Consider the following 144,179-nt stretch of genomic DNA (forward strand, 5'->3'; position numbering starts at 1 on the left):
TCCTCTCTATCTTACATGGAACAGAATAGCTAGAGGAAACAAGAGTTGGGTATTTCCCTTCCCTCATGAAACTAGTGATTAGGCTTTGTTAAAATATGTTTTCCTGAGGTTAGGCCTTACTTAGAAGAACAGAATGCTCCAATGTATTTCAAAATGGATCATTTTCTCTCTCCTTCCTGGAAGCAGGAGGATATTTTTTCCCAGTTACTTTGAGGACCTTGTTGAACTCTCTGAGGTAAAACTCAGAAAAATGTGAAAGGATTCTCTGAAATTTTCATTTTTCAAATTTGTCCACACTGTGCCATTAGCAGTTCATCAGTTATAATTCAAGTGTTCCTACTCCAGTGCTGGTTCCCACAGAGATTTTTGCTCATAATTTCCTGCTCTGATAATTTTTGATTCTTGGTATCTGTTTGTCTCACTAATTTTTAGGGCAGCACCTTGCCCTATGATCTCACTTCTCTGATGGATCTAAGAAGTGATGTTGTTTTGTCTAGTTCACTTGGCTTTTTATTTTCTTGTTTGCTCTTGTCTATTCTGATGTATCTTACTCTTAGCTCATTGTCTTGAATACTATAGGTACTTTGTAAGTATCTGATGAATGAATACATGAGAGAGTGAATAAATGCATGCATAAGAGAATGACTATATATTATTCTTGATTTACTTTGATGCCATGCAATTCACTACACCCTTTAGCTTCCAGAAGGCACAGAATGATTGCTTGCTTTGATCATAGATTCCTAGTCTGGATTACTACCCCCTTAACATCATACCTTCCATAGTGACACAGCTCCAAGGTTAGGGCATGTAGGGTGGACAGAAATCTCTGTCCATAGAACTCCTTGATCCTTCTGCATTCTTCTTCTGGAAAGGACTGAGTGATTTCTTTAAAAAGGATTTATTTATTTAGTTGAGAGAAAGAACAGGAGCAGGGGGAGGAGCAGAAAGAGGGAGAAGCAGATTCCCCACTGAGCAGGCAGCCCAATGCGGGGTTTGATCCTAGGACCCTTGGGAATATGACCTGAGCTGAAGGCAGCCACTTAACCGACTGAGCCACCTAGGTGCCCCTGATTTTTTTTTTTTTTACTTCACTTTATTTTATTTTGTTCATAATGGTCAATGTACTCTTTAATCCTTATCCCTTATTTCTCCCATCTTCCCACCCACTTCTCTGGTAATCATCAATTTGTTCTCCATAACTAAGAGTCTGTTTTTTTTATTTCTCTTTTTTCCCCCTCCTTTACTCATTTGTTTTGTTTCTTAAATTCTACATATGAGTGAGATCATGATATTTGTCTTTCTCTGACTGACTTATTTCACTTAAAAATTATACTTCCTAGCTTTGTGATATCATTGGAAATGGCATGGTTTCATTCTTTTTTTAATGTTTGAAAAATATTCCTACACATTCACACACATGCACATAAACACACTGCATCTTCTTTATCTAGTCATCTGTTGATTAACACTTGGGGTGCTTCCGTACTTTGACTATGGTAAATGGTGCTGCAATAAACATAGGGATGTCTATATCCCTTTGATTTGATGTTTTTATATCCTTTGGGTAAATACTCAATAGTATAATTGTAGTACGTTGGGTAGTAGGGTAGATTTTATTTATTTATTTATTCATTCATTCATTCATGTACTCATTGATTGATTGATTGATTGGAATCTCTATACTATTTTCCACAGTGGCTGCACCAGTTTGCGTTCGCACCAGCAGTGCATGAGGGTTCCTCTTCCTCCACATCATTGCCAACACTTGTTATTTGCTGTGTTTTTTTAATTTTAGCCATTTTGACATGTGTGAAATGATATCTCCTTTTGTTTTGATTTGCATTTCCCTGATGATAATTGATATTGAGAATATTTTCATGTGTCTATTGGCCATCTGTATGTCTTCTTTGGAGAAATGTCTGTTCATATCTTGTGCCTATTTTTAATTGGATGATTTGGGGGTTTTTTGGTATTGAGTTACATCAGTTCTTTTTTTTTAAGATTTTATTTATTTATTCATGAAAGATGCACAGAGAGAGAGAGAGAGAGAGAGAGAAAGAGGCAGAGACACAGGCAGAGGGAGAAGCAGGCTCCATGCAGGAAGCCTGATGTGGGACTTGATCCCAGGACTCCAGGATCATGCCCTGGGCCGAAGGCAGGCACTTAACCACTGAACCACCCAGAGATTCCCAACATCAGTTCTTTATATATTTTGGATAGTAATCCTTTATCAGATATGTCATTTGCAAGTATCTTCTCCCATTCAGTAGGTTGCCTTTTAGTTTTGCTGATTGTTTCCTTCACTGTGCAGAAACTATTTTGATGTAGTACCAATAGTTTATTTAGCTTTTATTTTCCTTGCCTTGGAAGACATATCTGGAAATATGTTGCTATGGCTGATGTCAGAAAGATAACTGCCTCTGCTCTCTTTACAGATTTTTATATTTCAGATCTCACATTTAGACCGTTAGTCTATTTTGAATTTTTTTGTGTGTGTATGATGAAAGAAGCAGCCCAGTTTATTTCTTTTGCATGTGGCTCTCTGGTTTTCTCAACACCATTTGTTGAAGAGACTTTCTTTTTTGCATTCTATATTCATTACTGCTTTGTCAAAGATTAATTGACCATATAATTGTAGGTTTATTTCTGAGTTTTCTCTTCTCTTGCATAGATCTATGTGTCTATTTTTATGCCAGTACCATACTGTTTTAACTACTATTACTTGGTAGTATAATAGAAAATCTGGAATTGTGATACCTCCAGTTTTGTTTTCCTTGTTCAAGATGGCTTTGGTTATTTGAGGTCTTTTGTGTGCCATGCAAATTTTAGGATTGCTTGTTTTAATTTTGTGGAAAATACTATTGCTATTTTGATAGAGATTACATTAAATCTGTAGATTGCTTTGGGTAGTATAGACATTTAAACAATATTTATTATTCTAACCCATGAGCATGGAATTTCTTTCCATTTCTTTCACCATTGTTTTATAGTTTTCTGAATACAGGTCTTTCACCAATTTGGTTAAGTTTATTCCTAGATACTTTACTGTTCTTGGTGCAATTGTAAATGAGATTGTTTTCTTACTTTCACTTTCTGCTCCTTCATTATTAGTGTATAGGAATGCAACAGATCTTTGTACATTGATTTTGTATACTGTGATTTAACTGAATTCATTTGTCAGTTCTTGCAGGTTTTTGTTTTTGTTTTTTTGTTTTTGCTTTGTGGAGTCTGCAGAGTTTTCTAGTAATAGTATCATGTCATCAGCAAATAGTAAGAGTTTTACTTCTCTACCAATTTGGATGCCTTTTAGGGAATGACTAATTTATTATAAAAGAATGAGAGGGGGCAGCCCAGGTAGTTTAGCAGTTTAGCACCACCTTTGGCCCAGGGCTTGATCCTGGAGTCCCGGGATCGAGTCCTGCGTTGGGCTCCCTGCATGGAGCCTGCTTCTCCCTCTGCCTGTGTCTCTGCCTCTTTCTTTCTTTCTCTCTCTATGTCTCTCATGAATAAATAAATAAAATCTTTAAAAAAAGAATGAGAGGTGATAATTTGCAGCAGGGGAGAAATTTGTCTTATAGACATCCCACTATGTCTATGGAAGTGCTCAATGGGTATGGAATTTTGAAGCCTCAGACACAAAGACTAGTAGAGATATTAAAATAAGACTCTGGGAGAAATGGTAGAGGGGTAAAAAAAAAATGAGGTTGAAGGAAAGACCCAGTGCAGGCAACCCTTCACATATTGTCTAAGTTATTTGAACCATTTGTCTACGTTGTTTGAACATCACTTACTCTAACATATGATCCAATGGGAAGTCACCTTTTAGTATCATTCAAGAGACATGGAGTATGTGTTTAGTCAAGAATCGGTACAGTTGGGCTCTCTCTAGAAAGAGACTCTCTTTTCAGATATTTTTAGACACTTCAGGCTCTAACAGTGTGGTTACAAAGGCCCAGACATCCATATCTTCTGGGGATCTCTGTCTGTTGTTGGGATAACACACTTAACGCTTTGAGAAGTGGCCTACTGCTCCATTGCCAACAACCTATGGGCTTTGGTAGGTATAAAGAAATTTACAGTATACTTTTGTTTCCCAAACAAGACCATGCCTCTTGTTTGGGCAAGCAAAACCTATTTTATTTCTTGGCCAAATAGAAGAATTTAAATATTAAAAATAAAATCCGCTTCAAATGCTGACCCTCAAACTATGATGCCTATAACTGAAGAACTATGTTCTTCTCCACCACTTATGTCCCTCAGGAACAGATAAATCAGAAATGTGCAATTGAGATCAACTACTTTATCATTGGGACATTTTAAATAGCATTGTAATATTTAAGTGGTATTCTTTTTTTTTCTTGAATTCTTAAGGGCATGTGATACCCTATTCTTAGAGGCACTTTAAGATGAATGTTAAACAATGCCCAGTTTGTAAATACAAGCCTGAGTATATTCCTATTTACAGTATGTGAAGACTAACCTTCATGCCTCTGCCTTCTCCCATTAAATAACCTGCAGAAGCTGTGTACTGGGGAGTGACATCACATACAGCCATTCAATTAGGACTGAGCTTGTTTCAAAGGTCTCCTTGCCCATTTCTCTTTGATAGTTGCCCTGGACTCTAAGTTCCTGGCAGATTACAATCTGATTTCACTCTCATTTGGCAGCCTGCCCCATGTTCAGAATATTCCCAGGGTATAGCAGTTTAGTGTGTATTTTTACCTTGAGCTATATTCCACTTTGATGTACTCATTCTGCTTATATTTGTCAACTGGAAATTCCTGAGCTTTATACTTGTTCATTTGTTTATCAAAGTATAGTGGATGACAGAATGTTACATTAGTTTCAGGTGTACAACATAGTGATACAATGATTCTATATGTTATGCTCACCACAAGCTGAGCTTCACACCTTAAAAGACATAGGACAAAGGACTCTATTTTGTTTGCTACCAGGTCCTGATGAGTAGACTGCTCTGTAATGGAACGGAAAGACTACGTATTTTGTAATACAATAAGTATGGAGAAGATTATTGAGCTCTGGAGTGTCAGTCTCCTCATTTGCAAATGGAAAGGATAATAAGAACAGTACTATGGAGCCTTTAGGAAGATTGAACTTATGTGAACTATCTTGTACAGTGCCTGGTGTACAGTAGGCACACAACATGGCTTTGAACAGTGAATAGATTAAAATAGAGAGCCAGATATTGCCAAGGGGTTAGGGTATGGGGGAAGCATGACTGAACATGTAAGTTGATATTTTAAAGGACATAATTGTTTAGCAGGACGTTCGTACGTGAATCAGAATTTTAGCATTCAACCTAATGTAGCCAGTTGTTCAGAATAGATTAAATATCATGCTGATTGCTGATACTTCACTTCTATGCTAGATATTTGGAACAGTTTATGTCAACATAAGTCTACCATAACACTTGTAAAAGTATGCATGAAATGATTTTCTATTTTGGGACCTGCAAGAGATTTTCTTGGCCATTTGAAAAAGAATGGGCTGTTCTGATCAACAGTTGAGTAAAATGATGCTACAGAAAAAAACCACTGGGTCGACTTATTTTCTAACTAATATTTTTCTCTGAATAAACCAAGTCACAGCAGTTACGGTCTTTTATTTCATTGTTGTTTATTTTTCTTTTCCTATTTTTCTCCCCTTCCCCTGCCAGAGAAGCCACCTTTCTCCTAGAATATGCCCTGCCATTCTCTGCACTGTCTGTTCACGTCTCTCTTTATTTTCATTGAAGCTAATAGAATTGGAATATTGACTCTCCCCTCGTGGGTTGGCACGGGGATACTTTGACCATTTTCAGCTTAAGAAATCCATTTTTTTTGGGCTGGGGGGACTCTTTGTAGTCCACTCAATCTTCTGAGGCTGAACAGGCATACTGTACACTTCTAATGATTTCTGAAAGCTACCTACAAAGGGACCCCACTGCTGAGTTTTCTCTCAGATACAAAACAGTCCTGTCAGTTCACATGACTGTTGACAGATTGCAAAGAAGTCATCGTTCTAATGTGTGTTTGTGTGCAAGATGCTGACTTGGGGAGTTTGTTCATGTATGTATTTCTGGATTGGAAGTTGATTTTCAAGATGTTTTCAGAATTTGGGCAGTTTTTTGGTTGTGGTTTTGTTTTCTTTTGTTTTTAGTTTTTCTTGCACAAGGCCCATCATCAGAGACTCAATCACAACTAACCTGTGAATAGAACCACATTGTTTCTAAGCAACCTTATGAATTAAAAAAAAAAAAAAGCAACGATATTTGCCTGTGATTGTGGGGGTGAAGTTTGATAAGGAAACAGATGGTACTTCATAGCTTCCAGGAATTTTCAATAAACAAGCTGATATTGAAAGGGGTTTGTAAGAAAAAAAAGAAATAATACTTTAGTAGTATATACTTTTTGAAATTGAGTACACACTTAGAATGCTGAACTGTACCATTGTGAAAGCTTACAAATCTTAAAATTTAATAGTTCTAGATACAAAGTCTATGGCATCCAGGACTCATTATGAACATTAGCCTTCCTTTGCATTCAGGCACCATTTCCCAAATTGGAAGCCCAAACAGCACATTAATTCTGCAACAGGTGGCAAAACTCCTACTACTCAGTGAGTCAAGAATGAAGCACATGTTTTTTTTAAAAAAAGAATGAAGCACATGTTAAGCAAATATTGTGGAGGCTGTCTCCCCTCACAAGGGGTTTGTTTCAGGGGACACAGTATTTTCTCATGGGAGTATTGTAAGTTTTCAAAGGACATGCAGTAAATATAGTACCGTCTCATCATATAAACATTTAATATATATTAAACCATATGCATGTAGGCCTCTGTCTTATGGTATGAAACTACTATAAAATGATACTTTCATAGGTTTGCTTTATTATATTTTATGAATTACTCTATACATTCTATCCGCATTGCTTCTATACATGTTGAATATAGTCAAACCTCTATATGCCTTTATGGGGAACTTTTAGGAATTTTCAAAGATAAAGTTGACCCCAAATGATGCATGCCTGTGAACTGAGTTTAGAACCTAAACACTTTTATATAAGTTTTCCCACTTTTAATTCCCCCCTGTCACTGCAAATATTTGCCCTTACATGGTTCTCATTTGCCCTGCTTACCCCCTGCTTGTATTCTCCTGGCCCAGTCTCTCTCCCTCTTGCTAGGGTGTCTGCATTTGCATTCTTCTTGTATGATCACTGACAACTTCACTTATTTGGACTTTCTCCTCAGCTTATCATCCCACATATAAAGTCTTGTTATTTTTTGCTTTTCATCCTTTTTTCTCATTTCTTTCTCATTCCCCTCCTTCTTATCCAGGATATGATGAGTTAGCTAAATTCTAAAATACCTTTATGTAGGCTACTCTGACTACAGTTGTCCCCTGATCATTGGCTTTTTTCCATGGGGCTATGGTATCTAGCCACCACCATGCCAGCTTCCATTTTGTTGGCTGACAATGTCAGGGAAATAAGGATAAATTAGACAAAGCATCAGAAACCATACAGTCAAGACATAGAGACAAACAGGCAAACAATAAAGAACAAGTGTCTACAAGGTTATTGTCCTCTTCCCTCCAGCACCTGGCCAGCCAGGCCTTCCCTGGTGATGCAACTTCAGAGTATGTTTGTGGACTGGCCAGACAACCAGTAGAAGACACCTCACAGAGCAGGATACAGATGGTGTTGTTAGAGTGCCCTGGATCTCTAAAGATCTAGGATGTCTACTCAAGAGTTAAAGGTTAGTGGAGAGGCAGACTCCATTCACCTGCCTCAAGGTGTGAAGTTGGTGAAGGCATGGGCAGTTCCTCCTCAGAAGTTCTTAGGAAACAGAACATACACTGCATCCTCAGCAGAAAGCCAGGGCTTTGTTAGGGCAGGAGGTAGAAGGAACATTTTCTGAACAGGTATGAATGAAAAGGAGTTTTTATTTTTACCATATGCCTAGAATTTCAGAGAGTCCTAAATAAGAGGTTGCAGAGAAGGAACCTGTGGGAGATTGTGTCAGGAGAAAGAAGACACAGCCAAGTATGCACACGAGGACATAAGTTGCAAAGATGGCTGACACTGCTTATAATGTTTAATGTGACCAGGGCTGACAGAGATGTGACATATGGTAGGGTTAATTGCCTATAAATTTTTACACAGAGCTCCCCACTTAGACTTTTTGAGCTTCCTTTCTTAATATTACTTCATGAATGCATTGTATTATCTAAACTGTATATGGAAGTAAAATTGGTAAAGTCAGGGCCAAGGCCTTTAGACAAAAGAGTAAATTCTCTCAACCGCTCAAAAGGCCAAATTTTTTTGTTCAACTTACCCATGTGAGAGGAAAGAACAGAGTTTTGTATTATTAAAAGAAACACTTAGAAAATTTAAGAAATGTACCTGCTGATTCACACAATGGTATCAGAGCATTGACAAATGTTTAGGCTGTCTACACTGTCCTTAGTTAAAATGGCTTATTTCCCACCATGAACTCAACATGTAACTCATTTCAAAATACTTTATCAAAACTGATCATTTTATCAAGCAAAATGTTATTTCTTTTGGGATATTACTATTTACTAATGTATGAGTCCTTAATGCCACTTCAAATGTATAGGCTCTTCCGTTGATGGCTGTACCTATAAAATGAATCAACTAATATAATAATGCTTTATCAGCTTACCATTGTCTATTTTAAAATTGTTAAATGGTGGAATACCATAAACAGTGCAATCACAACAAATCAAATAAATGTGATTGTCAGAACCAATCAAAGTAGTCAGGCTCAGGGATCATTGTCCAACTTTTGCCACAGACATCAGGCTATGCTGCAAGAGATAAATTTTCCAATCACAGAATGAACTATTGAAAAATTTGGGAATGGAAGCTATTAGTATGTCAAATATATTTCAGTGCCGCTTTATGAAAAAAAAATCCCCAAAGCCAAAATGCAAGGCAGATTTGGTCATCCTACACAATATACACAGAAAGCCATTAACATGTTGTCGTTTGTTTTTTTTTTTTTAAGATTTTATTTATTCATGAGAGAGACAAAGAGAGAAGCAGAGACACAGGCAGAGAAGAAGCAGGCTCCATGCAGGGGCCTGATGTGGGACTCGATCCTGCGTCTCCAGGATCACACCCTGGGCTGAAGGCGGCGCTAAACCGCTGAGCCACCCAGGCTGCCCTAACACATTGTTTTTTTTTTTAATCTCTAGGTATAACATTTACATTTCTGAGATGTATCATAAGTGTAGAGGTGAATTTAAATAAGTTATTTAGAATAGTCATCCTGGGCAAGTGATAGACTCATATTAAGATGGATGCAATTTAAAATACTTGAATGTAGATAATCACCAATAAAATATGTATCATATTCACTTGGGCAGTACTTATTAAGAAACTGAGGCTGAGTGTCTAAAGCACAGCCACTTATTATTGGAGAATTTAATAAAAGTGTTGTTGGTAGTGGTGGTTTGACTGAGGGAAGGCAGGGCTATATTATCTCTAGAGTCAACATTCACATATTCAGAAATTAGACTTTACAGAGTCATCAAAAAGTGATCAGTTTCTGGGGAAATACACTAAACTCACAGGATAATGATTTATTAACTAAAAAATAATGCCAAGAGTTGTTTATCTACCAAAGTTAATATTTTTATTCACTTGAGAGATCTCCTTCTGTATACTCTAGAGAACACATCAAGATCAGAAGGTGAGTTGGTACTCTTAAAATTAAAAGAAAAAGAGAGATAAACAATTTTGAAAAATTAAAAGCCAAAAAAATCCCACTTCATTAAAAAAAATTCAGTATGCAGTATACTCATACTATTTGGACAAGATTACTTAGCACCCACTATAAGAACAAGAGCACCAACAACCTAACAGAGTGAAATAGAGGGTTTCTGGTTCCACATGTAAGGAGTTTAGAATTCACCATCCCATCCTCAAAGCAATGAAAAGTTGAACCTTAAAGTCAGCAACTCTTGCATCCAGAAGAAAGGGGAACACGCAGAGAAAACCATTGCCCCCAAGATTGAAGAGATAGGTGAATATAGAGAGTCATGGCTTACCAGTGTGGAAACTCATGAGTAGAAACCACCACAGGAACTACTTCATCCAGCAACAGTAGAGTGAACATATTGTTCAGGCTTGCATCAATCAGCTGATAAAATGAATATGTATAAGAGACTTCATCCAACAATAGCACAGCACACAGAGCATTCCCTATAATAGGCCATAGTCTGAGCTATAAAACGAACCTTTACAAATTTAGAAGAATAGAAACCATAAAATGTCTGCTCTTGTGCTGTAATGGAATTAAGTTAGGCACCAATAACAGAAAGATAACTGGAAAATCATAAAATAGGTGGAGATTAAACAACACACTTCTAAGCAACATCAAAGTCAAAGGAGAAATCTCAAGAGAAATTTTACAATATTTTGAACAAAAAGAAAATTAAAACACAACTTATCAAAATCAGTGAAAGCAGTAGAGAGAAATTTATGACATCAAAGGCATTTATTAGAAAAGAAGAGTGACTTAAAATCAATAATCTAAATTTCCATTAGGACAGTAGGAAAAGAAGAGCAAATTAACCCTAAAAAGCAGAAAAAAAAAGAGAAAAAAGAATTAGAGCATAAATCAATTATATTAAAAATAGGAAATCAATAGAAAAAATAGTGAAACAAAAACTGATTCTTTGAAAAGAGCAGTAAAGTCAATAAACATTTAGCCAGACTAAGAAAAAAAAGAGGGAGGATACAAATTTCTGACATCAGAAATGAAAGAAGAGACATCTTAGAGATCCCAGGAACATAATAAGAATAACAAAAGAAGTCTATGATCAACTCTATGCCCATAAATTTGATATCTAGATTAAATGGACCAATTTCCTGAAAAGCACAAAACTTACACAAGAAAACAAATGATCTGGGTGGGCCTATGTCTATTAAAAATTGAAAAATTGAATAATTAATAACCTTTCTAAACAGCACCAGGCCCACATGGATTCCCTGGTGAATTCTATCAAACATTAAAGGAAGAAATTTTACCAATTATGTACAATTTCTTTCAATGTATGGAAGCAGAAGAAACACAGCTTAACCAATTCTGTGACACCAACATTATCCTAATACTCAACAGAGATATTACAAGAAAGCTAGCGACCAGCATCTCTCATGAACATTGATGAAAATTTCTCAACATATATTGACAACTCAAGCCCAACAATATATGAAAATAACCATACACCATGATCAAGAAATGCAAGGCTGATTCAACATTTGAAAATGGATTAATGTAATTAAAGCGACAGACTAAAAAAGAAATCATGTGGTCTTATCACTAGATGCAGAAAAAGGATTTGGCTGAAATCCAATATTCCTTAATGATACAATGTATAAGTAAGTTAGGAATAGAGAATTCTCTCAACTTCATAACAACTCTCTATAAAACAGCATCACATTCAATGAGGAAAGAAATCAAAACGTTCCCACTAAAATCAAGTAGAAGGCAAGAATTATACCATCTCATCACTCCTTTTCAACACTGTATTGGAAGCTCTTGCTAATGTAATAAAGAAAAAAAAAAAGGAAATAGAGGGATACAGATTAGAAAAGAAGAGCCAAACCCATTTTTGTTGCAGATGATGTTATTGTCTATATAGAAAATCTGAATCAACAATAATGACAAAAATCTCCTGGAATTAAGAAGTGAGTATAGGTACAAGATACAATGTTAATGTACAAATAAATTGCTTTCCTGTATATCAACAATAAACAAATCTTCCCCTGTATATCAACAATAAACAAAACAAACAAAATAAAAAAAATATACAATTTACATTAGAATATGAAATCCTTTGGTATACATCTAATAAGGTCTGTATAAGAGCAATATGAGGAAAACTATAAAACTAGGAAAAATGAAATGAAAATCTAAATAAACGGAGAGAGATTCCACATTCATGGCTGGGAACACTTAATATTTTTAAGACGTCAGTTCCTCCTAACTGGATCTATAGATTTCAGGTAATCCCAGTCAAAATCCCAGCAACAAATTGCTTCTAAAGTTCAACACAGTTTATAGTAAGCCTAAATATACATTTATATATGTATAGAAAGTGAAAGAGATTAAAAAAAAATGAAGACTCCTGGTATGTTACTCTTTCAGATTTCTTATGCTAAGTTAGTTTTAATATGTCATAGTTGATTTTATCATTTCCTTTGTCTTAAAAACCCTACCATATTTTTCAGGTGATATAAAAGATACCCTCATCTCTAGCAGCCAGGTAAATTTGGCAAGTGCTGGGATAAACAGTTTAACCTAACAGTGTCTCAGGGTCTTTGCCATGATGGTGCTGTGTGAACCTGTAAAATGGGATTGATTGATTGATTGATTGATTGTATATTTTTTATTGGAGTTCGATTTGCCAACATATAGTATAACACCCAGTGCTCATCCCATCAAGTGCCCCCCTCAGTGCCTGTCACCCAGTCACCCCAACCCCCTGCCCTCCTCCCCTCCCACTACCCCTTGTTCATTTCCCAGAGTTAGGAGTCTCTCATGTTCTGTCTCCCTCTCTGATATTTCACACTTATTTTCTCTCCTTTCCCCTTTAATCCCTTTCACTATTTTTATATTCCCCGAATGAATGAAACCATATAATGTTAGTCTTTCTCTGATTGACAGACTTCACTCAGCATAATACCCTCCAGTTCTACCCACGTCGAAGCAAATGGTGGGTATTTGTCATTTCTAATGGCTGAGGAATATTCCATTGTATACATAGACCACGTTTTCTATATGTAAGATGGAATTTAAAGCTTACAAATTTCTCTATTTTAAATCCTGACCGTTTCTACATTTTGGTTTTTAGTTTTGTTTTCTTCCTCCTTAGATTCTTGTGGAATGGCTACTCTTCTTCAGAATAAACAAATAAATTTAACCCTAGATTCCTGACAATTAAAACCATTTCTGAGAATTATGGTTCTGTGGCTCACTGAGCTTATTCTTTTCACCTGGACTTTAATTGATTGTAATTTCAGATGGCCATATTGTTCTTTGATCACTTCCCAATAGAGGTGAATTTGAACTTGAAATGAAGTTTTTCTTATTTATTTATTTATTTATTTATTTATTTATTTATTTATTTATGATAGTCACAGAGAGAGAGAGAGAGAGGCAGAGACACAGGCAGAGGGAGAAGCAGGCTCCATGCACCGGGAGCCCGACGTGGGATTCGATCCCGGGTCTCCAGGATTGCGCCCTGGGCCAAAGGCAAGCGCCAAACCACTGCGCCACCCAGGGATCCCTGAAATGAAGTTTTTCATATCCATAATATCTTGAGGGTCTCTTTAGGGCCCTATATACCATGACTGCTATCTGGTAATGAGAGTCAAGAAGCCTTGCACTTTTAAAAAAAGTTTTTTTTTTTTTTTTTAATGTAGAATCATGGGAAATTGGAAAAAAAAGATTTGAGGGAGATCTTGTGTGACCTGTGCTCAGTTTTCCCCAGTGCTAACCTACTTTATGACTACAGTATAATATTAAAATCTGAAAATTAAAAAAAAATCTGAAAATTGGCATTGGTACAATCCACATATTTTACCAGATTTCACCAGTTGTGTGTGCATGTGTACATAAACATCTAGTTCTCTGTTGTGTTGCATGCTTTCAGAATTTGAACTTGGAAAGCTCTGATAAGGTAGTAAGTACTGGGACAAATGTGTGGGTTTAATTTACTCATGACAGGTTTTTTTCTTTTAATTTTTGTTTTTTTGTTTTGTTGTTTTTTTTCAGTGTTATTTTAGAGGTGCCTAGAAGGGGACACCTGATTGGCTCAGTCAGTTAAGCGTCTGCTTTCATCTCAGGTCATGATTTCAGGGTCCTAAGATTGAGCCCTGTGTCAGGCTTCCTGCTCAGTGGGGAGTCTCCTTCTCACTCTCCTCCTCCTCCTGCCCCCTGCTCCTGCTCTCTCTTTCTCTCTCAAATAACATCTTTAAAAAAAATGACTAGAAGACCCTACATAATTTCTTCAGAGAGCATACTGATACTCAGTATGTTTTTAGTAAATGAATAAAGCTTATGACAATAAAAATTTAGTAATAGTTTTTTTTATTTGCCTATTTAACAAGTATTTACTTAAGTTCTACCAAATGCTAGACTGTTCCAACTTTTAGGGAAATTACAGTGAACAAAACTGTAAGTCTTTGCTCCATGGTTTTGTTTTTTTCTTTAGTAGGAGAAAATCAGAAAATCTACCATGCATAAAACCTACCAGGTGGCAATAAGGGTTCTGAAGAAAACTAAATTGGGATTAGGTGGAGACAGGGACTGCTTTATACACAGTGGTTAGAGAAGACCTCTCCAGTAACAGGGCATTTAGAGTGCAGCTGAAAGGAGAATGTGAGGAGCAGTGTTCAAAGCCTTCCAGATTGAGGGAACAGCAAGTATAAAAGTCCTAACTGGGGAGCATGCTTGGGTTTGTTTCCAGAACAATAGGGAGGTCAGTGTGACTATAGCATGGGAACACAGGGAACTCCAGTAGGATTTGAGGCCAGAAGTAACTGGCCATATTGTGTCCAGTTTTGTAAACCATGGTAACAAGTTGGGTTTTCATGCCTAAGTGATCTGAGAAGCCACTGGGTGGATTTAAGAAAAGAATGTGTACTGTTTAACTCATGTATTAGGAATACCATGTTGCATTCCTCATGAAGATCAGCTGGAAGGGTGAAAGGTGAAAACAGGAGATCAGTGAAAAGGCTCTTAGTAATAATGCAAGGGAACGTTGTTGGAGGCATGTACAAGAGTTGCAGCAATAAAGATGGAGAGAAGTAATCAGATTCTGAGTATATTTTAGAGGAAGAATGAATAGTTTTGCCTATGGAATGTACATGGAAAGTGAGACAGAGATGAATCAAAGATGAATGCCACATTTTTGCCTTGCAGAATTTAAAAGGTGAAATTGCCATTTTTTGAGTTGAACAAGACTGTGAGGATTACTAGGGTGGGGGAATAATTAGCTCAGTTTTGAACGTGCTATGTCTGAGATAGCTATTAGGTGCCCTGGCAGCTGGACACACAAATCTGGAGTTGAGGAGAAAAGTCTGAGCATCACAACAGGGAGCATCACATCATTACAGACAATGGGACTGGATGAGAACAGCCAGGGAGAAAGTTGACATGGAGAGAAAAACATTGGCTGTGAACCAAGCAGTGTTCTAAATTCTTTGTATTTACTAGCTCATTTAATCTTCTCAATAACCCTGTAACGGAGGAACTGTTCTTTCCCCCTATTTTACAGATGGGAAACCTGAAATTTAGAGGACTTAAGTAAGCACTTACGTGGCACAGCCAAGACAGACTCCACAGATCTTCTGATCGTAGAGGTTTACTTTTAACCACCATATTTTATTGGTCAACCTTGACATTGAAGTCCCAAAAGAGATAAGATGCTGACTTAAATGGCTCATTAGCTGGAAATGACTGGTAGCTGCGCTTTGAAGGACAGCAAGCTTTGCCAGGGCCAGAAAATAGAAGAGTTTCTTTACTTCCTTAGAAAAAGAATTTATAATATGCAGTCTTGGTCTTATCATTACTATTAGTCACCCTCAGTGAAGCAGAGCCAAGATTACAGGGGCCATCCCCCATGGAGTAGTACCATGGGCATAGAGTAGTACCCAAGTCAGATTAGATCTGTATAAGAGGAGTTAGAGCTCCACACCCTGAACGTTCCCTGTTCAACAGAGCTCTTCTTTGTGTTGGTGCCACTTGGTGGCCAGTCCTTTACAGTTTTTGCTTTGGAACCTATTTAGGGGACTCAGATCCTATCTTCCTTAAGCCTCATTGTCTGATCTCAGTTTCCCATTTTGATTTGGATGGGATCATGCAATTCATGCATCAGACATGTATTTCTTTTCTTTCTTATTAAATTCTTTCTTTCAAAAGATTTTATTTGAGAGAGAGAGAACACAAATGGGAAGGAGAGGGAAAATCAGGCTCCCCGCTGAGCAGGGAGCCTGACACAGGGCTCTATCCCAGGACCCTGGAGATCATGACCTGAGCCAAAGGCAGAACCTCAACCAACTGAGCCACCCAGGTGCCCCTAGACATGTATCTCTGGTATGCCTTTTATAAGATGAGTATTGATGGTAGTATAATGAATAAAATAGAAGTGGTCTGTGCTCGAACAGATGTGATTTCCTTCCAGTAGAAAGTAAAAGATCATGACAAGTATGCAGATAAATAAATAGAATAATTATCAACTGTGACAAGTTCTACAAAGAAAAGAATGAGGCAGCTAGAGCAGACAGTAACAGGAATATCGAGTAAAGATAAATAAGAAAGGTCTTTCAAAAGAGGTGGTACTTAAGCCATTCCTGAGGGAGGAGCAGAAAAAAATACAAGATAAAAGTAGGGAAGGACATTCCATATAGTGAGGTCAGCAAGAGGTCACAGGTTCTGAGATTTCAGCAAGCTTTGCTATTTTAGAATAGCTCGGTCAATGTGTTTGGAGGGAAGCTTTGAATAAGGGGCTGTGACTTTTTTTTTCTTTTTATAGGAGAATATAAAAATATGAGAGAAGCTAATCTCAAATGACTTGGATATTGCTTTGCTTCTGTAATTCCATTTAGACAAAATGTTTACTGCTAATTCAAGAAATTGAATATTTCCATGACAGAGCAAAATATATTGGTTTTGAAAAGGCCACCAAGAGCCTGACCATGTGTGGTCACTTGAAATTAATATGCATTCAGTCTCATCGGTTTGGGAAATGTTCTTCTGTAACAGTTACTGTAATCTCAGTAACTGGTTGCTGCATAATAAGCTGAATGAGCCTGTAGTTATTGGCCTTGAAAAAAAGACCATACCTAATCTTCCATGCCTTACCACACAGAAAAAACCCAGGGCTGGACAGTTCTGTACTGCTTTGGCTCAATCCTTTTTTAATTGTGTGGTATAACAATATCTATTAATGACTTCTCAAGATGTGTAAGGATCCCAAAGAACTTGCCTATGTAAGAAGGAAAAAAATTAGGTGTCTTCATCTGTAAAAATTCATTTGGATAAACAGTTAGGTCAGGCTTACCTCTTTCTATTGTCAGAGATAGAGTCTAATTTAAACTAAGAGTTGGTAACCCAATTCAGAAGCATCCTTTCTATTTTGTTTGATTCATTTTTTTTAGTGATTCATGAGGCCAAACTATTTAAAAAGGGAAGAACAGAAAATGTCTTATATAGGATGGAGCCAAGGGCTTGAATAACATCCAGCTCCTCTTTGACTCTTTCTGTATATAGGCTTGATTCTTCCCATTCTTTTGGGATTCATCTTACAGTGATTTCTGTAATTAATCCTGTAAAAACCTATTGGCCACCTACTTATGTGAACACTGTGTTAAGCTCTGGACATAAGAGTAGTACCCAAGTCAGTTCAGCTCTTCATTAAGGCATATAGAGCTCTACACCTTGAATGGCCTCTTATTAAAGATACAGGTAGAATTTAAATTAAATCCATAATCTAATTTCAAATAGTAATACATTTTATAAAAATAAGCAATTCAGGATAAAGTATGGGCTATGCCTGGGGGAAGAGAGTGGTTTACTTTTAACAGGGTAGGCAGAGGAGTCTTCTCTGAAGAAGACTAATATTTGAATTGAGACATGGAGGGCTAAGTGGAATCAGAGCTCTGGGGCAAGGAACCTTCAGGAAGAAGTCCAGCAAATACAAAGTCTATAAAATGCAGAGGATGAGTACACAAGGGGCAGAGACCAGGCTGATAAGAGTGGAGAACAGACACCTCTGGGGAAAGTATGCGGATGTAGAGTAGACAAGGATCTATTCTCTAAGGCTCAGTAGTCCATGGGAAGGGGGAAACTTTTATTTCAGCTTTAGTAAGAAGTCAATGAAAAATTTTAAGCAAAACCGAAAGTATCAGGTTTAATCTTTAAAAATATCTCTCTAGTGGGAAACAGGATATAAAAGGTCAAGCCTGGAAGCAGAGAAAGCAGCTAGGAGGTAGATACTTCAGGCCTACTGAGAAGTTACAGTGGTTTGGCTCAAGGTGAATGCTGTAAAGTTAGAAAGAAATCACTCTGTTCAGGATTTATTTTGCTATATCCATGCAGATAACCACTTGTGCAGTGAGGATGAAAAAAATAAAACCAGTACTGGGATCCTGGGTCAGGAGGCAAGAATGAAAGTGTTATCACTAAATGCTCTCAGCTGATACTTTATCTTTCATTTTTCTTGAAACAGTGATTCCTGAGTGCCAGGCCGGTGCAAGGCCCCGAGAAGACAAAGCTGAATTGCATGTTTTGTTCATTTTTTTAAAAAAATTTTTTCTGATGGTCAGTTTTATTGGCATAATTACTATATAGCCAAAACAATAAATTTAGGTGTAAGATATCAAAGTGAATGAAAATAAAGTATTTTTACCTTTTTTTTTTTCTTTTCCTGAAGAAGGATTTTCAAAGCTGAATTATTTCCTCTGTTCTCTCTTCATTTCATGTATAGCCATGGGCAAGAAACTCCCAATAAAGCATTTCTATTCCCACAACAGGTTGTAACTTCCTCTGGCATGGCATAAAACTTCATTTCACGTGCAACAGCCAACACTGTTTTCCAAAGCTCAAGCTAATTATAGGAGATTTATCTGTGTGGAAACACAGGGATTAAGCAAGCAGGAAAAAGAGGGAAAATTTATTTAGTGGCTGTGTTTAACAAAGGATAATGAAAACAGGGTTACACAAAACAAAATCTTCCCTGAAATAAATACCTAACCAGTGAAAGGAGTCATGAGCATTCTGTGGCTGCTTTTATCCTGGCCTGACAGAAACTGCCACCAGTAATACAGAAATACAAAACAGACATTTCTGCCTTAAGCGAGTACTGGAACCTCCATTAACCTTACCTCTTTGACATACTTGTTACTGAGCTTACTGGTTTGTATTTTTGAATTATTCCTTAAAATTGCAGCAAAAATACCTTATCATTGCATTATACTAATTTGCATGGAAAACATATTATTAAAAAGAATACTTTAACCTGCAAATAATTACTTATAATTAATTGTTTTGTCTTTAAGCCTTAATTCTATTTGTCCAGCTCCCCCCACCCCAAGAATTAGTTGTTTTCCTCTCATTACCTAAGTGCATGTTATATCCTACTCCGATTTTCATATTACACAATTACTTCATTTGAGGAGAAAAAGAGAATGTATTTTATTTCCCTTAATACAATGTTTTAATTTCCTCAATTTGCAGCCTTAATATTTATATTTTTCTTCACAGGCTTGTTTGTAATATTTATTAGCTATGATGACCCTAATCTTTCAAACATGAGAAGAAAATCTTAAAAGTGCTACATCATAGACATCTATTATTTATTTAGATGGCAAGCCTTTTATAAGAAACCAGGATAAAAAATGTCTGTTACTCGTTCAGGTTGAGGCAGATTTAACAAATTTTTGGTATTTAATTAGTGCCAACCTTTTCATCTTTATTTACCATTCTTCTCCTGGAACAGCCAGTTCTTCAAAGTGAAAACATTCCTTCCACTTTGAAAAGTAGCTCCACAGCAGATTTCAGCATCATCTGAGGTGGATCCTTGGTCTCCTGAGGTCTGCTTAGAAGTTAGGCTTAAATGAAAACATACAGACTCCAGAGAAGTACTCTTCCCTTCTAAGGCAACAGTACCAATCGCTAGTAATGGTGCACTTGAAACACAATTTTGCCTTTGAGGTCTGAAGACGTGGGGTAGGTTCCTGGCCCCATGGACTAGGGTGTGTTCCAAGTCACTTGCCTCTGTGGCTTCCTGTAACTCTCCTCAGTAGCCTCTCCCTACAGTTTCCTTATCTATAAAATAGAAAGAAAAACATATCTAAGAGGTAAATTGTTCACACTAAATGAGATAGGGGAGAATGTGAAGAGAAGAATGCAGTAAGAATGCAAAATATATTTCTATGTGACTGAATGATAAAAATGGACTAAACACATGTTCATTGAAATCTTTTAGTGTTGAATGGTGGGATTACCAACAGCCCTGGGTTAAGACTCTCCAAACACAGAGGTGCCCAGAGAGTAGCATCTGACTGGAAGAACAGGACATGGTTGTGAGTTGCATTTGCAATATGAACAGTTTTTACTTGTAAAGTTTCTGGAAAGCATACCTCTGAGAACTTCCGGATATACTCCCCACTGTCTTCCACTTTGCTGCGCCTTCAAGGCTGAGGCTGCTCTGTGTAGATGGCATTCTGACAGCGGTGAACCCTGGCAGTATGTTGGTGGGAAAGGGAAGAGTGACCTAAGATATTCTCCTCCTTCCCTTCTTGCAGAGCCCCTCTCCTTGGTTCACCTCTTGACCAAAGTAAGAACTCCTGAGAGGCAACTTCTCCCAACTCTTGCTCTTGGTTTGGGCTCCATTATACTTCCTCTTGTTCCTTCAGGACTAGAAGTGCTTGCCTATGTTGCCAACACCAAGATTCTGCACTAGCGTGTGTAATTTTCTTATACTCTGCCAATAGGTATTGCCTTAGATTCCTCAAATTACCCACTTGTGATTTAGGGGATTTCTGTTTTTGTTTTTGTATTATGCTGCCTAGACAGGGAGGATAAATGCAGGTTGTTGGAGAGGGGAATTTGATGTTGTGAACTCAGTCCAGACCCAGTTGGCTTATATGTTTTTCTCCTTGAACATTTCCTTTTGGGGAAAAGACAAACATACAAATAAATATTTCCAAAAGATGTTGAAAGACTCCAAAGTTGAGGCTGCACAGAGACCCTAGGAGGCCCTAACTCTCCAGTGTAAGCAATGGCAGTGATAATGATGACTTTTGTATCCCTGCCTTGAGGTCAGACCTTTGCACTATGACTACAGCCCCCAATCACTCTCTTGGCTGCCTGTCTAATAAAAACCACTCTCCTATTTGCATCTTGCAGTGATGTTTCTCACTGTACTCGGTATAAAATAGTATCTCCTTGTCATGATAAATATGATATTCTCCTACGTTTGGCCTTAGCTCACTGCCCTGGTCTTACCTTGGACCCTACCTGTATTTAGCTATTCGGCAACACAAAGTACTAGTGATTTTCAGGAATGCTTTTTGCTGAGTATCACCTGTATGTTTTTGCTGCTTCTATTTCTTCTCTCTGGAATTGGATGCTAGCCTGTCTGATGAATTTTTCTTCACCATCTTATCATAACTCACAAGATATCTACTTCAGGAAGACTTTTCTGAAAATTTCTCCCACAACCCCCATAACTCACCTCACATAAATGTCCCTCTACTATGATCTATAATACTCCATGTACATTTTATTCTTTGTATCTGACACACTGTGTAGTATTTATCCTTTTAGGTCTGTCTTAAACTGCAAGTCAATGAGCATGATATATTCAGGCATTATCAAGACCTATATCATTAATTAGTCTTTAATTGAATCAACTGATTAATTGAAATTTTTAATGAACCACTTTCTTATAGGTAATAGATGAAATAACTGTTTGATCAACTTAATTGATTGAATTTTGTTCCTTAACCCTCTAATTGCACCAAACACAAAATACTCAGCCTAAGTATAGGACAAAAAGTCAGGTACCAAAGTAGAAAGCATCACTCTACAGTTCTATTGTGAATCATGGAGGTGAGTTTTTTTATGTTTTTTAGTCCATATTCAGCCTCTACTTCGTTTATCATGAGAAACTTGGGCCAGACACATGTTATTTCATAGGGCATAGGCCTTAGAAACTGACTCTAGAAGCTCATGCCCTTGCTCCATCATTTATTAGCTGTAGGATATTAGTTGGATTACTGAATCTCTACGTTTATTTCTGAATTGATTAATTTGGAATTACATTAGTATCTACCTCTTAATTTTGCCTTGAGAATAGCATCATGTAAATTGGTGGTGTGAAAATTTAAAACCCACGTGGAAATAAGTAACATAGGATTACCAATCCATATAAATATCCATGAGTGAATTTTACATGGACTAAAGACTTACGAATGAAAACCAAACTTTAATATTTTTAGAAAAAATATAGAACACAATTTTTATGATCTTTAGACAGGAAATTAAGATACAATGAGTGCAAAGCATAAAGTAAATATTTGTAAACTTGGGTGGTGTTTAAAAAATTTATTTAAAAGGGCAAAAAAGGGGCACCTGAGTCGCTCAATGATTGAGTGTCTGCTTTTGGCTCAGGGCATGATCTCAGGGTCCTGGGATCGAGTCCTGCATTGATCTCCTCACAGGAAGCCTGCTTCTCCCTCTGCCTATGTCTCTGCTTCTCTGTCTCTGTCTCTGTCTCTCATGAATAAATAAATAAAATATTTTTTTAAAAAACAAAAAAAATTCTCATGGGAACAGATGTTAATAATACAAGTAACTAGTAAAATATCAACATCTAGAATAAAAACAATTCCAAAAAAAAGTTCCAACATGCTAATAAGAAAAAGTGAGAGCTTAATTACAAGAATGACAGATAAAAGAACAGAAGTGTAGAGGAGAAAAAACTCTACTACAAAAGAGACATGGAAAAATGTACTCCATCTCACTAGTAACAAGTGAAATGGCATTTAAACACAATTTAATTTTAATGCATATCCATCAGATTTGCAAAAATGTTGACTTTTGATAATGTCAGTTGTTGAAGAGTATGTGGAAAAAGAGAAACACATATATAAGAGTATATACTTTGGAGAACAATTTGGGAATACTTCATAAAGCTGAAGAAGTAAAACATTTGGCGGTAACTAATACGGTTGAGAATGTCTGTTGCTTACATAACAGTTCAGTTCCTAGGTGTGTGTTCTATAGAACATTCCACATTTACACACGGGCATTGTATAATATATAGATAATATATAGAAAAACATTATATGTAGTAGTAAGGAAAGAAAAACCTCAGCAGGGAAAAATATGGTTAAATAAACTTTGGTATTTTATCAAAATTAAATAATATACAATAGTGAAATTAAAGAAATTAAAGCTACAAATATCATAATATATACTTGAGTGAAAAAAATTCTAACTCAGAGTACAAATGCCATAGATGGAAATTAGTATATACTAAACATTGTTCTATATTGTCCAGAATTAACACATATAGTCAAAGTATAAACAAATGGATATATCAATGATTGAATTCTGAATATTTGTTCACAGTATTAGTTATTTGAGACAATGGGATGAAGACAAGGAAGTGTATTCCTAGGATTTTCAGCAGATATTTATTTTCTTGTCAATATGTTTTTTCTTGATGTGGATATGAATATGATCTTATAGTTAAAATAAATATAATGACTTCTTAAGAGATTTAGTGAGAATAACATGGACTGTACATGTCATATAGTTAGCATAGTGTTGGACACATATAGAGTAGACATTCAGGAAGTTTTAGGTCTCTTCGTTTCCGTGTTTATCTAAAGGTAGGAATCACTTTCTCCTGTATTCTCATCTCTGCTTTGATAACTAGGGAGCATGCAGAGAATGTATGGGCTGTACCACAGAGCCTGGATTCAAATTTCTTTTTTTTAAATTTAAATTAAATTATCCAATACGTAGTACATCATTAGTTTCAGATATATTTTTCAATAATTCATCAGTTGTGTGTAATAACACCCAGTGTTCATCCCAAATTTATGATGTCATTCAGAATTGATTTGTCATCTAGGGTCACTTATTTAAACTCTTTGAGTCTTCATTTTCTCCATTTAAACAACAAAGAGAGAAACTGTGTTTATAATGCAAATTTAGTTTTGCATTAATGTAAGACACATATAACTTTTAGTATAAACTCTGGCCTAAAATAAGAGTTCATTAATATGTCTGTTACTGTTACTAGATGGCCAAAAATCACATTACTGGTTAAGCCTACAAATATGAACAGCTATTTTTTATGAGTATTCATTTTATCATGCACTCTGTAAAATTATGTTTTTAGATGGTATCTCATTTAATGCTCAAAAATTAGATACGTTCCTTGTCCAATTTACAGATGCAGAAATAGAGGCCTAGACCCTAAATGAACCTAGAGATAAAGTGAAAGAATCCAGATAAAAATCCACCTCTATTTGACTTCAAAGCCCAGTATATTAGTCATAAGTTCTCTTGTCTGCTAGTTTTATGCTTTTTTTTTTTGGATGTCATCTTGCTGCCTCACAGATATATAGTAATGGTGTGAAAATAAAGAGTTGGCTCTATTAACTGATCAATGAAGTCATTGTTCTGTAAAAGAAGTGGTGCCTTCATTTATTTCCCCTTTCTGTGGGTGAATGCTCATTTTGTTCTAAATTAGTGCTACATAGAGATGATTACTAATGGAGTCGTTGTCCACTGGAGTTTGAATCAACCAGTCAGTTCCAGCAGCGCTTTTACACAGAGGTCTCTTTGGAACAAAAGTCTGATGGAATTCCATTTAAAAAGTGCAGGTTATTTGGAGAATTAAATGTGTTGCACATGATCCAACTGGCAATTTGTTTGGATTTAACCATTTTTAAATACATATATATCAAATACTGTTTGAGGTTTGTGTAGATAACTCAGTGAAGGAAAAAAGATCAGTGAAGCCAGTTGCTTGGCATTGTGTCAGTAAATGATCTACTACTTTTTTAAATTTTAAACTAAAGTTTGTTCCATATAGGCAATATTTTTACCTTATGAAAAGATCACCTTACACACTTTGGAAAATGGAACACAATTTTGCAGGAGAGATGTGTGTGTTTGTTGTGTGTTTGAGGGAGGGAGTATGGTGACTCTGTTCATTCAGAATTGCTACATTCAGCATTTCCAAAGTCATATTTCATCAGAGTTTATAGAGACACTTGAAGCCACTGTCTGCAGACTATCAATCTCCCATCACCCCAAATCACACAGGTTCTATATCAGAAAAAGCAAAACCATTCTATATTTGGTTGCTTAAATCTCCTTTAAAATTCTCTAGATCAGAATTAAATAATGCCATAAATATTAATAGAAAGAGACTGTGTACATTAATAATATTTTCATTTTAGTGTACAAAGGACTAATATACAGTCCATTGTAACTTTGAGCTTAGAGCAAGGTGACTAGTCATGTCCACATTATTGCCAGTCTTTGTAATGTTCTTCATCTGGTAGGCTTCACCAGGGTGTGTTCCCTTGGATGTTCAAAGATAGGTCATTTCACAGCATTCTCTTGATTTTTTTCTTTACCTTTGGCTCAAACACGTGAAATTGTTGTAGTCATCAATACCAATTTTATACTTGGAGCCTTTCACTAATGATGCATGCCAATGGTATTAGTGCATTTCTGCCAGCACATAAATCCACACCCCATCTCTGCACCATGTGGAAGTTTAAACATTTCATGACATGATACATTGCCACGTATCTTACTTATCTTCTTATATTTATACTGTCATAGTCTCTGAATAATATGTTTTTATTCTATCCACAGGTATAAATCTTTGAGAATATGTATTTTTAATGGTGTTCTTCTTAGAAGCATTTTAGTTATACAACATGGTATCACTGAATTTATGAATTAAGAGCCCAATAGATAGTTGGTTATGTAGAATTTATGAGCTCTTTGTTGGACTTTAACTTGAATGAAGCTGACTCCACAAGTCTCATCAATTTTCAAAGAGCTCTTACTGATTTTCTTATGAACAGATTTTGACAACTTCATTGTTGTTGTTGTTGTTCGTTGTGCTTAATAATGAGAATTTTACATAGAGACACCATATGAATCATTTATTTGAAAACCTATTATCTTCCAGCCTATTGGCTAAGAGATACAGTGAAAAACAAGATATAGCCCTTGCAGTTGTGGAATTTAAATATTTGTGGAGAAAGAGGACATCTGACAAACAATGACATTTTTTCCTTAGCTCCTATAAAAGAAGCAGTGAGCCCATTGCTTTCTGAACAGGAAAGTATACTTCCTTTAAAGATATGAATCTAGATTTAGCTTTCAGTGTTCAAAAAAAAAAAAAAAGATGATAAGCCTTACATTTTCATAGCTGGTTAGCTTCATAAAGTCCTAATTGAGAAGGACCAGACTGCTTGTTGTCCATGGTCCTGAACGCATCTAATGTGACAGAATTGATGGGAACATGGCTATTTATTTGACTGCTGAACTAAATTTAATAAAATTTTAGAGTAATTAAATGGATGCCAAAAAATGTATGAGCAAATATAGCATAGTCACAGCTCTCAAAAAAGATTCAGTAGGTACAAAAACTTCCCTTCGTCATTACTATATTAATTTTTCAATTTTTAAAATATTTTTATTTATTTATTTATGATAGTCACACAGAGAGAGAGAGAGGGAGAGAGAAAGAGGCAGAGACACAGGCAGAGGGAGAAGCAGGCTCCATGCACCGGGAGCCCGACGTGGGATTTGATCCTGGGTCTCCAGGATCGCGCCCTGGGCCAAAGGCAGGCACCAAACCACTGCGCCACCCAGGGATCCCTAATTTTTCAATTTTTTTAGTTGTAACCCAAGTATGTGCTACTTTAGTAGTTGAAGTGAAGAATAAAAATAGCTATTGGTGATAGGAAAGGGCCATACTAAATAATTTTCCTCAGCTAGCATTTTTGGTGTAAGTGTATTTTTTTCTATAAGTAGTAAAGAGATATAGATGGATGAATGATCTCATGATAGGTAAGTTTACTTTCTTAACTGGTCAAGTGCAGTAGTATTGGATACCTATGTTACTTGAGGATTTTATGGTTAGCTAGGCTGTAACTTCAGTGGTGAGAATTTTGTTTACTGCTGTGGAATCAAGTATTAAATATATTATGAATCTGGACTGTAATACGATTTGAGAGTGACACTTTATAAATCTAACTTTTAAATTGTCATTTTCAATCCAGTCATTATTTTATATATGATACATCAGAAGAGTTATTAAGGTAGCCAAAACTTCTATAAAAACACATAAAATGAAACAGGTAATAATGTTGAGAAAATGAATGGAAATGCAGGTACAGGATAAAATATTTACATTGGAGATAAGGTCCAGCAGTCCCTGGATCATGAAACTTTGACATGAGCTTTAAAATATTAATAGGGACAATTTTAAGATTTGTCTAAAAGGAGACATATTACAGGACTACATTAGATATTAATTTCTTGAATATTTGTATATTTCTGATAGAAGATGAATATTGATGAAACATTCAAGTAAATACTGATGCAAGACAAAGTCAAAACATGCTTCCCTTATATTAGCACAATATAAGCAATGTGTGAATGGCTTATTCATTGGGAGATAATAGTTTCAATGTAGAAATTTGAAAGGATAATCTCTATTCATTGTGTTCATTGTTACTTGATGACAACAAAAAGCATCTCAGAGAATATTAACACTCTTCATTCCAACTTTAGGGCCACAAATCCACAACCCAATGATTACTGTACTCATAGTTATTTATCTCAATGAATAAAAGTTAGTTTAATCATCTGTATGAGGAAAGATGTACATTGTGCCTTTTTTAAATAGGAAACAGAGAAAACTGGAATGGCATATTTCTCATCCTTTCTGTTCTGTTTTCTAGTGATGATAAAAATCCTTTCTTTTTTCCATTCATGCTTTAAGCATAAATTCCTCTAAGTCACTGGATTGGCATAAAAGAGAATTTAGGCCAACAGTGTTCTCTCTCAAGTGTATTTTGTGGGATTTTATGCCCCAGATTCTTCAACAGTGCCCCCTCAATCTAAATCATTAACATTTTATTCATAAAAATTTCACTTTCCAGAGATATAAATACATTAAGTTTTATTATATAAATTGGAAACCATCAAAATGATCAATGTTGATTTTCAACTCCATAGATAATGCTTTAAAACATATGGCATAATATATGTGAAAAATTTCTCAATTTACTTTTTCACTTTTTATATAATGATAGTTCTTAATTTTATTAAGAATCTTGCATAGCTAGTTAATTGCTGTAGAATATTCTATTATGTGTATGTATCATAATTTATCTAACTAGTATCCCATTCCTGGGCTTATTTTCCAAAAAATTTTTGCCATAAATCATCCTGCAGTGAAACAAGGCACATAGTAAGTGTACATTTTCATTCCTTCTCTGAATTCATTTTTCTCCCTCCCCGATACTATAGAAATCTGACAGACAACACTATGGAAGGATGAAATGCTCAGTCTCAATATAATAGAATTAAATTTTTGATTTCTTTCTCATGTTTATCCAAATATAATTACATCTTTTCTTGTAACAAGAAAATGTATTTTTACAGCCATTCATTCATTCAAAACATTATTTCGTGCTTTTTGTTGTTGTTATAGCCACTTTTTTAGGCACCTGGGATATATCAATGAACAAAAAGCATAGAAAAGTTCTTGCTATCACGGAAGTCTTTTTTTTTTTTTTTTCAGAGACTCATGCTTCACATAGTTTCCAGATTGCTAAATATGATATGTGACCACCCTAGCTTATATCATGTATTTGCATCAGGAGATGGTAAAATTCTGTTGCATTATGCTACAGGTACTGAGGAAATCTTCCTTGGCAGGTCATCCAACTCTTGGGAAGGTACAATAGCATATTAAAGTTTTCACATACTGCATGCTTTATAAGTACTGCATCCCAGGAACGTAACTAAATATAGCTTCATATTCTATAAGCAGGATGCCAGTGGGAATTTGCCTTCAAATGTAAGAATTTGAGCTGCACTATTTTATACTGAGCCCGATGCTTTATATAAATGGATTTGTATCTGGGAATGGCCATGTATCACAAATTTAGATTATAAAACCAATGGAAAAAATAATCTGTAAAGGTAAATCCTGTTTCTTAGTGCTAGTTCCTAACTGCAAAATCAGTATTGTTGCATTTGTTAATTTTTTTCCCATAATCCTAAACATGCAAAATAATTGTAATGATTGAGTAATGTTTTGCAGATATTCTCTTTAGATTCATTAGGTGCCATTTCAAATCCTGGATGACATAATATTTTTGTCATAAGATAAGACAAAATCAGAAGCTTATTGATTCAGGAATGGCGATGTGTTAATTGTAGTAGCAAATACAATCTTTAGGTATTTATTTGTTACCTGAGTACTACACGACTAGGAAGATACACAGAGATACTGGTTCCTTCCATCAAGAAAAATTACAGTGAATTGGTAAGATATAACAAATATAATAATTTTACTTATATATATAATTTAATAAGTATTTAAAAATAATTGATCTAAAAATTTCAGAATTGGTATAGTAAGTGGTTTATAGAGTATACACCAACAGATTTTCAATTACTAAGGAGATAAATCATGATCAGATTGGCTCACAGGCCAAGGAAATCGAAAGATATATCCACCTCCAAGTACGAATGAACCCTGAAGTTCAATTAAGACCTTCAAGGAAAAAAAAAAAAAAAAAAGACCTTCAAGAACCTGTGATTTTCCATTTTTTTACTCTTTTTTCTCCCATTTTTGAGTTCAGCTTCAGGCAAGCTCTTTCCACACTGGTAAAGGGCTACCAGTAGCTTATATACCACCACATTTGGGCTAAACACCAATTAGCAACTCCAGAAGAAAGATAGCTCCTCTTTCCCAGTAGTTTCATCAAAACTCTTGGGATTGCATTTATTGTCCCATCTTGGATGCTTTGTTTAATCTTGATTCAGTTAATATGTTTGATTTGCTAGATTTGGATCAGAAGTCAGTCATGATAACTAAAGGATTAATCACTCTCATGTGAACCATCCCTTTGGATGTTGGGAAGGGGATAGTCCCTATGCAACAGATGACCCTTAACACAAGTAAGGGGAAATGAATATTGAGAAGGGAAATACAGAAGCCTACTACTATATTTTATCTAATTTAATCCTTGAAAACATGCTCTGAGCTAGCAATTATTTTCTCCATTTAGATAGAAACTGAAAACCAAAGGTGGTAAACAACTTTAGAGCCATAATTCCATAAGTGGTGAGTATGAATCTGAAGTTCTGTCTGACTTCCAAGCCTATACCTTAAATGTTACATGACACGGCTTCCATTATATTTTTACTTATTTTTCAAATAGATCTTCTTTTAGCATAGAATTAGGTTCACAGCAAAATTGAGTAGGAAAGCACAGAGATTTTATTTAAATTTTTTATTTAAATTCAATTTAATTAATATACTGTATTATTAGTTTGAGGTAGAATTTGGTGATTCATCAGTTGCATATAACACTCAGTGTTACTTCAAGTGTCCTCCTTAATTCCCATCACCCAGTTACTCACCCCTCATGCATCCCTCAGTTTGTTCCCTATAGTTAAGAGTTTCTTATGGTTTGCCTCCCTTTCTGTTTTTCTCTTATCTTAGTTTTCCTTCCCTTCCTCTATGTTCATTTTGTTTCTTAAATTCCACACATGAGTAGAATTATATGGTATTTATCTTTCTCTGACTTATTTCACTTAGCATAATCCCTATAGTTCCATCCATGTCCTTGCAAATGGCAAGATGTCATTCTTTATGACAGCTGAGTAATATTCCACTATACATATGTGTGGTATACACCCATGCACACACACACACATACATACCACTTCCTTATCCGTTCAACTGTTGATGGATATCTGGGTTCTTTCCACAGTTTGGCATGATTGGTAATGCTGCTATAAATATCAGGATGCATGTGCCCCTTCAAATCTGTATTTTTGTATCCTTTCAGTAAATACCTAGTAGTGCAATTGCTGGGTCTTTTTGAGGAACCTCCGTACTGTTCTCCAGAGTGGCTGCACCTATTGCATTCCCATCAACAGTGTGAGAGGCTTCTCCTTTCTCTGAATATTCACCAACACCTGTTGTTTCCTGAGTTGTTAATTTTACCCATTCTGACTGGTGTGAAGTGATATCTCATTGTAGTTTTGATTTGTATTTCCCTGATGGCAAGTGATATGGATCATTTTTTCATATGTCTTTTGGCCATTTGTATGTCTCCTTTGGAGAAATGTCTGTTTGTGTCCTCTGCCTATTTCTTGACTGGGTTTTTTTGTTTTGTTTTGTTTTTTGGGTGTTGAGTTTGATTAGTCATGTATAGATCTTGGAGACTAGCCCTGTATTTGATAAGACATTTGCAAATATCTTCTCCCATTCTGCAGGTTGCCTTTTAGTTTTGTTGACTGTTTCCTTTGCTGTGCAAAAGCTTTTTATACTAATGAAGCCCCAATAGTTCATCTTTGCTTTGTTTTTCTTGCCTTTGGAGATGTGTCTCGCAAGAAGTTGCTGTGGCTGAGGTCAAAGAGGTGGCTGCCTGGTTTCTCCTTTAGGATTTTGATGGATTTTTGACTCACTTTTAGGTCTTTCATCCATTTTGAGCTTAATTTTGTGTATAGTATAAGAAAGTAGTCCAGTTTGATTCTTCTGCATGTGGCTGTCCTAACATCATTTGTTGAAGAGACTGTCCTATTCCCATTGGATATTCTTTCCTGCTTTGTCAAAGATTAGTTGACCATAGAGTTGAAAGTCCATTTGTAAATTCTCTATTCTGTTTCATTGATCTGTGTGTCTGTTTTTGTGCCAGTACCATACTGCCTTAATGATTACAGCTTTGTAATACAGCTTAAAGTCTAGAATTGTGATGCCTATAGCTTTGGTTTTCTTTTTCAACACTCCTTTGGCTATTCGGAGTTACTTCTGGTTTCATAAAAATTATATGATTATTTGTTCTAGCTCTGTGAAAAATGTTAATGGTATTTTGATAAAGATTACAATGAATGTGTAAATCGCTTTGGGTAGCATAGACATTTTTATAATATTTGTTCTTCCATTCCATGAGCATGGAATGTTTTTCCATTTCTTTGTGTCTCCCTTAAAACTATAGTGTTCTATAGTTTTCAGAGTACATATCCTTTAACTATTTGGTTAGGTTTATTCCTAAGTATCTTACAGTTTTTGGTGCAGTTGTAAATGCAATTGGTTCCTTGATTTCTCTTTCTTATGCCTCATTGTTAGTGTGTAGAAATGCAGCTGACTTTTGTGCATTATTTTATGTCCTGCCACTTTGCTGATTTCCTATATCGGTTGTAGTAATTTTCTGCTGACGTCTTTTGCATTTTCTACATAGAGTATCATGTCATCTACAAATAATAAAAGTTTGACTTCTTTGCCAATTTGGATGCCTTTGATTTCTTTTTATTGTTTTACTGGTGAGGCTAGAACTTCAAGTACTATATTGAACAAGAGTGGGGAGAGTGGACATCCTTATTATATTCCAGTACAGAGATTTTTATGTATACTCCCTGCCCCTACATGTGCACAGACTCCCCTATTTCCATTATCAACCTCCTCTAGTAGAGTGATACATTTGTTCAGTTGATGAACCTACACTGACACATTATTATTATCATCGCATTACACATTAATACCATCCCAAGTCCATTGTTTACATTAGGATTCATTTTTTATTTGGTAGTTTTGACAAATGTATAAATGAAATATATACACCATTATAGCATCATATAGAGCACTTTCACTGTCCTAAAAAATTATCTCTGCTCCATCTCTTTAATCCTTCTTCCTCTAACCCTTGGCAACTGCTGATTTTCCACCATCTCCATAGTTTTTTCTTGTCCAGTTGTCAGATAGTTGGAATCATACAGTATGTCACCATTTTGGATTGCCTTCTTTTATTGATTAATATGCATTGCAGTTTTCTTCATGTCTTTTTATGGCTTAACAGCCCATTCATTTTTAATACTGAATAACACTCCATTGTCTGGATATACCATAGCTTACTTATACATTCACTTACTAAGTTGACTGAATTCTAAATTTTAGCAATTATGAATAAAGCTGCTGTATGCCTCCCATGCAGATTTTGGAGTGGACATAAATGTTCAGCTCCTTGGGGTGAATACCAAGGAGTATGATTGCCAAATGGTATGGTAAATGTATGTTTAGTTTTGTGAGAAACTACCAAACTGCCTTCCAAAGTGGCTGTGCCATTTTGCATCGCAGCCAGCACTGAAGGGTATCCCTATTATTCCACATCTTTGTCAGCATTTAGTGCTGTTAGCATTTTGGATTTTCACCATTCTAATAGGTGTGTAGTGGCATCTACAATATCAGAAAGATTCTGTTGTTATAACATTATCAGAACGGTTGTTACACCACCATCAGAAAGGTTCAAGTCAGAGTACCTTTTCTCTATACTTTATTCTGCTCATTTTACCCTGCTTTAGGATTTTTCAGTTTTTGTTTAGAATTTTTATCTCCTGCAGTAAAATACAAGGCAATAACATTGCAGTATCAAGTAGCTTATCTTCTTGTTTTTGTTCTCAAAGAGAGTTCCTTGACTGTGAATATCCTGAACATGGAAATTTTGCTTTGTTTGACTCTGCATTCATGCTTCATATATTGCCTACCATATGGTGGGCATTCCTCATTATGATTAGGAAAAATAAAACATTTCTGATCCCATGAGAGTAAAGGTCAAAATGTATTTCAAACCTGCACATCACTCACAGATCTGCCTTTGTTTCAGTATGTCTTTGGTCAAGAGGCTGATTTGTTGGAAACTTAATTCCCTTTTCTATAAAAGTAGGATAATAATATCTACTTTTGAGAATTATTTCATAGAAATTGAGATGATGTATGTAAAGAGGTCTTTCTAACACAGAGAAAGTATGCAATAAATGACAACTATTATTAATGCAAATTGTTCCATAGCCCTTGAAATAGTGATACAAAAAATATTTATATATTCCACAAAAACTTCAATAAAATTGGTGATTTAGTCCTGCAGAAACGTAAGCATGCAACATACCCCTGTCGGTGTGTTTGAATGTTAAAGTCCACAAAATGTCTACAATTCAGTCGATCTGAATCTATAACACAAACTAATTTGATAAGGGTGAAATCCTGAATCTATTTTGTGAATAATTCTTATCTGCTAGTTAGTCTGTGAAAAAAAGTTTCCTTAATTAAAAACTTTGTATTTGAGATGCCTGGGTGGCTCAGTGGTTGAATGTCTGCCTTCAGCTCAGGGCATGATCCCGGAATTCAGGATCGAGTCCCATATCGGGCTCCTTGCATGGAGCCTGCTTCTCCCTCTGCCTGTGTCTCTGCCTCTCTCTCTGTATGTCTCTCATGAATGAATGAATGAATGAATGAATGAATAAATAAATAAATAAATAATATTTTTAAAAAAAACTTTATATTGTGGAGGCGGAGAAAATTAAGGCCATTCCACTTTAAGTTCAGCGTTAGCACAAGTACTGCCATCCCAGGCCCCTGTGAATAAGAGCTGAACTTTACATTACTTCAGTTACAGGAAAAAAAAAGAAAAAAAAAAAAAAAAAAAAACCCAGCTTACAGCTTAATGTCCTAGAAAGCCCATATTAGAATAAAAGCAGCCCGGGATCCCTGGGTGGCGCAGCGGTTTGGCGCCTGCCTTTGGCCCAGGGCGCGATCCTGGAGACCCGGGATCGAATCCCACGTCGGGCTCCCGGTGCATGGACCTGCTTCTCCCTCTGCCTGTGTCTCTGCCTCTCTCTCTCTGTGACTATCATAAATAAATAAAAATTAAAAAAAAAATAAAAGCAGCCCAAGCCAAGGGCAGGAAGCCCCATATTAGAATAAGAACAGAGCTCAATGCCCTTTAAAGCTCCATATCAAAATGTAAACAGAACCTGAGAAATTCCCTCCCCCCCCTCCCCCAAGATCCCCTAGACCAGCCCTTAAAACTAAGCTAAAACCCATCTCGGGGTCCAAGTCCCTGCTCCGCTGTGTCGGGTGTACTTGGACCCAAGCTCGAGCTTGTAAATAAACCCTCGTGTGTTTGCATCAGTGTCGGCTCCTTGGTGGTTTCTCGGATTCGCAATCTTGGGCACAACAATATTTTAAAACTCATAGCTTTGTATATTCTTAAAATTCTCAGTTACATCAAGAAAGGTTGTTTGGTTTTGTAAATCAGCTTTCATTATTATTATTAATGTCTTCCTTCTCAAAAATATTCCTCTATCATGTATTACCATAAGATTATTTAAAATGGGGCAGCCAGGATCCCTGGGTGGCGCAGGGGTTTAGCGCTGCCTTGCCTTCAGCCCAGGGTGTGATCCTGGAATCCCTGGATCGAGTCCCACGTCGGGCTTCCTGCACAGAGCCTGATTTTCCCTCTGTCTGTGTCTCTGCCTCTCTCTCTCTCTCCCTCTCTCTCCCTCTCTCTGAATAAATAAATAAATAAATCTTTAAAAAAAAAGATTATTTAAAATGTTGCTAAATTACTATAGTTATTAATTTTGTCAAAATTCTATTCAAGTATTAAGTTAGTTGGGAGATTTTCAATTACATTTGACAGAAACCTAATTGAAATTGACTTGAGGGGGAAGGGAAGGAGGGAGGCAGGAAGAGAGAGAAGAGAGAAAAGGAGAGAGATTTATTGGTTTATGTAATTGCAAAGTTCAAGCCTTTTAGAAAAGCTAGATCAAGGGATACAATCACTGCCATCTCTTAATCTCAGGTTTTTTTTCTTTCATATTGTCTTAGTCTCAGGCTGTCTATCCCTTCAGGATGATAAAATGTGTAGCATCATCTCCAGGTTTCCATTCTAACTGTGAAGTAACCCCAGTGGAAGTGGGTGTCACTTAAATTTCCATTAGGAGTCCTAGGATAACATTGGCCTACCTTGATTGCATGCCTTCCCTGTAGTTAGTCAGGTAGCCTAGGGTAGATAAAGCATTCAGATAGGCCACCCCCAGATTGTTTTCCTCTTCCAGGAGTAGTAGATAGAGTTAGCCTGAACTGAACCACATGGACTCAGAATGGAGAAGTGGTGGTCCTCAAACTTGTAATCTGAGTGCTCTTACTTCAAGAAAAAAAACTGGGTGTTGGATTGGCAAAATATATAGAATGGCTGTCGTACACTTTCTTAAATTTTTCTCTCTACCTCTGCGTAACAAAGAAAAATATAATAGTGTTTTGATATGATAATGGTAGGTAGACTAGAAATCTTAATTATTTTATGCTATGATCCAAAATCAGATGCTTTCATAATATGCTTATATTTCCATTACCCTAAAACCTAGAAAGAAACTGAAAGCAAGAATCTTGTGTTCAAAAATTCAAATTCAAATGCCACTGTAAAATAACTTGAAAGGAAAAAGTCACGTTTTTATGACTTAATGACAAATACCCTTAGACAATAAATGCATACCAAATTACTATGTATAATTGATCATCAATTCTATGTCTTTTGGAAAGGGGTCAGGTTGGTGACATTCTCCACTGAGATAAGACCTTTTCCTGACATAAGGCCAACTAAACTCCCCCAAAACCATGTAGTTCTACAACAGATGACAGGAGGTCATGAGCTTTGAAACATTAAAACAGATTTATTTAATGTGTAACATGAAGAGGGCTAGAAGTGACAAATGGTAGGAAGATTTTTATATTCTGTTCACCTAAAAAGAATGTAGCCTGTGATAGATTTTTCTCCTTTTTAGTAGGAGGCAAGAGACTTTGAAGTTACTGTCAGGCCACAGACTACCCAGGGAGTTTATCTCTGGCCCAAAACTCTCCTGTGTAGCATGGACACATGGGCAGTGTGGGTGACTCAAGATCACAGAATACAGATATTAATAAATAATAAAAGATAAAGTTAGATCAAGGCTACTCACAGAGCTATAGTTCAACAGATTTAACCAGGCAGAGAAAGAATGTATTTTTAGTTTCAGAGCTAATTCATATATTTTTTAACAACAGCTGTAGTGTAGAGACATGACTGTGAATCAAAGTGGCTTCTAATACAAAGAGCGGCAGGACCAGGGCTATACAGAGAAGAATTAAACTGTCGTGATGGAAGATAAATAAGGAAGATCTGTACCAATCTCCATGTGCTAGAAAAGAGAGGAGTTTTATCTCTTCTCCTTACTCCCAACAATTAATATCTAAACTTAGCTTTTGCTAAGTTCAAGCTCACACAAGAAATTCATCTTTCATGGTCATGGTCTTTAGGAATTCATGATAGCACTGTATCCTCAAGTTTGAAAAAGATAAAAGGTAGGCATATATGCAGTTATTTTCAAAATTTTTAATGCAACAGAAAGTAATTTTCTGATAAAATATAACCAGAACCCCTGCATACAAATTAGATAAAACAACAAGCACTTTGAATGAAGATATCATTGTATTTAGTGCCAGACTATTTGGATTTGAATCTAGACTGTGGCTCCCGATAGCTGTGTAAATAGGACAGACCACCTGTCCCTCACAACATCCATTTCTTCTGTGGTACAAGTGGTGATCTTAGTGTACTTACCTATTGCAAGGTTGGTACATTGAAAAACAAATTAGGGACTGCATCTGACAGCATCCAAAAGACGTCTGCTATAGACTTAGAGGAAATTATTAAGTCTTATAAAAGAGGATTAATTAATCCAAAATTAATTAAAATATTGGATGGCCCCATTTAATTCTTGGAAAAGTTGGTTTTGATCATGGAAGAAGATAATCTCAAAAGTCTGGAGGGAAGCAAATAAGAAATAAAGATATGGGGCCAACTAGGTAAGAGAAGATTCTAAAGGCTTTCATGATAAGAATAAAAAAGACATCAGTTTTAATCATTAAGGAGAATGTTTGGACCATTTGACAACTAATAGGTATATGAAATGTCAATGTGGCTGAGACTTTAAACTTTCATTCAGATGCTTAGAGTATCAAAAATAATGTGTGTGTATGTGTGTATGTATATACACACACAGAGATTATAAACTGTTGATACTGTAAGGAAAAACAAAATAATATGCTTGGAAATCCTAAATATATACTCTAATTAATAGTCTCACAAAGATGAGCCAAGACTTTTTCAGTTGCAAGTGACAAAAGCCTAACTCATACCTCTATGCAGAAAGATATAAAGAGACAGAGGTGATTGAACTAATGGACATTTTGACAGGGAAATCAAGGAGGTAGTTCTGGCTTCAGGCAATGCAGGATATGGAGTTAAATTGATGCCATCAGGCTCCCCTTCACTCCCTCTCTGCTCCCCCTTTAGGCTATTCCATTCTTTGTTTTTTTCCCCTTCAAATTTATATTTGAATTCCAATTACTTACCATTCAGTGTAATATTAGTTTCACAGGTAGGATTTAGTGATTCATCACTTACATATAACACCCTGTGATCATCACAAGTGCCCTCCTTCATCCCCATCACCTATCTAGTTCATCCCCCACCCACATCTCTCCATCAACCTCAGTTTGTTCTCTATCATTAAGAATCTGTTTCCCATGAACAAGGGGTAGTGGGAAGGGAGGTGGGCGGGCGGTTGGGGTGACTGGGTGACGGGCACTGAGGGGGCACTTGATGGGATGAGCACTGGGTGATATGCTATATGTTGGCAAATTGAACTCCAATAATAAAAAAAGAATGTTTCCCAGTTTGCATCTCTCCACCCCTCCATGTTTTGTTTCTTAAACTCCACATATAAGTGAAATCATATAGTATTTGTCTTTCTCCGGCTGACTTATTTTGTTTAGCATAATGCTCTCTAGCTTCACCATGTAGCAGCAAATGGCAAGATTTCATTATTTTTTATGGCTGAATAATATTTCACTGTGTAGGGCAGCCTGGGTGCCTCAGTGGTTTAGCACCGCCTTCAGCCCAGGGCCTGACCTGGAGACCCAGGATCAAGTCCCACATCAGGCTCCCTGCATGGAGCCGGCTTCTCCCTCTGCCTGTGTCTCTGCCTCTCTCTCTCTCTCTCTCTCTCTCTCTCTCTCATGAATAAATAAGTAAAACCTTTAAAAATGTATTTCATTGTGTATTCTTTATCTATTCATCAGTTGATGGACATTTGGGCTCTTTCCATAGTTTGGCTATTGTTGATAATGTTGCTATAAACACAGGGCTGCATGTATTCCTTTCAATTGGTATTTTTGTATCCTTTGGGTAAATAACTAGTAGTGAAATTGCTGGATCATAGAATATTTTTAACTTTTTGAGGAACCTCCATGCTGTTTTTCAGAGTGGCTGCACCAGTTTGCATTCCCACCAACAGTGTAGGAGGGCTCCCCTTTACACATCCTCATCAACACCTGTTTCCTGTATTGTCGATTTTCACCATTCTGACTAGAGTGTGGTGATAGCCCATTGTAGTTTTGATTTGTATTTCTCTGATGATCAGTGATGTTAGACAATTTTTATGTGTCTCTTGACCATCTATGTCTTCTTTGGAAAAATGTCTATTCCTGTGTTTTGCCCATTTTTTAACTGGATTATTTGTGAGTTTTTTTGGTATTAAATTTGATAACTCCTTTACAGAATTTGGGTACTGACCCTTTATCAGCTATGTCAATTACAAATATCTTCTCCCATTCTGCAGATTGCTTTTTAGTTTTGTTGATTATTTCCTTCACTGTGAAGAAGCTTCTTAGTTTGATGAAGTACCAATAGTTTACTTTTGTTTTTATTTCCCTTGCCTCGGGAGACATATCTAGTAAGAAGTTGCTATGGCTGATGTCAAAGAGGTTACCACCTATGTTCTCCTCTAGGATTTTGATGGTTTCCTATTTCACATTTAGGTCTTTCATCCATTTTGGGCTTATTTTTGTGTATAGTGTAAGGAAGTGGTCCCATTTCATTCTTTTGCATGTTGCTGTCCAGTTTTCCTGGCACCATTTGTTGAAGAGACTGTCTTTTTTCTATTGGATATTCTTATTTCCTTTGTTAAAGATTAGTTAACCATAGATTTGTGGATCCATTTCTAGTTACTCTATTTTTTAGATCTCTTCTCACCATTGCATAGACATTGGAAGCTGTTTCAGATATATCTTCTTACATGTCATAATTTCCAAATCCCTCTTCTCAGTGAATGCATAAAGTATTCTAAAAGGAACACCGACTGGTCCTACTTGGAGCACTTCTTCTTTTTTGGTAACTGTTCTGGACTGAGTACTATAATTGACCCATCTGGATTGGAAATCCATCCCTGTGGCTGAAAACTAGAACCCTGAATTGATACCCTTATCAGTAGCACATGGAATGGAGGAGGAGACCTAAAAGGAAGGGACACAAAGGCTATTAAAAATATATAAGAGTACTTGATGTCCACTAAAGTTTCTTTAACCTATTTATAATGGATATGTTTTTTTGTTTTGTTGTGTTTTAAGATTTTATTTATTTATTCATGAGGGACACAGGCAGAGGGAAAAGCAGGCTCCTTGCAGGGAGTCTGATGTGGGACTCAATCCCAGGACTCCAGGATCATGCCCTGAGCCAAAGGCAGACACTCAACCTCTGAGCCATCCAGGTGTCCCCAGATATGTTTTTTTAGTCATAAATATTGAGATAGAGAAAACAACATCCCTTCATTGAAGATACAATTAATTTTCATTCCTTAGGTTGGCCACTTGAAGTGTAATATTCTAGTTGGAATGTCTGAGTATACTGATAGCAGCCCATGAATGACAAGATGTGAGCTTCTGCTGGGACTTTGTAAGGAGGTCAAGGCTGAAACAAACTTATGGTTTTCAAGTTAGGAAAATCAAACAATTTCTTTGACCCAGAAAGGGATTCACGGAGAGAACTAAAGTATCAACTCCTTCTGCGTTGTGTAGCAGAGCTCTGACCCTGCCCTGAATAGCAGGACTTTGCACACCGGGAATGTAGTGGCTCCCCCCATAATAGAAAGAGCCCATGGTAAGACATTAGCACAGTCTAAAGTAACCTTTAAAACAGATTTAAAACAAACAAATGTGTTCAGACCTTAAGAGGACTATCCTCTTGAAAGTTGAATGCATATGAAAAATATGAAGAAACAGTTCTTATTTTGATAATAAAAAACAAAAAGTGACTCCAGATAGATGTCAAAAAGCCAATTTATTAGACTACAGTGCAGTCATGCAAATGAAATCAACCAAAAAAAAATTAAAACCCTGGTAGCCCTGTAGATCTAGGTAGCAGGAAGGAATAAACCATTTCTTCAGGAAACCGCTGCTGGGGTAGATCACCCTTAATCAGTGTTTGTGCTCCTGAGTTTATATATGTCAGGAAACAGTAGAGCCTAATGCTAGAGTATGCTTTCGCAGAAGACACATCAGAATTTGAATTCTGTGTCCTCACTTAACTTTGGCTCCTTGGAATATTTGTTTCATTTGTAAGATTGAGATGACAATAGCATCCAGTTTATGGAGTTGTTGGGCGACCCCATAGGGCTTAGATCGATGCCAGTGCACACTAACAAATATTAAGTAGTATTATTATATGATTTGGAGTTCTAGAAGGTAAAGTCCACGTGATGAAGCATGGTGTCTTGAATAGTGAAACCATCAAGAGTGCCCTGAAAGAGGAGAAAAAAATTCACAAAAGATTATTAAAGTACATGAGAGTAGAAAGGATAATGGAAGCTGGGAGGTAAAGCATAGCAATGTCCACTAGAGTAACCAATCCAGGAAATTTACAAATCCCTCTGAGTTCCTCACTATTTTATCAGATGTACATGATGTCAGGGTAGATACTGGACTTCCCAAAGGCAAGAACTGAAGTTTGGTGACATGTTGGCAGGGGTACACTGATATGGAGAAGGTCATCCTGGTATTCACGTCTACAAAAAGAATCAGTTTCAAACTGTAACTATGGACTGCAGAACAAACTCAGCCTTTGGCTAGTTTTTGTATGGCCTCTAAACTAAGAATGGTTTTTACATTTTAAAAGAGTTGTTTTAAAAAAGAGACAGAAGAGAATGGAAGAAAAACCATATGTGGCCTGAAAGCTTAAAATATTTATCTAGCTATCTATACAATAAGTTTACCAACTCCTATACTAAATTGTGTTTCTAGAATGTGAATCTGAATTCAGACAGACATGGCCTCTGCCACTTACTAGCTCTGTGACCCTAAGACTCCATTTTCTCATCTGTAGTATAAAGTAATAATAACTCTAATGACTGATGTGAAAGCAAAATGGCATGCTACACAAAGCTCTCAGAGTGGCTACTCATAAGAAGAGCAAAGTAAATAGCTATTTTTTCTTTTGTTTTGGATTCATGAGGTCTATTATACTTTCTATGCTCATACACAAAAATCTGGGACACAAGGAAGGCAATTCATTTTCAGATTAGTACGTGAATCAAATGTCTTAACTATGCTAGGATTTGTCCTGAAGTCCATAGTTACAGATTGAAGGTCTGGTGTGTGTGTGCGTGCACACACACACACACACACACACATACACATACACACCCCTCATAGGGGACCTCATAGCAAATGTGTCATGTGGAGATGATAGAGTGGAAGGAGAAACATAAAAAGATTGCTTAGCTCTAGGTTTCTTGGGGAAAGGGAAATATAGCTGGAATAGATTACCCATGGTAAACACAGAGATGGCAATAGTGTGAATTATTGCTAGGACATCCTCTGAATGTGATCACTTGGCCAGCAAATGATCCTCACATGGCTTTAAAACATTAATGTCAAGAGCAGAAGAGGGAAAATATTAAGAAGGAAAATATGCTCTCTAATTAAAGCACTGGACCTGTCCCTCTGGAAAATGAAGCATAATAGAGTAGCTGAAAATGTGTGCCTTTCTGGACCCCAACTCTCAAAGGAGAGGAATGGGTGAAGGGACAAGCCTGAAGCTGCGAGTGGATAATGGAAGGATGAAGAGTATGCCTCTGTGTATGTATTTAGAATTCTCTTTACTAAGCCATCACCATACTTTCAACTTTCAGATGGATAACTGCATTGGTTGCAATGATCTGGCAATGTTCTGGAATCAAAGTTTACAAATGATAATGCAAAAAGCAAAGAAAAATTCTTCCATCAAAAGTCTGTCAGGGAGCATGTTTACTGAAAGTCCATCTGGAGTCTTTAGGCTTATGAGAACTTACTGAGAAGGTAGAATTAGGAACCTTCTATATCTTGAAGCATGATGATAAATAACCCTTGGTTGAAGATTCATGTAACTTCTGGGGAAGTTGTGTGCACCATCAGAAGAGCCCAGAAAGCTTTGTGGTTTTGGATCTTCCTATCCCGTATCTTCTTTTAAACGACAAAATTTGTCCTGGGAAAAAAAAAAACAATTTGTGCAAATATGTTCTGATGCATGTAAGAAAAACAAATGGTATTTGTACAGTAGTGCAAGAGAGTTTTTGTTAACACATTCAAATTCCCATATATCTATCGAAGATGTGACCCTGTTCTTCACTTGTCTATGGTCCCAGTCAACACAGAAATAAACCAGAAAGCACTCTAGGCTAAATTGCTTTGTGTCTAAACTTTACTTGTTCATTGCTGATGTCTTGACTTTTTTGACAAGTTATTGAATGAAAATAAATAAATATGCAGTTGATTCTTCTGGGCTTACAAAGTTTAGTAAATGCTTATTTTACTTTTTGGCAGTTATGAGTAATAAATAAAGGAGCATCTTGAAGTAAGTTTTGTATAAAACTTGCTTTAGTTTTGCTTACACAAAATCCCTAGGAACCAGGAATTGAAATATGTTTCTGTATCTAAACTTTTTTTTTTCCTTTTATCACTGAGCACATTTATTTACACTTTTAGTCTAAGGCTGTTCTGGACTGTTAGGTTGCTACTTTGATTTATTTTGGTTTTCATTTCACAGTGGAAGGAAAAATGAGCCATTAAGCACTTGGCTTTGGACAGAAGATCTCCCATGATACTATGAATGACATGTCTTTCCAAAATGGACTTGGGGAAGAAAGTTTAGCAGATTACATTTCGGCTACATTCTAGTTTGGACAGCACACTTAAGATATGGAGCCTTGGAGTTTAGGAGCAAGAGAGTAAGGAGAAAGGGTTGTTCTTACTCTCTTTTCCATTGTCTAAATCAAGAAAAATGTGTCAATCAGTGTCACACACTGCTCTAAGGGCTTGGCATACATTATCTTATTTAAGCATTCACTCATTCATTTAACAAGTATTTCATGAAGGCCTGCCCTGTGTCAGGTGCTATTCTAAAGGCTAGAGAACAGCAGTAAATAATAATATTTCTGGCCTCAAAGAGCCAGAAGGGCATGGATAAAAAATAACAGAATAAAGAAAACTATAGCATTTGTTTAAAATTGTCATGAGTTTAGGAGAAAAACCAAGCAAGGAAGTGAAATACGAACAGCTGGGAAATGGGTGGATATTTTAGAAGAATACCTAAGAAAATCTTCTGAGAGGAATTTTTTTATGATTTTATTTACTTATTCATGGGAGACACACAGAGAGAGGCAGAAACATAGGCAGAAGGAGAAGAAGGCTCCCTCCAGGAGACAGAATGTGAGAGACTCCTAACTCAGGGAAACGAACAAGGGGTGGTAGAAAGGGAGGTGGGCGGGGGGTGGGGGTGACTGGGTGACGCGCACTGAGGGGGGCACTTGATGGAATGAGCACTGGATGTTATTTTATATGTTGGCAAATTGAACACCAATAAAAAATAAAAACATTTTTCAAATGAAAAAAAAAAAAAAAAGAAGGCTCCTTGCCTGGAGCCTGATGTGGGATTTGATCCCAGGACCCCAAATCACGACCTGAGCTGAAGGCAGATGCTCAACCACTGAGCCACAAAGGTGCCCTCAAAGAAGGTGTTTTTGAGTAAAAACTTGTGAGAGGGATACCATGTAGATAATGTAGGGAAGAGTGTTTAGAGCAGAGGAGATGTCAAATTCAGAGGCTCTGAAGTGTCTGTAGACCAAGTGCATGGGAATAGCCAGGAAACCTGGAGAGAGTGAACAAATAGAAAAGCAGTGGAGGATGAAGTATGAGAGTTAAGGTGAGGTCAGAGGGCAACTCAATTCTGTTGGCCTTTATAGGTCCTAGCAAGGCATTTAACAATTCAATACATTACTCAGTGCTAACCACGATAAGTGTAATCACATAAAAAAAAATGTTCCTACCATATAATTGGTTGTATGTCCTATGCTGTCCTTTTCATCTCCAGAACATTTATTATGTAACTGGAAGTTTGTACCTCTTAATCCCTTTCACCTATTCCCTTGCCTTTTTCTCCTCCCACCAGTCTGTTCTTTGTATTTAAGTCTGTTAATTTTTTGTTTCCTCCTTTGTTTTGTTTTTCTGATTCTGCATATAAGTGAAATCATGTATATGCCTGTCTTTGTCTGACTTATTTTGTTTGGCATAATACTCTCGAGGTCCATTCATACTGTCAGAAATGGCAAGATCTCAATTTTTTAAATATGGCTGAGTAATGTTCCATTAAATAGTTATAAATGATATAGATAGATCTCACATATTCTTTCATTTTTTGAGGGATACTTAGGTTACTTTCTAGGCTATTCTAAATAATGCTGCAATAAACAAAGGAGTGCATGTATATTTTCCAATTAGTGTTTTCATTTTCTTTGGATAATTATTCATTAGTGGAATTCCTAAGTCATGCAGCATTTCTATTTTTCAATTCTGAGAATCCTCCTTACTATTTCCCATAGTAGTTGCACCAATTTACATTAACCAACAGCGTACAAGAGTTTCATCTTCTCCATGTCCTCATGAACAGTTGTTATTTTTTTGTTTTTTGATACTAGCTATTGCAACTACTGTGGGGTATCTCATTGTGGTTTTGATTTGCATTTTCTTGATGAGTGATGTTGAGCATTTTGTTCTGTGTCTGTTGCCCAATTGTATGTCTTACCTGGGAAGATGTCTATTCAGATTGTTCTGCTCATTTTTAACTAGGTTATTTGCGGTCTGGTTATGAGTTGCAAAAGTTCTTCATAAATTCTGGATATTAATCCTTTATCAGGTATGCCATGTGCAAATGTCTTTCCTCATTCAGTAGGCTGCCCTTTTCATTTGTTGATGACTTCTCTTTATCATGCAAAAGCTTATGATTTTGGTATTGTCATTATAGTTTATTTTTGCTTTTGTTTCCCTTGTATCAAGAAACAGGTCTATAAGCATCATTTCTCAGGCCAATATCCAAGAGATTATTGCCTGCTTTTCCTTTTAGGAGTTTTATGTTTTCAGGTCTCACATTTAAGTTTTTAATCCATTTTGAGTTTATTGAGTTATTTTGTTTTGTTGCCATTCTTTTGCATGTGGCTGTCCAATTTTCCCAACATCATTTATTGAAAAGACTGCTTTTTCTCCTTTGTATATTCTTGCCTTGTTCATTGTAGAATAATTGACCATATAGGCATAGGTTTATTTGTGGACTTTCTATCCTGTTTCATTAATTTTTGTATCTATTTTTGTGCCAGTACTATACTGTCTTGATTACTGCAGATTTGAAATTTATTTTGAAATTTGGGATAGTGATACCCCCAGCTTTGTTCTTCTTTTTCAAGAGCTTTGGTTATTCAAGGTCTTTTGTGTTTCCATACCCATTTTAGGATTTTTTTGTTCTAGTTCTGTGAAAAATGATATTAGTATTTTGATAGAGATTGCATTAAATCTGTAGATTGATTTGGATAGTATGGACATTTTAGCTGAAGAATTAGTATTAATTTTTCCAATCGTTTGATAATAGGTATTAACTCTTATTTAAATGTTTGGTAGAATTCACCTGTGAAGGCATCTGGCCTGGACTTTTGTTTGATGGAGATTTTTGATTACCAATTCAATTTTCTTTCTAGTAATTGGTCTGTTCAAATTTTGTATTTCTTCCTGATTCACTTTTGGGAGATTGTGTATTTCTAGGAATTTACTCATTTCTTCTAGGTTGTCCAATTTGTTGTCATATAATTTTGAATAGTATTTTCTTTGTATTTATGTAGTGTCATAGTTGTTATTCCTTCATTTTGATTTTATTTATTGGTGTCCTCTCTCTGTCTCTGTCTCTCGCTCCCTCTCCCTCTCTCTCCTTCTCCCCACCCCCACCCGCTGAGTCTGAATAAATATTTACTATTTTTATTTATCTTTTAAAAGGCCCAGCTCTGGATTTCATTGATCTTTTCTACTTTTTTTTTTTAATCTGTATTTTATTTATTTCTGATTTAATCTTTATTCTTCCTTCTTCTGGCAAGCTTCAGGCTTTGTTTTTAGTTGTTTTTCTTTTGCTTAGATGTAAAATTAGATTGTTTGATTTTTTTTTCTTCTAGTTTCTTGAGGCAGGTCTGCATCACTATAAACTTCCCATTTAGAACTGCTTTTGCTGTGCCATAAAGATTTTGGACTACAGTGTTTTGTTTTTATTTGCCTACATGTACTGTTTCATTTCCTCTTTGATTTGTTAACCCATTGGTTGATTAATAGTAGGTTTTTAGCCTCCATATGTTTCTGTTTCTCCCATTTTTTTTCAGAGCATCAAAGTCAGAAATGATGCTTTACATAATATTAATCTTCTTAAATTTATTGAGACTTGTTTTGTGGTCTAACATGATCTATCCTGGAAAATGTTCCATGCGAACTTGAAAAGAATGTGTGTTTTGCTATTTTTATTTTTTATTTTTTTTTTTTTTTTTTTTTAAAGATTTTATTTATTTATTCATGATAGTCACAGAGAGAGAGAGAGGCAGAGACACAGGCAGAGGGAGAAGCAGGCTCCATGCACCGGGAGCCCGACGTGGGATTCGATCCCGGGTCTCCAGGATCGCGCCCTGGGCCAAAGGCAGGCGCCAAACCGCTGCGCCACCCAGGGATCCCCTGTGTTTTGCTATTTTTAGATGAATATTCTATGCATATCTGTTAGGTCCATCTGGTTTGATGTATCATTCAAAGCCAATGTTTCCTTGTTGATTTTCTGTCTGGATGATCTATCCACTGATGTAGGTGGGGCTTTAAAGTCCCCTCCTATTGTATTACTGTCAATATATCTTTTATATCTATTAATATTTGCTTTATATATTTAGATGTTCCTATCTTGGGTGTATAGATATTTATAATTGTTACATCCTCTTGTTGGATTGACCCCTTTATCGCCATGTAATGCCTTTCTTTGTCTTTTGCTGCAGTTTTTATTTTAAAGTTTGTTTTATCTTATATAAGCATTGCTACCCTGGTGCTTTTTTCTCTTTCATTTGCATGGGATATATTTTTCAATCTTTTCACTTTCAGTAAGTAAGTATGTGCTTTCATCTGAAGTGAATCTCTTGTAGTTGGTATACAGTAGGATGTTGGGGTTTTTTTATCCATTCAATCACCCTATGTCTTTTGAGCATTTAGTCCATTTACATTTAAAATACTTATTGGGGAGCACCTGGTGGCTCAGTTGGTTAAGGGGCCAATGCTTGATTTTGGCTGAGGTCATGATCTCAGGGCCCTGGGATTGAGCTCTGCACTAGACTCCACCCTCAGCAGGGAGTCTGCTTTAGGATTCTGTTTTCTCCTTCAGCCCTTCCTCACTCTCTAGAATAAATAAATAATGCTTTTAAAAGAAATACTTATTGGCAGGTATATACTTCTTGCTATTTTGTTAATTGTATTGTTTGTTTTTGTAGTTCTTTCTGCTTCTTTCTTCTTCTCATGCTTTCTTCCCTTATGGTGTGATGGCTTTGTTTAATGTCATGCTTGCTTTCTCTTGATTTGTGTGTGTGTGATTGGCAGGTATATACTTCTTGCTATTTTGTTAATTGTATTGTTTGTTTTTGTAGTTCTTTCTGCTTCTTTCTTCTTCTCATGCTTTCTTCCCTTATGGTGTGATGGCTTTGTTTAATGTCATGCTTGCTTTCTCTTGATTTGTGTGTGTGTGTGTGTCTATTGCTGGCTTTATATTTGTGGTTACTATGGGGTTCATATATAACATATTATGTGCATAGCAGTGTGTATTATTTTATGGTTGCTTAAGTTTGAACATATTTATGTGTACTAAATATTACTCCCCCTGCCCATGTTTTTGTATATGATATCTTATTTAACATATTTTTATTTTGTGTATCCATGACTAATTTTTATAAATAGAATTAATTTTATTATTGCTTTTATGTTTTAATCCACATACTGTTTTTAATTGATTTTTCTATCTTTTGTATATGTTTACTTTTACCAGTGAATTTTTTCCCTTTCATAATTTTCTTTTTATATGGCCTTATCTTTCCACTTAGTGAGTTCTATTTGCCATTTCCTATAAGGCTGGTTCAGTGGTGACGAAATCCTTTAATTTTTCTTTGTCCAGAGAAGAAGAGAAACTCCTTCTTTCTCCTTCAATTCTAAATTATCATGCCACTCTTTTCTGACCTTCAACGTTTCTGCTGAGAAATGAGCTGATAGCCTTAAGGGGTTTCCTTTGTATGTAACTATTTTCTTTTCTCTTGCTTCTGTTAAAATTCTCTTTTTATCATTATTTTTTGCAACTTAATTAACATGTCTTGGTGTGGACCTCCTTGGGTTTATCTTGTTAGAAATTCTCTGTCCTGGGGAGCTTGGATGGCTCAGTCAGTTAAGTATCTGACCCTTGATTTTTGACTCAGATCATATCAGGGTCATGAGATTTAGCTCATGCTGGGCTCTGTGCTCAGCAGGGAGTGTGCGCTTGAGATTCACTCTCTCCCTCTTCTCTCTGCTATTCCCCCCCACTCATGCTCCCTCTCCCTAAATAAAGAAATAAAACCTAAAACAAAAATTGTCCTTTCTGGACTATCATTTCCTCAAATAACTTTTCTGCCCCCCTTTCTCTCTTCTCCTTTTGAGATCTCTATAATGCAAATGTTGTTACACTTAATGATGTTGCAGAGTTCCCTTAACATATTCGACTGATTGATGGATTGATGTTCAGTTTTTTTTGCTCTCATGTACCTTGTCTTCTAGATTGCTAATCCACTGTCTGCATTGTTTGATCTCCTGTTAATTCCCTCTAGTGTATTTTCATTTCATTAACTGAATACTTCAGCTCTGACTGGTTCCTTTTTATATTTTCTTTCTTTGTTGAAGTTCTTACTGAGCTCATCAATTCTTTTTTCTAGTCTATTGTGTACTTTTATTGAGCAGTACTTTGAATTCTTTCAGGTATATTGCTTAGCTCCATTCCATTTAGCTCTTTTGCTGTAGTTTTGTATTTTTTTTTTCTTTAGGGATATATTCCTTCCTCTCCTAATTTCATCTAAAAGTCTGCTTGTTTTTGTGAATGAGGTAAGATAGCTAAATCTTTTGGTCTTAAAAGTACTGACCTTGTGTAGAAGAGGTTGCATGGTGTCATACTGTAATGCTTCCTAGTAATGAGAACCAGGTACATGGAGAGTTTCAATACTGACTTTCTTAAGCATCCAGCTGTCTAGTCTGGAGCAGGGGAAAAGAAATGGCACCTGCCAGCACTTTTGTTCCTGGAAAAATCTCCTACAGTTTTCTGCTGCTCCAGCATACAATCCAAGATTGGTTAATAAATCTCCTTCACAGATAACCCAGGTGCTTTTCAAACTGCTGCTCCTCTGCTGTGTGTTGGGATGAGTTATCTAGTGTGCTGACTCTGTAAGGGTAGAGACTTGGTTTTGTGTCCCCCTCTGGTTCTCCTGAAATTAAGCTCACTGATTTTTAAACTCTGGGAGTTAAGCCCCACTGGTTTTCAAAGGCAAATGTTATGGGGACTTTTCCCCGTGTGATTACCCAGGACTAGAGGTGCCTGGTGTGGGATCTCATCCCCTTGTTCCTTTGTGCTTGTGATGTCCCTCCTTTTTGTGATTAGTTGACCCAGGAATTTTTTTTACCAACCATGTCTCTGCCTCTCCTACCCACTTTGATGCGGCCTTCTCTCTATGACTAACTGTGGAAGATCCATTCTACCAGTTCGGGTCATTTTCAGAATTTGTTGTATAGATGTAGCCATTACCTTGGTGTGTTCATGTGAAAAGATAAGCTCAGGATCCTCCTACTCTGCCATCTTCTGTTCCTGTAATTCAGTGCATCTAAAATATTTAATATTTATGTGTGAATCAACTGTATAGGGTAATATATAAACATATAATCAGTAAATATTAATTAATGTCTCCTTTGATTGAAAGGCAGATAATGCATATAGTGTGCCTAGTTTGATATTCATTCAGTGTACATAAGGTTAGATTGCTCTGCCACACTAAGAAAAATAATATACATTGTATACCTTACCTCTTCCTAAGCAAGCAGGAAGTTATACACAGTGGAAGCCAAGCAGATGATAGAAATTTGTGAAGCAGTAGGGGTTGGTAGAGATGCATGTCTACTTGGAAAAGACACTGACTCTGAGTTTTAGGCAATTGTCTCCAAATAGGAATGGAACCCAAAGATGCTAGATGTTCATTTTTGTTCTAATATTTTAATCTGAGATCATTGAAAAAATCCTTACTCAACCAACCAAAACACAACTATGGCCTACCAGTTTACCTATGTATCTAAATTTTCAAACTAAAAAAGTAATAAAAGTTAAAGATAACTTTTAACATAACCTAGTTCAAATATTCCCTCCATGCCTATTCACTGAGTGATCTTGGGAAGTTATTAAAATTCTCTGAACCTCAATTACCTCAACTGTGAAAAGAATATAATACCTAAGTTTTAAGGGCACCTGGGTGGCTCAGTTGGTTAAGTGTCTGCCTTCCACTCAGGTCATGATTCCACGGTCCTGGGATCGAGCCCCAAGTTGGGCTCCCTGCTCAGCAGAGAATCCTCCTTTCCTCACTCTCTCTTCCCACTCATTCTCTCTTTCTCCCAAATAAGTAAATAAATAAAATATTTTGAAAAAATACTTAACTTTTAGAGTTGTGAAAACTGAGATAACATCTGTCAAGTGCTAGTGGTGATTAACAAATGTAACTTCCAAATTTTCACTCCTCTGATTGCTAGAGTTTTATCATGTCAACCCCAGTAGGCTAGGTGTTATAGTATATATATATAGGTCATACTCCACGAAGAGAATGGTACAAAGTCTTTGTATATGTATTTTACATGCAGAATTTACTCCTCCTAGCTTTTAAGTAGGTACTACTATAATATCTCTTCACAAGTGAGAAAACTGAGGCAAGACTAAGCATTTTTCACAAACTCACAAAACATACAGAGAAGCTGGAACTCAAACCAAGTTTATCTGACCACAAAATAGAACTCTTAACCATAGCCTTCTACATAAAGTATCTATATATGTCAGTCTGCATCAAGAAAAAACAAAAAGTATAAAATTAGAGAATTCAGACATGAGAGAAGGATGAAAGAAAAAGTAGCAGACAGCAGCTACCAAAGTTAAGGGACTTTGTGAAGTCACTGTAAGTACTTCTGGTAAGCACAGTGTCATGGGCATAATACAAATGAGTTTTTCTTTTAATTTTTATTATTTTTCTTGAGCATCAAAGCAAGGTTTATTGAGTGATAACAAAGTGATAATACAAAGCTCCCAAGGAAGGAGGGGACCCGAGAGGTTTGCCTGAGTTTGTTGTTTTTAATATCCAAACTGAAAGTTTTAACTTCCTTTTGGGGACATTAAAAAAAGAATCCTTATAGAACTTTATCTCTGTATGTATCATAAAACTTAAGACATTTATTTTTTTCTACAGAGAAATCACTCTACAGCCAGCTTATCCAGCAGAAATATTTAGCCAACAAGGAGATGCCCACCTGAACTGAAACGACAGGTCAGAGCATTCTGGATAGCACAGCAGCTGAAGTAGAAGCAGTCAGATGGAATATACTGTAAAATTGTGCACACTGTATCTGGTTGCATGTAACATTGCAGTGTGTAGAGATTAGAGAGCTAAACTCATGGAGCCCTAAATTCCTTGAAGAACTTGGCAGGATTAGGTTTAGCTGTGGGTGTAAGTTAATTCACCAGAACAGCGAACAGACCTTGGAGGCAGCCACAGTCACTGAAAAGAGATTTTGATGGATGTCTCAGCCCTGGATGCATGGTGTTCAGGGGTGCTCATGCACTTCAAAAACAGAATCGGGCCAGAAGCCGAGCACGTGGCAGTACTGTGTGGGTGTTCCCTGAGGAGAATATTTATTTGGAGTGGAGAAGGAACTAGAACTTGGAAAAGCTGAAGGGAGAGGTTAAGAAAAATATTTGTGTTTTTTTTTTTTTCTGATAACTACTGGAGCAGGAGGAAGACGTGACACATGAGTGTTTTCCCATGGCAGAAGCTAATTCCTGTTCTAAGAGTGACCACAATGCTGAAGGGAATTGGGAAAAGCCAGGAAGACTTCCTGTTCCCTTGACCTCCTTGACCCTATTATGATGCCCAAACCCCTTACTCTTATTTGTATTATTCTTAGTGAATATGTAGCAATAATTCTTAATGTAGCAAATGCTATGCTAAGGATATTACATTCTTTATTTCACATTTTTACAGAATCCTCATGAGGTACACTCACCAATTTAAGTGAGAAAGCAAAGAGTCCAAAAGGTTGTCATTTGCTCAGAGTTCCCATCCAATAAGTGGCAAACAGAGTGAAACCCAGAATAATTTTACTTTACCATTCATGTTCTTTGCGATTCCTTATGCTGTACTTCATTTTCCTAAGACAAGAGAAATCTCTCTTTCAAATCTGTGACCTTATCAGAGATGCCATGTAGAAAGAGCATCAGCTGGGAGGTAGGAGATAGACTATGTTTTTTCTTCCTTTGTTTACCTGCTAGTCCTTATTAAGCTGTGGCATCTGAGGTCTCAGTTTTCTTCTCTATAAAGGAGAGACTTAAAGTAGGTGACTTTATAAATTATCCCAGTTCTGACATCACCAGTCCTCTCTATAGTGTGTCGGGTCAATAAATGGTGAGAGACACCAAGATGTGAAAAGAAGGGGATATATTAACAAAAAATTATTTTTATTATTTAACATTAAGGATACTAAATTCCATTTTAAGCATGGTAAAACATCTATTTTTCCTCTATAAATTTCCTGTACAGTAAATATATTAGCACTATATTACCAGTTAGAAAGCTGAGTGATAGGCAGGTTACCTTTCCCCAGGGCTGTACTGGATAAAGCTGGTACTCACGTTTTGGTCCTTCTGATTCCAGACTTCATTGTATTAGACCCAATGATAGCTTTCAGTGACTACCTTTAGGCATAATCATGGTGATCCTTGCAACCAATTATTTTATTCTGGCAAAAGTACAAGGTATGTGTTGATGAGTAGACTTGGTGATGGAAAAAGCGCGTTGTTTTCAGAGCTTCAAAGACAAATCCTAATGAAGAGAAAGCTCAGTTTGGAATAATGGCACGTAGCCTGTTCATCAATGATTTGTGATTATCTTGATTTTGTGGATTCCATTATGGGGAACCAGGAAAGCAAAATGATGGCTAGTCATTGAGAAATCAATCATTTCACAGCATGGTTAGTAAGTTGCTCTAAAATTAGCTTGTAACCAATCAGAACACAGTCAGTTTGATTGATAAAGTGACAGCCAAAACTTGATTATGGCCTCCTCTCTGTGGCAAAATAAATGAAGAGTCAGGCCACAGATTCAGTTTTGGAGGCTTTTATAGCATCTGGTTGGATCCATTGCTTATTACTAATTATTCCTAAATTATTGCTTACCTTAATCTCTCTGCAATCCCAAGCTGTTCTTCATGATGCTTGATAAATTGCATGGCAAAGACTACATTAACTCATGAAGCAATTCAGTCCATTTTTGGATAGCCAGTTCTGATGAATGTGGAGTTTTCCAGAAATTGGACTGAAGGCCGTTTCTTTGCATTTACCTCTCATGGGGAACATAGAGAATCTTTACCCTTTCTTCTTCAGAAATAAGTTGCATTTTAAAAAATTATCTTTGAAATTAAGGCTATATTGTCTTATAATTTGTTAAGACTACTATGGGTTCCTATTTTTCCTTTTAGTCCTATCACCTACATAAATATACTTTAGGAAAATGATTATTTCACTTTGTCAGCTGAAATATATTTGTGTATTTACCTCCAGCCAGGAATTCCTGAGCACTTACAGTAATTTTCATATATAGTCTTCACAACAACTTTGTGGTTTGTCAGTATTATTTGCCTTCTACAGCAAGTCACTTAGCTAAATAATTTGATGTTATGTCACCCACAGGCAAATGCATAGAATTCCATGGGAATTGTCTGTGGGCTTTATGTGCTGCAAGTTCTGCTTCTTTCCAGACTGTGAGCCTCTTAAAGGCAGGTCTATGCTTATTGATCACAATATCCCAATAATTAATAAAGCATCTGCCATGCAATCGGCACAAATGTCTATTTCATTAAGTTGAACTATAAATTTCAAAAATATCAATTTGAATCCTATCTTATAAATGTTTAAATCAGTGAATTCAATTTGATTCTTCAGTCTTATCAGTGTTCAGCTATTATCAGTGTTGAGATACATACTATTTGATCTCCATCTTACTTTTTTGTTCCCTGGAATATTTTGGAACACTTTGAAATCCTAAACAAACAAACAAACAAAAACACATTTATTGGGGGGTATTTTGGAATAAGTCAATATTTTGGGGTATTTGGGATATTTTTGCAAGCCTCAGGTCATACAGGATTGTAGCTTCTTTTGACATGCCACTTTCATATATTTGCTCTTGCTAAGTCCTTTGTAGAATTGGAATATATTACAATTATGACCTGAGAAAGGAAATAAATTTACCTAAAGGTTTCCCTAGAGGGATTGTAGGCATTGATATCCCCCCACCCCCGTCACCGCCCAATCATTGTCCTTTCACCAAAAGTTTTCATAAGGCAATGAAAAAGACTATTATCATAAAAAATAACTTCATTAGAATAGAAAATATATATCTCTAGCCCCTTGGTAGGGCAGCCAAATAAAAAAGGAATTAACTACTTTTTAAAAATTTATGTCCTGTAGATATCATAATAATTCTGATTCTGTTTTCTACTTTTGAAGTAGATAGTATTTTTTAACCACATGGTTTCCCTAACCAACATGCATGGGATATAATGGTAGGCAAGTCCATTTGGAGTAACCACAATCTGATCTCTTACTGATATTTTAGAGTCATGGACATAAATTCCTTTGGATTAATATTGATGACTCCTATCAGAATACATTATAACATTTTTTTCCTTTTAATTAAGGCAAGTATCACTCCATAGATTGTGTTTTCATTCATTCATCAGTTTTTTAATTAAAACCTACACTGTGTCAGGTAGTCTTCTAGGTATTGAAGACAGCAGAAAGAAAGAACTTTGTCCTCAAGAAGCCTGTAGCTTAGTGGATACACAACATGTTATAATGCAGAATGACAGTTGATGCAATGTAGCTACTTACAGGATGGATAAGAATATAAGAAAGATGTCTCTAAGTTTGGACAAGGTAAAAGAAAGCTTCACAGACAGTAGGTTTTAAGACACAAAAGTTAAGAAAACTCATTCATTTGCTCAGAGGCATACAGAAGCTGAGGGTCTTTGAAGATCAGTGCAAGAATTTGCTAACAATGAAATGTAAGGAAAAACAATGAGTTTAGAAAACCAGGCAGTGGCTGAATCATGGAAAACCCAGATATCTTCCAAAGGGATTTGTGTTTAATCCTGTGAGCAACAGGAAACAGCTGCAGAATCTTGAGCACAGGAATGACATAATTAGATGTGAGTGCTCAATGCCACATTTCAGAGAAATGACAATTGTGCTGGTGACAGTAAGTCAATCCTAGCTCAGTTCTAGCAATCTATGAGGCTAAATATCCAGGGCTCCCTGGTTCTGTGTCTCAGATTCTGTAACCAGCACTAGACTGAAAAAAAAAAATCCTATCTAGAAATAAGCAAGGTTGTCACTGTAGCTGTTACACAATATTGTAGGTGGTAGTTCTTTTGGCCTTCCGTTAGCACATTCTCCTTAGACTGTCATGCAATGTGATTCAGCTACTCTCCCTGAGCCTCAGTTCATGAAGTATAGATGCCTACAAATAATATATTCCACAGAACAGTGCTGACATGTGAAGATAAAGAAGTAGAGAGCTAATTCTCATCTTGGTCTGTCCAAAATCATGATTATTGTTTGCTTTAAAGATGACTATCAAAAAAAAAAAAAGATGACTATCATCTGACCTACCTCCCCAGGGGGGTAGGTCAGATGTGAAGCACTAACAATAATTTAAGGAAATATAACACTCCACATGTCAAAAGAACACAGAAAATTACACTTGAGAATGTAATGATATATGCATAGTTTTATTGGTACCCATGAATTGGTACCCAATTTCAAACTGAGTTGCAAAGGTCATTTTCTATATGTTCTCTTTTTTTAAGAAAACTTTTTATTTTGAAATAATTTCAGACTAATAAGAAGTTGGAAAAAAGTAGTACAGAAAGTTCCTATGAACTTTTCCCCTAGGTTCCTCTAATGATACCTATCGTAATTATAATACTTCATCAAAACCAGAAAAGTGACATGGGTACAGCACTACAAACTGAATTTTGGATCATATTTATATTTCTTTAGGGTTTCAATCACCAAAATTCACCCACATTCTTTCCCAATTCTTCAAATGCTTCCTTATCCTTTCTGCTTTAAACCCTTACACATGCTGTTCCATCTGCCTTGGGCACTTGTTCCTGTTTCAACAACTCAACTCCCACATATATTGAATTAATTTTCTAATTTAGATATCTGCATCCTCTTTCAGTTCCAGTTCATATATCATTTCCTAAGGGAAGCTTGCCCAGAGCCCCCCCACACCCCAATTGGGTGTATCTGCCTGCTCTGTACCCGGTGTTCTTCTTGCCATTTATTATAATTAAAAACAAATAATTCCTTGATTAGTTCCATGGCAATATATGAAGTTTGTGAATTTCACAAGTCAACTAGACTGGGTAATGAATGCCCAGGTAGCTGTTAAAACATTCTTGGGTGCATGTGTGAGACAACCATGGATGTCTCTGGAAGACATTAGCATTTGAAATTGGTAAACTAAGTTAAGAAGCCCATCCTCCCAGTATGGGTGGGCATCATCCAATTCACTGAAAGCCCCAGTAGAACAAATAGTAGGAGGAAGGGTGATTATGCTTTTTCTGCTTGAATAGAGACATCCGTCTTTTTGTGCCCTTAGACATTGGTGCTCCTGGCTCTTGGGCTTTTGGACTTGGACTTATACCATTAGCTACCCTGGTTCTTGGAGTTCAGGCCCAGGCTGAATTATGTCACTGACTTTTCTGGTTCCTCAGCTGCACATGGCAGATTATGGAACTTCTCAGCCTCCATAAATATGTAAGTCAACTCCTTATAATAAATTTTGTTATCTATCTATCTATCTATCTATCTATCTATCTATCTATCTATCTATATCTAGCTCCCCTTGGTTCTGTTACTCTACAGAAACTTGATTAGTACACAGATGGAAAAATCATGTGTTATTTTAGGGTCTTTTAGACACTTCTTCATAAAAGAATACAATGTTTTCTTACTCTCTAAGTAAAGAAAGGTAGGGTGCTCCTGGTGCTTACTGATTTCAAGCCAGCTCTCCCTTGAAAAATCTGTGAATGACATTGGAACACAACTAGATGAACTACAGAGGTTGGCTCATAGTGTTTAACACCATTGGTAAAGGAAATGTTTCATTACTCTTTGACCTGGGAGTCCCTTAAATGCAAAGGAATTTCTCTGTATTCAACATTTAGAAATTCTGTAGCATTACTGGAGAACATGGAATAAATGCACATGTAAGAATGTTTGTTCTCATTCAATTTTTGCTGATGAAGTAAAGAGAAGGCAAGTGAATGAAATTAGCGAATGCATTATTCATTCTTGTATTCACCCATCCATCTGTATTCAACAAATCCTGTTATAGCAGAAGTTTTGGTATATGTGCTCCAAGGAATATATGAATAAAGTTAAACTCATGGCCAAAGAGAGCTTACAACAGAGAAAGAATATAAAAAATCATGTGGAGTGATGGAAAGGTGAGTAGAATCGAGAACACTAGGAATTTAAAAGTACACATTAGAAGTTCTCATCACATACATAAATTTATAACTATGTATGGCGATGGATATTAACAAGATTTCTTGTGACGATTATTTCCAAATATGTACAAACATTGAATCAGTATATTGTATATCTGAAACTAATATACCTGCTATAAGTCAAATATACCTAAATTGAAAAAATAAAATAAAATCAACAAAAAGAGCAACTTAGGGATACAGATTGGTTGCCATGGGCAATGGTAGTCATGGCATGGGTGAAGAGGGTTAAAAGGTACAAACTCATAGCTATGGATAAGGCCTGGAGACATAATGTATGGCAGGATGACTCAAGAAAAAGGATGTAACTGTGTGGTGACAGATGTTAACTTTACTAATGGTGTTATTTTCACAATATATACAAATATCACTATGTTGTACACCTGAAACATAATGTTGCATGTCAATTATATCTAAATTTTTACAAGGGGAATAAGAGGACAAAAAAATACACGTTTGGGAGTTAGACATGACTTTTCTCATATCTTGACTCTGCTGCTGTCATTTTAATCCAAACTCTCTGATCCTTATTCTCCTCTTTTAAGTGAATTTAATGATATAATTTAACTGTGGGGTTCTGAGGGTCCAATAAAATTGGGAATATAAAGTTGTTTTAGTGGTTCTAGGCATACTGCATGCATCTAATGCTATCTTTTGTTATTATTTCTTCTGAGTCTTAGTTCTGTCAAACTTTTTCTACAAACAGCCTTACAACACTAGTTCATTACTATTACAGTTTTCCCTAAAATATTCTTAGTTGCTTCAACAAAAATAAAAACTTGTGATCTTATACAAATGACAAACGAGAACTACAGAGCTGTATTGAGGAGAGATACTGGGTCCAGGCAATTGTATTCACTTTTTTTTTTTTTTTACACTAGCTCAAAGTGAGTGTAATTTAAATTCATACCACAACAGTATGACAAATTATACAAATTATAGACCCTTCAGGGTCACTTATGAAGAGTTGAAACTGAGAATGTTAAATTTGCAATGATGCCAAGGATCTGTTTGTACATAATTACATATAACTCTAGCAAGCAAGTGATAAATGCCAGTCAAGGGGACTGATCAGGTGTGCAGGAAATCAGAGGAGGGAAAGATTGTGTTTTCAGAAGCTGTTCAAGGCTGCAGCAAGAATATCTTTCCCATGAAGCACATATTTCTCTCTTAGCATTTGATAACTGAACTCAATTATAGAAGAATGGGTTTGAGTTCTCAGAATTGTATGAAATGGAAACTTGTCAAGTAAAGGTTGTTTGTCTGTTTCTGGTGGCCCTAGAGAGGAAACCTCTCTAAGAAGCTGATTAGAATAGTAAACGGCCATCACTGATTACTAGCAAAACACTAATAATGAAAGTTAGCATGTTCTGGATACTTTCTGCCACACTTTTGTCTCCTAGACTTTTGCATTTCACAATCCAGTACAACTAAAAATAAATTAATGAGTCTTCCCAACAGAGCATTACCAAGATTTTAATTTTATCACAGAAATGCATAATTTGTTGAAGCTACAATTACTATTGGTATCATTAAAAAAAACAGGAAGAACGTAATCTGTATACATAAAACTAAATTGTTCTTTATATGTCTTCTAATGCATTGCACACAACCAAGCTTCCAGATTTTCAGAACATGAAGAGTGTACGTCTAGAACAATCTGATTTCAAGTATAAGCTGGGTGTCATACACGAAATTTATGTTGGGAGTTATGGGGGTGCCCCACAAAAAAACCAGACACCTCCAGAGCAGATGAAACTGAGCCTACAGGAGACAACTTCCTGATAGCGCATAGGGAAACACAGGCAATGCATACCAAGATTGTCACATGCTCTGTTACAAACAGAGGAAACAGTGCTTATTTAAATGGGAGCCCAGATTGAAGCCAGAAGGGCAGATGTTCTAAATTACAGGCCTTGATTACAATCTTGCTTTTTCTCCGGGTATGTAGCCTGCTGCAAGCTGAGTTGTAGTGGCTTTTTATTTAGTCAGTGGTGGTTAAAGATTTTCTCAAGTATTGCAAGGGAGGATGGCTGCTATCCAAATAAAGGACAATCTTTATTAAACCACCAAATTTGAGTTTTGAAAATTCTGCTACTTTGACTTCATTTTTCTCATTATGTTGAGGACCAATGAAAACTTCTGAAACACTCTGTACTGGTCCTTGGAGGGAACTGAAAAACCAGAGAGCTCTTCAGAACTCCAGATGCCTAGAACCCAATCTTCAAGGGGTCTAACTGAAATAGTCATGAAAGGCAGCTATGCTTCAGGATTTCTAATACATCCTCCTAATGAATATACAGTGCAACCAGCGTTGAGAACCTGAGGTCTACAGCTACTGGAACATTTCTCTCCCCCTGTCATTGTTTTTGTCTAGAAACTGTCCACTGCAGAAAGCTGTGTCTTAAATTAGTGCACATAGATGCTTCCTTGCACAAGTAGCATGGATATTTAGAGCCAGATCATCTTAGGCTTGAAGAATGTACTACAAAATAAATTCAGCAGTGTCTTTCTTGTTTGCCGGACTATTTACTGAGGCAAGAGAGAATTTTCTATGGGGCAGTGGGAGCTCCACTTCCAACATTATGTGAGTAGATGTCTCATTATTATCCAAAGGGTTAAAATATATCCCAAATGACTAATGGCCATACTCCCTTCAAAGCCAGCAGCTGGAAAAGATTTAAGAGGCAGCCAAGGCCTAATGTTTGCAGTAATTTAGAGCTCCCCATTTGAAAACAGGACATCAATGGCCGCAGTGTGAATTTTCTGAAAGAATAACAGAAAAAAAACCTTAACATCTGGCATGTTTTTCAGAAGCCATAAAATGGAAACATCATTACCAGAAAATATGATGGAGCTTGGCAGGTAAAGAGAGTGTAAAAAAACAAACAAACAAACAAACAAACAAAAAACCTGAAACAGAGAAAATAGAATAGGAAATGAGTCAGTATATTCTGTAAATTGGTGATGATGATGATGATGATGATGTTGATGATGATGGTAGTGGTGGTGATATTCTTTTAAATTTAGTATTGATGTATAATTGACACACAATGTTATATTATCTTCAGGTGTACAGCATATTGATTTAATAATTCTATACAGTACTCAGTGCTCACCACCATAAGTATAGTCACCATCTGTCACCAGACAATATTATTACAGTGTTGCTGACTACATTCCCTAAGCTGTACTTTCCATGTTTATGACTTATTCTGTTACTGAAATTCTGTATCTCTTAATCCCTTTTACACATTTTACTCATTCTCCCCACCCCCTCCTCTCTGGCAACCATCAGCTTATTCTCCATATTTAAGAGTCTGTTCTTTTGTTTTGTCTTTTTCTTGTTGCTGTTATTTGTTTTTTAGACTCCACCTGTAAGTGAAATCATTGGATATATATATATATATATATATATACACATCTGTCTGACTTATTTCACTTAACATAATACCCTCTAGGTCCATCCATGTTGTCATGGATGGCAAGGTTTCATTTTTATAAGGCGCAGTAATATTCTATTATATATATTCATATATTCTATATGTATATATATGCATATTCTATATATATTCATAAGTGACTGTGTATATATACACATACACACACATATATAAATATATAGAGAAATATATGGTGTATCTTCTTTATTCATTTATGAATGGATACTTGGGCTGCTTCTATGTCTTGGCTATTGTAAATAATGCTGCATATGTTCATTGCAGGTGCACGTATCATTTCAAAATAGTATTTTGTCTTATTTGAGTAAGTACTCAGTAGTGGAATTACTGACTCATTAAGTATTCACGTTTTAAATTTTAAAGAAAGCTTTATACTATTCTCCATAGTGGCTGCACCAGTTTGCATTCCTATCAATAGTGTGTAAGAGTTCACTTCTCCCACATCCCTGCCAACACTTGTTATTTCTTGTGTTTTTGATCCTGGCCACTCTGACAGGTGTGGGTGATATCTCACTGTAGTTAGATTTGCATTTATCTGATGACAAGTGATGTTGAATATCTTGTCCTGTGTCTGTTGGCCATCTATATGTCTCCCCTGGAAAAATATCTATTCAAGTCCTTTGTCCATTTTCTAATCAGATTGGGATTTTGTTTTGTGTTGTATAAGTTCTTTATATACTTTGGATATTAACCCCTTATGAGGTACATTATTTGCAAATATCTTCTTCCATTCTATAGATTGCCTTTTCCTTTTGTTGTTTCCCTTTCTTGTGCAACAGCTTATTATTTTTGCATAGTCCCAATAGTTTATTTTTGCTTTTGTTTCTCTTGCTTGAGCAGAACTACCTAGAAAAATGCTGCTAAAGCTGATGTTCAAGAGATTACTTCCTATGTTTCCTTTTAGGAGTTATATGGTTACAAGTCTCACGGTTAGGTCTTTGATCCATTCTGGGTTTATTTTTGTATATTGTGCAGGAGAGTGGTCCCGGTTTGTGCTTTTGCATGTAGCTGTCCAGTTTTCCCACCACCATCTACTGAAGAGACTCTCTTTGTCCTATTATATATTCTTCCCTCCTTTATCATACACGAATTAACCAGACAGATGTGGGTCTATTCCATTGACCTGCATGTCTATTTCTGTGCCAGTATTATTTTGATTCCTCTAGTTTTGTAATGTATCTTGAAATCTGGGACTATGATACCTCCAGCTTTGTCCCTTCTTTCTCAAGATTGTTTTGGCTCTTTGAGGTCTTGTTGATTCCATAAAAAAATTGGGATTAGTTGTTCTAGTTTCTGTGGGAAGAAAATGAATGATATTGGTATTTTGATAGGGCTTGCATTGAATCTTATGATTGATTTGGGTAGTATGAACATTTTAACAATGTTAATTCTTCCCATCTATGAAAGTGATATATTTTTTCCTTTTGTTTGTGTCATCTTCAATCCTTCATCAGTGGTTTATAGTTTTCAGAGTACAGGCATTTCACCTCCTTTGTCAAATTTATCCCTAGGCATTTTATTCTTTGTGGTGCAATTATAAATGGGATTGTTTTCTTAATTTATCTTATTGCCACTTCATTATTTGTATACAGAAATGTGACATATATCTGTATATTCATTTTATATCCTGAAACTTTGCTAAATTCGCCTGTTAGTTCTAACACTTTTTTTTTTTAAATCTTAGGGTTTTTTTTAACATATATATCATATCACATCATCTACAAATAGTGACAGTCTAACTTCTTCCTTATCAATTTGAATGCCTTTTATTTCCCTTTTTTTGTCAGCTTGCCCTGACTAGGACTTCCAGTACTATGTTGAATAAAAATGGTGAGAATGGACATCCTTGTCTTGTTTCTGATCTGAGAGCGAAACTTTCAATTTTTCACCATTGTATAGGATGGTAGTTGTGGGTTTTTCATATATGGGCTTTATTATTAAGATTTGCTTTCTCTAAACCCACTTGATCAAGAGTTTTTATCATGAGAGGATATTGCGTTTCACTAAATGATTTTTCTGTTTCTGTTGAGATGATCATATGGTTTCTATTCTTTCTATTGTTAATGTGATGTGACATCTTGATTGATTTGTGAATTCCTGAAATAAATCTCACTTGATTGTGGTGAATGATCCTTTTCATGCATTGTTGAATTAGGTTTGCTAATATTTTGTTGAGGATTTTGCATCTTTATTCATCAGGGGTATTGGCCTATGGTTTTCTTTTTTTGTAGTATCTTTGCCTATTTTCACTGTCAGGTTAATCTTAGTGTCATAGAGTGAATTTGAAAGTTTCCTTCCTTTCCCACTTATTGGGATAGTTTGAAAGAAATAAGTATTAACTCTTTTTTAAACATTTGGTAGAATTCACCAGTAAACCCACCTGTTCCTGGACTTTTGTTTGCTGAGTGTTTTGATTTCTCATTCAGATTTTCTTACTAGTAATAGATCTGTTCAAATATTGTATTTATTCCTGATTTGATGATTATATTAAAATGGTGATAAAGTCACTATTTGTGAAATCCTATGGTATACCAGGTATTTACTTTTCTTCACTCATTCCTGGGTATAGGAATGCAGCAGGGAATAAAAATAATATAAGTGCCTGACTTCATAATGCTTATATTCCTATTTGGAAAATTCCTAATTATATTCAATTTTTGTGAAATAGCTGCCAAGTAAGAATTGATCACCCCAATTTTACAGGAATTTAAAGCTTGAGAAGGCTGTTAACATACGCTAATTCATTAATACCTGTCATGTTGATGAATCAGGACATATCAGAGGAATTATTAAGTGTAACTTAAGACAAATATCATACCTCTTTATTATAAATGGAAAAGGGAGAGAGGATACAGACTTCCTCACATGTAAGATCATTTGCTTGATGACCAGAAGACCTAGATTCAGAAGTTCTCTTGGCCATTATTACATGTTGCCATCTAGAGCAGATTCTTTCCTTTTCTGAGTTTAAGTGTACTGAACTTTGAGAACCACTGGACTGGAGATCAAATATAATGATTAAAAAGTTAAGAGTCATACAAATATGGATTTGATCTAAGCTCCATCACTCACTAGCTCCTTGAGTATTGGAAAGTCACTGAACCACTGGGAACCTCTATTTCCTGAACCACCAAATGGAAGCAAAAATACTATCTTTCCTATTGGTCTGCTATGAATGAGATAACACATGTAATATACACAAGAAAATGTTTGGCGTTTAAGTGATTATTTTCAATATTATTACTTTTGTTTTTGTTTTTACGATTTATTTATTTATTCATGATAGACAGAGAGAGAGAGATAGAGAGAGAGAGAGACGGGCAGAGGGAGAAGTAGGCTCCATGCCTGGAGCCTGACACAGGACTTGATCCCGGGACCCGAGGATTGCACCCTGGGCTAAAGGCAGGCGCTAAACCGCTGAGCCACCCAGGGATCCCCTACTTTTGTGATCTTAAACATTGTAACACTGGTATTTTAAGATTCTTTCATGTTTGAAGATGACATCAAGGATGCTGACCAGTCTAAAACAATGCCCAGGTTCCCTTTTTAACAACCTAAGTGCAGACTGTCAGATTGCAGCCACAAACTGTTCCGTTGCAAGATGTAGTACGCATTATTATAAACAGATGTAGCATTTGCATCCACAGCATCAGCAAGCCGTGTCTGTCTGCATCAGAGCAGTCTGCTCAAATCATGAGCTCTATTTGCTTGCAAATTTGCTTTATAGTAAAATGGAACCTTGGATGTAAATCCAGACATGTATTAGGCTGGTGATGATAAATGAACAAAAGGAGAAGAGCATCAATCCAGTCAGCAGATAGAAACTGAAGGAAAAATGCCATTTGACATGCGTGGATGTGGCATTCTCCTCTCCTCCTCTACCATTCCGTTGTACCCCTCCCTGCACTCTGCAGGCAGCAAGATCCAAAATAAAACTCCAGGTTCTGCACAAAAGATGTTAAGCCACTAGAGAATGGGAAGAGATGAATGGTGACCTGCCAACCACGAGTAATTGAAAGGTGGGTTTAATGTGGTATCAATCCACCTGCCCCCAATAAAAGAGTCAAGTTGAAGTTTAAGTCCAGAAAAGGTGAATTCTCCATGGTATTTTATTTTCTGAGCAAGTCTAATTACAGTAGCTCAGTACACTCCCAAATTTTAGAGATGATATACTGCAGTGACTAAGATCTCCCTTCTTGGACTCAGCCAAACATTGAATCTCAACTTTGCCATTTACAAGCAGGGTGATCTTGGGCGAGTTTCTTAATAATTCTAAGTCTCGTTTTTTTTTTTCCTCCCTCAGTTTTGATGACGTCCTCTGTACATCTGTGGGCTGCACGTGAAACTGTACCAAGTCAACATGTGGACTTACTAATTCACAAGGCTACGAAGTCCCGTGATAGATGGTAGCTTCAGGCCTGGCTGCCTTCGAAGCCCACACAGTAGCTTCAGGACCTGAGTTCTGCCATGATAGTGTTCAGCCCAACCCCCAAGAATGGGCAAGATGATGGAGCACACCCACATCTCCAAAACTCCCACCGCAGCAGGCCCCGTGGTCCTATGCTTTCCTCTGATTGGTTCAGGCTGTCCAGAGCCGGTCCAATCATGGCACACGGCTGCAAGCTGGTGCACTGATTGACTTGCTCTTACATCACATGATCACCCCAGAGGTGGCAGGTGGTGCCACCAGGGACCAGGGTCCCAGAGTGAGGGATAGGTCAATGCATACTAGAAGTCAGCGCTGTTGCAGTAAGGCAAGCAATGCATAGACAATCCAACTCTTTCTTTTCCCTTTTTTTTTTCCCCCTTTCCACTCAGTTCTTTTGTTTGCATGCATGTGTAGTCCCTGGCTTCAAGGGATTACTGAACTCCAGGTCAGTTTTTCATAAAATATGGCTAGTGGACAACTTAAATAAGAATTTTCCATAGTGCTGTTAAAATGGAGTCGAACCTGAAAATTATGCCCAGACGTCTGCATTTTTAATGAGTTCCCTCTGCAATTTTTAAAATTACTAAAAGTTTGAGAATCATTGAAATAGATAACGAAGATAATTTCTCCCATAATAAAGCATTGATTTAGTATACTACATTTCACTGTCACTTCATTATGCCTGTCTGTAAAATAGAGACAATAATATATGACCTCAGCTACCTCAAAGAGCTCTTTGAGGACCAATAATTTCATTTAGTGTTGAATTTTTTTCGGCTCCTTAGAAATAGTGGTAAAATGAATTTTATTAATTTGGCATGCTAATGATAATAGGGTGATCTCTTAAATATACAAGTAATACATGTCATATTTTTAAGATTATGGTATTGAGTTGATAAAACCTCTCTGTGTCTGAGTTGACTCATCTATAGAGAGGAAAAAATCTCTACCAGATTTTATTGAGAAGTAAAATAATTAATTCACATAAAATCCTTAGGATTTTGGCCCATAGTAATCGCTCAGTTGCTCAATTGATAGTTACTCCTACTAGGCTTTTACTGTGTATTTTCTCACTTAATCCTCATAAATCCTGGTAAGTATTTATTACTAAGCCTGTTTACAAATGAGAGACCCAGGGCTCAGAGAGGTTAATTCACTTGTTCAAGATCACAGAGCTCCTATGATAATTAAGTCAAAATAAAATTGAAATTCATAAGTGTTCAGGGGATGCCTTGTATAAACTATCCACTGATAATTCATTATTTCTGAGTGAATTATATGTATTATAATTTAATTATGTGAAAGGGCCAATTAATAAAGTGGTTAGTGGTTAGCATAATGATGCTACTATTACTGTCCATCCTGCCAGACTAAGAAAACAATACTGAAACTTCTGATACATAATTTTGACAGGATATCAATGAGAATTATTTTGCTGAAGACTTAGCTCTCTAGTTAGGGAGTGAAAGTTACCTAAATTGTTCTTCAGGACTAATTTATACAAAGGAAAATTAAGCTCAATATGTTGTTTATTTTTTGCCAGGGAGTTTGTTTATTCTCAGTTTTATTTTTCATCAAGATTTATTTGTAGGCTGTTTCCATTTTTTATCAAACCAAAATTACTGGCACGACTATATTTTAAAATATAAGAAATGTGAGCACTTGATAAGCTTGAGAGAGCATCTATTCTTAATAATAGGGTTTTTTTTTTGTCTGCCTGCCACTCTCCATCTTGACTCTGTGTGCTCAAATAATCAAGGATTCCATCTTAATATAACTTCTCACCTTTATCCATGCTGGTCTCCTCATAGTCCTCTACACAAGTTCACTTCACCTATAAACTTGCTCATGCTGTTCCTCCTCCTGCACTCATAGCTCAACCCTTCCTTCCTGGCTCCCCTCAGGTCTGACCTTCTGTAGGATGCTTTCCTTAACTGCTCCACCCTAAAGTGATCATTCTTCTATTAGCTTTCACTTTCACTTCTTTATAGCTTGTGGTTCTCCTGAGAAATTGCTTGGAATTTAGCTGGAAGACACTGTGCATTGGGTGAATAAACAGGCTGTTTCCTTTGAATTACATGCTAGGAATCTCAGAACAACTCTCAGGGCTGCCCAGAGCAAGGGTAAAGCCTTCACAGGAAGCATTTTTGTCTGAGCCTCGTCTCTGGCTGTTTCACATCTACATGTTTTCCCTTCACACACACACACACACACACACACACACACAAACTCACACACATGTCCCTTTCTTAATCACACTGTTCTAATCTATGTTTCATTTTTGTATTCTTGTAATTTAATAGGTCTCCTTAGGTATTTTTTTCTAAAGTGGGTGCAAATTGAAATACAAATGAACAGCTACAAGATAGATGTCATAAGTTTTTGCGTTGCAAGTGACAAAATGTAACCCACCTTAAGCCGGCTTAACTGACATAAAATTGGTTGGTTCATCTAGAAAAAAAATCTGGGGGCTTTCATTGAAACTTGATCTAGAATCTCAGATTTTATCACCCAAAGCTTAGCTACTTTGTAAATCATTGTTCTCTGCCTCCTGTAACATGGGCTTTCTTCTCAGACCTCACCATAATGGCGTCTGGAGGTTCTAAACTCTCTCCTCAGGGAACCATACATCCCAAGCATACAAACCACTAAATTCATAGGAAGGAGGAAGGTTTCTTATGATTGTTTCTATAGGCTTTCCACTTAAGAAATAAATGTGTCTTATTTCAACCTTATTTCATTGGTTCAAATTGGAACATACGTCTTTCTTTGAGCAAATCATTTACAGCCAGAAGTATAGGAAGCCTTGCAGTCATTGTTTTAAAGAGATCGTATTTAAAGTTGGGGAAAGGTGACTTTAAAAAGGAATTTGGGGTACTGTTAGGAAGTTGGAGTTAGAAGCCTGGGGGCAAAAAAAACTTGACTGATATTCTCTGCATAAGAACTTTTGGAGTTTTTTCCATAATTGTTTTAATCATGTGTAGGTGATAGTAGGTCCTCTGCAAGGTGATGGCAGGATTCTTAAGTATGGGGGTAGTCTTGGACTTTTCTCATAGGTTTCACAGTAGCCACACATGGCTAGTACCCAGCTGGCCTTTGGTGTAATTTATATGGTAGTTCACTTGTGCAGCGGGGCTTTACACTACATCTCATCACCACCAAAAGAGAGCTGGAAGAAAGGCCCTCAGGGATTAGTTTGTGCAGTGAAGGAACAGGCCCAATATGATGGTGACTACTCAAGGGACTTCAGTACTTGGCAGTTTGGGGCTGAGATTGGATAATTCATTAGAGCTAAGATGGAAGATAAGCAGTGTCCTTGTACTTTGTTATAATTGCACTAGGAATATTTTCTATTTTATATATATAAATAAATAACATTTTTCTTATATTTATATTTATATCTAGAACAAAGAAATCAGGGATAGGTTATAGAACAACTGAGATGAGAACTGAAATAGGACATCTTCCTGCTTTCCCAGCACAAATATCCTACAAAGCATGAGTAACAGGTTATGTTGCCAGATATAGCACTTACAAATATAGCACCCCCAGTTGCATTTGAATTTCAGATAAACCACAAATTAATGTTTTTAATACAAGTGTGGTCCATGCAATATTTATAGCAGTGATACTAGCAATATGAAATCAGGCAGTTTAGTCAAGACTGTCACGGAGTTTTGATATATCTAACTTGCATGATGCCTAGCAGCTTTCATAATACTTCAGTGTTTGTGGGAATCAAATGTGGGATGGATTCCTGCTTCCATTGTTTACAGGCTATGTTATCTTTTGTAAATTTCTTCAGTTCTTTGAGCTATAGCTTTATTATCCCCAAAATAGAGGGGGAAAAATGCTCCTACCTTGCAGAGTGATTGTGAGGATTAAGTGCCATGCAATATATAAAAGTTTAATTGACGGCCTGGCATATAGTCAGCTCACAGGAAGTAATAGGCATAAAGTATGAAGGTGTGTATTTGCAGTTGCTCATACAAACCTTTTAAATTCTGTATAGTAATTCGTTTCTCCTCCTGTACAATGTGGGAACAAAAAGATATCGATGGTTAATGAGGAAACCTTTGACTAGTGCTGGTTAGGCATCCTACAAGTATTTAGTTAGGCTCGCTTAGAACACAGCAAGCATGACGGGATGCTGGTAATAGGGGTAAAAGTGCACTCTGCTCATGAAGCTTTGGTTCATGGAGGATGTGTAATGGTGGAGAGACTATATAAAAAGACAGGCCATGCCTGTGGAATTTAAAGATTTCAGGCAGAGGATGAGTTCACATAAACCTTCACAGATGATCTGTCTCCAAATAAAATGATATCTTTTGAGAGAGTATTTTCTCTTCAGTGGCTTTCACCACACATGGCATATATAGGTATTCGATAAATGTTTGCTCAAACAGAAGTAGTATTAGATAAGAATGGTTTTCCACCCCTTGGTAGGAAGGGGAAAGATTGTGTAGCTTCCAAAGCAAGTAGAAATCTATAGAATTGGCATCTATTTCCTATCAAAAGGCTGACCATGTAATTTTTCATCCAAACTAGGACCCTTTAGAAGAGCAAAAAAGAATGCTAATAATAATTGGACAGAAATAGTTGGTGTTGTAGTGGAGCTTTCACAGGCAAAGAAGGATATCTGTTCACCCTACTACAAACATTATCTGGTAGCCAGTGGCTAAAAAATGTGGAGTTCCAGGTAAAAATTTGTATTCTCTCTTCAGACAAATACATAATTCTGATTTGAACAGAAAATGTGGTTTCCCAGGCATATTTTTCACCATGGTCTAAGCCATGTCCACCATGCGTAGAATTAATATTTAATTGCCTATTTTTTTTTCTGGTTGACAGTCACTGAAACATCTTCAGATAATGCACTGGGACTACAACATATAATCTTAAGCCATCACTTCTGGAAACAGCCTAGAGGTCATATGGTTTCATTGTTCCTAAGAGTATAGTAGGCAAGAGGGAAGCAGCTGGGATAGAATGGAAGATCACTTGACTTTATCAAAAAATGTTTTTCAATATTTGTCAATTATACCTTTAAAAAACTCGGGGGAAAAAGACCACATATAAATCCTAATTCTCTGATACAGGTGCCAAACTATGGCCTGAGAGACAAATGCAACCCAACACCTATAATTGTAAATAAAATCTTATTGGAACACATTAATTCATCTATGGATTATAGATGGTTACTTTCTAATTACAACGGTATAATTGAGTAGTTGAGAGATAATGTATTTACTACAAAGCCTAAAATATTTACTATCTGACCTTTTACACTAAAAATATGTAACCCCCTGCCATAATCTAATTAAAGTGGTATGTTTTCTCTAGCTTGTTGTTCTCTAATTCCTCCCTCTCCTCTAGTCATAGAATAGCCACTAGTCATAGAATGCCATGCACCAAATAGAAGCCTAAGAGCCCTGCTTGTGTGGGTTTGCTAAATTGCTCCAAATCCCTGAAAGGGTAGAGGTATGCATGGTGGTTACAGTGTAGACTCTAGAAGCTGACTGTGTGCTTTGCATCCCAATTCTATCAACAGCCAGTTCCAAGAACCTTATCTAGTTATTTAATCTGTCCACATCTTCATTGATTTTCATCTTCAACATCTAATAAGTATATTCTCTAATTAGTCTATACTTCACAGCTGAGAAAATTGACTCCCTGAGATTAAGTTTCAGAGCTCACGCTGGACCTCAAAGCAGCCTGTCTTCAGAGCATAAGCTCTTAAACAATGTTATATGTCAATGTAGAGCTAAAATAATATACTAGACATTAAACGCCACTTCAAAGTATAACAAACACAGTGCTGATATGAGTAGCACACTGTGGTTATTCCTTCATAATTATTATTATTCTACACTCTACAATTAGGGAAGTCCCACATCTTGGGATTGATTCCAAACCAAATTAACTCATGATCTTGGGTCATTGTTCACTGTTGCTCAATATAAAGTATTGATGACAATAATGATAATTAGAGCGACTTGCTTTTAGATCATATTCTTTCCTGTCGACCTAATTTGGTTATGTAATTTTCAAGTTGGTTTGCTATCTGCATCTCTGTTGCACTGCCATGAGCCTGTTCCTTGCCTGACTTGGATTTATTTCACTAGTATAAAAAATAATCTTACTTGTATTGCTTTAAATTAGCTTTGCACAGTGTTTGGATAACACTAATTGGAACAATTATTTATAATAAGGGTGGTTGTGGAGAAGCCACTGAATTTGTTTACCTGTTGGAGAATAATTATGTCATTTACATTCCCTTAGACCACAATTTGAGAATAATATGTGTCTTGGTTTTAATGATACCCTCTTTTTACTAAATAGATCTTGGTATTTGGGGCAGGGAATTGTAGTTTACACTGGAACTAAATCATTAGACACTTTGATCAATCACTTTCCCCCTGGGTGACTAAGAGTAGCTTTCTTTAATTGCAATATGCTAGCACACCTGAGGTGGAGGCTGCATGTTGCTTGCCTTCTGCCAGCAGTCATCACTGAAATTAAAAATGGAAATAAAAAAAAAAAATGGAAAAGGACCATACCTTGCCTAATCGTTTCATCCATTCTCTTGTTAAGATGTTTCTGGAGGCCAGTCTTCTGTTTCTTCCAGAATAAAGGAAACTACCAATTCAGTGGGAAAATAAACCTGTTGAACATATGAAAACGTGGAGCAAGTTGAGTAAATTCTATAGTTTTCAAGTTATCATTTTGGGTCATGTAACTATAACTCAAGATTGAATCACTGTTATGAAAATACTTTTTTAAATAGAAAAGCATGTACACTATTACTAAAAATCAGTTTTTCAGCTGGACTTCAAACTTGCATGTCTTAGATTTAGTAAAATATACACGAGTGTGCAAATATATGCTTCTCTGTTCTTGCATATCTGTCTCTTCTTTGAAGCCTCAGCCTCTCTGAAATTTTACTTCTTTGTCCTTAATTCAGTAACATAGCTCTGCTTAGAATTCCTCTCCCTACACAAGGATCAGGAAAATGTTTCTAAGAAGTTATCTAGGGTACTCAGAGGGCTCATTTTATGTATTTACCTTATTTTAAGGAATTCCTGATAAGCAATATTTTAGAACAGTCATTTCATATATGTTGTCTACTTTTTCTAGAACAGTCATTTCATATATGTTGTCTACTCTTTCTAGTTGTGATAGTGGAAAGATTTAAAAATAAAACAAAGTTCAATATCCCTCATAAATATACATGCAGAAATAGTTAAAATATTAGCAAATCAAATTCATCACTCTGTGCAAAAAATATTACATCATGGCCAAGAAAAATTGTCCCAAGAATGCAAGGCTGGTTTAATATACAAAAGTCACTCAGTGTAATTGACCATATTAGAGGGATAACAGAAACTTTTGATAAGATTTAAAGCTCTTTTATTATGAAAAAAGTTCTCAGCTAATCAGGAACTTAAAGGACTTCTACAATCTGATAAAGGATAACTCAAAAAAAATTTAATACTATACTTAATGGTGAAAGCACGGAAGGCTGCCAATACTCTTTACTTCTATCCAAACTTTATTGGGTGTCCCAAACAAAACAGTAAGGCAAGAAAATTATATATGTATATGTATAATCTATAATAGCTATATAAGTATTAATATACATTAATTAAAATATATATAATTAGATAGATAGATAGATAGATAGATAGATAGATAGATAGAGGGATTGTGATCTTGGCTGAGTGTAGACTTAGTGATACATGATTAATGCACTTAGAGACAGTAAAGTGAAGAGAAAAATGCAGAGAGAAACAAAATGAGAGAGCATTTTAAAGAATCCCTGTAGTTGTAGGATATGAGCAGACTATAAAACTAGGGTGACCCTTGCCTCTTCTTCTTGTTTCAAACATATAACTAATTATAGCACTGTCCTGGCAATACCAATTTTTTAAACAAACTAATTTGATTACTTTTCTCTATCCCCATTGCAATCTCCCCATTTGGAATTTCCATTTTCTTTGCCTTGATAATTGTAACAACAGGCTTTAGTATGATGCCATTTCTCTTTAAGTAAATCCAAACACCTCTGTAACTTTTAGAGCTCTTTAGAACTTGATCTTAGTATATGTGCTGCTGAAGCGAGCACTGGAACTTGATCTTATTCCTACGCTCATCCCATATCTCTTGCCCCTTTGATGCTAACACATTATTCTCTACTCATTCTTAGTTCCTTCATAATGCTCAGCACTCTAAAGCGTGCTTCCCTTCAAATCCCATCAACCAGTTTACCTTCCAATTTTATCCTGATCAGTGTGGTATCAACTTAATGTCACTTCCTCAGAGACACCATCTCTAATCTCTCAAGTATGGGACGGGCTTTCCTATCCTGTGTTCTCATAACATTCTGTAGACTTCCCTTCTTCATCAAAGGTATTTTTCACACCATGATTTGTTGTTTCATTGCTATTTTCTGCACTCACTTCCTATGAAAACAGTCATTCTCTTTCTTCTTCAGCACAGTACTTGGCACAGAGAATATACTAATTAAATGTTAAATGTTGAGCAGATGAGCAGGAAGAGAAATTAGTGAAGGAGTGTTTGGGAAAATGGACCTTAAATCAGTAAAGTAAAAGAAATGGCCCTTTAGAAAATTTGTATTTGTGATGTTCATTAAAAATATATAAATTGTTTTTCCATGCTTTTTTTTCTTTTTAAAAAAGATTTTATTGATTGATGATTGATTGATTGATTGGTTGATTTGAAAGAGAATGGGAGAGTGTGCAAGAGGGAGAGGGAGAAGCAGACTTCCTGCTGAGTGGGTAGCCTGAATTGGGGCTCAGTCCTAAGACCCTGGGATCATGACCTGAGCTGAAAGCAAACACTTAGCCAACTGACCCACTCAGGCACTCCTCCATGCTGCTTTTTTGAGTTGCAGAATGTTTTCATCCTATGAAGTGGTTAGTGTTTACTATCTCCAATGTACAAATTCTAGAAATAGTTTCTTTTTTTTTCACTTTGTAAGATGTTATTTTATTTTGCTTACACAAATATACTAGAAAATAGTTTCTGAAAGTGTAGTATATAAACTTTTTGAATTAGGAAAAAATATTTGAGATACAGTGTTGCCTATTTATGATTTTTAAAAAAATTTTTATTGGAGTTAAGTTTGCCAACATATAGCATAACACCCAGTGCTCATCCCGGCAAGTGCCCCCCAGAGCGCATCACCCAGTCACCCCAACCCCCCGCCCACCTCCACTTCCACTACCCCCTTGTTCATTTCCCAGAGTTAGGTGTCTCCAATGTTTGTCACCGTCACTGATATTTTCACTCCTTTCCCTTTATTCCCTTTCACTATTTTGTATATTCCCCAAATGAATGAGACCATATAATGTTTGTCCTTTTCCGATTGACTTATTTCACTCAGCATAATACCCTCCAGGTCCATCCACGTCGAAGCAAATGGTGGGTATTTGTTGTTTCTAATGGCTGAGGAATATTCCATTGTATACATAGACCACATCTTTATCCATTCATCTTTCGATGGACACCGAGGCTCCTTCCACAGTTTGGCTATTGTGGACATTGCTGCTATAAACATTGGGGTGCAGGTGTCCCGGCGTTTCATTGCATCTGGATCTTTGGGGTAAATCCTGCTGGGTCGTAGAGCAGATCTATTTTTAAGTCTTTGAGGAACCTCCACACAGTTTTCAGAGTGTCTGTATCAGTTCACATTCCCACCAATAGTAGAACAGGGTTCCCCTTTCTCCACATCCTCTCCAACATTTGTTGTTTCCTGTTTTGTTAATTTTCACCATTCTCACTGGTGTGAGGTGGGATCTCATTGTGGTTTTGATTTGTATTTCCCTGATGGCAAGTGATGCAGAGCATTTTCTCATGTGCTTGTTGGTCATGCATATATCTTCCTCTGTGAGATTTCTGTTCATGTCTTTTGCCCATTTCATGATTGGATTGTTTGTTTCTTTGCTGTTGGGTTTAATAAGTTTTTATAGATCCTGGGTACTAGCCCTTTATCTGATAGGTCATTTGCAAATATCTTCTCCCATTCTGTAGGTTGTCTTTTATTTTGGGGATGTCTCTTTTGATGTACAGAAGCTTTTTATCTTGATGAAGTCCCAATAATTCATTTTTGTTTTTGTTTCTGTTGCCTTCATGGATGTATCTTGTAAGAAGCTGCTGTGGCCAAGTTCAAAAAGGGTGTTGGCTGTGTTCTCCTCTAGGATTTTGATGGAATCTTGTCTCCCATTTAGATCTTTCATCCATTTTGAGTTTATCTTTGTGTATGGTGTAAGAAAATGGTCCAGTTTCATTCTTCTGCACTTGGCTGTCCAATTTTCCCAGCACCATTTATTGAAGAGACTGTCTTTTCTCCAGTGGATAGTCTTTCCTGCTTTGTCGAATATTAGTTGACCATAAAGTTGAGGGTCAACTTCTGGATTCTCTATTCTGTTCCACTGATCTATGTGTCTATTTTTGTGTCAGTACCACACTGTCTTGATGACCACAGCTTTGTAGTACAACGTGAAATCTGGCATTGTGATGCCTCCAGCTCTGGTTTACTTTTTCAATATTCCCCTGGGTATTCAGGGTCTTTTCTGATTCCATACAAATCTTAAGATGATTTATTACAACTCTCTGAAGAGAGTCCATGGTATTCTGATAGGGATTGCATTAAATGTGTACATTTCCCTGGGCAGCATTGACATTTTCACAATATTAATTCTTCCAATCCATGAGCATGTAATATTTTTCCATCTCTTTGTGTCTTCCTCAATTTCTTTCAGAAGTGTTCTGTAATTTTTAGGGTATAGATCCTTTCCCTCTTTGGTTAGGTGTATTTCTAGGTCTCTTAGGCTTTTGGGTGTAATTGTAAATGGGATTGACTCCTTAATTTCTCTTTCTTCAGTCTCAGTGTATAGAAATGCCGCTGATTTCTGGGCATTGATTTTGTATCCTGCCACACTGCCGAGTTGCTGTATGAGTTCTAGCAATCTTGGGGTGGAGTCTTTTGGGTTTTCTATGTACAGTATCATGTCATCAGCGAAGAGGGAGAATTTGACTTCTTTTTTGCCAATTTGAATGCCTTTTATTTCTTTTTGTTGTCTGATTGCTGAGGCTAGGACTTCCAGTACTATGTTGAATAGCAGTGGTGAGAATGGACATCCCTGTCTTGTTCCTGATCTTAGGGGAAAGACTCCCCATGTTTCCCCATTGAGAATGATATTGCTGTGGGCTTTTGTAGATGGCTTTTAAGATGCTGAGGAATATTCCCTCTATTGGTACACTCTGAAGAGTTTTGATCAGGAATGGATGCTGTATTTTGTCAAATGCTTCCTCTGCATCTATTGAGAGGATCATATGGTTCTTGTTTTTTCTCTTGCTGATATGATGAATCACATTGATTGCTTTACGAGTGTTGAACCAGCCTTGCATCCCAGGGATAAATCCCACTTGGTCATGGTGAATAATCTTCTTAATGTATTGTTGGATCCTATTGGCTAGTATCTTGCTGAGAATTTTTGCATCTGTGTTCATCAGGGATATTGGTCTATAATTCTCCTTTTTGGTGGGGTCTTTGTCTGGTTTTGGAATTAAGGTGATGCTGGCCTCATAGAATGAGTTTGGAAGTACTCCATCTCTTTCTATCTTTCTGAACAGCTTTAGTAGAATAGGTATAGTTTCTTCTTTAAACGTTTGATAGCATTCCCCTGGGAAGCCATCTGACCCTGGACTTTTGTGTCTTGGGAGGTTTTTGATGACTGCTTCAATTTCCTCCCTGGTTATGGGCCTGTTCAGGTTTTCTATTTCTTCCTGTTCCAGTTTGGTAGTTTGTGGTTTTCCGTAAATGCGTCCATTTCTTCTCGATTGCCTAATTTATTGACATATAGCTGCTCATAATAAGTTTTTAAAATCATTTGTATTTCCTTGGTATTGGTGGTGATCTCTCCTTTCTCATTCATGATTTTATTAATTTGAGTCTTTTCTCTCTTCTTTTTAATAAGGCTGGCTAATGGTTTATCTATCTTATTAATTCTTTCAAAGAACCAACTCCTGGTTTTGTTGATCTGTTCCACAGTTCTTCTGGTCTCTATTTCATTGAGTTCTCCTTGAATCTTTGTTAATTCTCTTTTTCTGCTGGATGTAGGTTCTATTTGCTGTATTTTCTCTAGCTCATTTAGGTGCAAGGTTAGCTTTTGTATTTGAGTTCTTTCCAGTTTTTGAATGGATGCTTGTATTACAATGTATTTCCCTCTTAGGACAGCTTTTGCTGTATCCCAAAGATTTTGAACGGTTGTATCTTCATTCTCATTAATTTCCACGAATCTTTTTAATTCTTCTCTAATTTCCTGGTTGACCCTTTCATCTTTTAGCAGGATGGTCCTTAACCTCCATGTGTTTGAGGTCCTTCCAAACTTCTTCTTGTGATTTAGTTCTAGTTTCAAAGCATTATGGTCTGAAAATATGCAGGGGACGATCCGAATCTTCTGGTATCAGTTAAGACCTATTTGTGACCCAGTATGTGGTCTACTCTGGAGAAAGTTCCCTATGCACTTGAGAAAAATGTGTATTCAGTTGCATTTGGATGTAAAGTTCTGTAAATATCTGTGAAATCCATCTGGTCCAGTGTATCATTTAAAACTCTTGTTTCTTTGTAGATGTGCTTAGAAGATCTGTCGATTGTAGAAAGCACTGTGTTCAAGTCACCAAGTATAAGTGTATTATTATCTAAGTATGTCTGTACTTTGGTTATTAATTGATTGATATACTTGGCAGCTCCCACATTAGGGGCATAAATGTTTATGATTCTTAGTTCCTCTTGTTGGATAGATCCTTTAAATATGATATAGTGTCCCTCTTCATCTCTTACTACAGTCTTTGTATAAACTTTAATTTATCTGATATGAGGATTGCTACCTCTGCTTTCTTATGAGGACCATTTGAATGATAAATGGTTCTCCAACCTTTTATTTTCAGGCTGTAGGTGTCCTTATGTCTAAAATGAGTCTCTTGTAGACAGCAAATAGATGGGTCTTGCTTTTTTATCCAGTCTGAAACCCTGGGCCTTTTGATGGGGTCATTAAGCCCATTCACGTTCAGAGTTACTATTGAAAGATATGAATTTAGTGTCATCATAAAACCTTATTCAGCCCCTGTTTTTGTGAATTATTTCTTTGGGCTTCCTCTTTCTTTCATAGAGTCCCCCTGAATATTTCTTGCCGAGCTGGTTTGGTGGTCACATGTTCTTTCAGTTTCTGCCTCTCTTGGAAGCTCTTTATCTCTCCTATTCTGAATGAGAGCCTGGCTGAATAGAGTATTCTTGGCTGCAGGTTCTTCTCATTTAGGACCCTGAGTATATCCTGCCAGCCTTTCCTGGCCTGCTAGGTCTCTGTGGAGAGGTCTGCTATTAATCTAATATTTTCCCCCATTTAAGTTAGGGATCTCTTGTCTCTTGCTGCTTTAAGGATTTTTCTCTTTCTCTTTGGAATTTGCAAGTTTCACTATTAAATGTCGAGTTGTTGAATGGTTTCTATTGATTTGCCCCCCAGGGGGTAGGGACCTCTCTATCTCCTGGATCTGAATGCCTGTTTCCCTCCCCAGATTAGGGAAGTTCTCAGCTATGATTTGTTCAAATATGCTTTCTGGCCTTCTATCCCTCTCAGTGCCCTCTGGAACCCCAATTATACGTAGATTTTTCTTTCTGAGGCTGTCATTTATTTTCCTTAACTTTTCCTCATGGTCTTTTAATTGCTTTTCTCTTTTTTATTCAGTTTCCTTCCTTGCCATCAACTTGTCTTCTATGACACTCACTCTTTCTTCTACCTCATTGACCCTAGTTGTTAGGACCTCCAGTTTGGATTGCATCTCATTTAGTTGATTTTTAATTTCGGCCTGATTAGATCTAAATTCTGCAGTCATGAAGTCTCTTGAATCCTTTATGCTTTTTTCCAGAGCCACCACTAGCTTTATAATTGTGCTTCTGAATTGGCTTTCTGACATCAAATTGTAATCCAATTTCTGTAACTCTGTGACAGAGAGTACTGTTCCTGATTCTTTCTTTTGTGGTGGGTTTTTCATTTTTTTTTAATAATAATTTTTTTTATTGGTGTTCAATTTGCCAACATACAGATTATCACCCAGTGCTCATCCAGTCAAGTGCCCCCCTCAGTGCCCGCCGCCCAGTCACCCCCACCCCCCGCCCTCCTCCCCACTCCTAGTTCATTTCCCAGAGTTAGGAGTCTTTCCTTCTAGTCATTTTCCTCAGTGCAGAGTGGCCCAAAACAAGTTGTACTTGATAGAAGTGCAAATTCTTCTCCCTGTAGTATTCCAGCTGTCCTCTCTTTAAATCTCAGGCTGAATTCATAGGTTTTCAGGATGATTTGAAAATTATCTAGGTAAGTTTGTGGGCACAGGTGACTTGGGGACCCTACTCTTCACCATCTTGCCCCACCTCCTAGAAATAGTTTTTTATAAACTATGGCAAGATGTGGCAAACCTTAGATTAGAAACTTTTGATTCTAAATTCATGTGTTATAGTTAGCATAAGTAACACTAGCTGCTGTAACAACTCAAAAGTATAATGCTTAACACAATGAAGTTTCTTTCTTATTAATTTTAAAGAGCCAGGTGGAGGTGGAGGCTCAGGAGTGTTCTGCAGTATACATTCTTCAGGGACCTAGACTCTCTTCATGCTGTGCCTCTTCTATTTTCAGGAAATGGCTTCAATAATTCAATAATACATAAGTATCATCCATTTGACAGGGTGAGAAAAAAGTAAGAGAGAAGAACAGAGGAAAAGTAAATTGATTGTAGTGCTTAAACCATTGAGAAAAGAAGAGGGTGTACTTGGGAAGAGAAGATGGGTTTTAGGAGTATCTAGTCAATCACTGCCAAAACATATACATTAGATAATTCATTTATATTTTTGCAGTGAGTATCACTTACTACAATTGGGGATTGTTTTAAAATATAGAGAAACATTGGTGAATAAAACATAACTCGAACTCCATGAGGCTTGTATCCTAATGAGGGGGAACAGATTAAAAAAAAGACAAAAATATTTTTTGTAGAGAAAAGAAAAGCAGTATACAAGTATATATAAAATAGCCAAAGAATTGGCAGCCCATGTAGCTCAGCAGTTTAGAGCTGCCTTCAGCCCAGGGCGTGATCCTGGAGAATCAACTCCCACATTGGGCTCCCTGCATGGAGCCTGCTTCTCCCTCTACCTGTCACTGCCTCTCTCTCTCTGTGTGTCTCTAATGAATAAATAAATAAAATCTTTTTAAAAAATAAATAAAATAGCCAAAGAAAATATTTCTTATCAGCTGATATTTGCAGACAGAGCTGAAGGAAGTAAAGAAACAATGCATGTGGATATAGGAAGGTAAGAATTTTGGCAGAGAACAGGGATTGCAAATGCCTCATGGTGCTGGATGTGTTGAAAGATCGGTAAGATGACTATTCTGGCTAGAGCAGTGTGAGAGGGAGAGGGTGATAGAAGATAAAGTCAGCAAAGCCCTGGGTTAGCAGTTCAGGTAGGCTCTGTAGACCATCATGGGAATGGGCCTGGCAAGATAATGGAAGAGTAAAATGATAAGACATATTTTCAAAGTGTCCTTAGAGGAAAATAGTTAGGCAGCTATAGAACAGCCTAGTTGTTCTTTGAACTATAGTGCATTGTAATCTCTCACGTATTTTACTTTTTAAAAAATATTGAGGTATAATGTACATAGAGAAATACTCATTGTTTTTGGAGTAGAGTTCTGTGAGTTTTGATAAGCACATTCAGTCATGTAACCACCACTACAATCATTACCCCCTCATAATTCCCTTGTAGGTAACTCCTCCATCTCCAGGGCCTAGCAACCATGGATTTATTTTGTTTCCCTATAATGATGTCTTTTCCAGAAGATCCTCTCAGTGGAATCAGAGTATGTAATCTTTTGAGTTTGACTTCTTTACTTAGCATTATATGTTTATGATTCATCTGTGGTATTGTGTATTTCAATATTTTTTTCCTTTTCATTATACAGTAGTATGCTAGTAAATGGAGGTACCACAATTTATTTTTCCATTCACCAAATTTTTTTTCAGTGTTCAGCAATTATAAGTAAATCTTCAAAAAATAGTGATTCTTTTTGTGTGTTAATGCAAGTTTTCATTTGCCTTGAGTAAACATCAAAATTGGGATATTTTACTTTTAAGGATCCAATATAACTAGACATTAAACTACACAGGAAAGTCATTCATTCATTAATTGAACACATATGAAGGCCATACCTGCACAATGTGAAAACCACCACAATGACAGCATCAGGCAAAGTCCCCTTCTCTGTATAATATGGAGACATGGATATGCCTACCATACTCCAGATATTGTTCTAGGCACTAGAAACATAACAAAGGACAAAACTGAATTATCTCTTTCTGTTATATAAGCAAAATAATAAGGAAAGAACAAGACCTGATAAGTACCAAAACATTTAGATTTAATTTAAATTGAATTTAAATTAGTATTGTGGAAGAGGGTAACTCAATCAGAGGAGATTTCTCTGAGAAACACACATTTAGGCTGTTGCTAGAAAGATAAGGAAGAGCCATCAATCCTAACTCTGGAACGAAGATATTTAGGGCAGTGATACACTTAGGACAAAGGCCTTAGTGTGGGAACTGTCAGTGAATATCGAATGAGTTAGAGTAATTGACAGGTATTGAGCAACTGTATGTCAGTCAAAAGGCTAAGTTAGTAACTTGTGTTCCAAGTCTTAGCATATTCTTCATTTGAATAGAATACCTGAATTGCCGGTAAAAATGTTAATCTGTGAAATATGGAGTAATGATTAGACTTTATAAGGAAGAGTGTCCAGGTATCCATAGCATGGTGATTACCACTGCTCTTCTATGCTAGAAATAAATTAAAGCTGAATGAGTAAGTAGGAGGAAGCTCACTACATGGCTGTCTGCACATACAGTGGGTATAATTTAACGTGATACCTCAGTGCCTTTCACAATGACATCTCACTTACTCCTAAAAAAATAAAAAGGAATAGATAGCAAGCCAGAGGTCTCAAGCAGTATGTCAAGATACTTTATAGAGCAAAAGAAAAGCTATAAAACATAGCAAACCAACAACCAAAAACTCACTGACAGCTAAAAGAAATGGGCTGCTTCAAGCTGCATTTTCTCTGGTTCTGTGATTCAGTGTCCCTCTTTCTCAAATGTATATTTTTTTCTGAGATATTAAAGCCTCATGGAGAAGATGCATGGCATTTTCATTTCAGTACTACTTTGTACCAGCCTTCATGATCTTTCATTATGTCTATTTTTGTTTGTTTTATATAGACGTGGCAATTGTGGGTGTAATTTTGTAAGTATAGGTTAGAAAAGTCCGTATAGGATGAGAATTTACCTTGGATCAATCACATTATCTAAGTGCTTGGAAACATAAGTGACCACAACTCAAAACACTTATCTAAACATTGCCATATATTTTCTGCTGTCTTAACTACATTATGATCAGAACAAAAATTCTATTTGATACATAGTGATACTTCAGAGCTGGAACCAACCTGAAAACAGAGTAATTAAATACAGGGTTAGGACTTAGGCCAAAGAATATCTTCAAATTTATCGATGTTTGTGGATTTAGAGGTTAGGGTGCGTGCGTGTGTGTGTGTGTATGTGTGTGTATTATACACTGGGGATGGGAAGATTTATTGAAATTGAGAAGTGGGGCTTTAGACTGCCAACAGGGATTTATAATAGCATGTTTAATCTTCTTAGTTACTGAAAATGTGAATAGATGGTGTAGAATTGGATTAAAGGAGCTCTGGTCAAATGAATCTATGTGTATGTTTATGCTGGTTATCTATCTAAACACCAGTGGAAAAATGGTAAAAGTTAAAAGAAAAATAAAGATAAAAGTCTACAAAGAAAAAGAGTGACATAGAAGAGCCAGATGAGACATGTCAATAGCATACCTAAGGACACAGATGAAAGAATGGCCACAGACTAGCGGAGCGAATGAAGCTGAAATCCACCTGCCCAGAGTGCAGCAGCCAATTCACAACAATTTGATGTTAGACCCAGAACCTCAGAAACATTCTAGATTTGGAGCTACTGTGTAATTCTAAAGGAAAGGAAGAGATAGAAAGCTGAATTTAGAGAATTATTTGAGAAACTGTGTGAGTGAATTACTGCCCTACTCCACCTTACCTCACCCCACCCCACCCCACACCACCCCACACTATCGCTTCTCCCTTGTCACACACTTACAGCCACTCTTTGCTCACCCTCAAAAGACAATGATTTCATTTGCTGGGTGAGTTGAACCAGACACCTCCAGATTGGTATCAGACCACATGACTGCAACTTTCTGTCACAGGTTTTTGTGTATATTTGTTTTCATGACTGCTGGCTATAATGCTACACAGATGAACCATACATATTTTTTCAGTATATGGTTATAAAAACAGTTACCTTAAGGTTTGAAATGCTAGTTTACAATTGAGAACCAGGGGCAAACTTTCTTTGAAGTAACTATTAGAGATTCTCTCCCATTTTGCAGCTTTCCTCACTGTAAGCACTTATCCCTTGAGGTGGTCATGAGTGTTAAATGAGAAAATGTGAACAACCTGGGTAAAGTCACAGCAAAATGCTATGTAACTGCTTGTGTCTATTGTTTCTTTTAAATCTTCTTCCTTCTCCCTTATAATGGACATCTTATTTAATGCTCACAATATCTAGTTCCCCACTTTTATAGTATTAGAAACTTAATTCTCTTATGGGTAACTCTCTAATTGGTAATACTTGTGTTTGACAAGAGTAGACTTCACTATGCGACCACCAAGGGGTAGAGATGAGACCTAAATCTAGCCACTCTGCTCCCACAGTAAATGGTTATTGACCTATACATGGCACAAGCCAAGCTGATCAGAGCCAATGCATACAGTTTACAAGAACTATTGAGAAGGAAAAGTCCCTTCCACTAGCACTGCTAGACAGTGAGAAGTGAGTCTGGAGTCATGGGTGACCATCATGACTGAAGAGCTTGACTGAAATTGAAGCCAATAAGGAGAGAGCAGAACTGAGAGTTGGCTGAACCAACTGGTTTCTGGCTGAAACCAGACAATGGCAGGAATCCCCATGCTGGAGCTGTGCTTCAACTTTGTGGTTAGGTTAGCCAAGAAATCTCCCCCACTTTGTTAAGTCAGGTTGAACTGAGTGGCACTTTCAAATACTAGCATGATGCAATTGAATTCTTGTATTCCACTCTGTTCTTCCAAGAGGCACTTCTCTATTAAATCTCTTTCCTCACTATTTGTACATTTTTCACCCCCCACACGCATGCACTTTTTAACTGAATTATATATTTTATTCGGTTATTACTTGCCATTTTAAAAGATTTTTAAAGATTTCCATTTCTGCAGAACTATACACTGTTATAGTGGTATAGAACTGTCGGTAACTCTATAGATAACTATGGTTATAAGGATAAAGAAAATGTTCTTAGACAAATTCTAGTTGTGTGATTTGGGGAAAACTTTTAATCATTCATAAATCTACTCTAATTGTAATTCTGTTATGATTCTTATATTGAAGATTCTCTTGTCAAGCTCACAGATGCCATCCACATTGCTGCGTTCAAGGCTCAACTCCCAACCCTCATCTACTTGATCAACCAGCAATGTTTGACAAATCTTAACACTTCCTCCTCATGGAAAGTCTTTTTTATCACTTGGCATCCAAGACCACAATTCATGGTTTTCCTCTTGCCTCCCTGGCCACTCCATGTCAGTCTCATTGGCTGGTGACTCATGTTCTGGTTGTAAATGTTGGAGTGCCTAGTTCTTGGACCTTTCCTGTTTTCATTTACTCCCTTGGTGCTCTTTGCTAGTCTCATGGCTGTAAGTGCATCCATTAAGGCGGCCGCTTGCATATTCACTACCTTCTCTAAACTCAGACTTGGATATATTCCTGACTCCTTGATATTTCCTCTGGAACATGTAATGGATTTCTCAAACTTACCCTGTTCAACAGTGAATTCCTGATTGTCCCACCAAATGTATATAACCCACGTCTCCCCCATTTCAGATAATAGCAATTCTTTTGGTTACAAAGCAAACTTAGTTCACATTATCCCACACTCCTTTCTCTCTCACATATGCACTTTCCTGCCCCAAGATCTTTGTATTTAACTGTTCCCTCTCCTGGAAATGTCATTCCCTCAGATATCTGCATGCCTCACTTCTTTGCATTGTTGAAGTCTGTGCAGGTGTCAGCTTTTCAATATGATCTTTCCTGACCATGATATTAAATATGCACAGTCTCTGGAGCCAGCCTGATTTGAATCATGGCTCTGCCACTTCACAAACCATGAGACCACCGCCCTTATGGGCTCTGCCCACAGGTAAATTTCTGATCAGTGGAGTGCCTGTTCTTTCTTTCCAATTCATTGAGCTAGGAATTGCTCCTATAGGAAAGGGATAAAATCAAAATGTTCTTAGAATATGCAGCAAAGGTGACAACAGTTTCCTTTTCATCTTCTAGAAATAGATGAGGTAATTAAGGAAATCTCTGCTATGAAAGTGAGCTACTCAAGATGCACACATTATTTATTTAAAGTATAATTTTCTGTTTCACAAGGAAATATACTATGCTCCTTCCTAGTGACATAGGAGCTGTGTCTTTAAAACATCAAAGTAATTATTGATAAAAGAAAAATAATGGATTTTATTTCACATCCAAGCAGTGGTTTAGACAATTTCTATTCACGTAATTGCTTAAATAAATTAAATTATATTCTCTTTTATTTTCCTATTTAGTGTTATAGAAGTAAAAGAGGAGAAGAAAGGGCCAAATTTCCAGCTAACTCTTACTTTCTATCTTCTTTATTTTAAAAATAATTAAAACCCACACAGAGACACATATACCTTTGGAAAACTATATGGAAAGTTCATTATGAAAACATAATCATGAAAGCTGAATTGTATGGTAATATTGTTTTTATTATTTATTAACTGTATAATAGGAGTCAGGGACAATTTTGATGAAAACTGGAATTCAGACCAGAGCAGAAGCCAGTTTTGTGATTTTAATGTTTAACACAGTAAGAGGATGGAGCTATGTAGAAGGATGAGGGAACAGCTCCAACTGCAAATTTGCATCATTTATCATGTCCATCTATTTGAGATAGTTTTGTTTATTTTACTTAGCATGTGTATGTGGTGTCATGCTGCAGAGAAATTAGTGATTTTTCTAGCTACTTTCTAAGCCAGGCAGGACATATCCTGCTCTAAATGGGTTGTTTACCTAAGAACTCTGCCTCACCCCTACAGATTCCAAAATCACTGACCTCCTTAGCCCATCAGAAAATAATGTCCTTTGCTGAAATAGTATCATCGGGTAAAAAAAAAAAAAATAGAAACTGTAATTTATTTAATGGTTTTAATTTATTATTTAAAACATAGATGAAGAGTTTCCTAAATAAGAAAATAGCCTTTTCTATAGATTTCTTATTTTAATCCTCTTTGTCTTTTAGCATTTATTTCAATTCTTTAAACTTGTAAATATTACTATTTCCATCTAGAGATGAAGAAGCATAGGAACAAGTAATTCAGAAGTGACTAATTGCTTTTAAGAGAGAGAGCTGGGGGGGAGGGGCAGCAGGAAAGGGAGAGAGCGAATCTCAAGCAGGCTCAAGCCCAACATGGGAGTCTGTCTCACGACCCTGGGATCATGACCTGAGCCGAAATCAAGAGTCGAACTCTTAAACTGAGTGATCCATCCAGGCACCCTAATAGTGATTCTTAAAGTCAACTTATGAGGCATATACTATTGTATCTCAATATTTGTCCTTAGAAATATTTTAATTTAAACATCCTGTCTGAGAGGGTTTGAATCTGCTTTATATAGTTACCTTCAAGAGTTCACTCCTTTATCTGGCTTTGGCTATTCCTTTGAGTTCCGAAGCCTACTTTTAATTCATTCAACTATTTAACAAGGTCATAAGTGCTAACACCTAGGAAAAGAGTAAGAAAAGAAGAGTAAAGGCCAAACCTTAAAGAGTCCGCTTTTAAAGCCCTAGGAGAGGAGGCTGAACCAGCAGTGCCTCTGGGTCCTGTTGTGGAATTGCTTCCCCTGATAAATAAAATGGAAGGGAGGGGACAGGGGTTGGCTACCCATGCAAGGATGGAATTATTATTCCCACTTTTAGGATAAGACAATGGAGGCTCAGAGAGTTGAAGTTGTTTTCCTGAAGTAAGAACTAATACGTGGTACAGATAGAATTGTGATTCAGCACATTTATGTCTAAAGCATATACTATTTCTAATAAACCATACAGAAAGAGCTGGTATTTATAAAACTGTTTTGTAAGCTGCCAAAAGCTACACAAATACAGATTGTGATTATAGTAAATTAGTTATTTTAACCGTAGCCTATAAAGTTGATATTATCTTTACTTCCCTACTATAATGTTAAAATGGAAGTCTAATGTAACAGTGAAGCAAAATTAACTGCAGACACTAGCTTGGCAAACAGATCTTCTTTTCTAAAGTCTGAGTACATCTTTTGCCATAACCCACTGAGAATCTTCCCTCCTCATCAGTGAATGGGCTTTTGATGCGACTATTCTAGATACATCTAGAAATGTATTATATATTTTAATTTGTTCTATTTAATGAAAATCATTGAGACTAATTCTCATTTTCTTACAACTGAAAAAAGAAAGATTTCCAATTAATTAAAATTAATGACTTTCACACTCACAAAGATTTTTGAGTTCAGAGAATGCGATTTAAGATTTAGTGTAAAAGGTTTCCAGCACATATGTAATAAACTGGAAGCCCACTTTGGCAATATGATGATAATTTACTTGGCAAATTTCAATCCTTTTATCCCCAGAAACAGTGAGGAGAGGCTGCAGTATGCTAACAGAACATGGGACTCTTTGTAGCAAATGATACTGCTTTGGTTTTGGTCTCCAGTCTCATTTATGCCTAAACATTATATTTTATTTAATTTGAAATTTTCCCCTTAATATGAATGGGTAAAAAGGAGGGGAGAATGGAATTTAAATACCATAAAATCCACCCTTAATATTGTGTCATTTTGTGCACAGTCAAGCTTTGGATATTAATGGGAAAATTAAATTAAAGGTTTTAACATAAAACCAGAAGATTAAGCAAACAGCAAAATATATTTTCCTCTGCATGCCTATTGAGTATATTCCTCGTGTGAAGCCTCCCTAGCATCCTTAAAACTCTATGTATAATTTATTAGAAAAGCAAAAATAAAATCCCTGCCATGCTAAATTGCAGAAATTACTTTTCCTTAAAGTCAATGGACACAGTAAGATTTTTTTTAAATAGCTGAGATTCCAGGACAAATCTGTTTTAGCCATTCTTTTAATCTAAGGTCAAATTTCACTGAACAGATACTGTAAAAATTATAAGGCAAACAAGTGAGAGCAGCCACTGTTTCTTTCTAAAACAACAGGTTGCCTGGTTGGGCAGATTGCAACTCAGCCCACAGTCTTTGTTCCAGTCCAAAACAGCAGTTTTATTTGTAAAGAAATATTCTTCCTAGAACTGGCAGATTAGGAAAAATACCCATAACATGAAGTCATAGACCATGTTTCCCAAGAACTTCATCCAGTTGGCCCTTTGGAGATTTGAAAATAAGAATAAAAAAAGTTGGGACTCCTGGGTGGCTCAGTGGTTGAGCATCTGCCATTGGCTCAAGTCATGATCCTGGATTCCAGGGGTTGAGTCCCACATCGGGCTCCCTGTATGGGGCCTGCCTCTCCCTCTGCCTGTGTCTCTGCCTCTGTGTGTGTGTCTCTCGTGAATAAATAAAATCTTTAAAAAATAAAAACAAATTTAAAAAGTCACTGGAATGCAGGAAGAATGGTTAGAAGTAGTCTATTGAAGAAACATTCTTATTTGTGGAAGCACCTGGGATGAGTGGTGATTTCTTGCTCCAAAGGGAAGAAAGATACAAAAGGACAGTTTCTGTTCTCACTTGTCTGTCAGGCACAGTATTTGAGGCTCATTGTCATGGTGGTCTTGTTTGACCTGAACAGAGAAGGTTGGGTTGCCCAAAGTCTGACTGGTTTTATTCACAAGCAAGAGGAAAGGAAGGGAGGGTCTGAAGCCAGCAAGTTTTATTTAAAAGAATTTCTTTTTGGGGATCCCTGGGTGGCTCAGTGGTTTAGCACCTGCCTTTGGCCTGGGGCTGATTCTGGAGTCATGGGATCGAGTCCCACATCGGGGTCCTGCATGGAACCTGCTTTTCCCTCTGCCTCTCTCCCTTTGTGTCTTTCATGAATAAATAAATAAAATCTTAAAAAAAAAAAAAAGAATTTCTTTTTAAAAGGACATCTGAGATAATGCCTCCTTGGGGGCTGTGCTGAGAGTAGTTGCATGCCACAGCTGCCAATATTTAGGGAGCTCTGCAATGGGGATGACAAGTCAACAACGGTATCCAGGCTTGTTTTGATCTTCCAGGACTCACCAGGCTGTGCAGCTGTGCTTTCTCAAAAGCATTCGGACAGGAAGAGAATAATTAATTTACCCTGAGCACATGAGTCAGGTTCAGAAAGCAACAGTGGAAAGGCCAAGGGCAGGGCTCCTGGGTTGGTGGATCCTCCCATTCTGCCCTGGTGGCCTCTTTGAAAGCTCTGCCAGTCAGATGGCCAGAATGCAAGTGGGAGAAATGCACGTGATGTTGCTGAGTGTCCTCAGTGCCTGTGGAAAGAATGTGCTCACTTGCTCTTAAAGCTCTAGTCCATAGTCACATAGTTCTTTATCCAGCCTTTTCCTAGTGGACAGAATAAGGAATGAGTAATGATTTCATTGGAAAAGAGACCATTTACTTCATGTCTGCTTAGCACCAGGCACTACGCTGGGCTTCTGAAAAACAACACTAAACGAATACATAAAGTCCTTGCCCTTGATAAGGTTAATTTAGTGTGTTCCGCAAGGCCTCCAATGATCTCAGGCCTGTACATGTAAATAAGCACAAAATATGATAGGGCCTCTGAACAAAAAGTATGGGGTACAGTAATAGCAGGGACACCTGTTTTAGCTGAGAAAGGAGCAAAACCTAAGAAGGATTTAACAAGGTGCGGAATATAGGGAATGGTCCAGGCAATCCAAGGAGCCTACAGAGAGGGAAAGCCTCATGACCTCTGGAACCAAGAGGAAACAGAGACTATAGAAGAGAAAGAAGTTGAAAGGAAAGGTGAGAAGGTGTGAAGGTGGCTCCTGGGAACTAATGAGAGAGTAGAGGACAGAGGGGAACTGCCGTGTGAGGAATCAATATGAAAAGTCTCACATCTCCGTTTTCTGTGACGTGGGAACAGAGGAGGGGCACAGACTCACTGATGGAGTTAGAAGGCCAGGGAGGACATAGGCCACATGTCCCTGATGCCAAAGGAACGCAGACTTTTAAAAGAATGGTCGAGGTGATTGTACATGTGGATTTATCTTGTGTGGCAATTCCATTTCTCTGCGCCCTGAGTTGATCTCAAGGTGTCACGGTTAAACAATCAGTAGTCATATTTATAATGTATGTGCCTTCATCTTGGGTCTCTCTATCCTGAATCACTTGGATGCATCTCACAGTGCATTAGTATAGAGCCTTGTCACGAAGGACCCTTTTGATACACAAATCAAGTAGAATGTATGCTCTATTGTGATTACTTAATTGACAAAGTCTCACTAGATCCTAGTGACAAACAGTAAGCAAGGTATTTGAAGTTTCCCAGTTCTTCACAGGAGATGATTTTGGTAATCTCTCTCTCCAGGGTGAAGTCCTACCAGGTCAAAGGAAGCTCTGAGAGACTTAACAAGCCTCTTGAACCAATTGGCAAATTCAAGCAAGCATCACTACCTATTTCAAAACTCACCTTACACATGATATTAACTAGATCTCATACCTGGGGTCTCGGTAAAATTTCTAAGTGTCACACATAGTTTTTGAGCATTACATAATCCAGTTACGTTGTAATAGGCTGTAGACAGGTGTAAGCAGCTCTCCATAAGACCTGGGAAGGGTATGGGCCAGCCATGGTCACTTCTTGTGGGAAAAGATAGAAAAACGTACTCAGCCAGCTTTTCAAAAAGTATTTATTGGCTCACCTAAATGAAAAACCTACAAACTGGTTTAAGATATTGCTTGATTCTGAACTCAAACTTGACCACGCATCTCAATTATGTTTCCTCTAATTTCCTAGCCTTGGTAGGAAAAAGATTATAGCAGTTTCAAACCTCCTATCACCCTTCTACAAAGCCCTGAGGAAAATATGGAATGTTCCTTTTTAATCCCTACATTATGGTAAAGAAGACATTTTGCTTTCCTAGGGTATTTAGTGTTTCTCTTAAAATTTGTATTATTTTTCAGCTTATTGAAATATATTTGATATTTACACATTGGTGTAAATTTGTAAATTTAAGGTATGTACCATGATATTATATATATATATATATATATATATATATATGAATAATTACAGTAAGGTTAATTAGCACATCCATCATGTCACATAATTGCTGCATGTGTGTGTATTGAGAACTTTTAAGATCTATTCTCTTAACAACCTTCAAGTATACAATGTATACAGTACTGTTAAGTTTAGTCAGTTACCTGTTGTACTTTAAATTCCAGAACTGATTCATCTTATAAGTCAATTTTGTACCTTTTAGGACATTTCCCCATTTCCTCTAAGTAGAGCTTCCTCACTTCCCACCCCTGGCCAACAACATTTTACTCTCTGTTTCTGGAAGTCTTGCTTTTTTTAAGATTCCACCTTTAAGCGAGATCATATAGTATTTGTCTTTGACTTATTTCACTTAGCACAGTGCCCTTCAAGTTTATCTACGTTGTTTCAAATAACAGGAATTCCTTCATTTTTATGACTGAATTGTAAATATTCCATTGTGTGTGTGTGTGTGTGTACACATATATATATATATCCCACATCTTTCTTACCTATTTATCCATCAATGGACACATGTCATTTCTATGTCTTGCAATTGTCAATAATGCTGCATTGGGCATGGGAGTACAGGTATCTCTTCAAGATGGTGATTTCAATTCCTTTGGAGATCTGTTTAGAAGTGGGATTTCTGCATTTTTTTTTGAGAAACTTCCATATCATTTTCCATAATGGCTGTAACCATTTACATTCCCAGCAACAGCATACAAGGGATACCTTTCCTCCACATCCTTGCTAATACGTATTATCTCACATCTTTTTTATGATAGCCATTTTAATAGGCATGAGGTGGCATCTCATTGTGGTTTTGATTTGCATTTCCCTGATAATTAGTGATGTAGAGCATCTTTTCATATACCTGTTGGTCATTTGTTTATCTTCTTTGGAAAAATATCTCTTCAGATCCTTTGACTGCTTTTTAATCAGGTAATTTGTTTTTTTCTTGAGTTATATGAGTTCCTTCTATACTGTGGATATTAACCCTGTATGAGGTACATGGTTTGCAATAGTTTATTCTAGTCTATAGGTTGCATTTGCATTTTATTGATTGTTTCTCTTGTGTAGACGCTTTTTAGTTTGATATAGCTCCACTTATTACTTTTTTTTGCTCATGTCACTTATACTTTTATTGTCATATCCAAAAAAAATCATTGCTAAGACAATGTCAAAGGTTTCCCCTCTGTTTGAAAAAGGAAACTAGAGACTAGACAGTGTATTTCAGAATGGTTTAAAGTTCAAACTCTGCAATCAGATTGACCATGGTTCTGGTCCTTCTTAGCAGCTTATAGGCTTATGTCCTTAAGCAAGTTACTTAATGTTCCTGAGTGTTAGCTCTTTATTTATTTTTTTTTTTTTGCAGTGATAGCTTTTTCATCCATAAACAGAAATCATAATAAGCTCATTACCAAAGGACTGTTGTGAGGGTTTACAGAGATTTATGTAGAGTCTAGTTCATGGTATATGCTCAAAATATGCTAACTGTTGTTAACTTTGTGTCTTCAGTGGCAACAAGCACAGGCCCAGAACAGTAAATATGTGTTAGATTATATAGAACCAAATAAGCGATCTGCAACTGTCTAGATATTTGGAATAGAATGTGAGGAAAGCATTAAGAAGAAAGTAAACCACTGCATTCAGTCAACATGTTTTAAAGATATGTCCCTAGAGAAACCACCATGTATTCAACTAGTCAAGAGGAAGTGTGGCCTTTCCTTCATGCTGTTCCCTTGACTAGCTCTCTTTCTTCATCTGCACTTGTTTCTGTGAATTCTTAGGAAATATCTGGGTGTTTTCTCTTCCTGTATAAATGTGCTAAATTTCCTTGAAGAAAGCCCATTCTCTTTTGTCTGTTTCCTTTCTATTTTACAGAATAATTTATAGGGCTTTGTGGCTCAACTTGGCATCTGTTTAATTTTTTAATACTTTATTTCTATCATGACTTATTAGAATAATGAAAGAATGGTAAGTGTGGATTGCACATTTCTTATTCCCTAATTGCTAGAAAGAAAATAGTTAAGGTTAAGAACTAATAGGAAATTTCCTTAGAATCACCCTGCTGCTGCTCAGAATCCACACTAGCTTCATGCCCTTGTGCTCAGTGTTGTTAGGGATGAGGACCTTAATCATTGTCAGTTGTCCTATCCTGTTCAGCCAGTCACCAACTTTACAATATGATAAGAAATTATAAAGTCAAATTGAGAGAGAGAATTGGGGATGGAGACAGGGAAGGAGAGGGAGAGACAGAGACAGAGAATTCCAACAACTTTTATTTCTACATTTCATCTATTCTTGAAGCTTTTTTTGAGGGGGAGGGGCTTGAGTTGCACCAATCTTCATTTTTAATTGCTTTGTTGAAGACAGTCAATTTTTTTCATGGTCCAGCTGATAAGTCTTCACAGTATGTTGGGTTTTGCAAAGTTGTAAATGGCTAATTTATTTTATGTTTATTTTTCTGCCAGGGTTGAAAGGACATATCTGACTTTACATTTGGTATGAACTTTTAGCACCTTTTCGACGACAGCATTTATTTTCCTCACTGATGTTGACTCCACCAGAAAGCTCATGAATCTTAAAAGCTAACATTTGGCAGTTGGTTTTATCCTCCTGTTATGTAGTATATGCAGAGGTACACCTCCCCAGCACTCTGTGAGAACGGAAGAGCTTCCCCCAACTGCTGCACTTAGCAGAAGCCCTCCCTCTCTGGGTGATTTTCTCAGCCAAAGAGTTTCTTCAAAGCTGAGGTCAGGCCCTCTGTCTATGGTCCAGACACCCCCTACCCTGATCAGTACAGGCTTATCAAAGCTGGGCCCTTTGCCTCAAAGGGAATAACTAGAAGAGCCATCCCATTTCTGTGGGATTGACTGAGGCCTTCCTTGGGAAGAAATCTTAGGTAAATCTTTTCTTCCCAATTCTATTTCTTTCTCTTCCTCAAATGTGTTTATCTTTGAGAGAATCCTTCACGGAAATTCTGTGGGTTTTTTTTTTTTTAAAGATTTTATTTATTTATTTGAGAGAGAGAGAGAATGATCATGAGCAGAGGAGTGAAGGGCAGAGGGAGAAGCGGACTCCCTCTGCAGGACTCCATCCCAGGACCCTGGGTTCATGACCTGAGTTGAAAGCAGGTGCTTAACCAACTGAGCTATCTAGGCACCCAAGGAACTTCTGTTTTAATATAGGTTTTATTATTACTTAGATGTGAAGGAGACGATTGCCACTGAAAAGAGAGTTTGTTACTCACTTTTCAAGAGGAGGTGGCCCTCCATACCATGGTGGGCATCAACATAGGAAGCATGGGGGTCCAACCTGGGAGAAGAAACATTACTGGGATTTTCAAGGGAAGGAAGAAATGAGGCAGATTTTGTGAAAATGTCAGTAGACTCTGGGGCATGGAGGCTGCTCTTATTCGCCCAATACCTGGCCCTGGGGTCATGGGTGGTGAGGATAGATGGTTGAGGGTATGGATTCTGGACTGTTAGGTTTGCATTTAAAAAGCACACTTGTTGTCAAGTTGGTTACTATCTCTAGAAATGGGGAGCCCCTCTAGTGTTGGGAATGCCCCAAATGGCAAAACATCAGAATACAGAAAAGGAAAGACAAGGCTAAAACAACTTCCTACTCAGAAATCTTCATCTCAGACTGTCTCCCCAGAAACCATATATAGGGTGTCTTTCATCTTGGTACCCACAGTACATGGTGTGTAGGCTCATAGTCCTCCAAATGGCGTATGGGCAAATGCTTAATAATTAGTTTTTCAAAAGAAAAAAAATCCCTAATCTGTGACATTTGCCAGTTTGCATGGTATAACACTCCCACCATGGCTAATTTCAAGCATCATTGATGTCACTGGAAGTGGAGCTGGGACAAGATGCGTATTGTCAGTCCTGGGAAGCCAGTGGGAGCTAGCTCCAGCATATCCCTGGCACCTCCTCAGGGAGAATGAAGACATTTTTATGAGCACTTTCACCAGCTAGAGTATAACAAAATCCTACATCCCTAGGACTTAATGAGTTTTCCTATAATTTCCTTATCCAACATTACCCACATGTTGTAGGTTTGCAACCTGATTTTCTCCAGGGTTTGTTCTAACATAATCTTCAAACTGTTTAATAACACAAACAATTTTGTTAAGGCCATACTTTATTTAATGATTAATGAATAAAAGGCAATGTAATTTGTTTTCAAATATTTTTTAGATGTGTGCACTCAAAAATCATGAAGAGTTGGAAAGACTCTTAAATCACTAAAGCTTTAAATATACCTTACACAATCTTGTTTGTACAAAAATACAAGTTAAATATAAACATAAAGCCATCATGGTAATTTTATTCAAATCTGTTTTATGTGATCTCCAGTTCTATATAAAAGTTACTCAGTTCTGTTATTTGTGAGATCAGTACCAGATTGAATTACTATCTGTTGGCATAGGGCCCTAAAAAGCTTACTTCGTTATTAATCTTTTACATGATTAAATGCCTTTCCTAATCAGAGATTACCTAAACATTGGGAAAAAAATGAAAAGGGCAGTATGTTTACAAACCAACAAATAATATGGCTGTAGTGTATCACAGAACATAAAGAAATACATCTGTGAAAGAAACATGTATTGTACACACACACAGATGTCTGCTTGCACACATGCCCATACATACACGTGTGCTCACATGGTTATAAAGCAAGACCTAATGTGATGCAATTTCTGGCTCATTCTTTAGTTTTGCATTTTTTCTTCATCATATGTGAGCAGCTCCTTGTCACCTTCCCACTCTGGAAGACAGTATGGAGAAGATTATGACCAAATTCTTCAAGGTATCTTTTTTTCAAGTGTAACCAATTTCTCTGTCATGTCCTTTGTAGAGATAATCAGCCCTTTCTGGGCCTTTTGTGGGGATCAGCACCTGGGTCCTTGAAGACCTTAATCCCAAGGCCATGCACTACCTGAAAGGAAAATTCAAAGGCTACCTTGTTAATTTCTGGAGCAGTGCTCCACCAGCACCAAAGGAAGTATTTTAATACTTCGTTTTTGAGTTTTTTTTTGTTTTTTTTTGTTTTTTTTTGGTTTATACCTTCTACAATCTCACGTGAGGTGTATCTGTACCATCTCCTTGACTAACTGGGATAACATGGCAGCAACTTGTCACCCTTTGAATTCTCAGTAACAGGGAATTCCTTACCTAAAAAATCTAAAATCTTTAGTATAGTGTTAAGAGGATTTCAAGAATCAAGTCTAATTATTAGTGGCGCTTCTGTACAGTTGGATACTATTAAAAGTCTTGAATCTCCATCCCCTGTTTTCTCACATTATGAATGCTATAGCTATCCCACACTATAGAAACAGCCACTGATGAAAGCTGTGTTACTCTATGTGCAAAGAAGCATCTTTGTCATGGTCTTTCCCTCAAGCTGTTGTGCTACTGTGTTCTGCCAATGGAACAGAATAACCTGGAACAGGATCTTTTGTTCTGTATTTTTAATTAGAGCAATCCCTGCTACTGTTATCTGTTCCTTTGAAGTTAACCAAGTGAACAGGCGCTCCTCGCCAGTGAGGTCTTGGAAGGAGACTCCCCTGGAGCCGAAATCACCTAACTTGTATACCATCTAGATTATTGCAAATTTCTAAGAAATATTTGGCCAATATTTTCTTCTGCTTTCTAGAATTTGTAGCCACTGTGATTGGGTACCAGGCCAGAACAAGAACAGCCTCAATCCAACTTGTAAGCCAGTAACACTCTGAATCTGGGTTTTCTACTGTGAAGAGAATATTTCCTCCGACAGTGACAGAACCCTTAGGAACAGCTCTTATTTCTGTTGGAAGATGTCAGTCACGTTTCTTAAGAATGTAGTTCCATCCCTTTTCATTAAAGACACCATCTTGGAAAGTTCACTTATCTTTTATTCTGCAATGTTTCTTCTGCTATTCATCCTACCTAGAGTATTTTTTTTTAATTTTTTTTATAGTATTTTTTTATTTCTGTCCTTTTCCCTTTTATAAGTATGATCAGGGTGTCTTTTATATCTCCCATGCCTTCACTTAGCTCAGTCTTTCTTCCAGTTTGTTGAGGGGAGCAGCTGGAGTGCTGTTGGTGTTTTATTTTTTAACCTAATGGTGGTGGATACTGGTGTTTGCTTTATATTACATTAGTACATTATATGACATCGGTAAATTTTATTTCTCTTTGAAGCACTTCTCTGCATGTGTATTGTATTTCAAAATGAAATGTTAGATGATTCAAGAAATCATATTAGCTCCACATTCAAAACATCCCAAATCCAAGGACTTTTCATCATTTCCACCATTCCTATCTTGATCCAACCTTTTATCATTCCTTAAGTTGCTGATAGCACCACCCCATTAGCCTTCCTTCTTCTGCCTTTGCCCATGCAGTCTACTTTGAGCTCATGGGCTAATGACATGGATTTAAAATACAATTTAGAGCATGTCATCCTTTTGCTGAAACCCAGTGGCCTCCCAGCTTATTCAGAATCAAAGTCAAAGACTTTTTATAGCTTGCATAGCTTTACATGATCTGACATCTTCTTATCTCGAACTTTTTTCTTCGAACTTGTTCCCTCTATATTAACCGCACTAGCCATCCTTGTGTACTTCTAAAGTCCTGTCCCTGAAGAAGGGACGCTAAACTCAAAATTTCCCGTGTCTTGATCCTCTTCCCACTGATAGCCCCATGGTTCACTTCCTTATCCCCATCAAATCTACATTAATACTTTAGCTTCTTTGCAAGACTTTCCTGATGTCCCAGTTTAAATGAGTCTCCTTTCACAGGCATCCATATTCCCTTTTCTATTTATTTATTTTTTGCATAGTACTTACCACTATCAGTCATATTGTATATTTTAAATTCATTTGTTCTTTATCTTCCTCAAACTGAACATACACTCTGTAAGGGAAATTATTTTTGTTACTTTTAAAAAAATTAATAGCTTGATGCTTCAGTGCCTATATCAGTATCTCATGTAAAGTATGTACTCAATAAGTATTTGTTGAGTGAATACTCTTAAATCATTATTCTCTACTTTCAGGTAATTTTTCCTCCTTGAAATTAAAAAAAAAAAGCCTCTATTGTTTATTTCAGTGGCTTGTACATAATGGGCAATTAATAGCTGTTTGTTGAATGAATGACTCCATGCCTAGCTAGTGGCAATGTAGTCCTGTTTTCCTAATGGTTACAGATGGGGAGTAGGAGTATGCACTCTGATGTTCTATTCTTGGCTTTTTCTCTGACTGCATTCAATATGTATGAATATTCATTAGCCGTTTATTTTGGGACCGAAATATCAAACACTCATTTAGTAAACATGTTGGTATGGAAAACACTGGACAGGCCACTGCCGGTTGAAACAAAGACCACATATTCTCCAGGATCCCAAAATATGCCTGCAAAATGAAATGTGTCCCGGCATTGTATCGTGTGCTGCTAAATGTGCATTTGCATATGCAGATACCGGCTTCATCCCACAGATCAGTTAATTGCCAATACAAAGCAGCCACTGAGGACATATTTGCTTCTCTTGTAAAGGCAATACCGTTGTGTGGGCCACAAATGAAATGCATGCTGTTGGATCTGCAGGAATAGTTTTAGAGACTGGACAGGATTACCTCTTTGCTGAAATAAATTAGAGAGCTGTTGCTGTCAGTTCTAAAAGCCCCTGCTTTCTCAAACAGGAAATACTGCTTGTTTTCCATGACAATGTGCGGCTGGTCAGAGAAAAAACAAACAACTCCCTCTTTGCCTCAACCCTGGCACATTTGGAATGACAGCCATCGCTCACCTGTCTTTACTTGTGCCTGCAAGAGCCACAGGGTCCCCGGGAGAAGAAGCAGGGTGACCTTGCTGACAGGTCACAGTGTTCTGTGGCAGTTATGCTGCCAACCTTGACCCTACTCCATATGAGGAAGGTCTCTCTGAAATCTAATGGCCAGCCCTACAAAGGGGACTTAGAAGCTCACTGGCCAGTGTGCAGACTATCATAGAACTCTTTGCCATTTTGTGAAGATCTACTTGAAATATTTGCACAATGTTAGAGTAGGCATGTGATCTAACATCATCACTTTACAGATGGGATAATGCAGGCCCAGAAAAGTGAAGTGACTTGTCCAAAGCCACAGAATTAGTTACTTCCAGGGTAGGATTAGAACCCAGATCACCTGGCTTTTCTTACCTCGGTCTTTCACTGTGTGACTGTCACAGTCATGGGCCTGCCTGTTAACCACACTGGATCTCAAATATTCACATTTTTAAGAAGTCACCCAAGAAGCAAATTAAAAATGTAGATCATTGGGACTTCCCTCTCAGAAATTGTAATTTGGAAAGTCAGAGGTAGAGCCGAGGAATTATGCTTTAGCATGTACCCCAGGTAAATTTAATGTAGATAACATCAGGCTCTATAACTTGAGGAATTTTAGTACTTGACGGAAGGTCAGGGAATATGCATGGTACATATATTAGCACTACCACTGCAGAGCCAAAAGACCTGTGTTTATAGTCTCAGTTTTGCTACTTCCTGACCAGATGTATTTGAACGATTGTATTTTTCAGCCTCTCTGAGTCTCAGTTACCTTACCTGTAAAATGAGAACTCACTAGGATCTTGGGAGAATTATACACACATGTGTGTGTGTGTGGATAAAGCCTGGGGTGCTTTGTGCATAATACATTGTTAATAGATACTAGTTGTTGTTGTTGATTATATATCTTATACTTTTAAATATTCCTTAAGTAGCAAGTGGTATTTTTGATATTTTGAGACAGCAACTAAATCATTTCCCAATTTCATTTACATATGTAAATAATATATGTAAAAATATAGATATATTTCCCTTTCTCTCTACCCTAGTCTCCATCACTTCTCCCTCAACCCCACCATATCTCTAACAGAAAATACCTGTGTAGGAGAACAGGGATGATATCACTGAGATAGTTCATCTCATCTTTAAAATGTTATATTCTCTTTCCTTCCAGTGAGCCTTAACTAAAATGGCCAATTGCATTCAATAAGCCTGGTGAGAACTTACATTTCTGATTGCGAGGAAATATGTTTAAGTAATTTGGACATTTCAGTGTGTTTATTCCCACTTAGGCTGGAGGTCTTTCGGTCCAGTGAGCTTGTCAAATGCAGTGAAAATAGACTCAACCCAGGTTGTCATTTCTATGTATAAGCCAACAGGATACTAAAAATAGTCTACTGAGAGATAAAGTAAATAAGGGCCTCAAATCATCCAAAATAGTGACTCGAGTGCTACTTTATCATCAATTGTCTGAAATAACTTGATTGCAAAGATTCTGAGGCTAGACAGTAGAAATAAACTCAAGTGTGAAGTGACAGCTATGCCAGGGAAAAGGAGATGGATGTCTGAGAATTTTGAGCAACTTTGGGGCTATCTGAGCACTTTAGATAGCACAGATCACCTAGGGATCAGATACTCTGTGATTGACCTTGCATTGTTTTTAAAAAATGTGGAGAGAGGCAGTCAGCTTGGCTACAGTGATGTATTTTATTATTGAAAATGACTCTACACATCCCATCCTAGTTGGTGGTGAGAGCACTAGTAATTCCAGTATTGGGATTGCATAGAAGGGTTTCTCTTTTTTTCTTCTAAAAATTTAGATAGGGAGCATGGCAAGTGAAAATGGGACCTTGGCATTGAGGAAGGCCAAGTTTTGAAAACAGTTCCACACATCCCAGATGGGTGAAGTTGCTTGGGATTTTGAAGGTTCTGCTTCCTCATCTGTAAAATAAGAGTCCATTGCTGCCCGTAAAGGGTCATTTATGAAATTTATGAAATATATATATAAAATTTTTAACATGTAATTTAATTATGTAAACTCCCTGAATATAGGAGATGATCAATAAATGCTTTCTCCTTCACAGCAGGATTAGTGGTAATAAAAATATTAGAAGAAATGGGGCACTTTTCAGAACAGTGTCCTAATTCTCCTTTAATCTTCTGTCTGAACTTAATATCCAGGTTTTTTGAATTATAGCTGACTCAAAAATGAGTTTTCTCAATGGAAATAAATAAATGATGAAAATGTCGAAGAGAAGGAAGAGATTCAAAATAGTCTAGGATATTTTAAACACATGAAGACCAACAGGATTAATAGGCCAGAATCCATGCGATATATGATTATACCTCAGATCTGTGCTTATTATTACGTATTTTGAGCAGTAGGAGGTAGGGGTCTCCATCTGAATCTACTTAAAAACAGATAATAAATTTCAAATGTTTTTATCCATTGATGAAACTCTCCAATGCCAAGACCCTGAGCAGAGTTTTTAGATGACTAAATTACTACCAATCTCTCTCCAGACTGGTAGACTAGGAATGAGTTCCAAGGTTCCGTGGGGGTCAACTGAGCCTTTGTGAGTGCACCTGACCTTCCTCATGGGTGCTCTGTGGTCCTGTTGTTCATCTTCCCTTGGACCCATCAAACTTTGCTGGTTGGAAGGAGGTAATAAGCTTATTTAAACTGAGGTGTAAGTGACCGATGGTGTTTTGTAAATATTCTTAAGTCAATTTTTTTGCAGATTTGAAGAGGAATGAATCTCTGCATATTTAACACTGAGACTTAAGTGATGAAGAATTTAGTGCATACAGTGTCAAGCTTTTTAAAATAACCATTTTCACACACATGCACAAAGGTGGTATGCTGTATACTTATTTGTAAACTGCTCTTGTATACTGACCATTTTCATTTCATTATATTTTTACATCATTATTATATCATGTTACCATTCTGAACTTGTGTTTCATGGCTGGAAAGGTAATTTTTCCTAAGACTTGGCTTCTGAGAGCTAACTAGAGATTAATATTTTCATACAGGAATACTTTCAGAGTTTCATGACAAACTTCTTAAAGTTCTAGAAGTAAAATTGCCAGGCCATATGGTACGCAAATTTTTAAGATACAGTGACATATTATCAAAGTGAAGATTACCATCCAAGTTAAAGAGAATGAGCACTTTCTCAGTGTTACTCTCACTGAGTATCATTATTAAAAGCAATCTAGAGGACATGCAAACTCACAGCATGTTTTTTTACCTGACTATATGGCCAATCGATGGTAATGATGGGATATTATTGCCTACTCTGTTGAAAGCCTATTTTGTCCTCTGTTTTGTTGCCAGCAATGCCCCTCTCACAGCTAGAGTCAGCAGCTATGAACATCTGCAAGCTTGATAAGAGCACCGTAAGAGTACAGTGAAGGAAGCAGGATTCTGTTTCCCTCCAAGCTAACAAAGACATAATTTAACAATTTCTGAAGGCCAATGCAGTGACGCAACCCCAGTGGGTTTCCTTTAAGAAGGAAACCGCATGTGTTCACGTCTTTCTATTTTGAGAGTGCAATAAACACTTACAAATAATGTGGAGATGCTGCTAGAAATGGAATGATTCAAAGATAGGGCCTGTACCAAATGTCAGTGTGTACAAAAAATCCAATCACCATTATAATCAGATAAGGCCTCTTTCTCCTGTGGGCAATAGGTTGTCTTTATAGATACCTTTTTTTTTTTTAAGGCTATGAAAAGCAAAATCAATTCTTGCTTTATTTTTATCTGAAATACTTATGAAACCATTTTTACCCTTCTGTAATCTGAAGTGGAAAAACCAAACTGCAATTGCCTTTTTTTTTTTTTTAAATGAAAGCACATATAATTAATGATTGCCCAAGGTGGTACTGTAACTTGGAGATAGGTGATTTGCTCTGGCTCCTTCAATTCTTAAAGAACTGTTCTGATAGGGGTAATTGGATATAAACTCTAGCATCATTTTGTGATGAAATAATAGCAAAATAAGATGAAAATCATATAAATGCTGAATGGATTAGGTCTCCATTGTAGGCCTTTTGTCTCTTGCTACTTGGAATGCTCTTCCTTCACCATTTCCATCCCACACACCATCCATTTGGTGATGACTGTCAATGTCTATCCCTGACCCAGAGCTCACATTTTTAGCTCCCTGGATATCCATTTGCTTCTTGACGTGTCAGCTTGCAGTTCCCCAGTGCCCATAGAGCATGGCAAGTCTGAAATCCGTAAGTGTCTCCCATAAAATGGATCTTCTTGTAGCCTGCCTGAATGAAGGCAAAGAGCCAGAGCCACCTCATCAGCAAATCTCCTTTTTTCCATCCAGGTATATTAAATGCATCCATTTCTTTACCTCTGGCCCTTGTCAGCTACTTCCTCTTGCACCTGCACAGGCCTCCTCCCTACAAACCACTGCAGTTAGTATCTTCCACTCTCAGGCTCCCTGCCCTATCCCATCCCTCCCCTTGACAGGGTGCCCCCCAAGAATGGTAGAAGTAGTCTTCTTAGGCCTCAAACATGATCATATCACCTCCAACTTCAAAATGTTCTAAGGGATTCTCATTCATTTATGATACTGGAAATGTCTTAATGAGGCCTACACAGGCATTATTTTGCACTATAATCTGTCAGTTTCTTATGCTAAAGCCATGTTATCCTTCTTCTGATTTCTCAATTGTATCATGCTGTCACCTGACAGAAGTTTTTGCACACCTGCCCCCCGTAGCCTCCCCTTCCCCTAACCCATGACAAATTTATCTTCCTTTCCATTCTGTTTATTCCTCGTCATTCTTCATTCCTCACTTCCGGCATTGTTTCCTTGGGAAAACTTTGTCTGACCCACCAACCTAGGAGATATTTCTCTAGTCTCTGCTCTCACAGAATCTCCTTTCCTTCCCTCATATTAATTAGGTCAATTTTGTAATTACACACCTGTTTTGGGGGATTGATTAATGTCTGTCCAATAAGCTCTGTGAGAATGGACTATATTAGTTTTAGTAGGGCTGCTGTAACAAGTTACCACCAATTGAGTGACTTAAGCAGATACTGATTGTCTCACTGTTCCAGAGACTGAAGTCCGAAATCAAGGCATTGGTAAGTTTGGTTCCTTCTGAACTCTGTGATGGCAGGATTGCTTCCTGAGTCTTTGGCTTAGAATTGGCCATCTTCTTCTGTGTCTTCACATCATCTTCCCTCTGTGCCTATCTGTCCAGAGTCCAAATTTCTCCTTTCTATAAACACACCAGTTATATTGGATTGAGGCTTATCCTAATGACATCATCTTAACTAATTATATATGCATTGATCCTATTTCTCAATAAAGTCACATTCTGATGTTCTGGGAATTAGGACTTTACCACATTTTGGGAGACAAATTCAACCCACAGCAGTTGCCATGCCTGTTTTGTCCAGCAACATGTCCTCAGTGCTTAGCAGTGTCAGAATCATAAGGGAAGAGGTAAATTATACTTCTTAGCATTCACGTAGTCACACTTTTCAGAAGCAGGCATTAGGGATTTAACGTGGCAGGATAATTCCTATATTTTTTTCTCTTCCTCCATCTTTACCATAAAGTTTTATTTTTCTAAAAAAAGAATGTGCCGGGGTACTTTCAAAGAGAATTGTTGAATACAACATCATGTAGCTGAAATTTTTACCTGAATTCAATGATGAGACTGCCCGTTTATGGGAACTCAACAAATTTTTATGTAAGAGAAACAGGGTGGATGAGGTTGATGGCAGAGATGGGGAGGAAACTCTATTCCAAGTGGCTTTATGGATTTGAAAACACAGCCTGGAATATGAACAGAGAGGCCTACTGCTCTCCGTGCCTGAGACCTCAAATGTGACTTGGCATTCTCCAAAGATTGCTGCCACAAATCTTCCATCCCAGTGCTCTTCTGCACTGTGGTTTTGTCACTCCCACACAGACACTGTCTGTCACTCCACACCCTTGAACATGGGCAGGCCCTGTGATGACCTTAAACAATCCAGTGTGGCCAAATGGACACTGTGCCACTTTGTGCTTTCACCTGGCCCAGCCATTTTCATTATTTTCTCTCTGAAGTGCAGCACATGTTAGAAGTGCGACTATCCTATTGTCAGAAGACCAAGCCTCGTGGAAAGGCCCGTGGAAGATGTGAGGCTACGTGGAGAGAGGGAAGGAGGACAGGAACGATGGGGTGCCAGATCTGAGAGTAATGAGGCCATCATAGATTCCAGCCTGGTTGAGCCTTCACGTGACTCCAACCCCAGCTGCTGTCTAACTGAATCCTCATGAGAGACCATTGATCAGAACTGCTCGGCCGACCTGAGTCAACCCTCAGGACTGGGAGACAGAATAATCAATTATTGTTTTAGGATAATTTTAGGGTGGTTTGTTATGCAGCTGGAGGTAAGCAGAACTGTCAAATGAATATTAATGCCTTGCATATAGCAGGTGCTAAATGTCTTCTTTTTGGTGAACAGATACATTTGTCTCCAGGGTCCAAAGAGAATGGACTTAAAGAAAACAGAGAAAGGAAGCTTTTGTGCAAGATGTGAAACACCTCCTCCTATAAGTTTCCTGTCAGAATGTTTTTTTGTTGCAAAGCCTGCTCCACTGGAAGGCTTTCAAGATGCTAAGAGAGCCGACCTTAAATGTTTCTTTCCACTGTCAGGTCAGGCAACCAGCTCAGACCTCAGGAACCGCGGAGGCTTTCGGAGGGAGTTCTTGAATAGTGAGAATGAGAGGTGTGAAATAATTGCTTGGTTGGCAGCTGGAAACTGAGAATTTTATTCCTAGAAAGTGTTAAGATTTGAAGAGAAGGCATTTAGCCACTTGAATTCAATGTCTCATCAAAGTGTTACCCTCTTCTCTGCCCCTCCCCTACCCAAAACCCAACCTCCATCTGGATCGTTTCACTAAGTGCAATGTTTTTATATAACTAATCTGAGTGATGAACAGTCTGTACTTGGAGGCTGACCGCTGGCTAATTAGCCTCAAGTTGCCTTCATTTTTGTTGGTTTAAAAGGCTAGGGTGGGTGATAGAGAGAGGTAGTTATTTCTTTATTGATAAGTTTTGCATAGGATTAAGAGAGCTTCGTGCATCAAAGCAGACTCTCGCTTATAGAAATAAGCAAATCTCAGATTTTTTTTAAAAAAAGAAACCCCACATGCATAGTTGTCCAAGTATAGGAAAAATCTTTAGGTTGGAGCTCTCAAAAATATAATTCTCAATACTTAGGTGTGTACAGACACACAAACACAATCTTATTGTACATCCATACCCTTCCTCATACACTGTGTGTGCACACATCACACACAATTACACACATACACATATCTTCTAAGAGGCTAGATTTCAACTTTTCTAGCAACACTCAGACAATCCACTTTCTATCTATTTTATGCCGTTTAAAGATTAAACCAGTATACCTGTTGGTATTCAAGAGCCACATAATTTACAGTTTATATCCAGACTAGGTAGTTTTCAAAGAATATACCACAATTATATTTACAGGATTATCTCTTGAGAAGTGTGAAAGAGCTTAAAATTTCCCACATACACATTCTGCCTTTTAAAAATTGTTAGACAGGGACACCTGGGTGGCTCAGTGGTTGCGCAGCTGCATTTGGCTCAGGCCATGATCCCAGGGTCCTGAGATCGAGTGTAGCATTGGACTCCCCCAGGGGCCTTGCCTCTCCCTCTGCCTATGTCTCTGCCTCTCTCTCTGTGTCTCTCATGAATAAATAAATAAAATCTTAAAAAAACAGAATGGGCATAAGTTGGACAGTTAAACAATAGTCCTTTATAATCTAAGCCTCATCAACTAGGCTATTTTATTGTCTGTACATTAGAAATCATCAGTGTGCAAATGTCTAACCTAGGAAAATATTTAGAATTGTCTTATGTTTCTTCATTATAAATGTGTAACCCTTTAAAGTGTCTTGGACTAGTGGAGCACGAAGGCCCAACACTGTCATACCACACGTGAGTGATGAAAAAACTAAGCTCATTTAAAAGAAATAATGATGATTAGTTGACCAAGCAGGGAAGGTTTCATAAGCAGGTATTCTGCAAACTCTCCACCTGCATTTTTCTATGGCTCAATATTCTTCTATTTTAACTCATAACCTTGGGATATATATTCTCTTTTCTATAGGTAGTACATCAGATCTAGGTAGATAGAGAGATAGATAGATATATAGATAGATATAGATAGATATAGATATATATATATATATTTTTTTAACTATCAATGCAATCACTGTTGCAACACATTCTTGGCCAGTTTTAGGTACTCCATGTCTCATGTTGTCAAGCTTCAGAAGTAATCTTTCTTTGTACTTTAGGCGTTAGGTGATTCTGAACCCTAAGGGATGTGAGGAGTAGCTGAGAAGACCTACTATAGAAATAGTAGACATTACAACCCACCAGTCAGAGAGCTTTGTTCTGAGGTTGTCGTGTGTTCCTCAAATGCATTTCCTGCATTCCAGAGCTGGATAAACTAACCTGGGCTGAAAAGTGCATTCTTTTTTTTTTTTTTTTTTTAAGATTTTATTTATTTATTCATGAGAGACACACAGAGAGAGGCAGAAACATAGGCAGAGGAAGCCCCACAGGAACTTGATCCCAGGCCCCCTTGATCACAACCTGACCCAAAGGCAAACCTTCAACCACTGAGCCACTCAGATGCCCCCTGCAAGGTGAATTCTGAAGGACTTTGTGCTAGGTAGTTTCCTTTTACAGTTGACATTAGCTACAGAAATACTCCATCTTGGAAATAACAGTCAAAGAGAAGATTCAGTACCATGCTACTGAAAATCAAACCTCTTCTTCAGAGGCTCCCAAACAGTTATCTGTTAGAGAGCGGATGCCAGAGGGTAGTCTGACCTATGAGTGGGACACTGGGGTCCAGCATCGCATCCTCAGGCCTCTGGTTGTAGAATGGGAGGCCTTGGACAGATAGATAGGGTGCTCTGAGGCTTCATCATTTTTATCAAGGAAACAGATCTCAGTGCTCTATACTCAAACAAGGAGGATTTTCATCCCATCTTAGTCAAGCCCTCTTCTCCTTCCCCCTATTTTTTGGTCTGAGTAAATTTATCCAAAAGAAGTACCAGAAGTTTATGGGCTTACATTCTGGAGAATTATTCTTGGTTTTGCACTTCTTAACTTCACTGTGCCCATCACTTCATTAGATAGTAAAGAGGAGGCTGGGAGCTTTGCCATCAAAAAGAATGAGATTTGAATCTCAACTGTGCCCTATTTGTAAAATATGAATAATAATGTTTTCCCTAAAGTAGCATGCTTTGGATTGAATCTGATGATTCACAAGGGCTCAACACATATTAATAGTTTAATGAACTACTATTATTGTTGATTTTCATTAGCCTATTGTAGGGCTTATAATATTTTTGTAATAGAAGAAAATATTTCTGTGGTCTCAACAACACCAAAGATTTCAGTAGTAAGAGAGATTACTTAAAAAAAAAAAAAAAACAAAAACTGGGATCCCTGGGTGGCGCAGCGGTTTGGCACCTGCCTTTGGCCCAGGGCACAATCCTGGAGACCCGGAATCGAATCCCACATCGGGCTCCCGGTGCATGGAGCCTGCTTCTCCCTCTGCCTATGTCTCTGCCTCTCTCTCTTTCTCTCTCTGTGACTATCATAAATAAATAAAAATTAAAAAAAAAAACTAAACTAAAAACTGTACTTTCCCCAAGTATAAAAAAAGTCCATATTGTTTTCTAATTACAAAGTTAATATATGCTTGTGGTAAAATTTAAAAAGATAAAGAGTTAACATGGTAGAAAGTAAACATCTTTCATAATTTTATAGCTCCAAGATTGGGGTTTAATCTTCTAGATTTATTTAAATGTATATTCACACATACATGAAGGGATGTAAAGAGATTTTTTTACTCTTCTTCAACTCATCCAATTTGGTCTATAATATGACCTAGAAATTTTTGTATGACATCATACAGAAAAAAGCCATTATTTGTAAACTCTATATTGTCTCACATTACTTTAATAAGCTATAATTTCATATATTATAATCTGGACATTAAGATGATTTCAAATTTATAGCAATCACAAATTATAACATAAAAGATACATACTAGAGAATGGCTGCCAATTTTTCTGATCTTTTAACAGAATTAATAAAGTAGTTTTAGCTGTATTGGTATTAAAATTCTTTTTATATTAATAATGAACAAGATAGCATTTTAAACATTTTAAAGCCATTTGAATGCTAGTACATATTTTAAAGGCCAGAGTGTTCTTTGCCCACGTCACAGCAAAAGTTTAAGCACATATTTGCAGGATATATCTTAAAAGACAGAAATGTGTCAAAATGAGATAAACGAAGATATTTCAATGACATTTACCATCAAATGAAGTAGACATTACCGTGGATGTAGGAAAATGGAGGCACTCAAGGCATATATTTTGAGAATTTAAGGAGAAAAGGTGACTCTAGCCAGTCTTCATGATAAAAGAAGAATGGGGAATGAGAGGGTCCAAATAAAAATGAATTCCATTGTGAGAAATGGTTTTGTTTTCTTTTAATTCTCACAAATAGTGAAATACATGTCAGAATGCATGATAAATCTTACAAAACAGACAAAGGATCAGGAACTGACTATAGATAAATACTGTGCCAGTTTTCATCTTAAAAGAAAGATTTAAAAAATCATAAACTAGCAAACCTGATTGTGATCACAAAGAAAAATTCACACATGGCTTATTTACTGCTAGACTCCTGAGCATACGGAAAACAAAGTGGTATCGACTGGGCACCCATAATGAACAAGTCATATTATTAATAGTCTAGTTTTTAAGTTGTCTTTCTAAATTTGCAGATGATATGGATTTCATCAATACAGTTTATCAGAGATATCAGTAAAGATTTTGACAAATCCATTCTTGCTCTACTATGGGTAAGATGATGTGTGAATTACCAGATTTTTAAGTCCTTTAGAAGAATGACTCTAAGGTCATTCCTTAATGTTTTTTTGTTTTTGTTTTTGTTTTTATGAAGCTTCATCAGTTACTTGGAAAAAGGAAAGGTGAACTCTATTTTTTTTCGGATGACTCAAGGCTAGGGAGAACAAATGGGTGTTCAAATCAAGACTTCTTCAGAGTGACGTGAAACATGATTGGGAATTAAAAACAAAAGTCATAACCATGAAATCTTACAGTTTACTATTATGGCCAGCTTCCCCTTGCTTCCATCATACTGTTGATTTCAATGAAGGCACAGTTCCTGTCCAGAGAATCGCAGAAAATTTGAAATAACTGGCTATAGTTTTAAATACATTAAAAATAAACTGTTCAGCCTTGGGCAAGTTAATTAATAATTTATCTTGGATATAAGCTTGAATTCCCAGTAATACTTTTTATATAAAGTAAAATGCTGACTACTCTTCATTTTTCCTCTCCTTTGTTCCTATCAGAGTATTTATTGAGAGCCAACTTTATGAGGGTCCTATGCTAGATGCTATAGAAATATTTTTCAAAGGTAAGTTAGACAAGTAAGTGCCCTGCCACTAAAATTTAGAATTATATAATTTTGGTCACTCAGTGTATTGTACAGAGTAAGAACTTCAGAATAAAAAAAATATTCAAACTGCAATTTCCATTTTTCCACTTTCCCTAACTGAGGTCTTTTTGGCAAGTTACTGAAACTGTTTTTTTTTTTAAGAGATTTATTTGTTTATTCATTTTAGAGAGAGAAAGATAATTTTTAATTCACATATCTCTATTCTTCTAGTTATAACTTTATATCATGGAAATTTCCAAACATACACAGAAATAGACAAACAGTACAATAAAACTTTATGTGTCCTTTTTATACCTTCAACAATTATCAATAGGTTTTGCTCTTAAGTAATTCTTATTGGTTTTCTTAGTTTATTTATATCATCATTATTTTCTTCTCTAAATACTATTAGGCTTTTGATTCCTCTTTGACCCAAAAACTACTGAGGACAGACTGAATAACAAAGTAGTTAAGTGTACACACACACACACACACACACACACCCGCCACCCACCCCACCTCCAGCTCACAAACATGGTAATTAGACTCCTTGGTTTAAATCCCACATATAAATTACTAGCTGGGTAATGTGACACATCTTATATAATCTCTTTCTTGCCATAAGCTTATTCACCTGTAAAATGGTAATAATAACAGTATCTACTTAATAAAGATTTTGTAAGGATTAAGTGAGTTGATTAGATAAAAATCTCAGCATGCTGAAAGTATGTAGTAAACATTCAGTAAGCACTAGCTATTATTATTCTAATTGCCAAGTTATTTGAATTGATTTGTTTGTGCTGCTCTTATTAATTTGTGGCTTTATGACATTGATCATGGAGAAAGTAGACTGAAGCCTGACTTTCCTTGATTCTTGATTTATTGATTGAAATTATGCTTCTGGAATAATGCAAGGCAATGTTCTGCAAATATTCTATGGGCTCCTTAAAAGAGGGTCTATTCTTAGTTTATAGAGTAGAGGAATTCAATGGATAGCTATACATCAGCCTAATTAATTATTTCTCTGCTTCCACATTTATTTATTACCTATTCGATCTTTAGAAAACTGAAGTCTTTTAAAATCTCCTCTAATACCATACTTCGTATACCTTTTGACAACTGTTTTCTTTTCTCACATAACCAACTAAGTGTCTCAAGGGTAGATATAAGTCACTTTCCTGTATGCCCTGTTCTTATCTGTTGGGTGGCACTGGTTAGAAACCTCAGGATTGGCCAGTGACATTCCATTCATCTGAAATTCCCTTCCCACTTTCCTTCCCCTGGATAAAAGCTACATGTCCTTAAAGTCTTAAGTGCCCTCACTCCCTCATATACTAGGTCTTGGTTTTAAGTGATCACCGTAGCATCCTGTGCTTTTCTTTCTTATCACTTGTTATACAATTATAATTCTACAGTTGCTAATTACTTGTTAAAGTCTAGCTACCTCCATACTGTGAGCTCATGAATGATGGAACATTGTCTCTTCTGTTCTGTGCTCCACACAGAATTTAGCCACAGAAGCTTCACACCCTGGCTTCCCCCCCACCCCCACATTTTATTTTATTTATTTATTTATTTATTTATTTATTTATTTATTTATTTACTTTTGTATATTTTTTATTGGATTTCGATTTGCCAACATATAGTATAACACCCAGTGTTATACTATAACCAGTGCTCATCCCATCAAGTACCCCCCTCAGTGCCCGTCACCCAGTCAACCTGTCCCCCTGCCCACATCCCCTTCCACTCCCCCTTGTTCGTTTCCCAGAGTTAGGAGTCTCTCATGTTTTGTCACCCTCTCTGATATTTCCCACTCATTTTCTCTCCTTTCCCCTATAATCCTTTTCATTGTTTTTTATATTCCCCATATGAGAAAAACCATATAATGATTGTACTTCTCCAATTGACTTACTTCACTCAGCATAATACCCTCCTCCAGTTCCATCCACATCAAAGCAAATGGTGGGTATTTGTTGTTTCTAATGGCTGAGTAATATTCCATTATATGTATAGACCACTTCTTCTTTATCCATTCATCTTTCGATGGACACTGAGGCTCCTTCCACAGTTTGGCTATTGTGGACATAGCTGCTAGAAACATTGGGGTGCAAATGCCTGCCATTTTGCTGCATCTGTATCTTTAAGGTAAATCCCCAGTAGTGCAATTGCTGGGTCATAGGGTAGCTCTATTTTTACTCTTTGTGGAACCTCCACACAGTTTTCCAGAGTGGCTGTACCAGTTCACATTTGCACCCTAGCTTTGAAGCTGAACAGCAGAGTCCTATTTCCTCAGTTTCAATGCTAGCTTTGCCATTTACTAGCTGTGTGTCTTTGGGCAAGACACTGAGCTTCTCTGGCATTGGTTTTCTTATATATAAAATGGAGATGGTTAACAGTATCTTCCTGATAGTATCATTATAAAGGTTAGAACTAGTCGTATGAATAACTGAGGGAAAATCATTCTAGTCAGAGGGTTCAGTAAGCCTCTGCTGTAGAAATGAGCTTTGGGTATCTGGGGACAGCAAGAAAGCTGGAGTAACTGGGGTACAATAAGCCAGAGGGAAATTATTGTCAATTTTGTATTGTAGGCAATATAGTAGGAGAGAAAGAGGAGACAGAATGTACTTAAAATCCTGACTGCCACATAGCAGGCACTCAGCAAATGGGAGTTGCTAGTGTTGTGACGGTCGTGGTTTTTAGTTATTGGAAACAATGAATAATTTTTGAACAAATAAATGAATGTTTAAATAGAAATGAATATGATTGCTCTCGGGGAGGATCAAAAAATTGGGGCACAGGATGATTAAGGACCTTAATAAAATCCATGTGCCCTTTGCCCACAGCAAACAGGTAGAGTTTGCAGACAGAAAGGTGAGTCTGATTTTGCTTTTAGGAAGCTGCAGTGAACTGTAACATGAGGTCAGAAGAGCCACCTGCTTTGAAGGAAGTAAAACTAAAATGTATTTGTTGACTGGATGCAGAATGTATTGTTTGCCTTTGGAGTCCACTGTAAACATTTCCAGTAGAAATTTGTTGGTGAAGCCTAATGGTTACAGTCTTCATCTCTTCTTTGCTGGGTAACACACCCTGCTTTTCTTTGGAGTTACCGTCTTTCTCCTCTTTGAGTATTTGTGATGCTAGTGGGCCAATGTCTGACTCAGGTCTGGCCATTTCACACATTTGCATGTCTTATTGACAAGGTCAAAGATGGTAGGATACCAATTTGTTTTATCACAAGCCAATTCTGGACCTTAGGATGCAACTATTTAAGGGAAATACTCTTTTCCACTGGATATGATAGAATCCCGAAATTGACAATGAGTTTGTGGCCTCAGGAGGAGCTTCAGCTTAAAATGGAGACAGGAAAGAAGTCAAGGTCTAAAGACAGAATGACTGCTGAAGACATCATTGAGCACCTACATACACCAAATAATGCCCCAAGCTTTGACATAATTGATACAATAAATTATACTTAAGTTCTTCTGTCACTTACAAAAGAACAAGTGTCTATTGGAAGAGAGGTTTTAAAAGATGGATAATATTTAGGCATTGAAACAAAGATTATGGAAAATATGAAAAATACTTAAATCATCCTAAATGCTAAACAAATGTAAGATTGCTTTTTATATCACCTGCTGGGCTTGGCTTTAAATATATGGGCTTTGGGAGTTTTTTGTTTGTTTGTTTCTTAACAGAAGAAATATGGGTGGGCCCGCTACATGATAACTGAACTCATATCTTTTTCCTTAAGCACTTTTCCTTAATACACTCTTCTGCTTCCCCCAGTCACTTAAAAACTTCAAAAGAGATAATCTCAATGCAAAACTTGTATCAAAGGGAAACAGGCAAGGTAGGCTTTAGTCAAGCTGATTGCACTAAGTGAGAGAGGCCAGAGCTGGGTCTGAAATCAACTCTGCTCAAACAAATGATAAGAGTTTTGAAATCTAGGATTGAGGGCTGGCCAGGGCAGAGGGTAGGGTTGTGATAGGCCATCCACATTTGCTAATTGGCCTCACCTGAGGAGAAGGAAACATGATTGTATCTCCGTGTACCTTTTTTTTTAAGATTATTTATTTATTTATTCAGGAGAGACACAGAGAGATAGAGAGGCAGAGGGAGAAGCAGGCTCCATGCAGGGAGCCTGATGTGGGACTTGATCCCAGGACCCCGGGATAATGCCCTGAGCCAAAGCCAGACGCTTTAACCACTGAGCCACTCAAACGTCCCTCCATGTACCTTTTAAACTCAGAGCAAGGGATGCACGCAGTTTCATTCCCTACCCTACTGTGGACACTTAGGAGATGGGGATGCAAACCCCATTAATGTTTACATTTCAAAGGCTCCTAGGTCCTTGTGAAACACAGTCCCAAGTGGCAAGATCCAAAGATTTGTTTGTTGAAGGAACAAAGAAAGAATTATAATTACAAGTTTTCTAAAGAAAATGCTTCAGGAAAAAGGAGGTTGGCAAGAAAAAGCTTGTCTCATTGAGCTGAGGGAAATGTGAAGGCAGTCTTGGTCAACCAAAATGAGATGCACTGAACATTTCCCCAAGCACTGTCTTTGTGTGCTCAGCTAAAGCAGTTGCATAAATGAATCTAGCATCTTTTCGGATTTGCTCACTTTTAAAGCTATTGGAACTGGATCCCTTTCCTTGGGAACATAAATTGAGCCTCATCTTGGATGCGACTCTTGCAAGATTAGACTGGTGACAAAGACAGTTTGTTCTCCCTGGATAGAAATTTCCATACAATCCCCACCTGTGGCACTGAGTAAGTAACTATTTTGCATAGTCATTGCAAGGACAAGAAAAAATAAGTAAAAATACACATACACACACACACACACACTCACAGGAGTATACAACTGACACCTCGTAGATACTCATTATTTATTGTAAAGAGTTACATTTTTGAATTAAAGACTATAAAGAACTACATGATTATTGAAACAGGTTGTATACTGAGGTCCTTGGACTGAATTTTGCCTACAGACACAGTTTGTTCTATCTGTATGGCGATTTGTTTATTGTACGTATGCATGTTTGATTTTATAGATTTAGATTAGTTTACAATATTTTTAAATTGGAGAATTCCACAGACTGAATGGAGCTGTTTACTTCATGATGGATGTTTAGAATTGTCTCCAAATCTTTGCTGTTGTAAGCAGTGCTTGGACATGCCTTCTCTTCAGGACCAATGAGTGTCTCTAGAGTAGAGTCTATGATGTCAAACTGCTAGACCACAAGGAACAGGCATTTAACATTTTAATGGATGTGACCAAATTGCCCTCCAAAGTACTTGAACTGATCTACAGTGTCACCAACACATGTAGTGGTTCCTCTTTTCTCACCACTCCTCTTATGCTTTATGGCATTTTTTTCCCCAGTTTAATAGAATAAAAATTTATTTTGTTATTTTGTTTTGAATTTTCCTAAGGACTTGTGAGATGTACCTCCCTTCTTATACTTTTTAGTGGTTTGTGTCTCCTTTTCTATGAATTCCCTGAATTTACTCTTTTTCAACCTTTCTGTGGTTGAAATGATTTTTGAAATGCTCTTCTCTTCTGGAATATTCCCTATCCTCCCACCTACTTCCTCCCCATTGTGGGGAGGTTCATTGATGACTCACATCATTGTTTTAATCAGTTTCTTCTCTAGATCCACATAGTGGAATTTGTTTAATCCTTAATACATTTATCAGATGACTTCCAGGAATGTCAGGTGATGCCCTGGCAGCACAAGAATGCCAAAAAGAAAGGAGTTACTGGATTTGAGGGGCTGGATTAATAAAACAGAAGAGGTTGGGGGCATATAGGAAACAAGCACTGCTATCCTCTCAATTTTTAGGAGAATAAATCTGATGTATAGTAAATGTTTGTTCAGTGAATGAGTACAGGGCAGCTTTGGATAATGGATTATTACAAACATAATCAGTTCACATTCTTATATGCCTCTAATCAAATTTGCCCTTTATGACAATGAGCTGATTCCAGGGCCTTACTTGCTCTCATTACGTTAATCCTCTAGGAGAACATGTATTTGATGGAGCACTTCAAAGTGTTTTTTGTAAGCTGTTCCCTTGGTCACCCTTAATGCTTTGGCTGATGAGATGAGGGAGAGGGGCTTTGCTTTCTTGCTTTTAGTTTCTTAGTTTGTTTGGTTTTCCACCTCCATCCCCAAGCCAAGCCAGTTATTTTCCTTTACCGTTTTGCACTTTCCAATTCAAAGAGAAGAGAGGAAAAAAATAGAATATCGAGTTGTCAGCAAACACTCTGTCTTAAATAATTGAATAACAAGCACTATTATCCCAAAATACCTCCAAAAAAAAAGATGTGCAGCAGATAAAGAGGAAAACAAAAATCTCTTCCCTGCCTTCTACAGGGCAAACTAGGTGACAGCCTGAAACTTCACATTAATGACAACGTGCAAAACAATATATCCACATCCAAGCTTTATATATGCTTATTTAACAGACGGCTGGTGCAAAATAGATCATCATTTCTGAGATGCCTTAATGTCTGCATTCAACTAATAGGCCTGAAGAATCCATGTGAGTGTAATGTGAATCTGTCTCCCAGCCCCCACCCCAGGATTTGATATTTTCCATTGTTGATTCACTTGGAAGCAAAGTCAGTCTACAAAGTGAAGGGAAAGAAACGGCCAATCCCTGAGTGGGTAGCTCCAGTTTAAGTGGGATTTTTGCTTACAGTGGGTTATTTAAATGCTCTGTTCGGCCCTATTTTAAGTAACTTTCTGCCACTTCTCCTGGGAGAACATGCCAGCTTAAAGACTTGCCTATTAGGAATAACCTTGCTGTTATTCAGCCTAAGTCAACAATTTCTCTTTTTTCTCTAATTGTTCCTTCTCTCTCTTGGGCTCCTTGGAGCCCCACAGTGCAAGCCAGGGCCGCTCCTGCTTGCTTTCACTTTGCACTACTCTGCGTATCTCCATTTGAAGACTCACTCTTCCTCCCATGAAACTGTCCTTTCCTTGTGAGATGTCTTAAAATGTGTACTTTCTTATCTAATGTCTTTGGAACCATAGAATCATAGAGTTGGAAAGCCCTTGAAAGACTTTTAGAACTCCCCTTTTCTATTTGCAAATGAGAAAAACACAATCCAGATATTTCAGATGACTTAGGCAGCCAGGTGAGTAGATGCTGCAAGAAGAACAAGAGATCAAGACTGAATCCTTGAGAGAGGAACAAAAATTGGCCACAGGGTTCAGGCAGGTGGTATAAATAAGTGAGGTGGGTTGGTTGTATGATGGTAGTTGGGGGTTGGCAGATGAAGCAGTAAGGGTCTGGAGAGGTATGCCCCACATGACGGAGGCACCTGCTAGTCAAAATCACATTTCTCAAATATTCTGAGCCTTCAGGAAGAAGCTGGATTCTGGACTTTTGTGTGAAATACCCTGATTTTAAAAATGTTATCAATTAATTAAGTCACATTAGACCCTGAACAACATATATTTGAATTGAGCGAGTCCAGTTATGTGCAGTTTTTTTCCCCAGTAAATATACAGATAGTATTGTGAATGTATTTTCCTTTCCTTATGAGTTTCTTAATAATGTTCTCTCAGTTTCCTTTATTGTAAGAATACCATATGCATTACCTACACAAAATATGTGTTAATCAACTATTTATGTTATCAGTAAGTCTCCCAGTCACCAGTAGGCTAGTAGTAGTTAAGTTGTAGGGGAGTAAAACATTACATACAGATTTTCACCTGTGCAAAGGGTTGGTGCCCCTGTGTTTTTCATGGGCAAATGTATTTTAAAATACTGTGCAGATAAAACAAGTGTGATCGAAACCAGCCTGTAGGACAGTAGTTTATAAATAGTACTATAGAATTTTATAGGATTTCTGCTACATTTGCATAATGATATTAAGAGCTAGAAGTATCCTGGTAGTTATGAAATCTACCTACCTCAGATTATGGCTGTGGAAATTAAAGAAAAAATGAAGAATATAATAGCTTGAATTATTGGTCTTTCAATCCCATGTTATGGCCTTGTAGTGACAAAGTAGAATTTCCTCCCCCTTAGTTTAGGCTTGGTTCATGTTCTGCTTTGGCCAGTTATTTGGCAGACAGACAGGACACTGTTGGAACCTGAAATGAGCTTGTGCATTCTAGCCATTGGCAACGGGTAAGGTGTGCCTTAGGTAACCATTGATCAAGGAGGATGAATGACCAGTGGAAAAGACCTGGACTTTAGAGCCACACCCAGATGAGGTCAGCCAAGATCACCCAAACCCCAGCCAACCTGCACACACATGTTCTTAAGGAAGAAATAAATACTTATTGTTTTAATCCATTGTAAGTGTGTGGTTTTGTATCACACAGTAACTAATAGCTAACTCAGAGAGAGCATCTCAGTAAGTCATTACACAGTTGAAGATGTGCAGTAAGTGGATGGCAGAGTCAGAATTAGGTCAGGGCTTCCGACTGCAGGCCCACTGTATTTTCTACTTCATCATGCTCTTAAATCCTGGTGATCTATCTGTCATTTCCTCATTTCTATACAGTCTACCTGTCACACGATAGCCAGCAAAATGGGTCTGATCTTTGAGTCGTCTTTGCACCATTTTCTTGAAGGAATGATTTCAGTCTTTGTATACACCTACCAGAGCTCTGAATGGAGTTTTGAGATTTCCACAGATATAAATGAGAATAATCTAGCTTGAATGCTGCTAGACAGGTAAGATTTGCGCACCAGAGTTTGAATTTACATAAAATTAAACCAATCTCTGTGCAAGATGGAGTAGTTTAGAATTACCTCTAATTTAATTGAGGTTGCTTAAATGGCTCGTAATCGGTATGATTGTTGCCAATTGCTCGCATCTTCAGCAAGGTAATCAAAACTTGCTCAGCAATTTCTACCTCTAAATCAATTAAACTGTAGAACATATTCATTTTATTTTAAGAAAGTTTTATGGTTTGGATTTTATCTTATTTACAATTATGCCTTTATTGCATTCTAATTTACTTGCCCAGAGAAATTCAAATAGTTTTTTTTTCTTCAACTCTTCATTCATTTTTCCTAGTAATAGATTCTGTTAAGATTATACCCTTTCAAGCTACCAAGAATAATGCCAACCTCTTAGGGTTGTGACCAGGTATAAATTGTTACACACCACTTACACAAACATATACACACACAACAACACCAGGCATATGGTGAAAGCTCACTCTCAGCAAGATTTTTATCCTTATTATAATCTGCTGTTAGGTTTACCTTTCTGGCTCTACATATATATCTTGAAAGTAGCCTTACTAAGAATTAATAAAGATGAGCTTGGGCACCTGGCAATGGAATAAATTTCCTGCTATCAACTCTCACCCTATGCCCCAAACCACGTGGATTTATAAAGCTCTCTGACTGTGATTCTAAGTGACATTCATGGCCCACTAGTGTAAGTGATGACTTTTACCTATCTGGGGTGATTTGAGTGGTAAGAAAGAAAATTAGAAAATTCTCTTTTGAAGTATTTAAAAAATAAAATATTCTCCCTGAGAGTGCTTAGAATTGCTCAGGACAGTATTTCTCAGCCTTGCATGTGCATACAAATTCCCTGATGATCTTGTCAAAGTGCAGATTCTGATTCATTTTGTTTGCAATGCGGACTGAGATTCTTCATTTCTAACAAGCTCTGATGATGCCAATACTGATGGTCCATGGATCACATTTTGAGGAAGCAGTTTTCAAACTCCAGTGTGCATAAAAATCACCAGGGCTGCTTATTAAATGCAAATTTATTGTACCATCCCCCAGGGATTTTGACACAGTGGATCCAGGAACTTGCATATTTAACAAGTCCCTGAGCTCTCAAGAGCACATCCTGAGAAGCAGTCTCTTGACCTTGAATCTGTGGACTGGCAGATGCCCCCAGGATTGTCCCCCTCTAAGTCCCAACCTTGTTCTTCAGAAGAAGGATTTTCGAGATGGCTAATATGTTCTATTAAAGTTTAAAAAATGAGAGGATTTATGATTCCATGTGTAAGTGGTTTTAGAACACTAAGTCGGTTGCCTGAAAATCTCTCTTTACCTCAGGGCTTTCAGACCCTCACATGTGATCATGTATATGAAGACATTCCCCACTTGATATTTCTGAGATGCCAAACATCATTTCCCAGAAGAATGTTTTTAGAAACATGACTTGGAAAGTTCTACCCTTAACTGGTTTGGCTCTGCTACTCCTGAAGGGAGAATGAAGTGAGCAGTGACTGTTAAAATGCTGGGAAAGTTTTTCCAAATCTGGGAAAGATTCCCGGCCAGTAGAGTTGCTGCTCCAATGAAACAGATTTTCTTTCAGGACAGTGGACTGCTATGGACGGTGTTCTCACGAGCTTTCTCAACTTTCTCAGGAATACTGATGAGAACATCCATGTCATGCATTAATGTGTAAATTAATAATCTAGAAGATGTTTTCCTACGTGGGGCCCTGTTTTCCTCTTAGTGTAAAACAAGGATATCAAATCAGGTAATGCCAAGGGGAAGGGAAGAGACAATGTGAATGTACAGGACCCCTCGTGGGTAAGCAATTTTTTAAATGATTTCTAAGTCAAGATGTATAAAGATTCAGTGAAATTATTTATATACGTATCTAGTAGCATCCACACACTTATTCAACCTTCTGCTTGTTGACATAGGTGATGTCTCCATGTTTCTTTCTAGAGCTAATCGCTTCACTACATACTAGACTCCAGCACCGTCACCTACTCAAGGGAGTAGTTTCAGAAATTGTCCTCTCTTCTTTCTACATCGTTTTCATCAGCTTCTAAATGTGCTATTTCTGTTACCTTGAAAAATAAAAACTCATTTTTGTTTCTTTGTGCTTTACAACATCCCTGAAAAGTCATCTATACTGCCTCTGTCTCCAATTTCTTCCCTCAATTTTTTCCTAAGCTCCCTCTAACTGTGCTTTTCCTCACGATTCAACTGAAGCTACTTTTATCAAGATCACCACTGGTCCACCCTGAGAATAGCAACAATGGACAGTCATATTCTCATCTTATTTATCGAGAACAATTGATATATTTGATTGCTCCCAAATTCTTGACATATTTTCTTTTGGTATTCAGAACATCACATTCTTGATTTACTTCTTATTCCATTGGTGACTTATTTGCAGTTCTGTGGAGAATTTCTCTCCTTTTTGAATCATTTTAATATCGGATGTCCAGGATCTAACCTTCCCTTCTCTTTCCTTTCATTCTCTTTCCTCCTGTTCTGTGTACATGCTTTCTCTTAGTTATGTTTATCCTATCACATGACTTTCAATCTTTCTAATATATTGCCATTGTCAAAATTATGTCTCCATCCCAGATCTTTCTCCTCAACTTCTCATGCATGTACCTAATTGCTCATCATCTACATATGGTCGCATAGTTAGATCTATCAAACTGAATGCATCCCAGACTTAACTCCTCATTGTCTCTTTCAAATCCACTCCATCCTCAGCCTGCCACCTCTTAGTTGGCTCCAGTGGCTCCAGCCAAAATGCTTGGTGAATCTTAACTCTTTTTTTGCCTCCCATATCCAAAATCCAATCCACCAGAAAGTCCTATTGGCTCAACTTTCAAAATACATCCACAAAATGGCTACTTCTCCCAACTCATTCTTTCTCATCTACACTATTTCTATAGGCTCCTAACTGGTCTTCTTACTTTCACCCTTGACTCTTATAGTCTAGATTTACACACAATTAGACTACTAATCTATAAGTTAACTTGTGTAGCTCCTGTGTTTAAAATTTTCTAATAGCTTCTTATTTTACAAAGTAAAATGAAATGGCCTGAAAAGTTTCTCTGTGGTATCATTTCCACATCATTCTATTCTGAACTGATCTCATACCACTGGCATTTTGGACTCGGTATCCCCCAAACATGCTGCACACATATCTATCTTAAAATTGTTGCATGAGCTGTTCCCTCTGTCTGGGACATCTTTGTCCCAAATATCCCCAAAACTAGCTTCCTTATGTAGTTTATGTCTTAAAGATTGCTTTGTTAACAAGAACACTGTTACCTACTCTATTAATTGTTGCACTGTTCACTATCTGCACGACTCCTGGTCATCCTCAGTATTATATACTTGTTTCTTTTCCATTCATCATCTTATGCTGTACAATCTAATTCTCTTATCCACTGTTTTAAATCAGCTTCATTGAGTTATACTTTATATACAATAAAATCCAACTATTTTAGTGTTCATGGTAATGAGTTGAAACAGATGTATACATGTATTCATATGTGTACCATACCTTTCAGATTTAAACATTTCCATTGTTTTCCCCCAGAAATACTCTTTGCCTTTTCCCCAACAATTTTATCTCACATCTCCCACCAAAGTCACTGTATGATCTGTTTGATAGAGTTGATTTTATCTTTTCTAATTTACTGTAAATGGAATAACACAATATATGGTATCTTGTACTAACTTTCATTCACTATGATGTTTATGGGAAGTATGCATGCTGTTTTGTACATCACTAGTTTATTCATATTACTCAATATTGAGTAATATTCCACTGTGTGAATTTATAATAGTTTGTTTACACATTCACTTGTTCACCATTTGGAGTGTTGTCAGGTCAAAGCTATTATAAATAAAGCTGCTATGAACATTTTTATACAAGTCTTTCTGTAGAGGTACATTTGCATTTCTCTTGTGTAAATGCCAAGTACTGGAATGTTGGTTCATATGGTAAGTACATACTTACCTTTGTAGGAAACGCCAAATTGTTTCAAAAGTGATTGGACCATTTTACATTTCTATCAGCAATGTATAAGACTTTCAGTCACTCTATATCTTCACCTTTACTAGGTATTATCATTTATTACCACTAGAGTTTTGTGACTCTAATGGTGTGCAATGGTATCTCCTTGTGGTTTTAATTTGCTTTCCCCTTCAAACTAATGATACTGAGCATCTTTCCACATGCTTAGCGGGCATGCATATATCTTCTATTGTGAGGTATCCAGGTCTTCTGTCCATTTTTTTAAAATCAGTTTGTTTGTCTTTGAGGTGTAAAAGCTATTTATAAATATTGGATGCAAGCCCTCTATCAGATAGATGTATTTGTCATTATTTTCTCCTAGAAAAGAGTTGGAAAGAGTAACTCAGTCTGAGATAGAATTGAGGAAACATCAGCTAACTATGTTAAACTAAAGACATATGATCTTGAAGCCTTTCCTTAAGTGTTGAGTTTTAAAAACCAGTATTTGGCACACTTGGGTGGCTCAGCGGTTGGGCATCTGCCTTTGGTTCAGGTTGTTATCCCAGGGTCCTGGGATTGAGTCCTGTGTCAGACTCCCTGAGGTGAGCCTGCTTTTCCCTTTGCCTATGTCTCCTCCTCTCTGTGTCTTGCATACATACATACATACATACATTCATCCTTTAAAAAAAAAACACCAATATTTTACTTCCCTGGAGGAAAGCCCTTGTTCATTTGTTTGCTTGTTTTGGCTACTTTGATTCTTCTACTCAGCAAAGCAATACATAATTGTATCAGTGCAAGTCTGGTGATGATGCCTTCAAGCCAGTCCACCCTAATCTCCTGCCCTTACTCTTCATTAGAAAGTATGTTATCAAAAAAAAAAAAAAAAAAAAAAAGAAAGTATGTTATCTCAGGGATGCTGGTGTCTCCTCAGAGTCTAGAATATCATTCTTCTTTAATTTTTGCAAAATTGCAGAATAAGGAAGAAATCTTCAGGACACTGAACCCATTTCATAAAATGGCTCCCACATTACCTTCCCTTCAGAGGTTCTGGGCAATGTCAGCGTATATGAGGGCTCCAGGTCACTGACAATATCTCCAGTATGATGTGATTCTAGGCCGAATGAGTGTGGCCAAACCATACTGAGTTTTTCTCTCCATACTAAAGTAACACAGGTTTGTCCCTACATTGAATTTCTTCACTTGGGTTGAATTGTCAAAGTAGAAAAGGAAGGACAAGATATAAGTCAAAATTTAATGAAAAGAGAGTAACTGCTAATTATGACAATAAACAAAAACAATAGTAAATGCAAAGACTATGCCAGCTCCATATCACTGTTTATTCAAAACTAAAGACAGCACACCAGTTAGTAGATACATATATAATATTTGTTGGACATCATCAAATTAAATTTTGTCTAGGCAACAGTCACTATAGGATCTTTACAGATAATATTCCATTTAGTTTTTACTCTCCCCAACAAAGCATGCATTAGGCAATGTTACTTCAGCTTTACAAATAAGAAAATTGAAGTTCATAAAAGTTAAGTTACCTGCCCTAGTTCACATAGCTGTATAGTTGGAATCAAAACCCAGACTCTCTTGGGGTGCGTGCATGGTTTAGTTGATTAAGTATCTGCCTTTGTCTCAAGTCATGATCCTTGGGTCCTGGGATTGAGCCTTGCATTGGACTCCCTCTCAGCAGGGAATCTGTTTCTCCCTCTCCACCCCGCCCCCCCGGCTACTCCCCAAGCTTGTTTCTCTCTCTCAAATAAATGAATAATCTTAAAAAAATACCCTTTCTAAATGTTTACCCACTGTGCAAAAGTACCCAAAAAGTAAAGGGGTAACATTAAAGTTTTTTATTTACTGGACTTAATTTAGGAATTCTACACAATTAAAACTATATATACACATAAGACACTGCAGTTCTTTTAAGTTTTGTCCTGCATAAAGCCTTTAAAGTACCTCACTTTCTGAGTTTCATATATAGTCCAATTCAAAAAGTAGTAAAAGTGTATTTTGAGTCATGAGTCAGCAAAATCATTTTTTTAAGTAGCTATTTTACTCTTTGCTATTAGAAAAGCTATTGGAACATGTATATGTGTTCACAGAGAGACAAGGTCTGCTACAGTAAGGATGACATTTTCATATTTACATTCTTAGGGTCAGGCTTCTTTCTTGGCACATTGTAGTGCTCAATAACTTTTAGCTTTTAACTAACAATAACTTTTAGTTCAAGAACTTTTAGTTGTTTTGTTATTCATTTTGTTGCATATTATTAATGAATAATGATAATTTAGTATCATTACATATGTATATGTATATGATTCAGGGGGGTGCACAAAATAGCTAAAAATCTCTGATTTCCAGTAGCTTACATTATAGTTGAGGAAAAAGATAATATACACAATGAATAAGTAGGTCATATAGCATGTTAGAATGTAATAAGTTACATGAGTGAAATAAGAAGAGTGTGGATATATAAGGAGTAATGAAGAGCAGGGTTCCATTTTAGTCTAAAGTCAGAGAAGAGCTTACCAGAAGGTCAACATTTCAAGATTTAAAAGAGATGAGAGAAGAAACTATATGCATTCATTAGAAAGAAACATCCTAGACAGAAGGAACAGCTAATGTGAAATCCCTAATGAGAATTTAGACTTCAAAGAAGAGATCCCTCTGGTGATAAATATTTGAAATCGTCAGCATGTAAAAGGTATTCAAAACCAAAGTATGGAAGGAGGTTGAGTAAGGAGTGAGTCAGAGAAGTTCAAGGACAACCATGGGGGCTTTCCAATGTTAAAGGGGCAGGGAGGACAGTGCAGCAGAAGATAGGGGGAAAATCAGGTGAGAATGATAGCCTGTAATCCACAGAAGAAAGTGGTTTTAGGAGGAATTGATGATGTAAAACAGTTATTCTGTCTCCAGTCTTCTCATAACAACCCATTCTCCATAATGTAATGAGAAGGGTCTTTCTAAGCAAAAGTTGAATTGTATTATAGTCTTCCTTAAAATATTTTGTAATTCCACATTGCCTATAAAATAAGGTTCAGTCTTCTCGATATGGCTTACAAAGAGCTTAAAAAAAACCAATTCATTACTTCTCCAAATTCATCTCTTACTACATCTTTATTCATTCAGCAAACTTATTAAGCACCTCTTAAAATCGAAGCACCGTTCTAGATACTAGGCAGAGAATAATATGGAAGGCAGACAAGGTCTCTGCCCATGCGGAAAGGACATTTTATAGGGTGTGGGTTAGACAGATAATAAGCAAAAAAAATTAGTAAATGAGGTAGAGGCTATGCTCCATGAGAGCAGAAATATGGTCTGTTTTCTTTTGTGCTCTCTCCCCAACAAGAGGATTGGAGCCTGAAATGGCGATGAAAGTGCTCAGCTGGTATTTGTTGAGTGAGTGACTGAATAAAGGTGATTTCAGTTGGCAATGTGTACTATAAAGAAATTTGATACAGAAAATCAATGGCAACTGAGAGTGGGCTACTTAGTATGATCCTAGAAGACCTGAGACCTCTTATTTTCACCTGCAGCCATTTGGTTGTTAACAAGCCTCAGCTTGTTAAGAATACCCACGTTCTGTTCAGCCCCTGGGCTTTTGAAAATCCTATTGTTCTTGTGAAAGAATGCTCTTTCCCTCCTGGTTCTAATATCTGGTCTTTGCCTAGCTAATTTTTTACCTTTTATAGTTGAGCATTAAACTTAAGATTTCAACTCCTCTAAAAAGGCTTTCTGCATCTTTCTACTCCTTAAACTAGGTTAGGTGCTTCTTGTAATTGCTTGAAGCATTCTGTACTTAGCCTGATGGTAGCTCTTATCTTGCTGTATTTTCACTGATATCCTTACGTAAGAGGAAATCGTAGAGAGGCAAGTAACCTGCTATGATTAATTACGGCAAACTTTTGGACATGGTGCTTTTCTATGGTTTCTGACAGCAGAAAATGTAGATGCAGGCTGGTTTCTGTTGGGCAGTCCTATTCCTTTCACAATACTTTGTATATTGGAGGATTTTTTTCCTGAACTGCCAATCACAAGCACCTAATTTATATATTTGCTTTTTCTGTTTACTTGTTTATGTCTAACTTTATTCCAAATGATCTCTGACATAGAACAAGCATCAGTACCTGTCAAAGTGGAACTGCAACATTAGTACATTTAGTATTTACATTTTGATTTTAGAGAAGGAAAAACCTTAATCCTTTGTCTTTCCAAGTGGTTTTAAACTATTATAGGACGATGAGACATTTTGTTTGTTTTTTCTTTTTGTCTTAAATCTGATGAATTCTTCTCTCTAAAAAAAGGGGGGCATATTTCCCTCTTCACACACATAATTCAACATGCAATTTCTAGGGATTTACCAACCCCAGAAGCTGCTTATGTTTAAGATGCCCTGATAGATCTCAGCCTTTAAGCATGAAGGGAAAGGAAACTTGGCTTTGCAAATTAGGGTCTTTAAAGAAGGAATGGACTTTGAAGAGAAAGATCATGCTGTCATTCTGGTTTGGGACAGGAGATGGACATCCCAGCTCTACCTGGATAGTAGAACCAGTGAAGTATGAATGTGCAAACTTAGTCTATCCTCACATTTTCCAGTGGGAGGGAAGATAAAATCAGTTTTCTGCAGAAGACAAAGGATCCCATCATCTGGCAGCTGGGGGTCAGGTGAGGTGATGCAGGCTCTAACTGGAAGTACAGCCTCCAGGACCCTCTGGGAGTTCAGCCAGTAAAGACAAGTTGATTTGACTGCTGACCCACTTGCAGTATCAAACCACCCAGATTCATTCAGGCATATCATGAGATAATGAAGTGTGAGTTTAAAATAGTCTGAAATATATGAAAACCTGACACTACATTTACTAATGGAGATGATTTATGGTGTCACATTTAGCAGTGTTTTGGTCCTGACAGCACCGTTTATATTCATCTTCTTAGCATAAGAAGATCAGAAAGCAGGTATGTAACCAGAACCTCAAGTATTCTGAATCTTTGCATTTGTCTTTGGTTGAGATTTTTAAAGTAGCTTGCCTCTGAATAGCATGAGGAGAAGAAATGTGCTTTTTATTAAGATTTTTGGCAAATAATTGCATTATTGGAGCACAATCTTTTAGGGTCAGCACTTTGTATCCAATTACCAGTGAACGTAATGGATGGTTCCTCTGACTTGTCATTTCTGCTCTGCAGGCACTTAAGATAATCCTCTGTAACTTTTCCGGTTAAAGTGAATTTATTGCTGGCAAAAATATTCCTGGAATTGGATGCTCTCTCCAAAGTAAGAACACAGTGAACAAGCCCACTGGAAATGGGCTTTTCCCCAAACTACTTGTTTATGAAGGAGGGTTCTCCAGAGCAGAAGAGGCCCTTAAAAAACAAACAAACAAACAAGCTTAATCAGCATAATTTTTATCTTTTGCTGATCATTGACAAAAATGGCTGGATTGGATCTGAGACTTGTGAATGCCTGATGTGTTTCTGCTACTGTCTTTCTAGATTCCCCACGGAGAGTCATTTAGACCGCTGTGGGCTTTCTTGCTTCAGTTCAAATGCCCACTCTGTCTCTTAATGGGGCAGACAAGTCAGTCTGAGCCTCAATTATATTGTCTGTAAGAAGGAAATGACATCTCTCTCAAAATGCTATGCAAGCTTAAATGAATCATGTGATAAAACACTTAGAACTGAGCTCAGCATGAAGCAGGCGCTCAGCTGTTTGTTGTTATTACTATTGTCTTAGAGATGCATATATGGAGAAGCAGATGAATTGACCAAAGAAGAAATGAGTTGAAATGTCACTTGATTTTTATGATTGGTGTCCTGAAAAGTCGGTATTGGAACACATTCCATGAAAATAGGATTTTTTTTCTTTGACTTGATTTCTTTAATGAAAGGATGTTCCCGTGAAAGACTATTCGGCTTACACTTCAGTATTTTCATTTATGATAAATTATTCTCCTTTGTTGTTTTATGCTGTAAATACATAATGCACATGGTTTGCTCTAATTAAATTAAGTTAGAGGGGCTAAGCAATAACAATCACAACTTTAGCACAGGAGTAGAAAGAGCTCTGACCAGAGTGTTAAGAAGAAAAATGCCCCTCGCCCACTGCTGCCAAAGGTATCCCATCCTAACCTCCACACCCTGGGAATATGCAAAGTTCCATGGCAAATAGCAATTAAGAATGCATAGGGAGTTAAGATTGCTAATCAACTGATAAGGAATTTTTTTTGAATTATTTCAGGTGGTCCATTGTAATCACTAGGGTCCTTAAAAAGTAGGGAAAGGAAATGAGTGCAGAGATTAATGTATTATGTGGAAGACTAGACTCACCTCTGCTGGCTTTGAAGATACAAGAAGGGAGTCACAGACCAAGGAATGCAAAATTCTTCCAGAATCTGGAAAAGGACAAGAGACAGATTTTCCCCCAAGAGCCTCCAGAAAGGAATACAGCCTTGTGGACACCTTGATTTAGGTCCAGTGAGACCTCTGTTAGATTTGTGAACCTACAGAATTATAGAAAAATACATTAGTGTTGTGTAAGCCACCACATTTGTGGGAATTTGTTATATCAATAAAAGAAAACTGTTAAAATTCACAATAATAATGTCTGTTTTATAAAAATCATAGTGGTGTGTGACTTACATGCAAACATGTTTTCAGATATTTTTGAATACTGGGATATCTTCAGTCATTGACCTCATTGCATAGAGCAGTGGTCCAGAGCAGTGAGGAGGCTCTTGTAGTACTAAAGCTTGCCCCTGGGCTCCATAGTCTGAATGTTGGTGTCACCCTAAAATTTGTGTTGACATCTTAACATTCAGTGTGATGGTGTTAGAAGGTGGGGCCCTTGGGAGATACATAGTCATTAGGGTACGCATCCCATGAATGGGATTAGTGCTACTACAAAAGAGACGCCATAGAGCTCCTAAGCCCCTTCCACCTTGTGAGGATAGAGTGGGGAGTATACAGCCTTCAACTGTGCTGATATTCTCATCTCAGACTTCTAACTTCCAGAACTATGAGGAATAAATGTCTATTGTTTCTAAGCTTCCCAGTTTATAGCATTTTGTTATAGCAGCTTAAATGAGCTAAGACACTGGAAGTAAGAAGAATGGATCAGATTCTAGATATATTGATGTTAAAGTTATCACTTTTTGCTGGCAGATGAAATGTGGGCCTGAGAAAAAGGAAGATCAAATGATACTGCAATACTTTGGACCTGACCTTCAACTGAGTTACTGTGGGTAGAGCAGTTTTCCAAAGTAGAAAGAAACTGAAGAAGTTAATTTAATTTACTTTAATTTTTATTTCATTTTATTTATTTTATTTTACTTCTCTTTGCCAGTAAGAAGCCAAAAAGGTTTTATTATTATATTCTATTGCAGTATAGTTGACATACAATTTTATACTAGTTTCAGGTGTACAAACATAGTGATTTAACAATTATGTACATTATAAAATGTTCACCACAGTAAGTGCAGTTACCATCTGTTACTATAGTTATTACACGTATACGTTTCCTAAGCTATGCTTTTAAAAGTGTGACTTACTTATTTTACAGTTGGAAGTTTATTTTTTTATTTTTATTTTTTTTTATTTTTATTTATTTATTTATGATAGTCACAGAGAGAGAGAGAGAGAGAGAGAGAGGCAGAGACACAGGCAGAGGGAGAAGCAGGCTCCATGCACCGGGAGCCTGATGTGGGATTCGATCCCGGGTCTCCAGGATCGTGCCCCGGGCCAAAGGCAGGTGCCAAACCGCTGCGCCACCCAGGGATCCCCGCAGTTGGAGGTTTATACCTCCTAATCCCCTTTACCTATTTTTCCAATCTCCCAACCACCTTCCCCTTTGGTTCTCTGTATTTATGACTCTCTCTTTTTTTGTTGGTTGATTGGTTGGTTACTTGCTTTTGATTTTTAGGTTTCATAGGTAAGTGAAATCATCTGGTGTTTGGCTTTGTCTGAATTATTTCACTTAGCATAATATCTCTAGGTCCCTCATGTCACAAAGGGCAAGATCTCTTTTTATGGCTGATTAATATTCCATTGTACCTATATAACAAATCTTTTATCTATTTATCTTTCAATGGATACTTGAGTTGCTTCTGTAATTTGGCTATTGTAAATAATGCTGAAGTAAACATAAAGGTCTCAAATTAGACTTTCATTTTCCTTAAGTAAATACCCATACTGGGATTACACTTCTATCGTTAATTTTTTGAGGAACTTCCATCGTGTTTTCCATAGTGGCTGCACCAATTTACATTCCCACCAATGATGCATAAGGGTTCCCTTTTCTCCACATCCTCACCAACATTTGTTATTTCGTCTTTTTGATAGTAGTCATGCTGACTGATGTGAGGTGACATCTCATTATAATTTTGATTTGCATTTCCCTGATGATTAGTGACATTGAATGTCTTTTCATGTGTCTGTTGGCCATTGTGTGTCTTCTCTGGAAAAATGTCTATCCAGGTCCTCTGCTCATTTTTAATTGGGTTATTTGGGATTTTTTTGGCATTTTGTGATTTCTTTATATGTTTTGGATATTAACTGCTTATCATCTATATCATTTACAAATATCTTCTCCAATTCAATAGTCTCCCTTTCCATTCATTTATGGTTTCCTTTGCTCTGCAAAACTTAGTTTGATGTAGTACCAGTTGTTTATTTTTTGCTTTTGTTTACCTTGCCTGGAGAGACATATCTATAAGTATGTTGCTAAAGGCAGTATCCAATAGTGTGTTGTGTTTTCCTTTAGGAGTTTTATGATTTCTAGTCTCAAATTTAGGCCTTTAATCCATGTTGAGTTTATTTTTGTATATGACATAAAAAAGTGGTCCGCTTTTACTCTTTTTGCATGTAGCTGTCCAGTTTTTCCAGCACTATCTATTGAAGAGACTGTTCTCTCCCTATTATATACTCCTATTGTTGTAGATTACTTGATTATATAAGCACAGGTTTATTTCTGAACTCTTAATTCTGTTTTTTTTTTAATCTATGTGCCTTTCTTTGTGCCAGTACAATACTGTTCAGATGACTATAGTTTTTTAGTATAGTTTAAAATCTGGAATGGTTATATCTCTATCTCTGTTCTTCTCTAATTGCTCATTAAACCTGTGGGTCTTTTGGTTTGGTTTGGTTTGGTTTGGTTTGGTTTGGTGTTTGGTTTTTGACTCTGCCCCAGTTTGGCCAGATCTGTCTGGGACCCTCAGTGATATCCCTCCCAAGTACAATAGAGTTTCCATCATTACTGTGTCTCCATTTCTCCTGCCTTTCTCTATCTAGTTCTTCTATTCTTTGCTTTGCATATATAGGTATAGGTTTTATATGTCCACAGAAGGAGGTGAGTTTAAGTCTTTATTCACTTCCATCTTGGGCTTTTCCTCTGGAGATATAATTTTAGACATATTAAGCTTGAAATATCTAATAAATACATAATAGAGAAGTCAAATGGCAATTGGTTATGCTAGTCTAGTGTTCTAAGTCTGAAATAGTATAAACTTGAGAGTCTATAACATGTCATTAATGTTTTAGGCCCTAAGACCAGATCATCTAAAAAGTATGTAGGCAAAAAGATTTCAGAATTGAGCCCTGAGTCATGACAACTTTTAAGGTCTCAGAGATAAGGAGAAATAGCCAAGGAGACTCAGAAAGTTTGCTGGAAGAAATAAAAGAATAAGCAAGAAAGTGTGTGATCCCTGAATCCAATTGAAGACAGTGGTGATTCTTTTTCTTCGATGCTGCTTATAAGTCAGGTGATAAGAGTACTAGGTGTAGACTCAAAGTATGATTCCTTTGTAACAGTGTTTGTCTGCCAAGCCACTATTGACATTTTGGATCAAATAACTTTTTTTTTTTTTTTTGCTGTGGGGATTTATCCTGTGCATTGTAGAATGTTTAGCAGCATCTCTGGTCACTATGCACTAGATGCCAGGAGCATGCCCCTAGTTGTGACAACCAGAAATGTCCACAGACATTGCTTATTTGCTTTTTAAATTTACTTTCCAGACCAAATTTGTCCCAGTTGAGAATACTGTTGTAGATTATACATTCTAACTTACATTATTCTCATTTTTTAGCCCTTACCAAGTTGAAAGCCTAGCACGATGCAGAAGAAGATCTTGGGGTTAAGGAGGAGCTGATCCTCTATCAGGAATATCGCAAATCATCAACAGAAAGCCGGCAGCCTTTACTCTAGACAGAAGGGCAGACCATCCATTTCATGGCTGAATTGCCTTTCAATGATATCTTGATTAGCACCATTTTCTACCAGGGCATCTTGGAAGCACTTCTCACAGTCACTAACTCTACCAACCTTCAGGGTAAAATGAAAATCCTCTGGCTTAATTTTGTCATGCAATTGTCTAGACTCCGAAGTGCCTAATTAACTTTGTTTTCTTGGTGTCTCTGTGCCTGGAGGACCAGAAACAGAAGCAGTTCTGCATACTAAGGAAGAAATTTTCTAGTGGGGTAATTAGAGCTACTGCTAACATACCATTGTCCACAAAGGTAGGAAAAACTGAGGACACAGAAGCTCTTGAAGATTGTGGTCAACCTGTTTCTGAAAAGGATAACATCTAAAATGGAAAAAGAAGCAGATATAAAAATAAGAATGGAAGTACCACATAGCTGGATATCAAAACAAAGTACTCACAAGCATAGAATAAAATGAATACGATGAGGAGGAGGAGGATGATAATTATAGCCCATTTACTCAAGAAGTTCATATTGAGTACCACCTGGGCTGGTTCTTATAGCATACCTCTGTTCGTAGCATTTGAAAGTATAGTAGTACATAAAATAGAAAAAAAAATCCTGCCTTAAGGATGCTTTCATTCCAGTAGAAGAGACAACAAATAAGGTAAGTCATTGCCTTAGTCTATTTGGGTTGGTGTAACAAAATACCATAAACTAGATGGCTCATAAGCAACAGAAATGTATTTCTCACAGTTCTGGAGGATATGTAGTCCAAAATCAAATCACTGGTAGATTCATTATCTGGTGAGAGTCTGCTGCCTGTTTTATAGATGGGCCTCTTCTCACTGTGTCCTATGGCAAAAGGGGTGAGGGATCCCTATGAGATCTATTTTATGAGGGCACTAATTCTATTCAAGAGGTTTCCACTCTCTTGACCTTAGTCCCTCCTCAAAGCCCCACCTCCTTCCAATGGATAGTCTTTCCTCCTTTATCGAATATTAGTTGACCATAAAGTTCAGGGTCTTCTTCTGGGTTCTCTATTCTGTTCCACTGATCTATGTGTCTGTTTTTGTGCCAGTACCACACTGTCTTGATGACCACAGCTTTGTAGTACAACCTGAAATCTGGCATTGTGATGCCTCCAGATATGGTTTTCTTTTTTAAAATTCCCCTGGCTATTCGGGGTCTTTTCTGATTCCACACAAATCTTAAAATAATTTGTTCTAACTCTCTGAAGAAAGTCCATGGTATTTTGATAGGGATTGCATTAAACGTGTAAATTGCTCTGGGTAACATTGACATTTTCACAATATTAATTCTGCCAATCCATGAGCATGGAATATTTTTCCATCTCTTTGTGTCTTCCTCAATTTCTTTCAGAAGTGTTCTATAGTTTTGAGGGTATAGATCCTTTACATCTTTGGTTAGGTTTATCCCTAGGTATCTTATGCTTTTGGGTGCAATTGTAAATGGGATTGACTCCTTAATTTCTCTTTCTTCAGTCTCATTGTTAGTGTATAGAAATGCCACTGATTTCTGGGCATTGATTTGTATCCTGCCACGCTACCGAATTGCTGTATGAGTTCTAGCAATCTTGGGGTGGAGACTTTTGGGTTTTCTATGTAGAGTATCATGTCATCGGCAAAGAGGGAGAGTTTGACTTCTTCTTTGCCAATTTGAATGCCTTTAATGTCTTTTTGTTGTCTGATTGCTGAGGCTAGGATTTCCAATACTATGTTGAATAGCAGTGGTGAGAGTGGACATCCCTGTCTTGTTCCTGATCTTAGGGGAAAGGCTCCCAGTGCTTCCCCATTGAGAAAGATATATGCTGTGGGCTTTTCATAGATGGCTTTTAAGATGTCGAGGAATGTTCCCTCTATCCCTACACTCTGAAGAGTTTTGATCAGAAATGGATGCTGTATTTTGTCAAATGCTTTCTCTGCATCTAATGAGAGGATCCTATGGTTCTTGGTTTTTCTCTTGCTGATAGGATGAATCAGTCTCTTCAATAAATGGTGCTGGGAAAATTGGACATCCACATGCAGAAGAATGAAACTAGACCACTCTCCTACACCATACACAAAGATAAACTCAAAATGGATGAAAGATCTAAATGTGAGACAAGATTCCATCAAAATCCTAGAGGAGAACACAGGCAACACCCTTTTTGAACTCAGCCACAGTAACTTCTTGCAAGATACATCCACGAAGGCAAAAGAAACAAAAGCAAAAATGAACTATTGGGACTTCATCAAGATAAGAAGCTTTTGCACAGCAAAGGATACAGTCAACAAAACTAAAAGACAACCTACAGAATGGGAGAAGATATTTGCAAATGACGTATCAGATAAAGGGTTAGTTTCCAAGATCTATAAAGAACTTATTAAACTCAACACCAAAGAAACAAACAATCCAATCATGAAATGGGCAAAAGACATGAAGAGAAATCTCACAGAGGAAGACATAGACATGGCCAACATGCATATGAGAAAATGCTCTGCAACACTTGCCATCAGGGAAATACAAATCAAAACCACAATGAGATACCACCTCACACCAGTGAGAATGGGGCAAATTAACAAGGCAGGAAACAACAAATGTTGGAGAGGATGCGGTGAAAAGGGAACCCTCTTCCACTGTTGGTGGGAATGTGAACTGGTGCAGCCACTCTGGAAAACTGTGTGGAGGTTCCTCAAAGAGTTAAAAATAGACCTGCCCTACGACCCAGCAATTGCACTGCTGGGGATTTACCCCAAAGATACAAATGCAATGAAACGCCGGGACACCTGCACCCCGATGTTTATAGCAGCAATGGCCACGATAGCCAAACTGTGGAAGGAGCCTCGGTGTCCATTGAAAGATGAATGGATAAAGAAGATGTGGTTTCTGTATACAATGGAATATTACTCAGCTATTAGAAATGACAAATACCACCATTTGCTTCAACGTGGATGGAACTGGAGGGTATTATGCTGAGTGAAGTAAGTCAGTCGGAGAAGGACAAACATATGTTCTCATTCATTGGGGAATATAAATAATAGTGAAAGGGAATATAAGGGAAGAGAGAAGAAATGGGTGGGAAATATCAGAAAGGGAGACAGAACATAAAGACTCCTAACTCTGGGAAACGAACTAGGGGTGGTAGAAGGGGAGGAGGGCGGGGGGTGGGAGTGAATGGGTGACGGGCACTGGGGGTTATTCTGTATGTTAGTAAATTGAACACCAATTAAAAAATAAATTAAAAAAAAGAAAAAAAATAAATAAACATAATTTCCCCTGAGATACCAAAATCCTGTGCCTGGGATGCCTGGGTGGCTCAACCGCTGTGCATCTGCCTTTGGATCAGGGATCGATCCTGGGGACCTGGGATCGAGTTCCGCATAGGGCACCCTGAAAGGAGTCTGCTTCTCCCTCTGCCTGTGTCACTGCCTCTCTCTGTGTGTCTGTCATGGGGAAATAAATAAAATCTTAAAACCAAAATAAAAGAAATCCTGTGCCAAAAAAAAAAAAAAGCCCCACCTCCTAATACCATCACATTGGGCATTAGGTTTCAGCATATTAATTTTGAGGTGACACAAATATTTAGAACAGTTATAGAGTGATAATGCTAAAGAGAAAAATCAGTCAGCAAAGGAAATATGAAATATTGAAGGAGTTGATATTTTAGTGAGAATCAGTGTAAGAGTTAGGAGATAGCATTCTAGGCAGAGGGAATAGCAAGTTCCCATGTGAGCATGTCTGGTATAGGGGAGGAATAGCAAGAAAAGCAGCATTGCTCAAGACAAAAATGGACAAAAGTCAGTAGAACATAAGATAAAGTCAGAAAGGTAATGAGAGGCTGGATAATGTAAAGCTTGTAGCTCTTGGTACTTCATAGTAAGAACATTAACTTTTATGCTGAGTGAGATGGGAAGCCAGCCAAAGGTGGTGAGCAGAGCAGTGACCTGATTAGATTTATATTTTAATAATATAATTCTTTTTTTAAAAGTTTAAATTCAATTAATTAACATGTAGTATATTATTAGCTTCAGAGGTAGAGTTTATAGATTCCTCAGTCTTACATAATACCCACTGCTCATTACATCTCACACCCTCCATGATGCCCATCATCCAGTTACCTCATCCCCCCACTCCCTTCCCTTCCAGGAACCCTCAGTTTGTTTACTATAGTTAAGAGCCTCTTATAGTTTGTTCCCCTCTCTGATTTCATTTGTTTTATTTTTTCCTCCCTTCCCCTATACTCCTCTGTTTTGTTTCTTAGATTCCACATGAGTGAAATTCTTATGATTAATTGTCTTTCTCTGACTGACTTCTTTCACTTAGTATAATACCCTCTAGTTCTATCCCAATCATTGCAAATGGTAAGATTTCTTTCTTTTTTATGGCTGAGTTTTATATATACATATATACTACATATATATATATGTGTATATATACTACATAGCATATATATGCTACATACATATGTATATAGTATATGTAACATACATATGCTTTATATATACATATATAGTATGTAGTATATATATATACATATGTATATATAAAACTCAGCTATATATATGTGTGTGTGTATATACACACACACATATATATATATGTATAAATAAATATATATGCCACTTCTTTATCCATTCATCTGTCAGCAGACATCTAGGCTCTTTTTCCTCTTTCCATCTCTTTCCGTAGTTTGACCCATTATGGACATTGCTGCTATAAACATTAGGATGCATGTTTCATATCACTACATTTATATCTTTGCAGTAAATACCTAATAGTAAAATTTCTGGGTCATAGGATAGCTCTATTTTCAACTTTTTGAGGAACCTCCATACTGTTTTCCAGAGCAACTGCACCAGTTTGCATTCCCACCAACAGTGTAAGAGGATTCCCCTTTCTCTGAATCCTTACCAACATCTGTTGTTTCCTGAGTTTTTTATTTTTAGCCATTCTGACAGGTGTGAGGTGGTACATAGTTGTGGTTTTGATTTCTCTGATGCAGAGTAAGGTTGAGCATTTTTTCATGTGTATGGCCATTTGTATGTCTTTGGAGAAATGTCTATTCATCTCTTCTGCCCATTTCTTGATTGAATTATTTGTTCTTTGGGTGTTGAATTTGATAAGTTCTTCATAGATTTTGGATACTAGCCCATTATCTGATAAGACATTTGCAAATACCTTCTCACCATTCTGTTGATTGTCTTTTGGTTTTGTCAATTGTTTCTTTGCTGGGCAAAAGTTTTTTATCTTGATACAGTCCCAATAGTTCATTCTTGCCTTTGTTTCTCTTGCCTTTGGAGATGTTAACAAGATCATTCTTATAGCTGTGTTGAGAATAGATGCCCAAGGGGAAGGTAGAAGCAAAGAGACTAGTTGGAACCAGTCCAAGAGAGATACAGTGATGCCTTGAATCAGACTGATGCCAATGGGGATGGTATGAATTGGTCAGTTCTGTATCTCTCTGGAGTTACAATAGGTTTTGTTGCAGGAAAATATGTAGGTTTGGGAGGAAGAGGAGGCAAGGATGACATCAAGTGTTTGGTCTGAAAGATTGGAAACATGGATATAATTTAATGAATGTGGAATTTTGCAAATATGCTTTTGGGGGGAAGGTGAAAAATCAGACTTTTTCTAGACATGTAGAGAAAGCAAACATTTCAAGTAAGCAGTAAGATAAAGGGATCTGAAGTTCAGTGGACAGGTATGAGATTTGTGAATCATCCATATATAATGGTGATGAGAAATACATTATTTTCCTTCATCACGTTTTGACCCTTTTAGGTCGGCTCAAGCTATATCATGCCAGGCATGTACCCTGTACGAGGCAGGTACCGCAATAACCAATAACCCAGGCTACTTCCAAATGTGAAACATCTTACAGGATAAAGAAGCAGCTTCTCCAGTTAAGTAATAACACTAGAAAAGGAAGAAGTCTGTATTATAAAAGGAACAAGACTTCTAAGACATAATAATCAAAATAAAATATATGGGAGTTGTTTAGATGCTGAATATAGCAAACCAATTGCTAAAAATCAGGCATTTTGAGAACATTTTTAGGGGGATTTTGAAAGTGAATTGGATCTTTGGTGATTTATAGAATTAATGCATATGTGGTTATACTTTGTGTATTATGTATATGTGTGTACTGCATTTATGGTCCATTGTCCCATCCAGCTTACAAAACACAAATTCAAAAACCAAATTATTATTAAGAATGTGAAGATAGTGGGACACCTGGGTGGCTCAGTAGTTGAGCATCTGCGTTTGGCTCAGGGTATGATCCCAGAGTCCTGGGATCGGGTCCCACATCCGGTTTCCTGGATGGAGCCTGCTTCTCCCTCTGCCTATGTCTCTGCCTCTGTCTCTGTGTCTCTCATGAATAAATAAATAAATAAGATATTAAAAAAAAAAGAATTTGAAGATACTAACCAGAAAGCATTAAACCCCAAGAGCAGGATACATCTGAATATGGGCCTTCTGTGATGTCTCAGCTCAGGAAATGGGCCCTGTTCCCATGTTCTAGAGCTTCTTCCGTCATGTCTAGCTTTCTGAGCCTGGGAGAGATCTCCTTTTTCTCATTTGTCACCTGAGACAGAGCCTAGCACTGACCCAGACCCTGAACTCAACAAGGGCCATATGGATTTAACAGCCAAAATAATAAACTGGCCGTGTTGAAAGAGGAAATTGTTAGCAAGTTTTAAACTTGTAACCATCACTGGACCACTCAATATCTAGAACCTTGTACATTAATGTGGAAAAAAATCCTATAACTATGAATAATATATCACCTCAAGGTCTTAATAATTTTGAAGGTGTTAATTTGTTAAATATAAATATTTAAAATATGCCAGGGTTCTGCCTTTTTGGGGGGACTTCCTAAGCTTCTCTTACCCTTCAAGAGGATCTGAAAGGAGGACTTCTCACTTACCCTTCCTAGTTTGGGCAATGTTAGAAGCTGGCATTCACTGAGTATCTACTCTGCATCAGTCACAGCATGTGCTCACTTCAATGGGCATTCTTTTACCCACCCCACACATGGCTGTTTCAAATATTGTGGTTCTGTTCTTTCTTTGCCTTCCAGTGAAAGTTGCCAGATTAGCACTATATAGGATATATTTTACTCAATATATGCTGTACACTTACCCTAAGACAATTGCCTATTATTTATCTCAAGCTCAAATATAATTGGGCCTCCTCCTCTGAGTACAGCTTCCACTACACTTCCCAGACAGGAGTAAAGGCATTTTTCTTCCCATTGATTCATCCTTTCCATAAGAGCTTATCACCCATTTATATAAAGATGTGTGGATATGTGTGTGCATGTGTGTACGTTGAAAGAACAGAGAAATAGAGCATAACATCTCACAATGTTTTATATACCAGTCATGCTGCATAAGAGTATCAGAACACTTTTCATTTTATTGAAATGGCTTCATTTTTTCCAAATGATTGCATAAAGTCTACTGCTAACATCAATTGTGTATCAAAAAACTCACCAAAATTGCTAGAAAGAAAAGTAATTTTCTCTATTGCCTCCTTCAGCCTCATTGTAAAGTAAGGCAGTGTAACTAACCCACGAAGCCGTTCAACAACCTTTCATGAAATTATTTCATTTGTTCTTAGAATCTTTATGGAGAAATGACCACGTGAAAAACATAAGAGTGCAGCAAAGGGTCCTTATGTGAGGAATGGACATCTGACACCTCAAGGAGCTTATTGTCCTGACAAAGATATATTTTTTGATTTACTTATTTATTTGAGAGTGAGAGAGAACATGAGTGGCGAAAGAGAGAGGGTGTGAGGGAGAGAGAATCTCAAGGGGACTCCCCTCTGAGCTTGAAGCCTGATCCCAGGTTTGATCTCAAGACCCTGAGATCACCATCTGAGCTGAAACCAAGAGTTTATACTTAATGGATTGTGCCACTCTGGTGCCCTGACAAATCTCCTATTTGCAAAGGACTGTAGGACCACAGCACATCTCCCAGGTGGAAAGAGGCCCCGGTTGCCTCACTTATTTAAGTACTCTGGTATGTTAAAAACAACAACAACAACAAAAAAAAAAAAACAACAACAACTGAAGAAATCCCAAAGTAGAGTTTCACAAATTGTAATTAAATGTTTACATTTAACAATGTAACCCTGAAAATTATAACTCAATATCATTGTATTATTCCTCACTCAAAAATGAAGGATTTATTTTTACAACATTAATTCATATTAAGAAGTCTGTGGTCCTATAATGTAACAGGTGCTTATCTAGATCTAGTACCTGAAATTTTCAACTTGAACTCTAATGAGAACTGGTGATAGACCCCCATTCTTTTCTAGCACTTTAGTAAATCCCCTCTTCCATGGGATCATGGGGAGAGCATGCTTTGGATCATCATCAGATTAGAGCACAAGGATTCAAGAGTTCAAAAAATAAAATTAATAAAATAAAATAAAATAAAATAAAATAAAATAAAATAATAAAATAAAAATAAAAATAAATAAATTAAAAAAAAAAAGATTCAAGAGTTCAGATGGGAGTGAGATCGCCTCCAGTTGAACCTGTTCTTCTCTGTACCCTTTGCTGATGGCATCTAATTAGTCATCCTGAAGAGCATTCTTTGAATTTTTTTTGGTACAAGTAACTTCCCACAGTTATCCTTAAAAATAAACAGATAAAAACCATTTATTTATCTTTCAAACATTCATATGTTTTATATCTGGCTAGCTTGATTAATAACAAAAGTAAAATAATTAGCAAGAGTTGTTATTCCA

At 37.0% G+C, this 144,179-nt stretch overlaps 1 long non-coding RNA gene and 1 pseudogene across 1 annotated transcript; both read right to left on the minus strand.

Annotated features, from left to right (window-relative positions):
• Positions 1-40,847: 40,847 nt before the first annotated feature.
• On the minus strand, positions 40,848-84,698 carry LOC140632948 (uncharacterized). Its single transcript, XR_012030595.1, has 6 exons — positions 84,619-84,698; positions 82,919-83,026; positions 73,201-73,304; positions 53,802-53,991; positions 42,835-43,007; positions 40,848-41,286 (listed from the first exon to the last, which is right to left on the minus strand). It is a non-coding gene; the product is annotated as an uncharacterized lncRNA (long non-coding RNA).
• Positions 84,699-97,816: 13,118 nt separating this feature from the next.
• LOC140634469 (nicotinamide phosphoribosyltransferase pseudogene) lies at positions 97,817-99,728 on the minus strand (annotated as a pseudogene).
• Between the last annotated feature and the right edge of the window lie 44,451 nt (positions 99,729-144,179).

This window comes from Canis lupus, chromosome 5, assembly GCF_048164855.1.
Source record: "Canis lupus baileyi chromosome 5, mCanLup2.hap1, whole genome shotgun sequence".
NCBI lineage: Eukaryota > Metazoa > Chordata > Mammalia > Carnivora > Canidae > Canis > Canis lupus.